This window comes from the organism of the source record quoted next, unplaced genomic scaffold (assembly GCF_019419815.1).
Source record: "Pyrus x bretschneideri cultivar Hongxiangsu unplaced genomic scaffold, Pyrus_bretschneideri_v1 Contig53, whole genome shotgun sequence".
Taxonomy (NCBI): Eukaryota; Viridiplantae; Streptophyta; class Magnoliopsida; order Rosales; family Rosaceae; genus Pyrus; species Pyrus x bretschneideri.
Genome location: NW_025999791.1, coordinates 198,504 through 342,682, shown reverse-complemented (window position 1 = coordinate 342,682; position 144,179 = coordinate 198,504). Strand labels below are relative to the sequence as shown.

At 37.3% G+C, this 144,179-nt stretch overlaps 9 protein-coding genes, 2 long non-coding RNA genes and 1 pseudogene across 15 annotated transcripts in view; 5 read left to right on the top strand and 7 right to left on the bottom strand.

Annotated features, from left to right (window-relative positions):
- Nucleotides 1-23,705: 23,705 nt before the first annotated feature.
- Nucleotides 23,706-30,609, bottom strand: LOC103936879 (1-acyl-sn-glycerol-3-phosphate acyltransferase 2). The gene is made up of 11 exons (XM_009346757.3): nt 30,249-30,609; nt 29,582-29,704; nt 29,077-29,116; nt 28,885-28,958; nt 28,552-28,611; nt 27,502-27,579; nt 25,648-25,806; nt 25,329-25,454; nt 24,646-24,738; nt 24,352-24,438; nt 23,706-24,251 (listed from the first exon to the last, which is right to left on the bottom strand). Exons 1-11 carry the CDS (start codon nt 30,327-30,329, stop codon nt 24,012-24,014), a joined length of 1,161 nt encoding a protein of 386 aa, XP_009345032.2. The 5' UTR covers nt 30,330-30,609; the 3' UTR covers nt 23,706-24,011.
- Nucleotides 30,610-51,310: 20,701 nt separating this feature from the next.
- LOC103936880 lies at nt 51,311-55,879 on the bottom strand (annotated as a pseudogene).
- A 7,248-nt stretch (nt 55,880-63,127) lies between these two features.
- Nucleotides 63,128-86,187, bottom strand: LOC125470825. Its single transcript, XM_048570492.1, has 2 exons — nt 86,124-86,187; nt 63,128-64,207 (listed from the first exon to the last, which is right to left on the bottom strand). The coding sequence occupies exons 1-2, from the start codon at nt 86,185-86,187 to the stop codon at nt 63,207-63,209; spliced, it is 1,065 nt and encodes a 354-aa protein (XP_048426449.1). The 3' UTR covers nt 63,128-63,206.
- Nucleotides 86,188-87,768: 1,581 nt separating this feature from the next.
- On the bottom strand, nt 87,769-92,649 carry LOC103932849. 4 transcript variants are annotated; one of them, XR_007253207.1, is made up of 7 exons: nt 90,294-92,649; nt 90,095-90,145; nt 89,747-89,881; nt 89,256-89,342; nt 89,026-89,116; nt 88,247-88,318; nt 87,769-88,057 (listed from the first exon to the last, which is right to left on the bottom strand). It is a non-coding gene; the product is annotated as an uncharacterized LOC103932849 (long non-coding RNA). The 4 variants fall into 4 exon arrangements; XR_007253206.1 differs by having other exon boundaries at nt 90,095-92,649; XR_007253205.1 differs by having other exon boundaries at nt 89,747-90,145.
- A 3,598-nt stretch (nt 92,650-96,247) lies between these two features.
- Nucleotides 96,248-97,728, top strand: LOC103932850. The gene is made up of 4 exons (XM_009342501.3): nt 96,248-96,665; nt 96,772-96,827; nt 96,951-97,012; nt 97,206-97,728. Exons 1-4 carry the CDS (start codon nt 96,518-96,520, stop codon nt 97,624-97,626), a joined length of 687 nt encoding a protein of 228 aa, XP_009340776.3. The 5' UTR covers nt 96,248-96,517; the 3' UTR covers nt 97,627-97,728.
- A 1,964-nt stretch (nt 97,729-99,692) lies between these two features.
- On the top strand, nt 99,693-106,014 carry LOC103932851. Of its 2 annotated transcripts, none has more exons than XM_009342503.3 (15): nt 99,693-99,992; nt 100,367-100,779; nt 101,066-101,159; nt 101,788-101,974; nt 102,065-102,323; nt 102,701-102,916; nt 102,995-103,081; nt 103,167-103,301; nt 103,417-103,530; nt 103,668-103,915; nt 104,051-104,131; nt 104,410-104,641; nt 104,915-105,013; nt 105,109-105,294; nt 105,450-106,014. In XM_009342503.3, exons 2-15 carry the CDS (start codon nt 100,426-100,428, stop codon nt 105,546-105,548), a joined length of 2,391 nt encoding a protein of 796 aa, XP_009340778.2. In that variant the 5' UTR covers nt 99,693-99,992; nt 100,367-100,425; the 3' UTR covers nt 105,549-106,014. The 2 variants fall into 2 exon arrangements, with proteins under 2 accessions (XP_009340778.2, XP_009340777.2); XM_009342502.3 differs by having other exon boundaries at nt 99,694-99,992; nt 100,375-100,779.
- A 3,227-nt stretch (nt 106,015-109,241) lies between these two features.
- LOC103932863 (12-oxophytodienoate reductase 3-like) lies at nt 109,242-112,250 on the top strand. The gene is made up of 6 exons (XM_048570491.1): nt 109,242-109,322; nt 109,984-110,015; nt 110,121-110,201; nt 111,125-111,255; nt 111,329-111,511; nt 111,604-112,250. The coding sequence occupies exons 1-6, from the start codon at nt 109,242-109,244 to the stop codon at nt 112,125-112,127; spliced, it is 1,032 nt and encodes a 343-aa protein (XP_048426448.1). The 3' UTR covers nt 112,128-112,250.
- A 7,784-nt stretch (nt 112,251-120,034) lies between these two features.
- Nucleotides 120,035-125,618, top strand: LOC103932852 (chaperone protein dnaJ 10-like). Its single transcript, XM_009342504.2, has 10 exons — nt 120,035-120,277; nt 120,730-120,789; nt 121,109-121,191; nt 121,343-121,502; nt 121,635-121,764; nt 123,244-123,402; nt 123,714-123,892; nt 123,982-124,062; nt 124,152-124,310; nt 125,033-125,618. The coding sequence occupies exons 1-10, from the start codon at nt 120,191-120,193 to the stop codon at nt 125,141-125,143; spliced, it is 1,209 nt and encodes a 402-aa protein (XP_009340779.2). The 5' UTR covers nt 120,035-120,190; the 3' UTR covers nt 125,144-125,618.
- A 924-nt stretch (nt 125,619-126,542) lies between these two features.
- LOC103932856 (DNA-binding protein SMUBP-2) lies at nt 126,543-134,987 on the top strand. Its single transcript, XM_009342506.3, has 15 exons — nt 126,543-126,703; nt 126,853-126,957; nt 127,496-127,564; nt 127,764-127,853; nt 127,955-128,038; nt 128,358-128,522; nt 129,222-129,409; nt 130,990-131,062; nt 131,755-131,808; nt 132,143-132,400; nt 132,791-132,997; nt 133,138-133,241; nt 133,999-134,143; nt 134,337-134,471; nt 134,604-134,987. The coding sequence occupies exons 1-15, from the start codon at nt 126,614-126,616 to the stop codon at nt 134,778-134,780; spliced, it is 1,944 nt and encodes a 647-aa protein (XP_009340781.2). The 5' UTR covers nt 126,543-126,613; the 3' UTR covers nt 134,781-134,987.
- A 143-nt stretch (nt 134,988-135,130) lies between these two features.
- LOC103932853 (dehydration-responsive element-binding protein 2F) lies at nt 135,131-136,473 on the bottom strand. Its single transcript, XM_009342505.2, has one exon. The coding sequence runs from the start codon at nt 136,187-136,189 to the stop codon at nt 135,332-135,334; it is 858 nt and encodes a 285-aa protein (XP_009340780.2). The 5' UTR covers nt 136,190-136,473; the 3' UTR covers nt 135,131-135,331.
- Nucleotides 136,474-138,468: 1,995 nt separating this feature from the next.
- Nucleotides 138,469-140,631, bottom strand: LOC125470821. Its single transcript, XR_007253200.1, has 3 exons — nt 140,349-140,631; nt 139,428-139,498; nt 138,469-138,742 (listed from the first exon to the last, which is right to left on the bottom strand). It is a non-coding gene; the product is annotated as an uncharacterized LOC125470821 (long non-coding RNA).
- A 1,090-nt stretch (nt 140,632-141,721) lies between these two features.
- LOC125470820 overlaps nt 141,722-144,179 on the bottom strand; it is a 2,855-nt gene continuing 397 nt past the window's right edge. Inside the window, exons 2-5 of the mRNA XM_048570477.1 lie at nt 144,003-144,179; nt 143,593-143,700; nt 142,639-143,500; nt 141,722-142,227 (exon numbers count right to left, since the gene is read on the bottom strand). The exon at nt 144,003-144,179 is cut by the window's right edge and continues 20 nt beyond it. Coding sequence (XP_048426434.1) covers nt 141,866-142,227; nt 142,639-143,500; nt 143,593-143,700; nt 144,003-144,179 — 1,509 coding nt within the window. The 3' untranslated portion in view covers nt 141,722-141,865. The remainder of the gene's footprint in view (nt 142,228-142,638; nt 143,501-143,592; nt 143,701-144,002) is intronic.

Genomic DNA, 144,179 nt, shown 5'->3' with positions numbered 1-144,179 from the left:
TTTATCAAATCATTTTAGCCTATTGTTTATTAAATTCATTTTCATTATTTTGATTCTTACTTTACATAATTTTTCATTGAATGACCAAAATGGTTGATGGTGGACAATCTCAAAAATCGCTTTTATTGGTTTCAAATCTCAGGAACCAAAGTCAAGAGTTATGTAAATCTCAGAGACTATTTTAGTTAAAAAGCCTAAAATGATATATAATCAAATGAAAACAGTAACAAAATGTTAAAAGAGCAAGACATTGGCGTTAGGTAGGGAGTTACATGAAGTGAGTGAGTTTCTTTGTAGTTTTATTTTCAAATTTTAATTTAATAAACTTAATACAATAGTCTAGTAATATTATTCTTTTACTTGTAGCTAAGAAGTCTTAAGTTCAAAACTCATGGATAAGGAGTTCTATAGAGTTTATCCCTTCATTCCATTAGTGTAAATATATCGTTGTATTATATTTCATAGACTCCATGTGAATTTTAGGTAAGTGAAAAGTCTTAGATTTGATTCTCTCCAAATGCGAAGCAAAATTACATTATTATGACAAACTCATTGTAAGGCTTAACACACCTCCACTCCCTTAGTGTAGGTTCATTTGTTTTAAAAAATAAAATAAAAAATTCTGACCTTTTTTGGTTTTTGTTTTTATTTTTTATACAACGATATATTGACTAAAATATCGAACTCACCATGAAAGTTGAAATGTCAGCCCATCTATTTTTTTTTTATCAGCCCGCACTAGTAACTAATATTCTGATGTTCTTTCGTTTTGAAAATTTTGTTTTCATATATTAGCAATGGCAAAGCACGAGGGTGAAGCAGTTGATCATGCAACTCAGAAGAGGGACAATGAAGAGCAAATTGATGGGCCACTCCCTGACCTGTTGGAATTGTATAAGTTTGGCAATAAAACAAGGTGGGCTCTTCCAAAACAAAATAGGAAGTACACCGAAGATGTGGCTGAGGCGTCGACGGCTAAAGCTGCCCGAGGTGTTCATGACCGGACTTGACCTTTTGTAGTTTAGATAGTGAACAATGGGAAAGAGATCTTCTCCGGATTTTTTCTTTCAAAACCTACGGATCAAGTGATCTGGACTTTTAAAATTTGATTCAAAGATAAAAAATTATTATAATTTTTAAAAGTTTTTTCTTTATCTGTTTTTAGCCGTTGATCAAATTTTAAGAGTCCGAATCACTTCATCCGTGGGCTTTGGAGGAAAGAGGATCTCTTTCCTGAACAATGTGCTTTTGGCAACATCAGAAAGATCAATTTGATGTAGTTGTCACCAGTACCGTTGAAGAATAAGAGTGGCCATAATCTGCTTTGGATGGCTGGTATTTGGTAATTAGAAATGGGATGATGATTCGTCTCTTTAAAATTTTGATAATTTCATCCCTAATTTTTTTTTTTTTAAATTCATTTTATGTGCTAATACTCCTATTGTCCTGGGTAAAATATCCAAACCATGAGTCTCTAGTGGGTCTTTATACAAGTCCAAATTAGGAATTGCCCCTCCCATTTCAAGGATCGTTTGGTTTTTTATGACGGAGGATTGAATAATTTAGGGTTTGTTTGGAAAGTGTTTTTAAATGATCGAAAACACTTTTTAAAAAAAAGTTTTTGAAACCAATCCTTAGTAAAAATGCAAGTTAATCATGAAAATACACTTAAAGTGCTTTCTACAAGAAACATCAGGTTGGGAAGTGTTTTTAAATGACTGAAAGCGTTTAAAAAAAAAATATTTTTCAAACTAATTTTTAGTAAAAATGCAAGATAAAATGCTTTTGAAATTCAAAAATATTTTCTCTAAAAACTCTTTTAATCATTTAAAAGCACTTCCCAAATGAACTCTTAATAAATTCAATTCAAGATATCTTGAAAGAAGACATAGAAAATTTGCGTTAAACTTAGGGTATTTCTTAAGAACGTTAATGTAGGGAGTACATACCTGTCTTTACCCATTAGATTGGTTGATTATTGTTTTATCTAAAAATCCAATTTATGTTGGGGTGTATTATCTACACACCTTTTTTTACTTCTCACATACACCTTGTTAATTTCTATCATTTAATCTTTTTAATTCAGTCAATCTGACAGTTGTATGTTAAAATGGTGTGTATGAAGCAAAAAAGGATGTGAATAGTACACCCCTTTTCTGTTTCTAGTGATTAGGTTAATATATTGAAGAAATTTGCAACGCAAAAAGTAGAAGATGGGTTACTCACTAAAAAAAATTATCCATAAATTGCTTTAATTAAAATTATCCAGAAATTTGCAATTCATGGTTATGCTATAAGATTAAGAATTCGGAAACTATTTGCTTTTCTGTTTGTGCTTCCTTCACAGTGGACAGAGAGAACGTTTGATGAGAAAAAAAAAATTCTGAAAACCTAGCAAGTAAAAGTTTACATGGATGCTTAGGGTTTGGCGATCTTTTATGTAGGCACATCATTCTAAATTCCTAGTCCCAATTGGACATGGACTAGCTTAATCCTTTTGTAAAACTAATTAGCTTTTACAGTCTATTGATATTCTTAATTAAGGGTGGAGACGCAATTTGGTTGTGGTGGGCCATAACCTAGGGCAAATTTTGGAATTTCAAAAAATGAGTGTTTTGATACATATGCTTCATTTTTCAATTTCGTTGATTAAACATATGTTCCTTTTAGGAATTTAATTAAGCTTTTTCCTACAATTTCAGTAATTGAATTCATTTTATTAAAGCTTCAATTTTACATGTTCCTTTTTTAAAATTATTTTCATTGTTTATTATAAGATTAATATTAGTGAGTTAAATAGAATGTTCAAAACTCATTGGTATGATTTGATTGTAAAGGTACATAAACATGGTAAAGGTACGCAGTGGCGTATCCTATAATTTTCAAATAATGAAGTCATAATATCAATAAAAAAAAGTTTTATCGGGCCATTTCGTCAGCATATAGTAGGTATCTTCTAATTCTTGTCAATTTTATGTCGAAGGTTTATGCCAATATACGTCAACATTTGTAGAGGCTTGTCGACGGTGGATGCAGGATATTGTGCAATAATGTTAAAGACCGTCAAGGCATTTCAACTAAAGTATTTTTTTACAAGAACAGAGAAAAGGAAGACAAATATGATAGAAGAAAATAGAAGTAGGAAAGAGAAGGTTGTAATTTAGTTTCCTTAGCTAAATACAAAGCAAATATACATGGGGTTTTTTAAGTTGTTGGAGTCAAGGACAACCAATGACTCCATGTAGGCTCCGCCACTGAACGTACGTTTGCTTGTATGATCGTTTGATTATATTGGTACATTTGTTTACCTATAATATGGGTACATTTGGTTTTTAATACATTTGGATTTCTGATATATTTTGTTTCTTGGAACATTTAAAATCTAAACGTACCGAACGTATCATAAGTTTTAAAAACATTTCTTATGAAAGTATTAGTGACTTTTTTAATGTAGGAAAAGACTACAGAAATTAAACGTTCTCTCTTTTAGTGATAATTAGAAATTAGTTAAATTAATATTTTTAATAGAAAAAACCATGAATATAAAATGTAACATCCCACATCGCCTAGGGGAGTGATTCTTATATGTATATTCCCATCCCTACCTAGCACGAGGCCTTTTGGGAGCTCACTGGCTTTGGGTTTCATCGAAACTCCGAAGTTAAGCGAGAAGGGAGCTAGAGCAATCCCATGATGGGTGACCCACTGGGAAGTTGCTCGTGAGTTCCCAAAAACAAAACGTAGAGGGAATGGTAAGCCCAAAGAGGACAATATCGTGATACGGTAGTGGAGCGGGCCCGGGAAGTGATCCGCCTCGGGCGGGGATGTGACAATTTGGTATCAGAGCCTAACCCTGGTCGCGTGTGTGCCGATGAGGACGTCGGGCCCCTAAGGGGGGTGGATTGTAACATCCCACATCGCCCAGGGGAGTGATCCTTATATATATATATATATATATATATTTCCATCCTTACCTAGCACGAGCCCTTTTGGGAGCTCACTGGCTTCGGGTTCCATCGAAACTCCGAAGTTAAGCGAGAAGGGAGTTAGAGCAATCCCATGATGGGTGACCCACTGGGAAGCTGCTCGTGAGTTCCCAAAAACAAAACCGTGAGGGAATGGTAAGCCCAAAACGGACAATATCATGTTACGGTAGTGGAGCGGGCCCGGGAAGTAATCCGCCCCGGACCGGGATGTGACATAAAATTTTTAAATTGTAAGAAATTAGTTGTTAATTAGCTTAAGTGAATATATATTAAATAAACAGAAAATTACTGAGTTGGCAAAAGCATCTTCATAAAGTTTTGTAAGCATGTAGTTTTATAAGCCCAAGTTGCCTAATTCGAAACTAGTACGGGCTTTTTTTACAAAGTTAGCCTACGTTGAAATGAAAAAGGAAATCAACCCAACCCTGTAAACTTTAGTAGCAAATTAGCCCTTGTTCCTTATTTATCTCTACTTGCAAGTAGGCATACTAGATTCAATTGGATGATGATTTTGATATCTAAATATAATAGTTGATCCGTTATTTTTCTGATCCTGAATCTCCACAAAATAAATCTTTTTGTAGAACCAAAAAGGAAAAAAATCTAAATAGGGAAATTTGATATTCTAGCTATATGTTAGTCATAATTTTATTTTCCTTTTCTTGCAAGAAAAGATTCAACGTCTCCTAAACCTAGAAACCCTACCTTATTCAATTGCATTTTACATGTGATGTAGGTGTGGTACTTTTTTTTGTTTTTGTTTTGTTTTTGTTTTGTTTTTTTTTTTTCCCATTGCTTATTTGTTAGTAAACGAAAAAAAAATCACCAATCAACCTAATACACCAATTCTTTACGTACTCATTCCTACTAACCAAATTGGCACTTTTTGTTTTTGGTTAACTACGTAAAGCTCGAGAAAAGAAGGAAGTCTGCAATACATGTCACTAGGCCAAGCAACCTTGCTATATCAACAACTAGAAGACGTCGACGGAATGAAGGAGCCTGTTCTAAAAATTTCGGACACAATTTACAAGATAAATTGAAATGAGCTAAATCATCAACAACAAAATTCTCAGTAGACATTCCCAGGATGGGTGACCCATCGGGAATTTCTCGTGTGAGTTCCCAAAAACAAAACCGTGAGGGTGTGTTGGGGGCCCAAAGTGGATAATATCGTGCTACGGTGGAGTCGGGTAGTGGAAGTGGTTCCGTCCCGTGCCGATGTGACAATTTGGTATCTGAGCCTAACCCTGGTTGCATGTGTGTCGACGAGGACGTCGGGCCCCTAAGGGGGGGTGGATTGTGACATCCCACATCACCCAGAGGAGTGATCCTTATATGTATATTCTCATCCTTACCTAGCACGAGGCCTTTTGGGAGCTCACTGGCTTCGGGTTCCATGGGAACTCCGAAGTTAAGCGAGTAGCGCACGAGAGCATTCCAAGATGGGTGACCCATCGGGAAGTTCTCGTGTGAGTTCCCAAAAACAAAACCGTGAGGGTGTGCTGGGGGCTCAAAGCGACAATATCGTACTACGGTGGAGTCGGGCCGGGAAGTGGTTCCGCCCCGGACAAGGATGTGACAAACATCATATGTTATCTTATCATAATTCGTTCAAAATGAATTTTTCTTACTCAAATAATTTGTTGTTTTAAATTCTAAAAACACATAAACATTCTATTAACATACAATTATGAAATATAACATGCACATATATTAAATATAACGTACTAAATAGATATATTAAATATAACGTACCAATCATTTGGTATGTTATTGGTATGTTATATAAATATAATCTGGGTACGTATTAGTATTTTGGTATGTTATAAAATATTGGTTTTGGTACGTTATGTAATTCTTTATTTAGTATGTACCAAATTATTAGTACGTTGTATTATCCTTATTTTCGTACATATAAAACTTATGGTACGTTATGTGTAAGTTGTGTAACCCAAAAAAAAAAAAGATAACTTTTCACATTAAAACATTGCACTAAAAAATATTTTGTCAACTCTTAATAATTAATTATTGGAATAAGGACTCATTTTAAATAAAAATGTGAAAACTCTTAGTTCACGTTTCTAGTATAAGTAGTTGTTAAAAAATTCAAATTTATTTTCAGTTGCATGAAATTAGGCAGTCTAGTCTACATCTCAATTTTAATTATAAACGAACTTTTGTTTTTTTATAATCTATATAAAATGTTGAGTTGGAAATTGGAAAAACTATATTTCATCCAATTAATCTTGAACCCCAATAGATGTAATTGAATCCTTAAATTGAGGATGGGATGAGTGTAGACATCGAAATTTTGGTGAAACAAATGTTCACCAACGTATTACAGTTTTGACGTGTCAGGGCATACATGGCATACGCCATGTGTCGTACAAATTGTACACATGGCATGTGACTCAACAAAATAGGAAGAAATACCATTGGATGATTAAACAAGTTTTTCTTCTCAATTTGGGCAATGACAAGGTAAGCACATTTCAATCCATTACGGATCAAAGCAAGTTTTTCTCATTTGGGCAATGACAAAGCAAGCACATTTCAAGTTTAAAATTGTATTAAGTGGGAAATTAGGCCATAAATAAGACCACTTCAATTTCAATATTGCATTAAGTGGAAAGTTAGGCCATTTGTTAGACCACTTCAATTTCAATATTGTATTAAGTGGGAAATTAGGCCATAAAGAAGACCACTTCAATTTCAATATTGCATTAAGTAGAAAATTAGGTCATTTGTTAGACCACTTCAATTTCAATATTGCATTAAGTGGGAAAATTAGGTAATAGTGCTTGGGTGGGAAAATTTTGTGGTGGTGATTCACTCTCAAAGCCTATAAATAGGCTTCTCCATCAAGAGGAAAAAACACCAATTCACAAATACATATCTCTACTCCCAAAATGGAAGATAATACTCCCCACACATCCAAAATCCTTGAAGCTTTGAAACTCTAAAGCTCTCAAGCATCCATCCCCCAAATTCCCAAGAATCCCGAAGAATGGAGAAAGCACTCTTCATTCTTCGTCAAATCCTCCTTCAAGATCAAGCCCCGACGGCCCTTGAAGAAAGTGTTCATCACTTGTTCATCCGAAAATCAAGCCCCAACGGCCCTTTGGATCAACAGCACAAACAAATCCACACATCCAATCGTTCTTCAAGATTAAGCCCAAAAGCCCTTGAAGATCCGCTCATCCATCAACCTTCAAGATCAAGCCCAAAAGCCCTTGAAGAAATCCACACAACCATTATTCAAGATCAAGCCCCGACGGCCCTTGAAGAAAGTGTTCATCATTCATCAACTGTTCATCCTTAGATCAAGCCCTGACGGCCTTTTGGATTAACAACTCATCCACAAAGCCATACACCCATTCTTCAAGATCAAGCCCAACGCCCCTTGAAAATCCATTCATCAACTGTTCATCCTTAGATCAAGCCCCGACAGCCCCTTGGATCAACAAACAAATCCACACATCTATTCTTTAAGATCAAGCCCAAAAGTCCTTGAAGAAAACCAATTGTTCATTCAAGATCAAGCCTGCCCTTGAAGAAAACCAACTGTTCTTCAAGATCAAGCCCAAAACCCCTTGAAGATCCGCTCATCCATCAACCTTCAAGATCAAGCCCCGAAGGCCCTTGAAGAAACTTCCATCAACCTTCAAGATCAAAGCCACGAAGGCCCTTGAAGAAACTTACAATTGTTCATCCAAGATCAAGTCTCGACGACCCTTGGATCAACAAATCTACATCTTACGGAGATAGAATTAGAGGATCAAATTACAAAGAGATCGTAACCCCAAAATCATTAAACACAAAAATATTATTTTGTACACGTTATTCTTATCTCTTGTTTTCAGAAATTTTTCGTGTTCACAATGAGATTCCACAAAAATAGCAATAAATTAATGAATATTATTGAGTGCATTTTTTTTACATAGAAATGGATTTAAAAGAACTTATAAAATACTTAAATTAAGAATATACCTGGAATATACAATTTAATTAAAAGTAAAAACACTTTAATCAAAAGTTGAAAAGTAACAGATATTTAATTTAGAAAAATCTAAAATGAGGCATCTAATTCTAATTTATCATTTTTAAAATTAGTGACAAAATTTTGGCTAACCGTCACTAACAGAAATACCAGCCTTCCTCTCTCTCTCTCTCTCTCTCTCTCTCTATATATGTACGCCCAAATACTATTCAAACCCCAAGTTTGCCACTCTCTCCCTCCCATTCTTCATTTTCAGTGTATTTGATTTTTTTCAGAAATGGCAGAGAATGCGGGTAAAGAAACCAGTCCTGACGCAGAACTTGTTGGAGTTGCAGCACAGAGATGAAGAAAATCATACTGACGACCAATCTGATGCTGCTTCGGACGCTGATCAAGATCATGATCAAATTGAAGGCACGCAGCAAAAAGATCAAGAAGCTACTGCAGATACCGAAAAGGAGCAGATTGATGGCAACGTAAAGCCGTTGTTTGAAATTCCGGATCCAATTCCTCCCATGAGTGACTTGTTTCAAGAATAGCGACACTAAGGAGGATTAGTACTTGTACAAAAGAAGCTAAAGAGTATGTGATTTTTGCACCCGTAAGCAGAAGCGATTTCTACACCAATGAAGAATGGGTTTTCGAGGTTTTAAGGGTAGAAGTTCATAGGGTCAAAAAAGGTGAGGAAAATGTAACTCTTGCAAGTGACAAGGAAGCGATTTCTGCACACGCAATTGAAAGCAGAAATGATTTCCACACCCAACAAGAAAAGGGACGTGAGGTTTCAACAGTGGAGGCTCAAAGGTTCAAGAAAGAAGATGAAAATGCGATTCCAGGAAGTGCCAAGGAAGTGATTTCTGCACTGGAAAGCAAAAGTGGAAGCGACTTCTGCACCGAAGAAGAAAAGGGTTGTGAGGTTTCAGTGGAGAGTCTCAAAGGGTCAAGAAAGGAGATCAAAATGTGATTCCGGGAAATGACACGAAAGTGATTTCTGCACCCGAGAGCGAACGCGGAAGCGATTTCTACACCAAAGAAGAAAAGGGTTGTGACGTTTCAGTGGAAGAGGCTCAAAGGGTCAAGAGAGGAGATGAAAATGTGAGTCCGGTAAGTGATGAAGAAGCGATTTCGACACCAAAAGAGCCTTGGAAATTTTCTTGGGAAATTTTCAGATGTTGATCCAAGACTTTACCAGAAGTACTTGAAGAGATTCCTGACGATTCTAGCTAGTTCAGATGGTGAATAATCTACTCTTTTTTTCCTGCTTTTTGAAATAAAAAATGAACAACTAGAAGATCAAATTGATGGTTATCGTACTTGGTGGAAGAACACTTTTTGTTTATCATTATTTCCCCAACTACTTCCAGCCCCTCTTCTCCTAAAGAAACAAAATACCCAAAAAATATTCCAACTTTCTTTCCCACCGCCTTCACATATTAAACCATCCCAAACGTGGTAGAGTCACTCAAATGAGTGTTTTAATACAATCCAAATGAAAAATAAAACAATATAGTTAAAGTTGAAATGAGATCTGTGATGTGAAGTTGACAGTTTAGATCTGTGGTGGGTGTGGATTTGTGCTTGGGTCAGAACAAGAAAATTGAGTATATAAGTTAGTCTTATTTGGTTGAAGGGTAGTTTTGGTAGATCCGATGGGTGAGAAAAAAGTTATTTTGACTCAATTTACCCCCTTAATGATTTTTTTTTTGTCCCACTTTATCTTATCCTGCAAAATCCGCTAAAGTGGGAATAAAAAAAACATGATTTATGGGATAAAGTAAGTCAAATGACTTGACTTGTAGCTTAGTTGGTTAAAAGTTTTCACGCTTACACCCGAAATTCTGTGTTTGATCTCCCTCTCTGTAATTGAGATAAATTTAACCCATATTATTTCTTCCAGCCCAAAACTAGTAACTAATATTCATTATATTTTGCTTTTTTTTCTCGTTTTGAAATTTTTGTTTTCATATAGAAGCAATGGCAAAGTATGACTGTAAGTGGGTTGAGTAACTGATCATGTAACTCAGAAAAAGGGACTATGAAATTGATGGGCCACTTCCTATCTTGTTGGGATTATATAAGTTTGGCAATAATGGCACCCAAGAGCAAGGGCCACCAACACGAAGGTGCAAGAAAGGAGAACGTACAGTGAATGACAGTAACAGTGAATCAATGGTCTCTGCAGCGAAGTATTCTGGCAATGTTCTTCCACATATTGAAGGACTGCTTCCAGAAAATCTCGATGCATGAATTGTTGACAGATCCGTATTCTCTTGATGACGATATGCCTAACCTTAGTAGTTTAGATGGTGAACAATTTACTTTTATTAACATGTAAAAGATCAAATCGATGTAGTTGTCAACGGTACCGGTTGAAGAATCCGTGCGGCCAGAGTCTATTTGGATGGTTGGTATTTGGCAATTGGTAGTGGGTCGCTGATCATTTTTTTTTGAAAATATCTTGACAACTTCATCACTAACTTCTTTCTTAAATTCCTTTGATTTGTTAATACTTGTATTGTTGGTGAAACATCAATACTAAGAGTCTCTATACAAGTCTTCGACTTAACCCTGCTATTTCAAGATTTGTTTATTGTATATGACTAATTAGATTGAATAACTCACAAAAGTCAAGTAATGTTGAAGGAAAAAAAAATGGAATAATGGGGTTTTTCTTTAGAAAGGTACATACGTGTTTTACCCACTAGAATGGCTGATTACGATTTTATCTAATAGTCCAGTTTATGTTTAGTGATTATTAGGTTAACGTTTGAAGAAAGTTTGCCGAGGAAAAAGTACAAGATGAGTTACTCATTAAAGAAAGTAATCCAACAATCGCTTTAATTAAAATGGTAGGATTATAAGAGATAAGTTTCATTCATGACTTTGATCCCGCTTCTAATCCCTCAAACTGAAAATTCATTCATCTCTAAATCAATATACCTTCTCTTCTATGAGTTATATATAAACAATCTAATTGAATCTTGGACACAAACGACCCCTCCAAACTCGTATATACAACTCATCTTCCTCTACAATTTTAGATTCCAAAAGTATACAAGTCCACCAAATCAGGAATTGGCCCAGGTATTTCAAAATTTAAAGGCAACTCATCTTCCTCTGGCACATCTCGGAAGAAATCAGATTCAAATTCCATAACGTCAGATTCTCTTGTTTGGTTTTTCTCTTTTTCGATATCTAGTTCTCTGCCATAGTTGGTGATGGAGTTGCCTGTGTAGTTCATTGACTTGCTGTTCAAGTGCACACTTTGTGCATTAATGTCCTTCACCTGATACACACAAATTATTTGAAACTTGTAAGCAATGTGTTTATAGAACAAAAAAACTAGTGAGCAATTTTGGATCGAAGTGATATTCGTAGCAGGATTTCTAGGGTTTGGAAGACCATAGTAGTAAGAACTTATAGGTTATATTAAATTTTTAGTAATAATATTGCAGATGTACGTTAGACAAACTAACCAGAATACCGTGTCGTCCTCTTTGAATAAATAAAAACATTATAAATCAAGATTTAGAAGAAGTACCGGAGTCATAATCTGCGATGTGCTGCTCCTTTTTTTCGTCGGGAATCCAGCCAAACCTTCAACTTGAAAACCTAAAGGAAATTTTCTTTGTATTGACTTGGTTTTAGTCCTTGGTTTTCGAATTATATTCTGGGGTAAGTATTCAGTTATAGACCGATGATTATCGTACTTGGTGGAAGAACACTTTTTGGGCCTTCCTCGACCACGAACACAATTCATGGTTATGCTACAAGATTAAGAATTCAATAACTATTTGCTTTTCCGTTTGTGATGTTTTCACAGTGGACGGAGAAAGCGTTTAATGTGAAATTAAAAGAAAATTCTGAAAACCTAGCAATAAGAGTTTATGTGGATGTTTAGGGTTGGCGATCTTTAATGTATATATAGGTACATCATTCAAAGTTTCTAGTCCTAATATAATTGGACAAGGACTAGCTTAATCTCCTTTTGTAGAACAAAGTCACTATCCAGTGGTATTCTATCTCTTTCCATTTGTAAGTAGGAGTTTTTAAGTTTGAGTCGTTTCATTCGGATGACAAGTTTGATGTATAATTATTTACGCTCAACTTTTTGTCTGAATTAGTCTGAACCCTCCACACTTTAGCGTAGAGTATCTTCGTATTATAAAAATAAAATGTCTCTTCTACTGAAAAACAAAAACTAAATATGGAAATTTGAATTTCTAGTTATATGTGAGTCATAGTTTTTCTTTTGAGTAATGTTATTCTTACCATAATTTTGTATCATATTTTTTTACCATCTTATGTGGCAGATGAGTTGAACAAGCTACATCATTTAATTTTAATTTTCTTATTAATTAAAACACTTAAATAAGGATAGCATTATTGGTGGTATATAATTAAAACACAATTAAATGCTAATTAATTTAGATGATATGACTGTTCATATCAGATGACACCTACTATGGTATATAATGGTGGTACAAAAACATGGTAAGAATATCATTATTGTTTTCTTTTTCTTTTCTTGCAAGAAAAGATTCGTAATGGACAAGGAAGTTCGTCATCTCCTAGAAACCCTAAAATTTGTCAAGTTATCATGTCCATATATATATATATATATATATATATAATATGTGTGCCGTTTATCCAAAGGGTTTCTATTTTTTGTTAAAATGGGGATTAGTTGTAGACCCACTTCATATCGAATTTTAATGATTCGTCTATTTTTCAAGTTGTACTTCATATATCATCTTTACAAAATATTAGCCAAATAAAAAAATATCTGAAGCATATAATTGAGTTAAAAGAAATTGACGAACACTGTTTTAAAAAATAACAATGAAATTTCATCATGACAATCGAATATGGTTTCAGATTGAATTAATTTTTTGCAAGAATGACCTATGAATGGAGACTCAAAAGACAGATGGTTTGGATTGTTAAATTTTGATGTAGAGTAAGAGCCACAAGTTCCCATTTTTACAAAAAAAATAAATGGAGATCCATTTGGATAAAGCCTATTTTTCAAGTTGCACCATATTGATCATCCTTGCAAAGTATTAGCCAAATCAGAAATGTTTAAGACATCTAATTGAGTTCAAAAAAATTAACGAATATTTTGTTATATAAGAAACAATGAAATTTTATCTTGATAATTAAATAGGCAAATGGTTTCAGATTGAATTGAATTTTTGTAAGGATGATCTATGAAACAAGACTTACAAAATAGACGGTTTAGATTGTTGATGTTCGATGTGGAATGAGCTCCACACCTAATCCCCAATCCCTTTGCATAAGGGGCCTATATATATATATATATATATATATATATATATATATATTTTTTTTTTCTATGCTTTGGGATATCTTATAGTTTTTGTTGATTCGATTTTTGGTCCTCAGAGCATAATAGAATTATATATATATATATTAATGGCGCGGGTGGACTTTAGAATAGTAGCATAGAACTTTGATATCAGTATACTATATTATCAAAAATAAAAAACTATTTCTGAGTGAGGCCACTGTATTGATTATGTATAAGTGATAAGAGAGTGAGTTACAATGGAGGTTTATCTCCAGCAACATCCTTTACAAGGATAAATCCTTAGGATAAATAAGATAAATGATCTAAATGATCTATGTGAAATGTGTAAAAGATTCCATCAGTTGAGATGGAGTTGTATTCAACTTCTGATATTGCAGATGTGGTTGAGAGCCGCGGGAAGACAGCAACTCCTGAGGTTGCTGACTGGACTGCTGTTGTGGTTTATCAGTAATTAAAAAGAACCATTTGAATTTCAGTTTAAGATTTTTGACAAACAAGACGAAAACGAATAGGACGCAAATAATGGAATGAAAATTGGGGTTACCTTGTGCCGGGTTTGTCCAATGTGAGTTGAATTAGTAGGGAAGTCAGAAATTGTCGAGGAAGGGCAAAATTAAAAAGGTAAAAGGTCCCAAAAAAATTTAGACAACCAAATCCTTTTAGATAGTACACAATATTAATGTCGTTTATAATTTATCAGTACAAATAAGTTACAATTGTTGCCAGCAAAGTTTCTTGTCATGAAAACGTCACATATATAATAGACCCATTAACAATAAAACCAAATATATCTCTCTCAATGTAAACAATCATACTATTACTCAACCATTGATCTTCCATTGTGTTACGTAGTGGTGTTTTCAATAGGGCAACTAAGACTCACCCGTGCTTGGATCCATTCTAGGTGTCAATCTGTACTAATTTGCAATAGGGCAACTAAGACTCGTATGTGATACACTTAGCAGGTTCAGGTGTATGTTTGTACTTGAGCATAGATTGTTACACCCAGTCTATTCCATGTAGCTACTTTTTGCATGGACTTGTGCGTCTGCATAATTGTGATGACTATACTAAATTATATAGTGGAGATGTTGTGGATTACCGTACATTTGAATATTTGGATTTTACAGTAGTTGATTTTCATACTATTACGCAGTATGATATGAATAAAGCATATTATATTGTTGTTATGGTATTGTGGTTTACCGTATACTTGGAAATAATTGTTTTATATGGTGCTTGATTTTCACACTTATAGGTAGTATGATTTTGGAAACTATATGCGGGTTTTACAATGAGAGGATATTATGTTGAGAAAAACAAAGGTTTTACTAAATCCTTTTTTTCTCACTCACACTTTTTGTTGTGCGCCCCTCAAGGACTTAGTAGCTAGATTTATGTGGCAAGAGAGGGATCTTGGGCGATTTTGACATACATTTCGATTAATGTAGAAATTTTTAATTTTTATAATTGTATAATATCCGTACTTGTCACGCCCCAATCCCGACATACGTCTAGGATTGACACGTGACGTCACCAAATACCCGTATATCTCACATACCCCTGCCTCTAAGATATGGACAAAGCGCAACTCAAGATTCAAATTGCGTAGTAACTTTTCGTATACTTTATGGCTACATCTAACCTCCTCGTTAGACTGTCTACGTACCCTAAAAAGGGATCAAGCCATTCGTAGTTCACCATGCACTACAATTCGACATATATCACAGTCTGTTCAAGCTGAAAGGCATAACATTCCTCAACCAATCATTAGAACTTGACAAGCATGAACTTACTAGACTCCGGGCTACATAACAAACCCACATGACAAACAAGATTTCCAATTCATCCATCATATAAATCACTATGTTTCACATAATACCGCAATTCATAATATGCAACATCATAAAGAACAATCAATGAAGCACAATGTTATTCTCTAGCCACATTAGTCAACGAGTCTAATCATAGTAATAACAATCATATCCAACATCATTCCACAATCACTCCAATTAATCAGTCCTAAGAATCAGAGATGTACTATATTAACGTTTAACTACATTAATCAATCAGTAAGATCACATTTCAATACACGAAATTTAATAAAGGAATTCTACATAATTCCCTACATGGATTCCAAGTAATAACATGATAATTCCAATTTATAAACATAACGTCTACTGTGAGCAATTCTACTCAATCGAATATAGGGTCGAACTAACATTATGAAAATGAGCAAGAGTAGGGATTTCGAACCGCTCAACGGAATCCAACCAAAATATGACTGCCTATCGAAATGTACCAAGTACATCTAATCCTCATCACCCCTAGAATGCGTATGGTCCCCCATCGCGGATATACCAAGCAGAACCATAGGCATAATCTCATCGTGTAGGTAGTATTCACCCATTGCGGATATACCAAGCATGATCACCCCTGAATACGTATGGTCCCTCATTGTGGATATACTAAGCAGGACCATATCTTAACTCTAGATAGTGATCACCCATCGCAGATATACCAAACATAATCACTCTTAGAATGCATATGGTCCCCCATCGTGGATAAACTAAGTAGAACCATAGGCATAGTCTAATAACATAGGCAGTGATCACTTATCACGGATATACCAAGCATGATCACCCTTAACAGTTCTCCATTGCGGATATACCAAGTAGGACTGTATCTTATAGCTCTAGGTAGTGATCACCCATCGCAGATATACCAAGCATGATCACTCCTAGAATGCATATGGTCCCTCATCGCAGATATACCAAGCAAAACCATAAGCATAGTCTATTCGTGCAGGAGGTGATCACCCATCGCGGATATACCAAGTATGATCACCCCTGAAATACGTATGGTCCCCTATCGTGGATATACCAAGCAGGACCATCCATGTACCTCTGCTTCATGGTGCAGTTAGATCAATACATAATCCATTTACCCTTATTGCAACCTCTATGATTTACATCATAATCACTTGCACTATCAATTCCTCATGATCACTAACTACCATGTCACACAGCCTATATGTTCTACAGAACACTTCTAATTGGATTTTAGGCTCACAATGTCATAACGGTTATCATACATATCATTCATTTTATCAAGAAGATAAATAAACACATATATAACACAATATGACGTCCCATATGCGTGAACTGATATATGCGTGAACGGATATATTATCTGGGATAACTCACTAACCAATATAAGCCCACTAAGCCCTACATAGTCTCTAGTGATACTAATTTTAATATTTAAGATTCATTCGTAACAAATTGATCAAAAGTCAAGGCTCTGTCCGTGGTGGGGTCCATAACCTATACAAGTCAATTTGAAACATCTGCCCATGGATTTTTGATCTGTAACTTCCCAAGGGTCTCATTTATCTTCTAGAACAATATTCTAAAATTTCGGAACGATCTAACGGTTGGATCTTCGCTTTGCCAGAATTAGGTTGCTATCAACGTTTGGTTTTACAAACTTAGAAATTCAATTCAGAAGATTCGTATGTTAGATTCCTGATCTATAATTCCTAAGGTCCTTGAATATTACATACTATAGCGCATTAAAGTTTGGTAATCATTTAACGGTCGGATCGTCATTTGCTACACTATTCAAGTGGCAGACCTTAATGGAACTAGGTTCAAACGACGAAATTTTGTTAATTGGATATCACAGATGGATTTGGGGTATCAAATTTAGCATAGAAAGACAGAGTTGGCCCACTGGCCATGCGCCACCACATACGGTGGTTTCCAGCGAACGAAAACCTAATTTTCCGACGAACTTCAAAAATTACCAAATTTTACAAAAATGTAGAGCAAGTAAAGGGGAATCATTTTCATACCTAGGCCGACGTCCAATTCGGCCGAAAAGTGGCCTGAAAACGCCTCAATCCGCCCGGTGGCCAGAAATTTTCGAACTTCACCGGTCCTCTGTTGAAGGTCCAATGACAGTGATTGTTGTCAGGTTTTACCCCTGCAAGGGAAGGCTACCAACCCCAAGTGGTGCGCCACTGTGATCGATGCCAGAAATGGAGCTAATTGCTCTAGGGTTTCCGGCGAGCTGCGAGCTTCTCATGCTTCGTTAGTCAATTATAGTAATCCACAAGTGGAATTGAGGTAAGGGCTCGATTGGGTTCGAAGTGAAGAATGTTAGGCCATCTCCAACTGAGGGCTAGGCCAGAGGGCTTGTGGAATCTAAGAGGGCCCCACAGAATCTGAAAGTGCCAAAGGGCTGGCCAGAAAAAACATTAATCATGTTGGTTATAACTGACATGAATGCTTAAAAAGAAATTTCAATCCAACGGCTAGTTGGCGCCAGTTACTGTTGGATTCATATTTTTTTTTTATAGGTTTTTTGGCCTTTTTTTTTTTTTTTTTTAATTCTCAAAAATTTTAATTTTTTCCCCTACAAATACCTAAACCATTCATTCACCATTCCTCACAAAATTTTCATCATTCCTACACCATTTCAATTCTCATATTTTCTTTCCTCTTTCAAAAATCTATCCTTCAATTTTTTCAATAATTTTCAAATGGCCTCGTCTGCAATGAAAAGTAAGGCTTGGACCTGAAAAGAAGATGAAACTCTTGCAAGGCTTATAGATGGGTGTCAGAAGATAGTGTGAGGGGGAATTGTCAAACAAATGACGGTGCTTGGACTCATGTGTCAAAAAAATACTTAAAATTCTATGAAGGCACCATTCCAGTGAATATTCAAAACCACGAGAGTTGTTCTTCAAGATGGAAGAAACATCTTCAGCCAAGTTTGAACAAATAGCATCAAACATTGTTAGCAGCTGCAAGTAGACATAAAAGCAGCATTAATTACTCCGACGAAGTAAGTGTTTTCAGAATTTATTTTAAATATTTAATTATATTACATTTAATTTCATAGATTAATTTCCTTTAATTTTTTTCTAGGTACGCCAAGTGGAGGAATTGTATATGGAGAGTAGCTTGAAACCCTTTCAGTTTCATAGTTATTGGAAAATTTGTAAAGGGTGGGTGTTATTTGAAGATCCACCACATAGAGCTCCTACGCCGGTGTTCGGAATTGCATCTTCAGCTGCAGATGAAGATGGATCTCCAACCATTCAATAAATAAGGGTAGAAAATATGTCTTCGGGTGAAGGTTCCATACCTAGGGCTATGGGACGAAACAAGGCGTGAAGGTTGAAGGAAAAGGGCAAGGCAAATGATGATTACGCCGCTTAACATGAAGTGGCAGCCTCATTGTGATTAATGACAGAGCAAAATGCCCTTGAGGCGAACGAAAGGAAAATTAGGCATGAAGAATGGGCCAAACAAATATAAGAAGAGATGGATGATAAGCATATGGAAAGGAACACTTCGAATTACACTCCAATGAGTAAGGCCTATTTTGATAGGTAAAAAAAAAAAAGAAATTATGACCCGGCGGTAGTTGTTTACCTCTGACTATACTCCTAGAATGATGGATGATGAAGATGATGTTGACTATGGATATTAAATTTAAGTTGTTGTAATTTTTAAATTCAAGTTAATGTTGTTTTTAAATTTAATTTGTAGTTTCTAAATTTAATTCGTCGTTTTTAAATTTAAGTTGTAGTTTTTAAATTTAAGTTGTTGGATTTGAATTTAAGTTGTTGTAGTTTTAAATTTAAATAATAAATTATGTCTGGCCCTTTGGCCCTCGGTTGGAGACGGTTTTTTGTGACAGGGCTAAAACGAGCCCTATGGCCCTTTGGCCCTCGGTTGGAGACGGAGGCAAATATGGCCCTGTACCATTAAAATATTAATATCTTGGAAAGCCAGAGGGGTAAAACAAGCCCTCTGGCCAGCCCTCCGTTGGAGATGGTCTTATGACACTAGCCCCATCATCAACGATGGCCGGAATAGAGAGATATGGCCCGGTCGGGTCGGCGGGTCGAAAAGGGAGTCCGATTCCCTCCATCTCCTCTCCTTCCATTCCCTCCTTTTCTTCTTTTCTGATTGGTCACCTCCCCCCTTCTTCTCTCCCGCAACTCTAATTTTCCCCCTCTCTTTCGCTGCCACCTGGCAGCATCCAATCCTTCTTCTTCTTCTTTTTAATTTTATTTTTTTTATTTTTTTATTTTAAGCCTCTAATTTCTTCGTTTCAACTCCGATTCACAAACAGTTTTCGCCTACACTTTCGTAGGGTCGAGCTCTATCCATTTATACTTAGTGTGACCCCATAAAGTCCACGAATTTTTAATGGTTACTAACCAAAATTCAAATTTTGTAATTAATTTAATTAAAATCTAAATTTAATATAAATTCCAAAAATAATATAAAATCTCCTTAATACAAATACGTAGCTTGCAATAGTGAAATCCAGGAACGAGATTTCACAGTACTACCTAGGATGAGAATATTCTTACCCTTACTGCACTTGCATCTATGCATTGCACACTCTCACCAATAATTCTAGGCTTTTGTTTTTAATTTATTCTCACTTTTACCCAACATTTTCATATTATGGTTTTGTCACCTTCGGGGTGTTGGCCAGCACTCCATGACTTAAGTGTCCAACTGGACATCCGATTCGGGATGTGTCAACTAGCGACACTTTTTTCCGACAACAAGTGCCATTTTTGACAACATTTAAACCTCACTAATGACAGTTCATGTTGTAGTGGACGAAAGATGGACTGAATGATTTGATTGTGCTAGCAAGATCACTATAGACTAAAATCTCTTGGGGCACACTAGGAAAAACGACTATGGAGTTTTTCTCTCATTTTTCAGGAGGGACAAATCTAATAGCTATGGACATATGTGAAAACTATGGGTATTTATAATACCCTAGCCGCATCTTGAGTTTGCTTGATGCCAAGGAGACGTTTTCATTGCGTCAAGTTCATTTCTATTAGCCCACTTGGGCTTGTGACTTGTCTCTCTTTTTACTAAATAAAACCCAAGGCTTAGTCTAATTTAAACAAGTCAAATAAGCCTAAATATTTAATCTAATAAGTTAACAACTAAGTATACCAATATAATTAACAATTAATTCTATCTTAATCATCATCCATATCATGTCGTTAGTACAATTTGTTGGAACCAAACTTTCATAACAGTGTCACTCAGTACTACGTACGGTCTAGTGATATTCCTCTTCACTTGTAACTAAGAGGTCTTAGGTTCAAATCTCATAGATCGCGAATTCAATACCAAATTAGGTTGCCCATTGTGTGGTTTCATGAATTCCTCCATCTCCTTAGTGTAAAACATATCGTTGTACTAAAATAAAAACTTTCACAACGGTGTGGGCAGTGGAGCCCTTTGATCGACCACCTACAAGAAAGAACGAATAGCTATAAAACCCTAAGATACCGGTCAAAGGTTCTTCAATGGTCAAGTTAGTGAAGGATTTATAGAATTCATTCAGTGGGCAAGAGAGCAAGAGAGTGATATATATATATGAGATGCATGATATCAAATTACCTTTTATGAACACCAAAAAGGTGTATGTTTACTAGTCAAGAGAGAAACCTTTTAATATAGTGAATCTGTAATAAATAGGAAGAATCCTAAATAATCTCTAGCATTATATATTATTTTTTTCTTAGGATTTTGATTACTTGCAACTCAAGCTAATCTCTTGATTGTAGGAATCATTAAAAATATAGGAAACCAATATGATCCTAGTCGGATCAGGCTTCTGTATCTTGCAGAACAAGTATATCATGCTTTTATATGGCCCAACCCAATTAGAGTCATTTAGTCCATGAATGAACTACAGAGGCGTATTTGCTTCATTTCGCCTTACTCTGATCAGTGAGAATTTATGGTCTATAAAATCATAGGTGCGTGACCTCTTAGGTTCTAACCAAAGTTTTTATTGAAATTTTCACAAGCTATGAATGAAACTTAGCAGTATGTCATGCCTACCCAAATTAGATAGAAGTATCTATGAAATAATCATGATACGCATTTGAACTTTGATTATAATTACAATGCAATTTGGTTCTTCTATCATCGGTATTGTTATATAGAATAATGTAAAATCTCATTTTGAAACAATTGTTAGAAACATAGCTTAATCAAGAAGTAATTTGTTCGAAGATTCTTCAAATTGCTTCAAGGGATTTCATTCTATTGCTGCAAGGGATATCCTTTCATTGAACAATTACCAGAAGATGATAGATTTCTTATTGTGCATTAATGTATCTCCATACTTATACACATGAACCAAAGCAACAATATCAAGGACTTGCGAGGTAGTAAGTGCTTTGAGGTAGCACAAGATATTCATTGATGCCTCAAGTTTGAGAATTATTCGTATACTACAACCCAAAGTTTTGTAACATTTCACATGTGATAAGAGCATCCCTAATGGGGGCTTTATCCTCCTTGAAACTACCACATTTGTAGCTCTAATAAAAAATTTCATCCCCAATGGGTTGGAAAACGAGGCTACATCTACCACATGGGCTAGCAACTTCAATCCTTGGGTAGTAAAAAGTAGGCTACATCTAACCCCAAAAACTAGGGGGACCCACACCAAATTGGGGGCCCAATCTCTCTCTTCTTCTTCTTTTTTTTTTTTTTTTTTTTTTTTTTTTTTTTTTTTTTTTCAGTTTAGAAATAGGTGAGCCCTATTTTTAATTCCAAATTAAACATGATTTTAAGGGTTTATTTTTCAACCGTTTAGGATTTTAAGGGTTCATTTTCAACCGTTGGTTTGATTAAGAAAACATATACAAACAACAATTATTTTTTGTGTGATTGCTTAGAAAAAAAAAATGTAGTGCTTTGTGTTTAATCTTCTATATTGAAAAATTCATAAAAAATGTGATGAAATTTAACATTGGTAGTTTAGAGACTTAAACTGAAAATATAAACAAATAACATTACTAAATTGTGAGAAGATAATCAAATCCAATGGTTGTTATGAAATGAAAATCTTGTTTGATTTTGGAGAATGTGTCAATCAGAGAAATAAACCAACATATGAGATTGAGATAAAATAATCAAATCCAATGGTTGTTATGAAATGAAACCTTATCTTGTCTGATTTATAGAAACAAATCAACAGATGAGATTGAGATAAGATAATCAAATCCAATGGTTCTCATGAAATGAAATCTTATCTTGTTTGATTTCATATAAACAAACCAATGGATGAGATTGAGATAAGAGAGCCTACAACAGTGCATAAGTGATGAAATCTAACTTTGTCAGAATTTGAATTTTTTTAGGATAAAAAGTTCATAAATTAAAATTTAAGATAACACGTCCAAAATCAAGTTAAGAAAAGTTAAGACAAAAATAAATTTACCGCATAATCAAATTACTACATAAATAAAATATATAAACCCATATAGAGCTCAAAAGATATATAGCCCCTTATTGGGAGATATTCTTTTTTAGAGCCCCAAAGATTCCTCGGAGCTCTAAATTGGGTTATATCCACCACTTTTCTAGGCTCATATGGAGCCCCTTATTGGGGATGCTATAAGAATCAACATGTTTTAGCTTCTTGGATAGTCAGTGTTTAGTAAACTTGTACAATAGATAAGAACATGTATATCACAACGTGTCCAACACGTGTAGCACAAGACCATGCTAACCTTAATGCGATATTCATCGGCCATTTCAATAGTCAATGTCCAGTTGACTTTCCAAACGGCTAGGAACTTTGTTCAAGGTTGAGTGATTGTGGAATAAGTCTCCGTGTCCTAATCTCGTTTAGGATATTGTTTTCATGCCTTAAGTCCTATGGGCTGATTCAGAGTATATTCTCTATAATGTAAACCCAAACTCATAAAAGAATAAAATTACCCTATTATTTAATAAATTAAAGACGAAGTTGTCACATTATCTCCAATTGGCTTTTAGGGCACAACTGCATCACAGGATTGTTGGTATATCTTCTTAGTTTCCACTTATCATTTGGTTGTTATGTCGCTGAGAGTAAAAGAGTATACGCATATTGGAGTTGCCTAGTTGGAAGTGTTAAATGCCCATCTTTGTGCAATTTCAGGGGTGAGATGCAATTGAGATGTAAAAACCACATCTCATTTACATTTTCTAAGGAAGTGAATGTGTATTAAACGGGGGAGATATAAATTGCGAATTAATTAATTAATTTTAATTAAGTACTTTTTATTTAAATTTTCCGACCAAAATTGGTATTTTATACCATGTTAAAATTTGTTATTGAAGAGCTTTCCGACCATCAAGGGAAGAGGTTTCAACTAGCCTGTATTGATGTTACTTAGTTTTCTTATGCACATTTTTCATGCAAAAAAGGGAAGAGATTTCAACACGCCATTTTTTCCTCTAAACCATAAATGAATAAAAAGAAAAATTATACAGAAGAGCTATAAAGTAAAAATGTCCAAAGCTTTAACCATGGTCCCAAATGCTGATGTTTTGAAGGGTTTCTGACATTAAAATTGACAAACAAGATCAAAGGAAGTTTAATTTCATAGGGGATTTGTAGACCCAGAAGTGCTGCTACAGCCATTTTTCGGAGTCTATACAGAAATTGACCTAATCAACCAACCGTTAATGAATCGAGATGTGCATACATAATACGTGTTTTACAAAATCAAAGGGGCACCGCGGCACAGCGAAGGTACTTCACTAACGTAAGGCAGGGGTGAGAGAGCACACAAGCCACATGAATCACAAGTTGCCCGGTTGTAAAAGACATTGGAGCGAGCTGTATTCTATTGCTGTTTGTCTAGGTTGCTTGAAGACTCTCCTTTGCTATTGTCCTTGACTGGAGCCACTCGGGCAGGGGTGGAATGCTCTGACTGAGAAAACCGAATCAAGAACTGCATAAGGACGGTAACAATGCACAAACCCAATGTTGAGAATCCAATACCCTTCCATGAGGATAGAAGTGAAGACCAGTGGAGGAACTTTAGAGCCCCCAAAATAAGTAGACATGACCAAGATGCAACAACCTGCACGGAATAAAAGTTAATTAGCAGTAATTACAAAACACCTCGTGTAACACAAATATAGAGAAAAAAAAAAATAGACTTGTAAGAGCATGTATCCCACCAAAAGAGACTTTTGTGGCCGACCAGTAGGTTGCAATATTTGATCGCCAAAAGTTTGCTCTGCTGTATGTTTATCCAACAATGCATCCTAGCGTACGACAGGCAAACAAGAAGATACAGAACGCGAAGATTAGTACATGGATCATTGGTGAGGAAAACCGGATTAGTGACTTCATTTATTTCAAGAATATATTGTGCAAAATTGTCTTCATTTCTTCCTTTTATTTTTCGAATGATAACAGAAATGCAAGGAACACAAGCCCATGCAACATAAGATATAAAACATAGCAACCACCTTTGCCACAAAGATATCTTTACACCACTGGGCAACAGCTTCATCAGTTTCAGGCAATTCCTTCATTAAATGCCGCTTAATGTGCACATGCACCTGCAAGAGAGTAGCAACCAAGCAAGTTTATATAAACCCAAATATAAAAAAGGCAGCACAGTGCACAACCCTGCTCCCATTTTGTATCATTTTAGCAGTAAAACTAAGTGAAAATCAGATGACTGGAGTACACAAATCTAGCATTATAACAGGATAGGAGAATAACTTCGAATTACGTAGTTGACATCCAGCAATGACATAAAGCACTTCCTACTACCCACGGGAAATATATTAGAAAAGCATGAGCCCTCAAAGATTCTGGTAGAACCAAATGACCAACAATGTCCAAAATTACATAACACAAAACACTTTCCCTATGCCCTTTTTCCTCAGCCAGAACACACAGTGAAGAAATGACATGTCAACTAGTGACCCAAGACCACAGAATAAGACAATGATACAGTTTCACTACTCGCATTGCACATCACATCACAACGATCCGGACGTATCTTTCTTAAAATGCCTTGCGCAAAAATGCCAGATTGCTACAACATATGAATTTAATGTCCAAACCTACATGCTATTGCTACAACATATATACAAAATTATTTAAACAGCCTAGTTTAAAAACTGAACTATGGTAGGCTTACCACAGAAGGTCGCCCCTCAAAGAGTCTTAACATTGTTGGTGAAGGTGAAGCTTTAGGAATAGCCACTGTTACATCATAGATGGCTGGAACAAATGAGCGCATGTGACTTACTGCAGAGACAAAACCCTGAAAGAAACAGGAATTTTTTAGATATGCCAGACCACAGTGTGATAGGGAATAATGGTCCCATAAAGGGAGATTCCAGAACATTGTACTTTTGCTGATGGCGAGTTCTTAACCAGCAAGGAATGGAAAAGGCATTCCACAAAAATAATTATTGCTGAATCCTTATCATGGGACGATGCAATAAGAATTTTACCTTAGTACGAGGAATCAAAACATTTCTAGGAACAGGCAACCCTGTTGAGGCTGCATATTCTTGTGCTGCTAAAAGCTTGGCCTGTGTAAAACGAGTTCCTTCTACAAACAAAGCCAACCAAAAGGGCTGAGGGTAGTCCTTCAACCGTTGAAGACCCAACTGCAGGATACATTACCACAAGATTCAAGGTTACTCCAAAAGTAGAAGTGAGTTGAAAGTATCATCGACTGTAATTTTTTCATCACATGACCACAGAGATGAAATTAGTAAAGTTTTTTTTCTTACAAGAAACAAAACTTCATTGAAAAGAGAGAAATGCAACAGAGGGGACAATGTGTCCCTGGGCTTCGCCCGATTAAAGAAACAACCAAGCAGAAGCCATCAAAAGCAAGAGATGAGGAAAGCTAGTCAGTCAACCTAAATCTGTTTTCAACCTAAGAACATTAAAGATCTCCCACACAATGAAATGACCACACAACCACTGTCAGTACCACTTCATTCACCAACTCACCACAATAAAATCTTGCTCTTTTTATAAAGTGGGATATCTTTGTTCAAACTTATTTACAAACTCTTAAGAGCTTTATTCCGATTTACCATTATGATTAGGGTATTAGGGTAGTTTGACTAATAAAAGGAGCTCAATTTTTTCCAGAATTTTGTTTCTTTCATTAGTTTTCTTTGTTGTCACTCTAGAGTCCAGATAAGATTATTTAAAGTTGGGCAACGGGTAGTATGGATTCTGGGCTGTCCTAAAGGTATGTTGTGCAGTAGCGACAGCTAGGTTAGAAATGAAACTGTTATTGAAAATTCTGCTTTATTTGGGATTATTCCTTTTAGTTGCAAGCAGCTAATCCCAGATTGTACTAAAATGAATATTTTTAAATACTTTGACAGAAGAAGCCCAGAGAGAAGCAAGTGGTCTAATTCTATCCCAGATTGCACCCTTCCTCCTCGCAAAAATTATCTTGTTCCTCTCTAACCACACCCACCATCAGAGGGACTAAACAGCACATCCACAAAGCATCCTTCTGACAACCCCATGCTGCCCAGTCACACCCACCGTCCTATTATATATTATTCCCCATCGAACCTTGGAGAAACAGCAACTCCAAATCTTCTTTTACCTGAACATCTTCTAATTAACAGAGTTTCTACCATCTATATCCACAATAACCATAGGCAACCGCTCACCTTCTACGTATTTCTTCCAACCTCTGTTGTTTCTTCAAGTAAAATGGTTACAGGTGCACCACTTTCATCTAGAGTTAAGGACCGTCTCAAGAATGAGAAGACACTCACTGAGTTGATTGAAAAAGAATAAAGAATTAGTTCACTAGAAATTGGAAAATAGCTATTGATGTAGGAAAAATGGAAACACGATTGTCATCTTCAGCCCCAAGGCAAAAACCTATACTTTTTGGGGAGATGTTTGAGAAATAGAATTGGAAGTTACTGATCCCTACGGGGACAACAACCAGAAGCATTCCTTGATTACATGACCATGAGAATTTTTTTTGGTAGCCTCTCTTGGAAGATAAGTGAAAACTCTTTTTATTAGAGGCTCAAATAAAGAACTCAATGAGCGTTTGGTGGAAAAATTCCATCAAACTACTTATGCAACCATTAAAAACCCGCTGATTCTTTAGCTTGGCAACGAAACCTCATTTCTATACATGAATATATTTTGGATATCTATGTCCAGATTTCTTATCAAATTGAAGAACAGTATGACAAGAGATGCTCCATTACAGATTCATGAGAAGGAAAAGTCTATAGTTAAAATTAATGTGTGCCTGTGTATTGTGCATATAGAGTATAATGTTTGTACAAATACAACATATGCACCCATACCTTTAAAGTGTTTTCATCTTTGGCCCAGCTTCTTTCCAAAAAAAGATACTCAGAAAACCACATTGACCACCCTATGACCTGCATGTATAAAGGCATTCCATTTGGTGACAAGGAGTAAACCCTCAAAAACAAGGCAAATGGTAATGCTTAAGTATGATGGGGCCACAAGGCAATGTTTGTGGAAAAACCAAAATCACCAATTAATTCATGAAAATATGGATTAAATCAAATAAGAACAATAAAAATAAAAAATCTGTACTATTACAATAAGATCTGAAATTAAATATTGATAGTCCCAACTGGTAATAACTAATGGCCTTAACAGACTAGCAAACTCTAAATTTTTAAATCTTAACTAAGCTGTTAAGGTTCTAAATTACTCTCATTTGATTAAAGATATGTATATATGCAGCGCCCTCCAATTTTATTGCAGATGCTGCTCCAGAATCCAAACCATTTGTTGTTTTTAGTCTCCATTCAAGAATCATCTCTGTCAAATCAGCCAAATCAAAAACCACCTAACCACTTGATTATCATTTACAATCAATTGGGGTTTACCAGAAACATTGTGTTGGTTTATTTATTTGATCATGATTAGATGCCTTAATAATCAATGCTTAGGCTAAGTTTCCCAGCCATTTCTGTACATTCAATGATCTACAGGATGATTCTTAAATGGATTGTATAGAAGATAGACAGTTCAGATACTGAACTACATACAGAGTGGGCCACCAAGGGAACCAACTTTTTGCATTCTTCCATGCAAGGGCCTTGAATATATGGAATATTCTCGTCACGACAAAATGGCAAGTCAATACAAGATGCTTCAGTTGGCAAACTACAATCTAGGCCAAACATTCAAGCAAGAATCAACGTAATCAATGGTCCTGATTCACATTCTATCAAGAATGTATTGCCATAGTTTCTGACAAGAGAATATTCCCGCATATGTGGATGCACGTACACATACACAGATATTATGAACTTAACAGCTGGTGCCTTAAAGCTTCATCTACACATACTGACAAGGCATCTTAGGGTGGAACATACCGGAAGGAACTTTGATGATTTCTTCATTACAGCTAAGGTGCTGCCAAGGCAACCTGACCGCTGCACAAGTAAATTTCATTTAAAACATCAGTATAAAGAGAATACAACTCCATATGGAACCAAAAATCTAAATTGAAACAGCGGTCTTCTTTTACAAGTACATGTGAATAAGTCTTCGATGCAACTTTTGTGTGCCTCTATGAGTATAAGTAATACAAAAAGCCAAAAACTAAATAAGTATGGGCATTATTTTTTCTAAATATACACATTATTTGTCTGGTTAAATGAATTTGTGCATGCATCTGATTAAAGCATGATATATAAACTTTGTACCTGAGCCAGGACCCATCCAACAAGCCAATCAATATCACTTCTATGATTGCATATGACAAGTGCATGTTCTTTACCTAGAAAATAGAAAACATGCATTTAAATAAGTTATCCTGCATAATTTTGAAAAGAGTAATACATACATAGTCCTAATGACAAAGAAACATCAAACAAAAGAGAAGGTTTAATCCTTACCCATTAAACGAAAGGTTTCAGGGTCTGTGTACACTTGGATCTGCAACAAAAAGGGTTAACTAAATCATGACTCAAATTTTCATCTCAAGACACTTAAAGTAAATATCACACCAGGTCATAAGCATTGTCCTTCACTTTATTACTATGATTTAAAGTACTAGGCCTTCCTTTAGCATTTGCTACGCATTTCAGGGGTTTATACAAGCTTATCAGAAGAAAATTTGATATACATGTTTTACTTTCCTCTTTCAGAATTACACCTTCTAGTCTTTCTTGTCGTAACAATAATTGCCGTGAATCTTTCAAAACCCAGAAATAACTTTGACCATTGGTCCATAAGGGTTGTAGGGAAAAATATTTGTTTGAAAAAATACATAGTTAGAAGCTGGCTAATAAGTGGGAATGCACCTAAAAGTGCTCAGTGTACAATAAATCAACTGCATTTAAGGAAGTTAGAGAAATCAAAATATTCACAATCACAAGATATGGGGGATATAACTGGTACCTTGACACCTGCCCACCAATCAATGAGCCACACGAGTTCGAGCCACAACAATTCTGCCACCACTCTGTTGATCCTTCTGTATGTATTCTTAGACAGCGGCCGAACAAGAATGAAGCAAATCCCCTGAAACAACAGACCAATTAGGCTAAATTGACTAAAACCTCAAAAGAAAAAGTGTGTGAATGGACACACACACACACACACACACACACACATGTGCACAAATGTAAACATACAATTGTATGTGCTAATAGAACAGAAAGAGATAAAAAAAGTAAACTCCAAAATCTCAAATTGGAACTCAGTAAACGAAATGAGCTCAAAGGGTTTGGTGGCATGTAAGATTAAAATAAACGTTTTTATGCTTCGTTTCTTTTCCAAAACATTCTCCACAATCAAACGAAGCTTGCAGGTTACATTACAAAGTCGAAAGAAAACCTAGATTCACAGGCAAGCTTATAGGCATACCCTACCCAAACAACCCACTTGAGAAACAACAAACCCATGAAACTTAAACGAAAAGAAGCAAAACCCTCGTGGAATTCACGCAGAAATTGAAGAAATCGATGGCAGAAGACACAAAACTGAGCTAAAACAAAACCAAATCTAGGCAATAAGCAAATGAAATCCAGAACCCATGAATGCAAAGAGGCAGAAGAAGGTGCACCTGAATGAGATTGACTACGAGGCCTGATACAAAGAAGAGCAGGCCCAGTGGAACGATGACAGCTGCAGCTGCAATCGCCATGGCGCCCAAAACCCCACAGAGAGAAACAAATCGATTTCTCCACAAATTTCAAAACTTCCTAGTGCCCAAGAGCAACGAAACGAAAATTTTCAAATCAAAGTTGAATTAAATCAGGAACTCAAACGAATTGGACGCGCGAGCGAGCCTACGCGGCAGTATCTCTGGAACGAACTCAGGCACTGGCTGTGACCGCGCAACGTGTTTGTGAAAATGCGCGAGCGAGAGCGAGAGAGAGAGAGCCGTTGTTGATATACAATTCAAGGGAATGGGGACATTGCGTGAGAAATGGGCTTTTTCTGGATTCGACAGAAAACTGTAAATATTAATTAATTTTGCTTCCTTGGGCTGATCACGAAGCGCATCCTCTTGTCGGCATCACACGGTTGGTTCACGTCGGCTTCAATCTGAATGTTGATGGGGATGGTGGGTCCAATGGCCCACATCTATGTCTGTGTTAATCCCAAACGTTCAAATAGGTCACCAAATAAGTTGAACTCCTAAATAGTGTCGGGATATTAATTCGTAAGAGAGGTGCTTAGTAAATACATAAAAGATTTTGTGTTCTTTTCTCTCCGTTGTGGGAGTCGTCCCTTGTGAGTTTCTATTCTCTCTTTTGTGTGGGAGTGATATTCAGATAGTACTTCTGCTTAATTGTTTGAACTGTACTGTTCCTTCTGCTGGGATTAGTGATTCGCTTCTTGATTTCTCGTTGGAGTTGGTACTTCCCTTTCTTGGGGCAATTCGAGGGTGGAAAGGCCTGGGGACAGGCCGATTATGGAGGACTTTTGGGACTTGTCCTATCTAGTCTTTACTTGGATTCTAATCTTGAGGGGGGGGGGGGATAAGGGGTATTTAGTGACGCACTTTAAATAGAAGGTTGATGGAACTAAGTGTAGGAAGCAGAGCAGTGAATCTAAACATTTAAGAGCAGTTATTGCTATGGTAGAGAGTTTACCTACCATGGTAGATACGGGTCAAATATTGATCTCTTTCTCAAGATCAGTCAAAGGTGCTTGTTTTAAGTGCACAAGTGAAAGAACTCAACAACAGGAGTTTCAACGAAAAGGTATCCATCTTCCTGTCTTAATCAACACTCTATACAATCAAATCATGAGTAATGTTCAAGAAGATAATCGGGTTAGGGAGCAAGCGGCGGTGGAGGAGTTGGTAGTGCATCTAGAAGAATCGTTGGAATTAACAACTATGGAGTAGGGTGTTAAATTGGTGGGGGCTGTGTTAAATGAAAGGTCCCTGAATAAGTGCGGGGTCCAAAACATACTGCGATCTGCTTGGAAAGACTAGGGAGAGGTGCAAATCAAATGGGTGAAAGATAACATCTTTATTATAATTGTTCTGGATGAGAGCTCATAAAGGAAAATCTTACCCCAAGTTCCATAGGCAGTGATGAAGAAAAATTTTTCAGTTAGAAGGTGGCCTCAGGAATTAGCTTTGGAGGAAGTTCACTGGGAACTGGTCCTGTTATGGGTTCAGATTAGAGGTGTTCCGTTATGTCTTAGTATAGAATCGAACATAAAGAGGCTGGCGAAAGAGATAAGGCAGTTGGAAGAGTTGGAAGATCCATCTTTGGCCCGTGGTTTTTTGCGAGTATGTGTGGTATTTGATACTACCAAGCCTCTCATCACAGGATGTTGGTTGCCCAGGAAGTAGAATCAGGACACCTGGATTGAATTTAGGTATGAAAAACTTTAGGATCTCTGTTATAGGTGCGGAAGAATTGGGCATATGAACACGAAGTGTTCCTTCGAACCTGAAAGGGGTGGAGGTGCTGGTTTTGGGGAATAGACTAAAGCCACTCCGATTCGGGAAACACAGGAAAATTGAAGGCCTACTCAAAGTAGCCATAGTGAAAAGCGGATGGCTGGTATGATGAGGATGGTAGAAAAGGGTGGAGGATCGCAGTGCGTGGGGGGCACGAAGGTGAACTCTAGTGGGGAAAGTGATGCTCCAAGTGAGGGACCCATACGCATTGATGCAACTCGCAGTCCAAGTGCGATGCAGACTTGGGGACAGATTGGAAGATCTAGTAGCATGGGTCAGAGAATGGGGTTTTTTCAATGGGTTATGGAAGAAAACATGCAAGTTGTCAATCGCCAGTTGGTTTGGGGGTATGGCTTATTGGGCCCTCAAATTTTTAGCTCAATGGGAATGCAAAGCCCGTTAGAATTGGGCCCATCAGGGAATTCAACTGAGATCAATAAGGTTCCACTTTTAGTAAGTGGCGGGTCTAATGTTGGGCTAGGTTTGGTGGCGGAACTTGAAGCCCTGGAAGAAATTAATAATAACTCGATTGATACTTGTAGTAATATGAAGGAAGTTATTCTGCAGGACGTCCCCGCTCAATTGTCTAATGTTCCTTGAGAAGTTTCCAGGCATATGCGAAATTTGGAGCTGAAACACATAGATTTGGCTCTTTCGACCCAGAAGAAGATTAAAAAAGGTGAAAGTGGTGCATCGAAAAGGGGCAAGGAGCGATTCCAAAATCTCAATGTTCAGGAAATGTGCTTGGAGGGAGAGTGTACTATCTATGCTGAGAAAGATTTACATGAGGTTCCTATTGAATGCCAAGAATACTGGGAGTATCTTATGGGAATTGGGGAGCATGAATAGAGAGCTATTCAGGCACGGAAGGCAGGAGGTTCCTCCCAAGGTGGCGGCGGCTGGCCTTCAACAGCCTCAAGGCATCCGTGACGTGGATTTGTATTAAGCATACGTAAACCTTGGGCACCATAGTCGTTTTGTTAATTAGTATTTCAAAAGATGATTACATGGGGAAGAGGATCATCTCCAGACCCAATCTCTGCGTATCCTTCAGATCCTCCTTCTTTTTATGTTTTCTTTGCAGTTTTTCTTCTGCTTCCTTGTCTCCTTCAATTATTCTTCTTCAATTCTAAGTTTTCTTCTTCACCATTTTGATTTTAGGGAAACTTCAGAACCACGAGTCATCAATGATTATCATGACGTTGTCGATAACTAACTCCAGGAAGGCTATGACACCCAATCCGGGCCGACGCCGACTCTAAGGAAGCACGACTCTGGGGAAGCCACAATGCCAACTCAACTCTTAAAGAAGAAGGATCAGGAGGATCTGTTGGGATTGGGTCCGGAGAAGATCATTTCCCATGATACGGAATAATTTTCTAGTCTTCTAGGTCAGAATTTGTTAGGTTGTACAATATTAAAATATATAGTCGTTCAGTACAATAGTTTAGTGATATTTTTCTTCATTTATAAGTATGAGATTTTAAGTGTAGCTCTCTCCAAGTTCTATACTGATAAGTGAGGGCACATGACAACATTGTATGAAATATATGCCATGTTAGCAAAACAGTTGGGATTTGTTAAAGATTAGATATTTTGGATAAGATTTGTTAAGCTAAGAAATATTAAGAATCAATTGATTGCTGCTACTGAGTCTGTTTCTGATAATGATTTTGTGGTGGTTGTGTTATCTAGTTTACCTAGAGAATATTCAACTATACAAACGACGATTCTTATTAGAGATACTTCCATCACTCTAAAGGAGTTTCGAGAGTAGTTATTGTGTGTTGAAAGGGAAGCTGACTCCATGGTTAATAGTTTAACTCATAATTTTTTTGGATTGTATATGCAAGGTTTATCTTCTCAATCTGCAAATTCTCAAGGTTCCTCTAGTAATTTTGATGATATTCCTCTTAATATTGGTGGGACAATTACTCGAGTATCTAATAGAGGTTCTACTTTAAGTTTACCATTTTAGTCTCTAGGTTCTAATGCAATGCCTTTTTCAGTCACAGGGTTCTTTCTCAGCCGTTCCATATCCATCTAGTGGTCCAATGTATTCTCCAAATTCGTATGTCATGCCACAATATCCACCTCATGTGTATCCTGACTTTACCAATATGTATGGCTTCATAGGTAGTGGGAATGCTCCTAGGCTATTCAATAATTCTAATTCTAGACTGAGGCATTTCTTTGGACAGAAGTCTAATGGGGGGTATAATTCTAATTTTGGTAATGGTAGAGGACAGTCATTTGGTACTAAGTCAAGTGGCAATAATTGGCAACCTTGGTTAGGAAATACAGATACTAGAACTCATATTGACACACCCCGACCAAAATCAAGGTGTGTTGGCCGTCATGTGAGAGTGACGTAGCCATGTGCACAATGCGAAAGTAAAAGATAATAATAAACGTACGAATAAATAAAAACCAAACTACTAAATAAACTAGTTAAAGTAACACACTAGTGTGAGACTAAGTGAGATAAACATAATCAGAGCACATAAAGCCTAAGTGCAATCCAAAAGAACGAATACTCATTACACAACACCCAAAGGTGATCTTACATTTGTGATGTTCTGTTAGAACCACCGTCAAGTCTTCGTGAACCACCAAAGCTGCTTCTAACTAGAACCCGGAGAGGCGCAAAACAAAAAGTGTGAGTGGGCAAAAACAAAGCTTTTCAAAATCATTTCATTATCAAAAGTTCTAACCCCTCGCCATAAAACCTATATAGTTTCCCAGAAAATAGAATATACACATATATCGAAAATATGTTCAGAAATATGCCATGTCGAATGCCTCCACATAAAATGTAAGTAACCTAGGTAATGTCAATCAATGCAAGTAACTTGTCAGCTGAAGCCACCTAACGTGACTAGCATGGCTGAATCTAGAGTTCAAATCTCTAACTCACTAACTATACCTGCACACGAGTCAGAACCACCTAAAGTGGTCTGTACGATAGGACTGGGTGTAAATAAATATGCTCAAGTGCTACGATCACGTGAAGACTAGGTGAATAATCGTGGGTCACCTACAAGTCGGAATCACCTATAGTGGTCTGCACGATAGGACTTGCACCTAACTTGGATCCAAGATGAGCGTGTGGTGCGGGAAGTGAACATCATGTGAAGGACTATGCCTTAATCTGGACGGGAGCACTAACACCGAGGGTGTAGGTTATAAGCTTTCTATGCATCTCACATAACCATTAATTCACAATCATAAACCATAAACTTACCTGACACTTACTTGTGCGTTCGCAGCACTAAACATACATATATACAACTACTAATGCATAAATAAATAGGCAAATGCTATGCATGGCATTTAAAACATATAAACATTCCATTTCATTTTCTGGGAAAAACCAGAAGTATATAGGTATATATAGAAAACCAAAAGCCCACTCACTGGTATGTGGAAGGGTTGTAGCCCCCAAGCCTCAAGTGACTGCGCTCATCCTCAGGATAGGTCTCACCTATATGCGAAACAACTATAAAATTGTCAATTTAAAGCACATAACCAAAACTATGTAATAACTTATCATACAATGCTCAAATGGGGTGTGTGAATACATCAAGGTGATCTAATCAACCTCAAAAACATCCTCATATTTTTAAAATAATTTTCCAAGACCCCACGCGATGGCGAGTGCACGGACCTACGCGCTCCCCACGCACGGCCACGTGGCAGTCACACTGACTGCATCAATTAGCGCCGTCAGGAATATTCCGTTAAATCCTAACGAATTCCTTTAAATCTGACTGACTGCGTCAAAATATTCTGTCCAAATTGACGAAATATTCCATCATCTTCTCCGGCGAGTTACTGGTCGTCGGAAACCTGGAAAAAACTTCAAACCCTTCGTTCTCACTCGTTTCTTCACCAAATTTCATGAAACCAGTACCAAATTGAAGCTCTTAACTTGTAGAACATTTCATTACTTATTTAAAGCCCGAAGGATCATGAGATGTCGTCAGAGAAATTCAAGAAAAATAGGCCAAACTTACAACTCACAATCTCGACGTTTAATTCCACCAAAAGAACCACCCCAAGCTTCCTAAGGACCTCACTAAGCTTCCTAAAAGCTTCAAATTCCCTGAAAGTCAATAATTCACATGTGCATGAATAGTGACCAAATCGGAGATTCTTGGTTCGATGTGAAATCGAAGGATTCCTTATCTGAAATTGGTATGGTTAAACTCGTATGATCCTCACGACACAAAGGTACCATTTTCCACTTCAATCCGTTACGTTTGCAAGGGTTTTGAGTCTCGTCCGTACAAATGAGAACGAGAGAGAGAAAGAGAGAGAGAGAGAGAGAGAGAGAGAGAGAGAGAGAGAAAAAAAAGAAAGTCAGCGATAGAGAGAGCACGGGAGAAGATGATGTGGGTGTAGGAGTGTGGTCCAGATGCAACCAACGAAACCACAAAACAATCACCCCAAATGACAAATACCCACCAAGGGCAAAATTGTCATTTCACACCTACGGTATGAATAATTCGGGACGGGCTGTCACACATCTTGTTCCTGAATGCCAAATTTGTTCCAAAAAATGTCATGCAACTCCGAATTGCTGGTAGAGGTCTACTAATTCTAATCAAGTTGGACAAGTAGTTGAGCGTCAAATACATGGGAAACAAGTTCATAATGCCTTGGATTGTCATCATTGGAACAACTTTTCTTATCAAAGCACAACTCTTACACCATCTTTAACATCTATGCAAGCTCAAGGTCCTTTTACATTCTACTTCAAGACTTGTGGATAGTTGAGATTGGTGCTTCTCATCACATTACCGCTTATGTGAATTATTTTCAACATGTTACACCTTATCAAGGCACTGATAAGATTACTATTTGCAATGGTGAAGGTTTGCCAATTCAGCATATTGGTTCTGCAAAATTACATTCTATGCCTAATTCTTTAATTTTAAGAACTGTTTTACATGTGCCAACTACTACTGTTAGTTTAATGTCAGTACAACTCTGCAAAGATAATTTTTGTTGGTTCATTTGTGATGATCATGAATTCTTTGTGCATGACAAGGTAACCAAAGATGTTCTTTACCAAGGAATGAGTAATGAGGGAGAGTTGTTTCAGATACCAGCTCAGTTGTTATCAGGATCTTCTACATCTTCATCAAGAAAATCAATGGCTTTACTTGGACAGAAAGTAAAAACAGCAATTTGGCATCAAAGACTTGGATATCCCAACAATGAAATATTGTCTATAATGTTGAAACAGTCAAATATAATATGTTCTCCTGATGAGCAACAACACTTATGTGCTCATTGTATTTCTGGAAAAATGTCTAGGTTACCTTTCTATGATAAAACAGAAACTTGTACTTTTCCATTTCAAAAAGTTCATAGTGATCTTTGGGGACAATAACCCACTAGGTTACAAGTACTATGTTAGTTTTGTTGATGAGTTTACCAGATTTGTGTGGATCTTTCCCTTAATAAATAATCAGAGGTTTTTGATGTGTTTGAAAAGTTCTATAGTTATATCTTGACTCAATTCAATGTTGGAATTCGATGTTTACAAACTAATGGTGGTGGTGAATATGTTAGTAACAAGTTTGAGGACTTTCTAAAATACAAAGGCATTATGCATATGGTTTCTTGTCCATATACACCTCAACAAAATGGAATTGCTAAGATGAAACATTAACATATTGTGGAAACAGCTATAACTCTTATGATTGTTGCCAAGTTGCCTTAAGATCTCTGGTATCATGCTTGTGCTCATGCTATCTTCTTAATAAATAGAATGTCTTGTACAATTTTAAGTATGCAGTCTCCATATCATAAATTATACAATTTAACTCCCCAGTTGCAAGGTCTCAAAGTGTTTGGTTCTACGATTTATCCATACATCAGACCTTTTAATACCAACAAACTGCAACCTAGAGCTTCATTATGTGTTTTTATTGGATATGCTCTCAGCTATAAATGTGTTATATGCTTTCATCCCCAAACTAGGAAGTTCATTATTTCCAGGCATGTTATTCATGACGAAAGTTTGTTTCCATACAAGACTATCCCTTCTACACAGCATTGTTCTTCTGTTCAGGTCCTGAATCTCAATCTTCATATTCTTTAGTTTTGTTTCAAGTTTCGATTCCGCCAAGCTTGGTTCCAAATGTGTCTACATCTTCATAGGGTATTGAGGAACCATAGTATTGATTTTTGTGCTTCTAATGTTTCTGATACATCTAGTACTACTTCAAGGGATTTTGATTACAATGTGTCTACATCACCATTTGAAATAACTCATTCCTTTTCTTCAACATCTTTGATGCTATCTGTCCTTGATCCTGCACAGTTAGAGGTAATTCTTCCTCTTCTATTTTACATAATGACAATCATGATTCCTCTACTGTGTCAAGAATACAAACAAGATTGCAAACTGGTGCTATTTCTAGGAAGAACTATGCTACTTTTCTTGCTTCCTTACCAGAGTTACAAACTTTGCAATTAGATTCTCATGCTCAGAGTCCCAGTGACTTTTCTTTTATAGTTACAATTAATGATTCTTCTAACACAACTTCATTTCGAACTGCTGCAACTAATGTTCATTGGCAAACTGCTATGCAAGAGGAGTTTGAAGCTTTGCAAAGCAAAGGAACTTGGGTTTTGGTTCCTCCACCAACACATCGGTCTATTATAAGTAGTAAATGGGTGTTCAAACGTAAAAAGATTCCTGATGGCTTTATTTCACGATATAAAGCACGATTAGTAGCCCAAGGATATAATCAATAGCCGGGTTTGGTTATTTTGAGACTTTTAGCCTGGCTGTGAGGCATACTACTGTGAGACTAATAATTTCTCTTGTTGCTCAATACAAATGGGATTTAAGACAACTTGACATTAAGAATGCATTTCTACATGAAGAGTTGGATGAAGAAGTGTATATGAAGCAACCACAAGGTTTTGCGGATCCACGTCACCCAGATTTTGTTTGTAAACTAGTCAAATGTTTATATGGTTTGAAATAGGCACCTCATGCCTGGAATGCTAAATTTACAGGTTATTTAGCCATGGGATTTCAAATGTCTCAGTCTGACACTAGTCTCTTTGTTAAACATGATGGAGTTTATGTTGTGGCTCTTTTACTCTATGTCGATGATAGAATCTTAACTGGTTCAAATGCAAGCAAAGTTCAAGCTATTATTTAGGAGTCAGAGGATGTGTTTGAATTGAAGGATATGGGTAAGCTCTGTTATTTCTTGGGGTTGCAACTTCAATATAAAGATAATGGTGATATTTTTATCAACCAATCTAAGTATGCTCGAGACTTGATTCATAAGGCTAGTATGGACACCTATAAACCTGTACCAATACCTTATAAGCCAAATACTCAACTCTTGGCATCTAAAGGTACACTTTTAGATGATCATATTACTTATAGAAGCTTGGTGGTTGCCCTCAAATATTTGACTTTCACCAGACCTGATCTCTCTTATTCAGTCAATGTAGCTTGTCAATATATGAATAGTCTTACTAATGATCATTATGCTTTAGTGAAACGGATTCTTCGATATGTCCAAGGTATTATCCATTGTGGTCTTACATATTCTGCATCTTTAGATCAGTCTATTACTGATAGGAGCATATTCATGCGACTTAAGTAGCTTGTTCTCGTGCATTTATGTTATGTTTCCCTAGTTATTTTAGTGTTTAAAGTCACTTTTGTGTGTTTTTAGGTTATAAAGCCAAAGTGTGCAAGAAGATGCAAATTGGAGTCTTTTGGAGCAAAAGAAGAATGAATGAGATGAAGACTTGAAGAAATATGAATTCCTACTCCAACGAGGATTTCTACTCCAATAAGGATTCCTACTTGAAGTAGGAAATTTAACCCTAGGTTTCCCGTTTTGGTAACCTTTCCTAATCTTAAACGTCTGTATTGTCTAGCCACTTTGAAGGCCTTGTAGGCACTTTAGGACACAAAACGAAGGCCCTAGGCCCCTTAAACCCCTTTGCCGTGGCCTCTCCCTTTCTTTCCTTCCCTTGCCGTGCAAGGGGGGGCAATTTTGTCCTAGGTTATGCAATTAAACACATGCTTCTCTCCTAAACTAAACCCTAGCCGCACCTTGCAGGCACTCCCCTTTAATTTCTGATTTATTTTCCTAAATTCTAGCAGTCTTTGACTTAATTTTAGTTAATAAAAATAAGCAAGGGTTTTATTTTATGAAACCCTATATAAACCCTCTTTAGCTGCACCCTAGGGAAGCTTTGATTCATTCTTTTCATATATTCAGCCATTCACTCAAAAACCTCTCAGCCGCAGCCACCTATTCATCTTCTCCCTTCAACCCGCAACATCCATCCATTGCAGCCCCTTCCACCTCCTTGCCGCAACCTCCCATCCATTCCCCCCACCATTCCACACCTCCATACACCAACCACACCTCTTGCCGCAACCCTTTACCACCCAAAACCCATCTACAACCCAGAAAATCATCCCAAATCATCCAAAAACATCTCTACCGCAGCAAGGAGAAGAAGGAAGAGGAGCTTAAGCGTGCAGAAATTCAAGTGGATTCCTTGGGCGTTTTAGGTGTAATCAATCTTTTGTTCTTTATGTTTAATTTCAATTTTGTTTCTCTTTCTGTGAACATGAGAGGCTAAATCCCTAGTTAGCTAGAGGGTGATTCAAAACCATGTTTATGCTTGCAATATAAATTGATTACCTTCGGTTGGAATTTCATGAGTTGTGGATTCAATTTGTTTAACTGCTTGATTGATAACTTATTTGTGTATGTTTATTGAGAGTGCACGTTTAGTTTTCATGCATGAATATGACGCTAGAATATAAGTGAGTTTCACCTAATAGTTATGAACTTATATTCACAAGTAGTGGAGGTTGCTTATAAACAATCGCGTTAAATGAATTCTTGGCACTAGTTTCATGCTCATCATACTAACGAATGCCTCGTCAACACTTATAGTTTTCATGTTGCTTAATGATCTTTGGTTGTATCTTTATTGTGCTTTTCACGTAAAGGACTTTTGGAGAATGTTTTAAATTGCGTATGCGCTGTCCCATCCAATTCGATAACTTAAGGAGAACTTGAAGGTTAATTTAAGCGAACCTAATTAACCCGGGGTGTTGAGTTTCATGATTCATCGAAAGACCAACTGAAAATCATCTTGTATGCAAGTGTGATATGTGTGGAGAAGAACCTTCTAGCTAGCATTCATCCATATTTTCATAAATTTCATAGTTACAATCTGTTTGAATTACAATCTGTGCATTTGGTTTAATTTCGTCAAAAATCAAATCCCCCTTTACTTTAGTGTTCAATTTAGTTAGAAAGTTTCTTAGTTTGTGTTTCTAAGTGTTTTGATTCAAGTTATAACCCAAATTCGTCCAAATTAGGTTAGGTGCTCAAAACTGCCCAGAAAGTGTTTTTAAGGCAGTTTTGAGTGTTTCGGGTGTTGTTTGTGTCTTTTGGTTTGTTTTAGTGTTTTAAGTGTTTAGTTTTGCATTCTTTGAGTCTAGTTTAGTGTTTTAAACTTTGTTTTACGTTTTTGAGTCAGTTTCCAAGTGATTTAGTAATCCCTCCTAATCCTCGGTTTAGAACGATCCCTACTTATACATATACTACAATTGTCAAAAGAGGGTTTTAATTTGTGTGCTTATATATTTCGCATCAAGTTTTTGGCGCCGTTGCCGGGGATTAGCAACTTTGTTAATCCCTTGGATTGTTACTTTCTGTTTGTTTATTTTGTTGAAGTTTCTGACATTGTTTTGTTTTTCTTGTTTTAGGTACTAGTGTATGACTCGGAGTTCTCAACTGATTCGTGAGAATATCTTGGACTTTGACAGTGATTTCGAGAGGACTTTGAGACGAAAGAGGAAGCAACACGAACCAAATCTACCAAGCCCGGAACCTGACCTTGAAGAACAAGTCCTAGAAGAGGAAGAAGAGGCCAAAGCAAGGATATTTGAAGAACCATAAGGCATATGCGTGGACAACTGGACACTCAAGGAGCTTTCGGCTTCGGGATTGGATAATGCCGCACCTTTGTGTATCTAATAACCCCCACCTGCCGAAGGTAAGACCGAAGAGTTCGAGTTGAAGTCAAGTTTGCTCCACCACATTCCAAAATACCATGGGTTGTCCATGGAGGATCCGAACAAGCATCTGAAAGAATTCGAAGTGGTGTGTTCAAGCATGACTCCCGTCAATGTCGACGGAAGTATTTGGAAGATGAAGGCTTTTCCATTCTCTTTAATGGACAAAGATAAAGATTGGTTGTATGAATTAGCTCCCGGAACCGTCACATCATGGGAGAGTATGAATAGGGCATTTCTGGATAAGTTTTTCCCAACTTCTCGAATCATCCTTCTACGTAAAAGGATAAGTGGAATTTAGCAAGATGAAGGTGAGTCTTTCCTAGATATTATGAACGTTTTAAATCACTTATTGCTTCTTGTCCACAGCATCAGATGAAGGAGGAGTTACTTCTATAATACTTCTACGAGGTCAAATGCTCGATGCCTCGGCGGGTGGAACATTGGTGGACAAGACGCCCATGGCTGCCAAGGTCTTGATTGCTAATCGAGCGTTGAACGCTCAACAATACGAAGGAGTAGGCCAAATAGGACCTCCACGGCAGCAAGTTCATGAGGTAAGTTCCACACTCGACATTCATTCACAATTAGCTAATCTTACTTCCATTGTGTCTCAGATGGTCGAAGGAACGAGGATGCAAGGACCAATTGTATGCGGAGTGTGTTCTATCCAAGGACATGCTTCTGAGAAGTGCCCACAACTCATTGAAAATGGTGGATGGGAAAGCGCAAATGCAATTGGATTTCAAGGCCAAAACCAACCAAGGAACGATCCATACTCGAGCACTTATAATCCAGGTTGGAGAGACCACCCGAATTTCAAGTAGAGGGAGCCCCAACAACCACCACAACAAGGAGGCGTTAGACAACAACCCCCGGGGTTCTTCACCAAGCCATACGCACCCACACATCCTCCACAACAATCTGCCCCAAATGCATCAGGTACATCCCTGGACAATGAGACACTTCTTAAGTTACTAACTAATTTGTCTCAGGGGCAAGAGAATCAAGCCAAAGCCATGCAAAATCAAGACAAGAGGGTGGATCAATTGGAGAAGCAAATTGGGCAGATTGCGGAGTTTGTAGGGCAATTCCGAGACCAAGGCAAGCTCCCAAGCTCAACCATTCCAAACCCAAAGGGAGGGTTCGAAACTGCCAATGCAATCACCTTGAGAAGTGGCAAGGAAATTGGAACCACCCCACAACCACCAAAATCAAGCCAAGAAGAAGATGAAAAGCTGCTGCAAGAGGAAGAGAGGAAAGGCAAAGCCACGGCAAGGTTGGAGCAACCTTTGCCGCAACCACTTCAAGCTCCTAGGCCGTCCAACAAATGTAAGGTAGGTCCAAACTCAATTGTTTCTAATGTGATTCCACCAAACGTGCCCTTTCCTAGCAGGTTTATGCAAGCCAAGATAGAGGAGGATGAAAAAGACATCTTAGAGACGTTTAGGAAGGTGCATGTCAATATCCCGCTCCTTGATGCAATAAAACAAATTCCAAAGTACGCTAAGTTTTTGAAGAAGATTTGTACAACAAGGAAACGAATTCGGGAAAAAGAGGTGGTATATGTAAGTGAGAATGTCTCTGCCATATTGCAAAGAAAGCTGCCACCTAAATGCAAAGATCCAGGTAGTTTCACTATCTCTTGCGTAATTGGTAATACAAGGTTCGAACATGCTATGCTAGATTTAGGTGCATCAATTAATGTCATGACATACTCTGTTTATGCATCTATGAATCTAGGAGAGCTTAAAAATGATGGTGTTATTATTCAATTAGCCGATCGATCTAATGCATACCCGAGAGGAGTTTTGGAAGATGTTTTGGTGCAGGTAGACCACTTGATTTTCCCTGCAGATTTCTATGTGCTTGACATGGAGGATTCAACCCACTCTCCACCATCGCCACTCTTACTTGGACGACCTTTCATGAAAACAGCCCACACCAAGATTGATGTTGCCAAGGGAGCCTTAACTATGGAGTTTGGTGGTGATATGATTAACTTTAAAGTTTCTGAATCCATTAAGAATACTAATGATGTTCATTCTTGTTTTGCCATTGGTATAATTAAAAATTTAGGGCAGGAATGTTCAGCACCAATCAAGAAGGATGCATATAGAACCACCATCGAGGAAGGAATTGGAGTGGAGCATAAGGAGCACGCCACTACATTAAAAACACCCAATATGGACGTGCCTAGTGATAAAATTGGCGAGATGGTGGCTGCCCTAGGGGCATTGCCACAACATCCTAGTAAGTCTCCAATCCCAATCCAATTCCAATTTCAACTAATAGGTTGTTACCTTCTTTGGTGCAGGTACCCAATCAATTTCAAGGTGGTGGGAGCATTTATCTGGACTGTAGGAACCCAAACACCAAAATCAGGGAGGATCACTATCCCCTCCCATTCATTGAGCCATACTACGAGAATTTCAAGGAGCATAACGTGGAGGACATACCCCTCCATGCCGTGAGCCCTAATGAAGATTAAAAGAAGGTATCGTCCGGCTGGAAGACGTTAAAGCAAGTGCTTCTTGGGAGGCAACCCATGTGTTCAAACAAGGAGATGATGGAACTCTAGCTCCACAACCAGATTTGCGTACCTAAACTCCTACTCTTTATTGCTTTTACTTTGCCATGTTTGTCATGTTTATTAGTTGTGTATTTGTTTGTTTGTTTTTATGCTTAAAACATTGAGGACAATGTTTGGTTTAAGTGTGGGGGGGGGGGGGGGTAACTAAATGTGTTGATGCAAATTCATGGGATTTTATCACCCATAACTTCCAATGTTGTTCCTTGCTGTTTTTAAGTGTTTTTAAGCTATTTTAGAGTGTTTTAGTGTGTATTGACTTAAAAATCCGAAAATCCCATAAAAATTTGAAAAAATTGTTTTGAAAAACCCAAAAAGAGTTGTTTTTGTGTGTTTGTTTGTGTCGTAGGTTACCTTCCAACACAATGATGAGGATTTGGTTTTTAATTGCATGATGGTTAAAGAAAGTTACAAACATGGATGGACGTTTGATATACTCTTTAGTTTATGCTTGGTTGTAGTTATAGTTTACGAATTCACATGTAATCACAAAGAAAAATTAGTTTTTGTAACATGCTTGAAGGAATGAACTCAAATTAACGCTACATCCCTGTGAGACTTGAGCCTAAACGTTATTTGGAGAGTAATAATCTGTACATCATTGTTTTCTAAAGCCGTTGCATGATCTCATTATTCTTTGCTTGGTTACTATTTAGAAGGCGTTTCATCACTTAGTTCCAAATGCTAGAACTCATGCCCATTTCATTCAAAGCATGTTATTGATTTGCATAACACATATTTAAGATGAAGTTGTGTAGTGATCACTATCAAAGCCAAATAGCCATGTGCCCTTATCTCATTTTGTGTTTAAGTTTAACCCCATTGAGCCGTATTAGCCCATGTTCTTTGTTAACCCATATTATCCTCTTGATCAATGTGTTGCAGAAAATAAGTGTGGGGAAAGGATTATGGATGTGAGTTTATGTGCCATAGGCACGGCTAGAAAGAAAAAGTTGTGAAAAAAAAGAAAAAAAAAGAAAGAAAAAAAAAGTGAAAAAAGAGTTGAAAAGAGTTCCAAAGTATTGTTTGTTGAAGTAAGGGTCCAAAACAATGAATTAGGCCCTAAGAGTTGTTTGAATCTCCCCTGTTTGTCTAAAAGTTGATTTCTGCATTCTAAGGGAATTCTAGGTCTTAATTTCATTACTTTGCTTGCTATTGCTTAAAGAACTTTTGTTTATCCCTATCTTTCCTTGTTAGCCAATACCCCAAGCCCCATTACAACCCTTTACTTCTATCTTGAGTGTTGTGCATTTCAATTTGTGGAGTTTGAATTTGGTATGAGCATATGGTGTCACTGATTCTCGCATCTAAAGTAGTAGCATTCCATTCATGAGATCATATCTAAACATGTTTAATTACTCCAGAAATTGCTTTCTTTGTTATAACATATGTGAGTACTAGTCTTTCATGTTTACATCAATTCTCTCACATATAACTAGTGTAGGGTGTGTAGTCAGAAAATCTGAGTGAAAATTGAGTGCATAACTAGTGAGGAATTGAGGGAATTCTCTAAGGCATGTTACTACATTCAAAATGTGTTTTAATTGATTAAATGCGCACTAGTGAATGGTGACTATGATTAAGTATGTGCTCGAGGGGAAGGAAGACTAAAAGCTATGTGAGTAATGATCTTTGACATGTCATGTTTCATTGGAAATCCCTGAGGCAAACGTTGGAAGGCTTAGGTTATGATATTGTTGTTTTGTTTCGTCTTGTTTTCTTTAGTTGTTTTGTTTTGCTCGAGGACTAGCAAAAGCTAAGTGTGGGGGAATTTGATAGGAGCATATTCATGCGACTTAATTAGCTTGTTCTCGTGCATTTATGTTGTGTTTCCCTAGTTATTTTAGTGTTTAAAGTCACTTTTGTGTGTTTTTAGGTTATAAAGCCAAAGTGTGCAAGAAGATGCAAATTGGAGTCTTTTGGAGCAAAAGAGGAATGAATGAGATGAAGACTTGAAGAAATATGAATTCCTACTCCAACGAGGATTTCTACTCCAACAAGGATTCCTACTTGAAGTAGGAAAGTTAACCCTAGGTTTCCCGTTTTGGTAACCTTTCCTAATCTTAAACGTCCGTATTTTCTAGCCACTTTGAAGGCCTTGTAAGCACTTTAGGACACAAAACGAAGGCCATAGGCCCCTTAAACCCCTTTGTCGTGGCCTCTCCCTTTCTTTCCTTCCCTTGCCGTGCAAGGGGGGCAATTTTGTCCTAGGTTATGCAATTAAACACATGCTTCTCTCCTAAACTAAACCCTAGCCGCACCTTGCAGCCACTCCCCTTTAATTTCTGATTTATTTTCCTAAATTCTAGTAGCCTTTGACTTAATTTTAGTTAATAAAAATAAGCTAGGGTTTTATTTTATGAAACCCTATATAAACCCTCTTTAGCCGCACCCTAGGGAAGCTTTGATTCATTCTTTTCATATATTCAGCCATTCACTCAAAAACCTCTCAGCCGCAGCCACCCATTCATCTTCTCCCTTCAAGCCGCAACATCCATCCATTGCAGCCCCTTCCACCTCCTTGTCGTAGCCTCTCATCCATTCCCCCCACCATTCCACACCCCTTGCCGCAACCCTTTACCACCCAAAACCCATCTACAACCTAGAAAATCATCCCAAATCATCCAAAAACATCTCTGCCGCAGCAAGGAGAAGAAGGAAGAGGAGCTTAAGCGTGCAGAAATTCAAGTGGATTCCTTGGGCGTTTTAGGTGTAATCAATCTTTTGTTCTTTATGTTTAATTTCAATTTTGTTTCTCTTTCTGTGAACATGAGAGGCTAAATCCCTAGTTAGTTAGGGGGTGATTCGAAACCATGTTTATGCTTGCAATATAAATTGATTACCTTCGGTTGGAATTTCATGAGTTGTGGATTCAATTTGTTTAACTGCTTGATTGATAACTTATTTGTGTATGTTTATTGAGAGTGCACGTTTAGTTTTCATGCATGAATATGACGCTAGAATATAAGTGAGTTTCACCTAATAGTTATGAACTTATATTCACAAGTAGTGGAGGTTGCTTATAAACAATCGCGTTAAATGAATTCTTGGCACTAGTTTCATGCTCATCATACTAACGAATGCCTCGTCAACACTTATAGTTTTCATGTTGCTTAATGATCTTTGGTTGTATCTTTATTGTGCTTTTCACGTAAAGGACTTTTGGAGAATGTTTTGAATTGCGTATGCGCGGTCCCATCCAATTCATTAACTTAAGGAGAACTTGAAGGTTAATTTAAGCGAACCTAATTAACCCGGGGTGTTAAGTTTCATGATTCATCGAAAGACCAACTGAAAATCATCTTGTATGCAAGTGTGATATGTGTGGAGAAGAACCTTCTAGCTAGCATTCATCCATATTTTCATAAATTTCATAGTTACAATCTGTTTGAATTACAATCTGTGCATTTGGTTTAATTTCGTCAAAAATCAAATCCCCTTTACTTTAGTGTTCAATATAGTTAGAAAGTGTCTTAGTTTGTGTTTCTAAGTGTTTTGATTCAAGTTATAACCCAAATTCGTGCAAATTAGGTTAGGTGCTCAAAACTGCCCAGAAAGTGTTTTTAAGGCAGTTTTGAGTGTTTTGGGTGATGTTTGAGTCTTTTGGTTTGTTTTAGTGTTTTAAGTGTTTAGTTTTGCATTATTTGAGTCTAGTTTAGTGTTTTAAACTTTGTTTTACGTTTTTGAGTCAGTTTCCAAGTGATTTAGTAATCCCTCCTAATCCCCGGTTTAGAACGATCCCTACTTATACATATACTACAATTGTCAAAAGAGGGTTTTAATTTGTGTGCTTATATATTTTGCATCAATTACTGCATTCTCTGATTTAGACTGGGCAGCTGATCCTAACACTAGAAAAGTTAAGTTTTAAAGAGTAGTCTTGTGAAAGGTTCGATGGTGAGGCAGCGAGAACGGCTGTGGGACGATGCATGTGAGTGTCTACTGCTCTACTTTTTTATGGTTTTCCTATTGCAGTTGGGGGTGATTTTGTTACTTAAGCATAATCTTGATTTGATTGTAAGAATGGATTTTGGGAATTAGGATTGGGTTGTAAACATGAAAAATCTATAACGAATGAAACGAGAACACATGTACATAGTAGATTTGTATTGATGAATTTGTAAGGTTACAATCTCTGTTTACAATTTTCCTTTGATTCAATCTTCAAATTTGATGTAAATGTATATGTTGTTGATCTAAAGGTCGCGATGACTTGATCTTAGACGAACGATTAAACAATTGCTTCAAGTTTTGAGCTTGAAACAATACGTAGATAGTCTTCACCTCAAAGTTGCGGCACGGGTCTTGACAACTTGATCTTAAATCGAACGTTGTTACAAGTTTTAAGCTTGCAACAAAGTCTTGAAGGAATTGACACAAGTGTTTGTTGATTCTTCAAGGGAATGCTTCGACTTTGGTCGAAAGAAAGCTTCGAATTTGGTTGTGTATTCTTTGAAGAAAGCTTTGGCAACATATGAGTCTTCAAAGATTTGGCAAAGGTTCTTCTCAATGTGAGAATTTCGGCCTTTGAACGTAGATATTGTCGACCTTATGCTTGTCTTGGGACCTTGTATTTATAAACTTCCAAAGTCATGCCTTTGGGTGGATTTGGCTTTGATTTGTGTCTTGATTCCTCCATGGGAGAATTTAGGCATGTTTTGTATCTTGTTTTCAGCCACTTTCCCTTGCTTGGCCGAAATCTATAGGGCTTTCTTGCCTATTTTGTGAGCAATCTTTAATTCTTGCTTGTTTTGTGAAGATGCTTTAGCTTTCTTTCTGGCTTTGGGAGCAATTTGAACCCCTTGCCGATTTTTAAGGGTATTCCCCCATTTTGGCCTAATTTTGGGAATGCTTTTGAGCTTCCTTTGCTTAACTTGTACCACATGTCATTGATGACTTGTCCATTTGTGATGATTCATATACCACGTGGAGCTTTGTGATGCATCATTTGCATGCAATGAAATTTACATGTCTATATGGGTATTGTTTGTTAAGATAATACGGTTGGTCTATTTAGTAGTTTGCCATCTCAGCTTTTTCTTGGGAATAAAGGCATTTGATAATCTTAACAATTTTCTTTTTCTCAAAAACAATCTTGACCATAATTTATTTTGTGATGCAAATCTTTGGAGTGTTGGATACTAAAGGCATCAAGAGTAGTCTTAGCATCATTGGTTGAGTTGATCAAAGTTGTAATTAAATTTTGTGTCACCCATTTTTTAAGTTCGATCTCACATTTTTCAATAATAAAAAAAAATTATATTGGAGCCGGTATAAAGTACCTTGAAAAGTGAGTAGTGGTAAAAAGTATTACCATGAATTAGTGATACCAAAGTGGTCCCAAGACCACCTAGGATCCAGCAAATATATATGTGAAGGTTTTCCAAGAACTCTTCGAATGTTTGATATGGGTCCCTTTTGTGCCCAATAAATGTTTGATGTAATGCATGCTAGGCATATCTTGGCAGCACTTAGCAGGTTGTGTCAAGTGTTGTCAAGAGCACTTGACAAATTCTCTAGATATCACTCATCAGATTGCTTTGGTATATGTCGATCTATGTTGACATGTGTGCAACATGGTTCAGCTGACGACAATTGTTCAAAGAAATGCCTTAGTGAATAAACTAATTTTTTTTTTTTTTTTTTTTTTGTGATTCAAATCTTGAATCCACCACTGTTACGAAGACAATGACTCAAACTTAAAACATGTTATTTCTCTTTCTATATTAAGCGTTGAACTTGTTTAAGAAACAAACCAAGCTTGACTTAGACATGCCCAAATCGTAAAGCACGTAAGTAGCTCGTTAATAAGAAGCTTGAAAATGTTATACAAGCAGACCCTCTCATTGTTGTAAATTAGCTCGTATTCGACTTCTCTTTTTTACCCCGCTTGAGATCGGCTCGAAAATAAATGAGCCAACCAAGTTGAGCTCTTATAAAATTTTAACAAACCCAACTTAAACATGATGAAATTCGCAACATTTATATCCCTTGTTAAATTTGGAGAGGTGATTTTCACACATTCTTTTTATTTTTTTCACACACCAACTTTATTTATGATCATCATATAATAAATGGAAACAAAAAATAAGACTAAACATAGGTGTGAAAGAAGTTAAAAACAGTGTTTAATTACTATTTCTTTAAACTTAGTAGGGCATCAGGGTGGTTTGGAAAAAGTATCTCAACATGAGATGTCCAGAACTATTGTGGACTTGGACTATGGAGATACATGTTCTTAATTATTAATGTTGCAGCTGAAACTTATTGGGCTTAGTTTATGGTGAATTTAATGGTGAGATTTCTTTCTTCCAAATTATGGGTCCACTTGTGCATTCCTATTATTTTGGAGGGTGAAGTAGTAGAATTCTTTTTTTTTTTTATAACAAATAATATTACACTAAAGGAAAACGGGTGGGCTTAGCCTCGTAATGAGCTATCAATAATTTGATTCAAATTCAACTTTGGCGAGAATCAAACCTAAGACCTCCCACTTATATGTAAAAAGAAATACCACTAAACTGTAGCACTAAGTGGCAAGTAGTAGAATTCTTAGACAAGAATAATCAGAGTACATCTTTTACATACCCTACATTTAATAGTAAAAATGTATGTATATAACGGACACATATATAGGCCATGGCCTTGCTACATGAAAATAATAGAACAAAAAAAATAGAAAATGAGGGAAACTAAGGCAGATACTAGGGTAACAGAGAGTGGAATACTTCCTTTGTCTTTCCTTATAAGCATTCCTTCAATGATAGGGTAGTTCATTACTATGACATAGAAGGGTATGAAAACTTGTATGAACATCTTGTCCAACTCCCCCACAAAGATCCCTCTAGCAATCCCCACAACAAATGATGCCATGTTCAAGATGACTATGGCAACCATTGGACAAGAAATAGTCGTGATGTTTGGAAATCAAATACTCCCATATTGTAACGCTTGAGTGGTTCGACGTCGTCGACTTTATTCGTTGGAAAAAAACTGGCTTCTCTCATTCCAAGTTTCTTCATGAAAGCATCCACACTACCATATAAATGGGATGTGACTGACTTCATCATCCATATCCTCTGCTCATTTACCCAATGTCTAAATGTTGACCCCGTTGCGAGCACCTCGTATAAATGTTTAGAATGGGATGATAGGAATATGAACGAAAATACCATGAAATAAGTATTTGAGACCTGCGAAGAACAAGACCGACATACTATTATGTCAAAATCATACTACTAAAGTTGTTTAACAACTAATTAAGAGGGTAATGCTTTCGTATATACTATACAAATACTTATATCAACAGACTGTGAGTTTCAATTTTTAACCACACATGTTCATAATTAGTAAATGGTTTAGTTTCAATCTTAAGAACATAAAGCAAGTGCACATTTCCCTTGATAGTGAAAGTCATCATATATTTTGAATCATTTATACAGAAGAATTTTTAAAGAAACTTGTAAAAAAATATAGGTATAATAAGAGAAAATTACCTGAGGGTATAAAGGAATGCCATTGAGTAGGCAGAGTTGAGGAATGGTAGCAAAGCCCCAGAGCGACAAGAAATAGAAAATGGGGAAAAGGGCAAGTTCTGCATAACACATGCTGTGAAGAAAAGTGGGCATTTTGAAAGGGCCATATATAAGAGGATTAAACTTCGAGATAGCAACATCAACCAAGCCGGAGGACCATCTTGTCCCTTGGACCAAAAAATCATCCAAATTGGTGGTGCCACTGCCCAAGAATTGTGGCCTTTTTGGATCACAATACACTGAAATCCAACCTTTGCAATGCAAATGAAACCCTGTGAAGTAATCTTCCACCACTGAACCGTATAAGAAACCAACCTGCATGCCACAAATAAAAGAAGATCACCATTAGCTCAAAGTTGGAGGAATGCTATGCTGAGTCACCTCCCGAGCGGGTTACTATGAGCGCTTGATACATTGTGCTACTAACACGTATCAACTCCTCACAATTGACTAAGCTTGGCATATTCTTTTTTTGGAAATAAGTAAGGTTTCAATAGTTTAATTGTACTCGCCTCTTTGCCCCATTTGGTGCCATCTTCATAAGCACAAGATGCTAGTAGTTGGGTTTCATTTGGCTGTGCATTATTTCTTTGGACGAACATACGATCAGGCTTGTTGATTTGGCGGAGGGATTTGATGAACTCTTTGGATGGACCAAAACATTGTCTAAGTTTCATTGCATCCCCGGCTGATCATCCAATAGTGAAACTAATTTAGTGACCTAAAAAACGTATGAACGCATATATTGCGGACAAATTCATAATTTTAATGTATATGCTTATTAAACCAAATTAAGGTATTTAATTAATTGAATTTGTATTTACCTTCACTAATGGAACTTTCACATAAGGACACCCTCTTGATGTAGTAGCCAGTACCACACACGCATGGCCCTCCAAGCCCATCATAACCTTTCCATAGCACCTATTTATATACAAGTCCATACCAATTCTAGTCAAAGATTATTATATGCATTTGTACATATGACATATAATTGATTGATGCAAAGTTTGGTCCTTGAGTTCTTATGTACCTTAAATGCTGATCTCAACTGACTGTCATAGATATCGTTGTTACTGATGTTGCAAAATTTTTGAGGAAATTGAACAAATGCTAGAGAGTGTGATATCTTGGGGTCAAGGTGGAAACACATTGCTTGCCGAGCCGAACTTGCATCATGGCAATGCATGTCACAATCTAAACCTAATATGTAAGGCGAATTGCTTATAACTGCCGACTCACGTAGCTGATCAGAACAACGTCAACGTTACTTATCAAATAGTATACTATGTAGGTAATTATATCAAACTGTCAACCAAAGTTATCAATTAATTGAACGAACTATTTTTTAGGACATAGTGGTTAATTGACAGCTAGCTTGACAGTATATAAGTAACACACATATATGGTAAGAGAATATTACTTAAAATCGACACATAAATAGTGACAAAATTACAAAAAGAGAGATGCATGCATACAAGAACATTGAGCGCTCCGGCCTTGAAATGATGAGGTTGAGAAGGTCTTTTTTCACGAGAAACATAAATAAGAAGAGGCCTATTTTTGGCTTCATTTGCTTGAATTGCATCAGCATTATCACTGGACGTTTCTTGTATTACCTGCCAAAATTCCAGATATGATTCTTAGGATGAATTTGTATGTAATTAAAACAATATGTCTTTCCTTACAAGAATATTAGGTTCCTTTGTGGTTGAATTCTTATAGCAAGCCTGATGTTGACAAAGTTAATGATATGAATTGTGTGCAGACCACTTTTTTCCCATTTGTTGGATGTATTGGTAAAATAGAAAATAATTTGGAAATTAAGTAGGCATGTCAGTTGTGAGGCACGGGTTATCAACGTTACTATCACTAGGAAAATACTAATTACATGTTAATACAATGAAATCATAATTTTGACACTGATAAATTAAAACTTCATATGACATATCAGTTCAATAATACAATGTCTTGTGATGATAAACTTAAACATAATATTATATTATTGGACTATAACGCCATAGTTATAATAAACTCTTTCTATGTCAGTACTTCTCGTCACCGATCCTACTTTTATTTTATTGGTCTTAAATAAATCTGTCTTTCGTATTGATGAGAATCACCAAAGCTAAAGTACTAATCAACAGAATTGGATCCCATCCGGATCTATTCTTGACCATTCATCATGTATCATGCGGTCAGAAATCATTTGATGTTGTTTATTTAAAATCAAACACAAATAATATCTGACAAAACTAATCGCACGATGTACGATAAACGGCTAGAATGTGAGGATCCTTAGAATCCCCACAAAGTAGATCCAGAGAGGATCCCTTTCCCTAACCAGCAAACAATGTCCTATGTAGGGGACATTAATACCTCAATTATCGCAGAGTGATCTCGACGACTATTGCTCCTAGTGTCCCCAATCCTTGCATTTTCTGTCACACTTTGCTTAAACGCCTCGTATTTCTCCTGCGATCAAATCTTCGCCATTAGCTTTGTTGCAGAAAAATATCATTATATTTCTTCATGAGGAATTTGCTTTGAGAAATAACCAAAAAAAAAAAAAAACGAAAAGTCAATCTTGCACTTATTCGCTATCATTCTTTTTGTCATTTTAACTGACCATTTTATGTATTTTCTCAAAAATAATAATCTTCAAATGCATAGACTCGACCTCTATTAAAAAGGTAGTACATGAGAGATGCCCAATTGAATATTTACAACTAATTATATCATTCTGAGAACAGAAATTCTGTACGTTCTCTCACGTTTAACTAGTGAGAAAATGTAAAAGGGAATTCTGGTGTTGATTGACACACAAATACGTACAAAAAAAATAAAGAAATTATAATTAACCTTAATATGCTCTTTCTCTTGTACGAACTCACTGCCCCCAAAACCACCGTTCTCATCCCCGTCATCCTCTCCTGCAGAGAAATAAGCCTCCGGAGCTGTACACTTGATTCCATACCTCTTACAAAACGGAAGCCACCACTTTGCAAACCTCCAAGCCTCTCTCATCCCATTCAAAGTCACGGCAGCACCAGCGTCATCAGAGAGATACACGTGAAGCTTTTCTGGTGGATAGTCCATTGCCATGGCAGATAACACCGTGTTCATTACCCCCACGGTTGGCTCCTTCTCCGGATCCGCGGTGCAAATAAACACGTCAATCGGCGGAAGCTTGTCATCCTCCGGAAGCCTCTCTGGGAACACAGTTCGCGAAACTGTCCGCCATCGGAATGATTGGCTGAGGAGCCATTCGAAGGCAAGGAGGACTTCCGAGGCAAAGACAAGAAGCCATGGTAGGGTTGTGGCTTTGGTTTTGGGGTGTTGGAAGAAGAAAGAGGCCCTATAGGAAATCAAGAAGACTAGAGCGATCGAGTGGACGAGGATATGTGTCCGGTTGATGAAGTTTGAAAGCTTGTGGACGTGGCAGAGATGGAGAGGGAGCTTAGAATTCTCCATAGCTTCTTCTGTGGCAATTATATGTGTTCTTGCACTCAAGGATCAGCAAGCAACATCCTCCACCTCCTTTTAAAGTACAATATCACTGTCTAGTTATCGTTTAAAATACTGTCCACTAAATGATGAAATTAGGATTTCATTATCAAAATTAATTTAATTAGTAATATAGGAAGTAGTCAAAAAGTCTTTTAGTAATTTAATAAACTAATGGAAAATAGCTGTAAATTTTTTTTTTGCCTTTTACTTTGGATGTAACTGAGGATTTATTCAATGGGAACTAGCCGATGAGCACACACTCTGTGTGTGTGAACAATTTCATTTTGTTTTTTGTTCTTTGTTTTTTTTATTAAGGAGTGTGATTAGCTTTTAAAATTTTAAAAAGAGTATGAAAAAATGATGATGGGACAATTTTTCTTAATAAGTACATATTTTATCTTAATAATACATAATTACTGTTTTTTGACCTCCTTATGTAAATATTGTTTATCAAAAAAGAGGGTAAAATAGGAAACATAGGGATATGATTGTCATTTTATCAAAAGATACAAAATTACTATTTTACCCTCCTGGTGTCAATATTATGTATTCAAAAGTGAGGGCAAAATTGGAAAAAGAGGGAAAAACATTGACAAAGGCTCTTCTCTTAATAGAATAGATGATTGATATGCCTAAATCATCTATGTTTTATTTTTTTATATTTTTTTTACGAAATAAGAGCTTTTTCTGTTTTTATTGATCAACACGATGACCCCTAACTACCAATGTTCTTTGACTGAAATCTTTGTGATTTTTAGTTTTTGATCGAAGTCCCTGACATTAATGTATGTATTTCTATGTAGGTTATTATATTTTTAACTTAAAAATGAAATTTGTAGTTATTTATATTAATGAGATTTAAAATAAAACTCCATAATTTATGGGATTAAAAATATTAAAGATAAATTATACTCTTTAATATATTGTGTGTGTGTCTATACCTAAAAACATGGGTACATTCATAAAAAAAAACTAACCAAAAAATTATAGCACCAAAACATGGGTACATTTTTCAACAAAAAAAAAAAAAAAGATATTAGGCTTAATAACATTATTAAATTTCTTCTATTAAACTTGACATAGATACATTCTCAAATGACACACCTCGACCGAAATCAAGGCGTGTTGGCCGTCACGTGAGAGTGACGTAACCATTGCACAGTGCAGAAGCAAAATGATAAAGAGAAATACGAATAAATAAAAACCAAACGACTAATAGTACTAGCTAAGATAACATGCTAGTGCAAGAGTAAGTGTGAAATACAAAACCAGAGCATAAATAGCCTAAGTGCAGTCCGACTGGACAATTACTAAATAAACAACACCCAAAGGTGATCCTACATTTGTGAAATCTGTCAGAACCACCACCATTCGACTCCTAAGCTTGCAAAGAGTCCAAAAATACCAACCACGATCACGATCCACGATGTTTGAAAGGATTTTGAGGGTTGTCTGTACAGGTTGTATGGAAATGGAAGAAGAATCCGAGAGGGAGGAGAAAGAGAGGATCAACGAGGAAAGGGATTGGTGTGTGTGAGTGTGTGTGTGTGGTCTAGTTGAGTCACCAACCAAAACCAAATCACCCACGACACCAACTAATGTTCAAGGGAAAAATCGTCATTTCATGCCATCGATAACATAATTCGGGACAGGCTGTCACATCAAATCAACGAAATAGAATGTACCCATATAAGTTTAAAATGGATTAGAGAAAAGATTGAATGAATTTTATATAAAAATGGGTACATTTTATATTAAAAAATGGTACATTTTTCATATAACAAATTAGTATATTTAATAATGGGTACATATCAATTTTTTTATAAAAATTTAATGGGTACAAACTTATTCTAATTTTTTTTTTTTTATATTTTAGAAATGTTTGAATTGAAAATTAATTAGGAGTTTAATTATTAAAACTCTAAGTTGGCGACGTTTCTATTTTCTTTCAATTTTTTGACTCACAAATTCCATATAGCATAATTGCATATTGCATGAACAAATATATATATGGACAAAATATATGAACGTATATACAATATATATAATTGAAAGGAAAATATAAATATAGGGGGTTCATGCATCATGGGGAATGTTTTCATGTTTCATGGTCGTTTCATATATCTTAATTTATTTTAAAAGAACATGACTGGCGGAAAACAACAGAGCTTTGAATTGTAAAAGATCCATCTCTGATAGCTGGAATTACATCTCCAATGCGTTGTATCACGTTCAACACAGAAAAATTAGTAGGACTGACAATTTCTTGAATGAATACCCTAGATATGTTAGGATTTACACAATCACATTCCTAATTTAATAAGACTGACAATTTCTTCAATGAATAATTTTCACTTCCATACGTAAGATTTACTGCCTATTGTCAGAAGACAAAATAACAAAACATCGCATGGTTCCTTCCAGAACCCTCTCTAGGTTTCAAGATCTTTCCTCTGTTTGAGGGTGCTTCTCACATTCTTATGTGAGCGATCCCGATCGAGATCGTGCTTCCCTTTGTAGTCGCCGGTCTTAGCTACGGTTGGGATCGGCGGGTAGCTTTTTGTTTTTGTTTTTTCTTTCTTTTCCCCTTCCATTTGCTGCTGGTTCTTCCAATTTTCTTCTATGGCTTTCCTAATTCTTCAACCCCCATGGGTACCCCTTTTCATGGCCCTTCCTTGCTTCGTTTTTCAGCCATGTTTTTGTAAACACGAGAAATTCCTGAAACAAGCGACAAGAATACGTGTACAAAATATATATTTTTTATTAAAGATTTTGGGGTTACAATCTCTTTGTAATTTGGTCCTCTGATTCTATCTTCGTAGGGTGTAGGTTTGTGGATGAGTTGCTGATCCAAAGGGCCGTCGGGGGCTTGATCTGAGGATGAACAGTTGATGAATGAATCTTCAAGGGGCGTTGGGCTTGATCTTGAAGAATGGTGGGAGTTTTTCAAGGGCCGTTAGGGCTTGATCTTGAAGGTGAACGGATGAGCGGATCTTCAAGGGCTTTTGGGCTTAATCTTGAAGAACGATTGGATGTGTGGATTTGTTGAGGTTGTTGATCCAAAGGGCCGTCGGGGCTTGATCTAAGGATGAACGGATGATGAATGAATCTTCAAGGGCCGTTGGGGCTTGATCTTGAGTTGGTGGAAGTTCTTCAAGGGCCGTTGGGGCTTGATCTTGAAGGTTGATGGATGATGAACGATGAACACTTTCTTCAAGGGCCGTCGGGGCTTGATCTTGAGTTGGTGGAAGTTCTTCAAGGGCCGTTGGGGCTTGATCTTGAAGGTTGATGGATGATGAACGATGAACTCTTTCTTCAAGGGTCGTCGGGGCTTGATCTTGAGTTGGTGGAAGTTCTTCAAGGGCCGTTGGGGCTTGATCTTGAAGGTTGATGGATGATGAACGATGAACACTTTCCTCAAGGGCCGTCGGGGCTTGATCTTGAGTTGGTGGAAGTTCTTCAAGGGCCGTTGGGGCTTGATCTTGAAGGTTGATGGATGATGAACGATGAACACTTTCCTCAAGGGCCGTCGGGGCTTGATCTTGAATTGGTGGAAGTTCTTCAAGGGCCGTCGGGGCTTGATCTTGAAGGAGGATTTGACGAAGAACGAAGAGTGCTTTCTTGATCCTTCGGGATTTGCTTGAGAGCTTTAGAGTTTCAAAGCTTCTTCCTTTCTTCCTTTCTTTCTTTCTTCCTTTCTTTCTTTTCTTCCTTATGAATGCCTTTGGCCTCCTATTTATAGAATTCCAAAACTTGATTTTTGGATTTAAATAATCAGATGAAATAAATCATTTCTGCCAGGTATTGACACGTGTCATATTTGATGACTTTTCCAATTTATTTCGATTTTTCGTTGAGGCACACGCTACATGTAAAATTTATGTGATACGTGAGCGCTGAAATTTTAATTATTGGTCAACATTTATTTCACCGAAATTTTGATGTCTACAAATGCCCCCACTTCAAGGCGCGTCGTAAACATGTGCTTGTCACGTGTAGAAGATGCGTTTTGAAGTCCCTTAATGTAGATGTCAACCCAAGGGCCGTCGAGGCTTGATCTTGAGTTCGACTGGAAGATTTTCTGGTTTCCTCCAATCGTTGATTTTCCGCAGGCTTACTCTTGAACTGAGCCGGAGGATTCTTTTGGTCTCCTCCGAAGGTCTGAACTTACTCCTTTGATCTGGAGTTGAATTTGATTCAAGGGTGGTGAACACTTGATTTTGAATCGGACTTGTGATTTCTTCAAGGGCCATCGAGGCTTGATCTTGAACTGGGCTGGAGGATTCTTTTGGTCTCCCCCTATCGTTGATTTTCCTTTGTGCTACTCTTGAACTGGGCAGCAGGATTCTTTTGGTCTTCCCCGAAGGTCTGAGCTTACTCCTTTTTTTCTGTTTCTTTGTTCAATCTCTCCAATTCGTATTGAAGAGGGTTAGAGGATAGCTCAGCATATGCAGTCGTAGCTTGTCTCCACATGCTTCAATGCATCATTTTCACTTGCCTTACTTGCTCCCCTCTGCAGAAGTGGTATTTCCTTATGCAGGTTTGGCATCTTCTCGTGTAGTATTTGTCCTCTGATGCAGGAGTTGAATGCAACCTTTGCATTTAAATGGTGCTTCAAAACATTACTTCTCAGCGACGATGAGTACTCGAGAGCAATGCAAGGTAAGCAACCAGGCAAAGGTTCCAGGCAATCAGTTCCAGGTCGGAAGTTTGATTTCAGGTTCCGACTGATAACTCTATTTCCCCTTTTCCTGCATGTAAGAGCAAGGACAAAGAAAAGGACAGGGAAAAAGCATGATATGAGATACCTTTGCTTTCGCCCTTGATGATATGAGATACTTTTGCTTTTGAAGAAGCGGTGAATGAATCAGCACATGCTTCCATCTACCGTTTCCTTCTGGGTCATCTGTACTCCAGGCATCTGGTATCATCTTTGGGGAAGAGGAAAAAATTGAGTATTTTGAGATGTTTTGCTGGGAGTGTACTCTCGGAGGTGAGGAAGAGTTGGGCATTTTTTTTTCGCAGGTCTGCCTTGCCATAAAAGATGAAGGTCGACATATATAGGGATTTCCCAATAGCAAGTGGTGGTACTGTTCTTTTACCCTTGTCGACAAACGTTTTGATCCCGCAAATTCGGCTTTTTGAAATAGTGACGACTCTTCGATCTTTGAATACGCCTCTTTGATTTCTGAACGACGCCTCTTCGATTTCTGAACGAGCGTCTCTTTTGACAAAGTGGCACGCGTTTTCTGAAAAGCAGAGAAAGCGTCGCCGAACTTTGCGCTTGTCAACTAAAGATGTGTAGCTGCGATGATGACCTCCACGTGATCTTTTGACAAAGTGGCACCCGTGCTCTGAAAAGCCGCGAAAGCGTCGCCAGCCTCCACGTGTTTTCAACTTTGTCGGAGATCTTTTGACAAAGTTGAACGCGTTTTCTGGAAAGCCGAGAAAGCGTCGCCTAACTTACGCCGGAAAATCCAGCTTTTGAGATTTGCACAGCAATGTCTCTTCACTTTTGAATAAGCGGCCCTTCGATTTCTGAACCAACGCCTCTTTGATTTCTGAGCAAGCGCCTCTTCCTTTTTATAGAGGTATTGATCACCTGTAACATGCATACTTTGAAGGTTGCTTATTCCTGAAAATCATCTCCGGCCTTTTGAGTTTTAACTCCATCCACCCATCTCTTTTAACACCTTTGAAAAATGGCTAACCCATCGAACCTTAGCTTAGAATTGAGTCTCAGCAGTGATCCGGTTGCGCCGCTTCAAGGTAATGTATGGTGTCCTTCTTTCTTATCTTCTAACGGTCCTCTTACAGGTGAAGACTCCGTGATGCAGGACGCCACAACAGCTACAATAGTAGCTAGGAACCTCCTCACTCCAAAAGATAGTAGGCTGCTGTCAGGACGGTCCGATGAGTTGGCCGTTCAAGAGTCCCTCGCTCTTAGTGTTCAGTGTGCGGGCTCTGTGTCCAACATGGGCCAACGCCTGCTTGCTCGGTCCCGTCAGGTGGAATCATTGATGGCAGAGGTGGAAGATCTTAAGCAGGAGATTAAACAGCTTAAGTACGAGAATAGAAGTTTGCATGTGCTTGCAAATAACTATTCGTCGGGCATGAAGAGGAAGCTTGATGAGCTTGATGATCGTCAACGGTTTGCAGCTTTCTTCCAGAGGCACCTCTTTCCTGGGTCATCCAGCGTTCCGCCAAGTATTGAGGCCTCGAATGCTCTATCTCCGATGCCTCTTGCTCCGATGCCTTCTGCTCCGATGCCTCCTGCTCTGAGAGTGTTGCCACGTAGTGGGGCTTCACGTACACATCCTTTGTGAAAGCTTCAACTTGTTTTTTTTTTTCTTTTTTTCTTTTTTTTTTTTTTTTTTTGTACACATTTGTAATTTCTCGAGAATCAATGAACATGCTTTGTTTTATTTAGTGTATTATGCTAAATACAGATAAAACATATACATCACCGTCCATCACCATTTTTTTTTCTTTTCTTTGCTTTCGGTGGCGCTGATCCACCATTCATTTATATATATATATATATATATATATATATATATATATATATATATATTTCAGATGGTGCCAGAAGCACCACCATCATTTTTTTTCTTTCTTTTTTATTATATATATATTTTTTTTTTATTTTTTTTTTTCACATGGTTCCAGAAGCACAATCATTGTTTTTATTATACATATATATATATATATATTTTTTTTATTATTCTTTTGAAATATGCTTCCCGGCATAATCATTGCTACTTTTTTTTTTTTTCTTTATAAGGCCATCTGCAAGGCTGAGTTCGTGGGTGAAAACCCAGGCGAGTCCGAGAGAAGACGGAGGAGGTCTTTAGGTGTGAGTTGACAAACCTTGATTTTGTCAATGACATTCAAAGGCAGCAGCAAAGGCAAGCAGACGGATGAGATCTTTGGGTGTGAGTTGACAAACTTTGATTTTGTTGATCACATTCAAAGGCAGCAGCCATGGCGGAGGTGCAGAAGCAACCAGAGCTTGAGACAGAGTGTAAGGCGTCGAGTTTGAAGACCGGCTAGTCGTTTGACAGCGGTCAATGAAGCTCTTCGTTGATTTTGATCATGGTGGCCAGAGTGACGAGCTTGAGATTTGTTGGCAGCGTGAGGAGACAGAGGAAGAAGCTCCACCATCACCATTGAGCACAGCCTCGCAGACCACCGATTTTCCACGACCTTCGATCCAGTTCACCACAGCGGGCTTCCTGTCAGAGGGAAAGGAGAAGCTGGAGGAATTGCAGCACAAATATGAGTGTACAAATTCCGGCGGCAGTGCAAATACTTCTGAAGTTCCTGCTTTTTCACTTTTCAACCAGTACTTGCGTAATCTGCCCACGGCTCCTTCACAAAAGAGAAAGAAGGAACCATCCTTGCTTGGGGACAGACCATTTGGAAATCGGATATTCCTCTGAAGAACAGTTGTTTCCTTTGTGGTTGGGTTGTATTTTAGAACCCTCCCAGTGTCCTCCCTGGAGAAAACCAATTGCATAAAGTTCCTCCTCTGGTACATTGGCATAGCTGCACTCCAAATCACAACCGTCTTCGTCGTCATCGTCCTCACCGTCACGGTCACGTGCCTCGTCGTCGTCTTGGAACGGAGGGTCCAATACAGAAACAGGACTGCATTGTTCCTTCTCTTCCTCCTCCTCCACTTCTGCTTGGGACTTCTTCAACCCCTCCTCTTGTTTGTGGAGACTAGGGGACGTCACCGGCGACGTGAACTCCGGCGTCCGGCTGCCGGACGGAGGGGGGGTTGGTTGGAGGACGAAACGGAAAGGGTTTTCGCAAAAAGCAATAAGCTTTTCACAATTACAAGCATAATCTGTATCGGCTGTGTCCTCCTCAGACTGGCTGCAGCTGCTTGAAGTGGCTTCATTGGTTTCGGACCACACCGCACTGCTGGGCCTCCTAATGCTTATCAGAGAAGCACTTTTGTCCTCAACTTCCAAACAAGACTCAACCTTTTCCTCCACCTGATCGGAAGAAATCTTTCTCCTCCCGACTGTCGAATCCCACCGCAGAATGTCATTCACCGAGACCTGAACCCCACCCTCGCCGTGGACTTCCCGCTTTCGGGTCCGATTCCGATTCGTTAACCTCTTCAAAAACGACCCGAATAGCCCGAACCCGTGATTTTTGTTCTGGGTTTTTGGTTTAGAATTCGCCGACTGCTTCTGAATCCTCATCGCGGCTTTCACGAGCAGGGCGGCGGTTCTGTTCGGAATTTGGAGGAAGATGGCGTTTACCAAGACGCCTGAGGAAAAGGGTGGTGGGATTGGATTGATGAGAGAGAGAAGACAGCAAAGCAGAAAGAGAGAAGAAGATGGTGACTTGGGCCGAGGAGCTGCAAATGGTGACTTGGAAAGCTTTTAATGACCAGGCCGATTCGGCCGCTGGGCTTAGACTTTAAGGACTTGCTGAATTTTTTTTTTTTTTTTTTTTTTTACAGGATAGAGAATATATATTTTACATAATAACATATGTATAATTATATATATATATATATATATATATATTTTTTTTCTTTTCTTTTGTAATAAAATTGACTTTCTTTAATGAAACATTTATTTATTTATTTTGATGTGACTGTACTTGAAGTTTCAAGTTGCCTACGTACTCTTCCAGAGAAGAGATCAAGTCGTAACGTAGTTCAAATGAATGATGATTTTGATGATGATTTTGATGATGATTTTGCCGTACACAGTTTATGCTCTTGCGGGCCAGGAGCATCTTGGTGCCGTTTGCATTTTCAGCTCATGCAGGCAAGGAGCGTTTTGTTGTCGCCTTTTATGCTCGTGCGGACAAGGAGCTTTGGTCGTCGCCTTTTAGGCTCGTGCGAACGAGGAGCTTTTCTTTGAATTTGTCAAACAATCTTAGAGGGGCATTCCTTGCAATCTTCATAGCAAGGAGTCTTGACTGAGTGATTGAAGAAGTCTTTGGGGAAGAAATCGCGCATTGTGATGGCAACGGACGATCTTTGTGTCATAACTTCACCATCCTCAACACTTTCATGTAGCTTTGAAGGTTGACGGTAGCGGCTTTGCCCCCTTTCCGATTGGTGAACTTGTGGAGTAGACCTATGTTTCTTGTGCATTTTCTTTGGAGTGACATAAGTCCACCCTTCAACTTCACTTGATTTAACTAACATGGTTTTGGAACATGCCCCCAGCGGTTGAGGTGAAGATTTTGAGTTCAAAGAGCCAGAAGTGACGGTGGTATAGTTTGACTTCACCACATCATTAAGATCTAGCTCGATGAGCCCTTTCTGATCCAACTTCATGATGAGATCTTTTAGCACAAAGCACTTTTCCGTCGGATGACTAATGAAGCGGTGGAATTTACAGTACCTTGGACTGTCAGTACGGTTCATATCTTCTGGCCGTTTGCACTCAGGTAGGTCGATCACCTTTTTGTCAAGCAAGTCCTTCAACATGGCAACCACGTCAGAGTCGGGGAATGGATAAGTCTTCTCTTCAAGCTCCTTCAAAGTGCGTCTACGTATCTCTTGATCACGAAAAGCTTCGGTTTGAATTGCCTTGCTTCGTGTAGGGATTTTGACTGGAGTTGTGTTGACCGTCATTGCTTCCTTGGTGGGTTTCCACGTAGCCTTATCCACCTTTGGCCCCAAAACTTTGTCATTCTTGTAGTCGGCGATCTGTTCTTTCTTCCCATGACGGTTGATGCTTAACTCCATGTCATGGGCGCGGGTGGCTAACTCCTCAAATGTTCGTGGTTTGATGCCTTGAAGGATGTAGTGTAGTCCCCACTGCATGCCTTGAACGCACATCTCAATGGCAAAGGTTTCAGAAAGCCGATCTTTGCAATCCAGACTTAAAGAACGCCATCTATTTATGTAGTTGACGACAGGTTCATCTTTCCACTGTTTCATGCTGGTCAGCTCTAGCATGCTTACAGTACGACGAGTGCTGTAGAAACGGTTGAGGAATTCCTTTTCTAGCTGGTCCCAACTGTTGATAGACTCAGGTTCGAGGTCAGTGTACCAGTCAAAAGCGTTACTTTTCAGCGAACGCACGAACTGTTTGACGAGGTAGTCTCCCTCTGTCCCAGCATTGTTGCAAGTCTCAATGAAATGGGCGACATGTTGCTTCGGGTTGCCTTTTCCATCGAACTGCATGAATTTTGGGGGCTGATAACCCCTTGGCATCTTCAAAGCATCAATCTTCTTGGAGTAAGGCTTTGAGTACAGTACGGAGTCATGCGAGCTTCCTTCGTACTGTGTCTTGATAGTGCTTGCAATCATCTCCTGTAGTTGCTGGATAGAGAGAGATCCCATGGATGTCGTGGCTTGGTCTAGCTTCGGCTTCTCTTCGACTTTCTCCACTGGTGGCTCCTCCTCTTCGTCGCCTTCTTTCTTTAATAGGCCAACCATTGGGTCGACTTTCACGTCGAGCAGCGCATCTAGTTGGTTGACAAGTGCGGCAATCTGCAAGTCTTTCTCTTCCACAGTTCGTGTGAGCTTTGCGATTGCTTCATTCATCTGAGATAGCTGCTCCTCGATTGAAGTTGCTCCCGTGGTCATGACTTGCATGGTTGTACTGCTGCTCGAATCAGCGTCGGAGAGTAGGGACTCTGAGTATTTCCTCGGGCTTTCCCCCCTTGATGCCCTTAGCGAGGCCAGGGTGATCACAGGCTCGTACCTCAGGTGCTCTTGTTCCTTTGACAGAGTTAATGCAGGGGCGGAAGCCGCGGCAAAAAAATCTCTTGCCTTACTTCGGGTTATGATGCCCGAAATATCACCACTTGCGGCGATGATGTTTTTGTTCTTTGCTTTGATTGCAGGAACAGCTTGATCCTTTCTTGATGCCATTTGCGTTTTTTGATGATTTGAGGATAGAGATGAGAGGTAGAGATTGTCCCACCGGGCGTGCCAAATTTGTAAACACGAGAAATTCCTGAAACAAGCGACAAGAATACGTGTACAAAATATATATTTTTTATTAAAGATTTTGGGGTTACAATCTATTTGTAATTTGGTCCTCTGATTCTATCTTCGTAGGGTGTAGGTTTGTGGATGAGTTGCTGATCCAAAGGGCCGTCGGGGGCTTGATCTGAGGATGAACAGTTGATGAATGAATCTTCAAGGGGCGTTGGGCTTGATCTTGAAGAATGGTGGGAGTTTTTCAAGGGCCGTTAGGGCTTGATCTTGAAGGTGAACGGATGAGCGGATCTTCAAGGGCTTTTGGGCTTAATCTTGAAGAACGATTGGATGTGTGGATTTGTTGAGGTTGTTGATCCAAAGGGCCGTCGGGGCTTGATCTAAGGATGAACGGATGATGAATGAATCTTCAAGGGCCGTTGGGGCTTGATCTTGAGTTGGTGGAAGTTCTTCAAGGGCCGTTGGGGCTTGATCTTGAAGGTTGATGGATGATGAACGATGAACACTTTCTTCAAGGGCCGTCGGGGCTTGATCTTGAGTTGGTGGAAGTTCTTCAAGGGCCGTTGGGGCTTGATCTTGAAGGTTGATGGATGATGAACGATGAACTCTTTCTTCAAGGGCCGTCGGGGCTTGATCTTGAGTTGGTGGAAGTTCTTCAAGGGCCGTTGGGGCTTGATCTTGAAGGTTGATGGATGATGAACGATGAACACTTTCCTCAAGGGCCGTCGGGGCTTGATCTTGAGTTGGTGGAAGTTCTTCAAGGGCCGTTGGGGCTTGATCTTGAAGGTTGATGGATGATGAACGATGAACACTTTCCTCAAGGGCCGTCGGGGCTTGATCTTGAATTGGTGGAAGTTCTTCAAGGGCCGTCGGGGCTTGATCTTGAAGGAGGATTTGACGAAGAACGAAGAGTGCTTTCTTGATCCTTCGGGATTTGCTTGAGAGCTTTAGAGTTTCAAAGCTTCTTCCTTTCTTCCTTTCTTTCTTTCTTCCTTTCTTTCTTTTCTTCCTTATGAATGCCTTTGGCCTCCTATTTATAGAATTCCAAAACTTGATTTTTGGATTTAAATAATCAGATGAAATAAATCATTTCTGCCAGGTATTGACACGTGTCATATTTGATGACTTTTCCAATTTATTTCGATTTTTCGTTGAGGCACACGCTACATGTAAAATTTATGTGATACGTGAGCGCTGAAATTTTAATTATTGGTCAACATTTATTTCACCGAAATTTTGATGTCTACAGTTTTCTGTTGAATTCGTGTGTAGAGTTCTGGTGTTGTATATATGTGGCTCGGGTGTCTCCCACACCACTACGTTCTCCTTGTTGTCTGCCATTTTCGGTGGTGTTGCTTGGGAATTTCTCGGAGCTTCTTTCTGATGGTTGGCTTCTCTCTCGTCGACTGTCTCTTGTTGTTGGCTGTGTGCAGGTGGCGCCTGTGGAGGGGATGATATGCGGTGGATGGAGGATCGGGTGGCTGGCTAATTCTCTAATCGACGATGACAACCACAGTGGATGGTTCTCAGTTGTTCATTTTTGTTTGGGCTTCATTGTTGTTGGGCTCTTTTTCTTTGTTTTCTTTGTTTTTTTTGGCCCGTTCTTTGTTTGTTTCTAGGAATAAATTGGGTCTTTATTTGGCTTTTAAGTGTGTTTGTTTTAATAAAAGTTCGTCGTTGGTGATCCTTATGGGACCCCACTTCCAAAAAATAAATAAATAAAATAAAAAATAAAATAACAAAACATCGCCGATATTAATTTTGATGATATAAAAAATAAATATAAAATTAACATCATGAACTTGATTAAAAGTTCGTTTGGTTGCTTTTAAATAATTTAAAGCACATACCAAGTTCTAGTTCTAATTAAGTTGTAAGTTCTAACAAATATTTTCGATTAAAAGCCCTATGTAGATGAGGGTTTTGACAAAAACATACAAAACGGCTCTAGCAATACAGTAAAATAATTTAAACATGTAAATTTTCTGCCCGAAACCCTAATCAAACCCTAATCCACGGCTATATAGCTAATCACCTTCTAATTATAATAAATTAGTGATTCCCTTGACTTGTCATATGTTTGTCTTTTCTCTTTTGTTTAATTCAAAGGACTTGTCAAGTGTTTGTCTTTTCTCTTTTGTTTAATTCAAAGGACTTGTCAGATATGAAGTAGTATTAATCGAGTTTACGTTTCAAAATTGGCCAAGTACAACTTGTCGTATGTTTGTCTTTTCTCTTTTCTATAATTCAAAGGACTTGTCATATCTGAAATAGTATTGATCCAGTTTACGTTTCATAATTGGTTTAAGTATAGAAATCTTTGTCTGTTTTCTGCTTTCGGTTTAGGCCACACACTATACATCGAATCTGACCACGACTTCCTGGCTGCAATCTTGAGTCCCAAGTATCAAAGATTAGTCTAACGATTTCCATCCACCTAGTCGGCCGGCAGTATACAGAGTCTTGGACCAGGCAAATGCCACTTTTCCTTGCACCATCCACCTAAACCCTAAACCCTACATTGAATCTTACCACGACTTCCTGGCTGCAATCTTGAGTCCCAAGTATCAAAGATTAGTCTAACGATTTCCATCCACCAAGTCGGCCGGCAGTATACAGAGTCTTGGATCAGGCAAATGCCACTTTTCCTTGCACCATCCACCTAGTCGGCAGTATACAATGTCTTGGACCAGGCAAATGCCACTTTTCCCTTGGACCAGGCAAATACCACTTTTCCTTGGACCAAATAAAAAAATTCTTGGAGCGGGACGTAAAATAAAAACTTGATTCACTTAAAGGAGTTTTGCTCCAATAGTACTTACTAGGAGTAGTGCCCTCGCGTTGCTGCGGGATTACAAAATGTGAGTATAATATAGACAGATATGTAAAGAATGATGAAGTTTGAATCAAATGTGTATAAGGGCTTGTGAAAATAATGGTATTCAAACGAAAGTCTGTATAAAAGTGAAGGAATAGAAAAATAAAAATATGACACATACCATTTTTTTGCTTTAAAATTTGGTCTCATTGTTTAGGTATTTTGGTGCAAATGGCAGAATTAAATCAAACATATTGAAAAGTGAAATGATGTGTAAAAAGATGGATCCAATATATCGAGTTTGGTGTCTCTTTACAATACAGAGACACAGTTTGCTGATGTATTTTAGTTCAATCATCACTTCCATCTTTTCTCTTTAGAGGAATTGGTGCTACCTATTTATACACAATCACTTTCTTCTTTTGACCTATTGTGAACACATGGCTAACCGGTTGTTTGTCCAATGAAAGGTTTAAGCTGGACACATATAAGTATAAATGCAGGTACTCTGATTGAAGATATACTTTATACATATGTCCAACTTAAGTTATCAATGGTCAAGCAAGGAATAAGGCTTGTATTCAGATTAGGTAAAAAGAAGACAGTCGGTATGTACATTGGTAGTAACCAATTCCCCTGAAGAGAAAGGTTAGTAAATATTGAATTTAAATGAAAACTCAGCAAGAAAGAAAATTAGGAAAACATACCATTAAATCATTGTATTGTGATTGAGGATTTAGACGATACCTATAAGAGGTTTTCTGTAAGCTTAACCATACAACGAAGAAGATGAATAGAAATTAGTTTTTTAAGCTGGTTTTTTTGTTTATATTTTTATTTTTTATGCATGAGCAAGAAAAGGGTAATGTATCGTAATATTAGTGGATTAGAGAGTATAATAAGAAAAAGAAACAAAACCTTTGTGGGGAGTGATGTAATCTGTGGTATACCTGCAGCAAGGTTGTGTAATCAAATTTAGTTGCGAACATTGGGAAATATAACGTAGCATAGTTAATGGTTGTTGTAGTAGTCGTATAGAGAAAATTGTGCTGCTTCAAGAGTCGATAAGTATTAAAAAGATGCAATTTTTTTCTTATAGTTGGGTAGAAAACATATACCTTAAACTTCTCAATGTGTTATTTAGGAGTGCATTAAGGATTCAATTGAATTTTACTTCTTTTTTTTTCAATCTTGCTCTCAGTTGTGCACCCATCTGCCTTCCAATCGTTACCATTTGTTCATTATTTGTATAAATGAAAATTAAAAAGGTATAATACTCTTAAATGAAATCCCAAAAAATAATTGGGTAAAAGCATTTTAGATCACTTCAATTAAATCTTAAATTGAAAAGAACACTTCAATCTAACTAAAAGTACACAAAGAAAAAAACAAAGACAAAAAAAATGTTTAACTAATCTAGAAGCCAAAATGATCGCCCAACCTCAGTAAATTAATAATAAAATTGTAAACCCATTTAAATTCACAGGAAAATCAAAAACTTGAAATCGGTAAACATTGTACCTTGAAAGGGGTATATGCACAAAGCTCTTCGAGACTGATCCGAATTCTGACATTGGAGATTAAAGTAGAGTCTGATTATCAAGGTTTTGCAGCAAGGATCGTAAAATACATTAGGATAAAACACTTAAAACGCAATTTATATGTTTAGACAAAACGCTATGAAATCAAGGCTTGAAGAAATTTGCCCCTCCTCTGAAGATGGAGGGAGGGTGCAAATAAAATCCAAAGTTATTTCGTTGCGCAGCATTGATTGAAACCAATAATGAAGACAACTGGAAAAAAAATAAGTGGAAAGCACACTGAGTTTGTCTTTTTAAAAAATGACTAAAATCTGAAACAATCATATACACTGATAAGAGCATATTTAGGCGACTTACTTAGCTTGTTTTCGTGCATTTATATTGTTAATTCCTACTTGTTTTAGTAGTTTAAGCCATTTTCGTGTGTTTTTAGGTTCATATGGCTAAGGAAGCAAAAAGATGCATTTTGGAGCATTTTGGAGCAAAATTGGGCTTGGAATGGATAGCATATGCTTGGAGCCAAAGTGTTGGACGAATTTGAAGGCCTTGTATGCACTTTGGACATAAAACAAAGGGCCTAGCCCAATCAAACAACCCTTTGAGCCATGCAAAACCTCTAGCCCAATCAAACAATCCATCAAAGCCATGCAAAACCACCATTCACACACACATGCACCCAAACAAAGCCCTTGCTGTGCCTTCCCCTTCATTTCCAGCATTTCCCCTTTGCATTTCCACCTTCCCACTTCATCATTGCACCATATTCTCCCTCTTTAATCCACATGTATTCATCATCATTCGCCCTAGCTGCCACTCACATGCATACACATGCATCACAACCCCAAAACCATCAAGAAATCCCCCTTGCAGTACCTACCCTTCCCTTTCCAGCTTTTCCCTTTGCATTTCCCTTTCATTTCAGCCACATGTATCCTTCAATGCAGCCACATTCTCCCTCTTTAATCCACATGTATTCATCATCATTCACCCTAGTTGTCACTCACATGCATTCCCTTCAATAAATCAGCCAACACATGCACCCATCACCCAAAACACCTTCCTTGCCGTGGCTTTGTATTCCTATTTGGCAATTCCAGCTTTCCACCAACCAACCTAGCTGTTTTTCACATGCATTCTCTTCATCATTGCAGCCACATTCTCTCACATTCTCACCCATTCTTTCCCTATAAAACCATGCAATTCCATCACACAATTCATTCAATTCCAAACCTCCATTCACCACACAACAACAAACACAAAAACAGCAAGATTGTCGTGGGTTCCCTTCCAATTCCAGCAACCCCTCTTCTATTTCCACCACTCCCCAACCCTCCAAAACACTACCCAACCATTCCCATTCATACACAATGCACACCAACAATATCCTTAGACCTTGTACTACAACAAAGAGGAGGAGAAAGGCCTAAACGTTCATACAATTCAAGTTTGAGTTGTTGGAATTTTTAGGTGTTTTCTTTTCCTTGATTCCAATGTTTAATTTCAATTTTCTTTGTCTTGTACGTATGAGGAACTAAACCCCCCCTTGGCTAGGGGGGATTCGAAATACATGTTTATGCTTACAATATGATTTGATTACTTCCAATTGCGTTTCATAAGTTGTGGATTCAATTTGTTTAACTATTTGATTGATAACCTATTTATGTATGTTTATTGAGAGTGCACGCTTAATTTTCATGCATGAATATGACGCTAGAATATAAGCAAGTTTCACCTAATAGTTATGAACTTATATTCACAAGTAGTGGAGGTTGCTTATAAACAATCGCGTTAAGTAAATTCTTGGCATAAGTTTCATGCAATTCATAGTAACGAATGCCTCGTCAACACTTATGGTTTTCAAAGAACTTAATGATTCTTGTTTGTATCTCTATTATGCAATTCATGTAGGGAACTTGTGGGGAATGTTTTGGGTTGTCGTATGCAATCATCCAATTCATTAACTTAAGGAAAACTTGACGGTTAATTTAAACGGACCTAATTAACCCGGGCTGTTGAGAATTCATGGTTTATTGAAAAGCAATTAGAAATCATTTTGTATGCAAGTATAACATGTGTGGAGATGAAACCCTTAGCTAGCTTCCCATCCATTCAATTCCATCAAATTCGTATTTACAATTTGTTTTCTTTACAATCTATCCATTTTAGTTTAAATTCGTCCAAATCCAATCCCCATTTACTTTGTTGAGTCATAGTAGTTAGAAATCAATTTAGTTTGTGTTTTTAGAATATGGTTTAGTTTGGTGTCTTATATTGTGTTTTTACGTTTTTGAGTCAAATCCAAGTGATTTTGCAATCCCTCCTAATCCCCGGCCTAGAACGATCCCTACTTATATCTATAATACAATTGTCAAAAATAGGGTTTAATTTGAGTGCGTATAAGTAACGCATCAAATTTTGGCACCGTTGCCGGGGATTAGCAACTTTGCTAATCTCTTGGATTGTTTTATTTTCTTTTGTTTTTATTTTATTCCAGATTCTTAATCTTGTTTTGTTTCTTGTTTTAGGTACTAGTTTATGAGTCGGAGTTCTCATCCAATTCGTGAACATATCTCGAACTTTGACGCCGATTTCGAGCGAGAATTGAGACGAAAGAGAAAGAACCCAGAACCTAGCGAATCAAGTGAAAGCTCCGAGTCCGTTTCTGAATCTGAAGAAGAGAAACCCAAGACAACAGTGGGTGAAGTAGACATGGCAGCGGACAACCGAACAATCAAGGAGATTTCCGCTTCGGGATTGGACAATGCCGCACCCCTATGTATTCAATATCCTAGGGCGGCTCTAGGCAAGACCGATGAGTTCGAATTGAAGTCAAGCTTGCTGCATCATATTCCTAAGTACCATGGGCTGTCCATGGAAGATCCAAACAAGCATTTGAAGGAGTTTGAAGTTGTATGCTCAAGCATGACACCCATTAATGTTGATGGGAATATTTTGAAGATGAAAGCTTTTACATTCTCTCTTGTGGAAAAGGTTAAGGATTGGCTTTATGAATTGGCACCCGGGACAATGACTTCTTGGGAAAGCATGAAGAGAGCGTTCTTGGAGAAGTTTTTCCCTACTTCAAGAGTCATTCTCTTGAGGAAGAAAATTAGCGGAATTCAACAAAGTCAAGGAGAATCTTTTCCGGCATACTATGAGTGTTTTAAAGCCCTTGTTGCATCATGTCCTCAACATCAAATGAAGGAAGAGCTTCTCCTTCAATACTTCTATGAGGGCCTTCTTCCCATTGAAAGGCAAATGCTCGATGCTTCGGCGGGAGGTGCATTAGTGGACAAAACTCCTATGGCAGCCAAGACCCTAATTGCAAACCATGCTCTAAATGCACAACAATATGAAAGACTTGGGCAAAGGGAACCCCCTACGGCAACAATTGAATGAGATAAGTTCTCAATCCAATATTCAATCTCAATTAGCTAACCTTACTTCTATTGTTTCTCAGTTGGCCGAGGGAATGAAGATTCATGGACCAAGTGTGTGTGGCGTGTGCTCTATGCAAGGACATGCCAACGATCAATGCCCTAAATTAATTGAGAATGGGGGTTGGGAATCTGCCAATTTCGTGGGTTTTGGGAACCAAAATCAACCACGCCATGATCCATACTCGAATACCTACAATCCGGGGTGGAGGGACCATCCAAATTTCAAATGGCGGGATCCTCAACAACCCCAAGGAGGATTTAGGCAGCAACCACCGGGCTTTTATACAAAGCCATTCGTCCCCAATCAAAACCAAGTGCAATCTGCCCCAACAACCTCAGGTATGTCTTTGGATAATGATCAAGTTGTTAAGTTACTTACTACTTTGACGCAGGAAGTACAAACTCAAAATAAGGAGAGACAAATCCAAGACAAACGGGTGGCCAATTTGGAGAAGCAAATGGGTCAAATTGCCGAATTTATGGGGCAAATTAGAGAACAAGGCAGATTGCCTAGTTCAACCGTTATGAACCCAAAGGGAGGATTTGAAACCGCTAAAGCCATCATGTTGAGAAGTGGTACACAGGTTGGAACGAACTCAAAAACATCCAAATCAAGTCAAGACGAGGAGGACAAGTTGCTGCAAGAAGAAGCACAGGGAGCAAAGCCCACGGCCAAGGATGACCAAACCTTGCCGAATTCATCTAGTCCTCCTAAACCATCCCAAACCACCAAGGTAAGTCCTAATTCGACTTTTTCTAGTTCTATTCCACTAAACGTGCCCTTTCCTGACAGGTTTAGGCAATCATAGAAGGAAGAAGCCGAGAAGGACATTCTAGAGATCTTTCAGAAAGTTCAAGTCAATATCCCGATCCTTGATGCGATTAAGCAAGTCCCGAGGTATGCTAAGTTTTTAAAAGAACTTTGTACAACAAGGAGAAGGATTTCGAACAAAGAGGTGGTTCAAGTAAGTGAAAATGTCTCTACTGTGTTACAAAGGAAATTACCCCCTAAATGCAAAGATCCGGGTAGTTTTACAATTCCGTGCGTTATTGGTAATACTAAGTTTGAACAATGCATGTTAGATTTAGGTGCTTCAATCAATGTCATGCCATATTCCATTTATGCATCTATGAATATTGGTGAGTTAAAACAAGATGGTGTTATAATTCAATTGGCCGATCGTTCTAATGTTTATCCTAAGGGAGTTCTTGAGGATGTTTTAGTGCAGGTCAATCATCTCATCTTTCCTGCAGATATTTATGTCTTAGAAATGGGGGATTCGAGCCATGCTCCATCATTTCCACTCTTGCTAGGCCGTCCGTTCATGAAAACAGCTCAAACAAAGATTGATGTGGCCAAGGGAGCATTAACAATGGAATTTGGTGGTGAAATAATTAAATTCAATGTTTATAACTCTATTAAGAATTCTAACGATAGTCATTCTTGTTTTGTCGTAGGTGTGCATAAGGACAAAGGGCCGAAAGGATCCACACTTACCACGAAGGATGTATCAAGCACCACCACTGGAGAAGAACTTGAAGTGATTGCCCTACAACCACCTAATATGGCTGAAACTTCAAATGGGAACATTGTTGATAGGGCTGCCAATTTTGAACCTTCACTACAATATGCTAGTAAGTCTCTAATCCCAATTCCGATTCCCATTTCAACTAATATGTTGTTACCTTGTTTGGTGCAGGTACCCAATCAATTTCAAAGTGGTGGGGGCTTTTACAGGGACTTTAGGAATCCAAACGGCAGAATTAGGGAGGATCACTATCCCCTCCCATTCATTGAGCCGTACTACGAGAACTTGATTGAGCATGTTGTGGAGGAGATCCCATTGCATGCTGTGGGCCCTAAGTGAGAAAAGAAGGTCTCGTCCGGCTGCAAGACGTAAAAGAAAGCGCTACTTGGGAGGCAACCCAATACAGTGAATAAAACAAAGCTTGTTCATTGATTTCCGAGAGATTACAAGTGGAAAAAAAAATTGTATCTAACAAAGAAAGAGAAAGATGAAGCATTCACAAAGGTTGTGTACGTGAAGCCCCACTACGTGGCAACACTCTGGGAGCAGGAGGCATCGGAGCAAGAGGCATCGGAGCGAGAGGCATAGGAGCGGGAGGCACCGAAGATAGATCATTCGAGGCCCCAATCCTTGATGGAACGCTAGATGACGCAGGAAAAAGGTACTTCTGGAAGAAATATGCAAGCCTTTGACGGTCACTTTGAATTCGATTTTGAGATTCTTGCATCTCATCAAGCTTCCTCTTCATGCCTGTCGAGTAATTATTTGCAAGCACGTGCAAACTTCTATTCTCGTGCTTAAGCTGTTTGATCTCTTGCTTGAGATTTTCCACCTCTGCCATCAATGATTCAACCTGACGGGAGCGAGCAAGTAGGCGTTGGCCCATGTTGGACACAGAGCCCGCGCACTGAACACTGAGAGCTAGGGACTCTTGAACGGCCAACTCATCGGACCGTCCTGAATGCAGCTGACTATCTTTAGGAGTGAGGAGGTTCCGAGCTACTATCATAGCTGTTGTTGCATCCGTCATCACAGAGTCTTCACCTGTAAGAGGGCCATTAGAAGATAAGAAAGACGGGCACCATACCTTACCCTAACGCGGCGCGACCGGATCACTGCTGAGACTCAAATCTAAGCAAATGTTCGATGGGTTAGATGAGTTAGCCATTTTTCAAGAAGTTAAAAGAGAAGAGTTGGATGGAGTAAAATCTCAACGGGCCAGAGACGATTTTCACGAATGGGCAATCTTCAAGGTGTGCATGTTAGAGGTGATCGATCATCTCTATAAAAGGAGAGACGACACAATCACCGATTCAGAATTGAAGAGACACCACTCTTCAAAGCTGGATTTTCCTGCGTAAAGTTCGCCAGCTCTTCAGACGCAATCCCGGCTTTTCAGATAAAGCGTGCAAAGTTGAAGACGCGTTGAGGCCAAGAAAGCAACTACACACTTTTGCTGACAAGCGTGGGTGACAAAGCCGAAATCCTGGCTTTTCAGAAAACGCGTGCCACTTTATCAAAAGCTCTCTGACAAAGCTGAAGACACGTGGAGGACATTGCCGCATCCGCACTACTACTTGCCATTACAATTCCTATATACATCAACATTCATGGCAAGGCATACACCCAAAAACGCATGACTTTCCTTCTCGGCCGAGAATGTAGCTGCAACCAAACCTCTCAAACATGCTCAGTTTTCTTTTTCTCTTGAGAACACATATTCAACCATTGATGTATCCCCCAAAGAAGATACCAGATGCCTGAAGTACAGATGAGGCAAGAGGAAACGGTGGATCGAAGCATGTGGAGACAAGCGCAACAAATATATGTGCTGATTCATTCGCTGCTTCTGCAAAAGCAAAAGTATCTCATATCATCAAGGGCGAAAGCAAAGGTATCTCATATCATGATATTTCCCTGTCCTTTCCTTTGTCCTTGTTATTACTCGCATGGCAAAGTAAAATGAGCAATCAGCCGGCACTTGGAGTCAGTCTTCCGATCTGGAACCGACTACCTGGAATCTATTCCCTGGTTGCTTACCTAGTGTTGCTCTCGAGTAGTCATCTTCAAAGGTTGATACACTTCCAGAGAAGGGACCACATCTACTTGAAGAACAGCTAAGACGAGTGACGAGGAAACATCAATCTTGTGGATAGTCAGCAAACGCAACAACTGCATATGTTGAGTTATCCTCTAACCCTCTTCAATACGAATTGGAAAGATTGAACAAAGAAACCGGCCATCACCTCCACCTCGTGCTTGCCTGCCATGTGTCAGAATCCTCCAGCTCAGTTCAAGATTAGCCTGTAGAAAAACTCAAGATCAAGCCTCAATGCAATCACCAAGGAGAAGCTGGAATTTACACTCCATAACCAGATTTGCGTCCCTAAACTCTTCTCTTTGTTTAATACATTCTGCCATGTTTAGTATGTTTAGTTGTTGTTTATGTGTTTACTTTTGTTTAGTGTGAATTTAGGCTTAAAACATTGAGGACAATGTTTGATTGAAGTGTGGGGGGGGGGGGGGGTAGCTAAGTATGTTGATGCAAATTCGTTGGATTTTATCACCCATAACTTCAAGTGTTGTTCCTTGCTGTTTTAAAATGTTTTTAAGCTGATTTGGAGTGTTTTAGTGTGTTTTGTTTTATAACTCCGAAAATCACATAAAAATTTGAAAAACATGTTTTGAAAAGCCTAAAAAGAGTGTTTTGAGTCGTTTTTGTGTGTTTGTGTCTTAGGATACCTTCCAACGCAATGATGAGGATTTGGTTTTTAATTGCATGACTGTTAAAAAGAGTTATAAACATGGAGAAAAGTTTGATTTACTCTTGGTATATGCTTGGTTATGGTTATAATATATGACTTCACATGCAATCATAAAAGAAAAATTAGTTTTTGTAACATGCTTGAAGAAAGAAACTCAAACAAACGCTACAACCTTGTGAGACTTGAGCCTAAACGTTATTTGGAGAGTTAAAATCTGTGCATTATTGTTTTCTAAAGTCGTTGCATGATCTCATTATTCTTTGCTTGGTTACTACTTAGAAGGCGTTTCATCATATAGTTCCAAATGCTAGAACTCATGCCGATTTCATTCAAAGCATATTATTGATTTGCATAACACATATTCAAGAAGAAGTTGTGTAGTGACCATCACCAAAGCCAAATTGCCGTGTATCCTACTTAATTATATGTTTAAGTTAACCCTATTGAGCCTTGTTAAGCTTACATTCTTTGTTAACCCACACTATCCTCATCTAGCCTAGTTTAGGACAGTCCACACCCTTGTTCTTAAAAGATAGTGAGCATGACTTAAATGAATTCCTTTTGAGTTACATTATGAAAGAATATGAGTGAGGGGGAGAGAATGTTTGTTCTTAAGTGTTTATGTATGTTTTGAGATTCAAAAGAAAAGAAAAACAGAAAAGAAAAGAAAGAAAGAAAGGAAAAAGAGCTTAAAAAATGAAAGAATGAGTGATTAAGTGTTGCATATTGAAGAAAGGGTCCAAAACACCAATTCTGACCCTAAATTGTCTAAATTCTCTCTTTTTGTTCAAAAGTTGAGTTTTCATTCAAAAGTAAATTCTAAGTTGATTCAAGTGCTTTGCTCACTATTTCCTTAAGAACCTTTGTTTTCCATATCCCTTCTTTGTTATCCACACGCCCCAAGCCCCATTACAACCCGTGACTTCAATCTTGAGTGTTATGTGTTTCAATTTGTGGAGTTTGAACTTGGTATGAGCATATGGTGTCACTGGTTCTCGCATCTAAGTAGTAGCATTCCATTCATGAGATCATACCTAAACATGCTTATTAACTTCAGAAATTGCTTCCATTGAGATACATATATGTGAGTGTTCGTTTTCATGTTTACATCAACCTTCTCACATGTAACTAGATTAGGGTGTGTAGTTAGAAAATCTGAATGAAAATTGAGTGCATATCTTGTAAGGAATTGAGCAAATTCTCTAAAGCATGTTACTACATTCAAAACATGGTTTTAAATGCTTAATTGTGAACTAGTATGTGGTGACTATGATTAAGAATGTACTTAAGTGTGAAGATGACTAAAATCTGTGGAGATAATGATTTTTTTACATGTCATGTGCATTAAAAATCCATGAGACCATTGTTGGAAGGTGTAGGTTGTGTTTTGTTCATTTTGACTAGTTTCGTGTTCTTTTGTTGTTTTGTTTTGCTCGAGGACTAGCAAAAGCTAAGTGTGGGGAATTTGATAGGAGCATATTTAGGCGACTTACTTAGCTTGTTTTCGTGCATTTATATTGTTAATTCCTACTTGTTTTAGTAGTTTAAGCCATTTTCGTGTGTTTTTAGGTTCATATGGCTAAGGAAGCAAAAAGATGCATTTTGGAGCATTTTGGAGCAAAATTGGGCTTGGAATGGATAGGATATGCTTGGAGCCAAAGTGTTGGATGAATTTGAAGGTCTTGTATGCACTTTGGACATAAAACAAAGGGCCTAACCCAATCAAACAACCCTTTGAGCCATGCAAAACCTCTAGCCCAATCAAACAATCCATCAAAGCCATGCAAAACCACCATTCACACATACATGCACCCAAACAAAGCCCTTGCCGTGCCTTCCCCTTCATTTCCAGCATTTCCCCTTTGCATTTCCACCTTCCCACTTCATCATTGCACCACATTCTCTCTTTAATCCACATGTATTCATCATCATTCACCCTAGCTGCCACTCACATGCATACACATGCATCACAACCCCAAAACCATCAAGAAATCCCCCTTGCCGTACCTACCCTTCCCTTTCCAGCTTTTTCCTTTGCATTTCCCTTTCATTTCAGCCACATGTATCCTTCAATGCAGCCACATTCTCCCTCTTTAATCTACATGTATTCATCATCATTCACCCTAGTTGTCACTCACATGCATTCCCTTCAATAAATCAGCCAACACATGCACCCATCACCCAAAACACCTTCCTTGCTGTGGCTTTGCATTCCCATTTGGTAATTCCAGCTTTCCACCAACCAACCTAGTTGTTTTTCACATGCATTCTCTTCATCATTGTAGCCACATTCTCTCACATTCTCACCCATTCTCTCCCTATAAAACCATACAATTCCATCACACAATTCATTCAATTCCAAACCTCCATTCACCACACAACAACAAACACAAAAACAGCAAGATTGTCGTGGGTTCCCTTCCAATTCCAGCAACCCCTCTTCTATTTCCACCACTCCCCAACCCTCCAAAACACTACCCAACCATTCCCATTCATACACAATACACACCAACAATATCCTTAGACCTTGTACTACAACAAAGAGGAGGAGAAAGGCCTAAACGTTCATACAATTCAAGTTTGAGTTGTTGGAATTTTTAGGTGTTTTCTTTTCCTTGATTCCAATGTTTAATTTCAATTTTCTTTGTCTTGTACGTATGAGGAACTAAACCCCCCCCTTGGCTAGGGGGGATTCGAAATACATGTTTATGCTTACAATATGATTTGATTACTTCCAATTGTGTTTCATAAGTTGTGGATTCAATTTGTTTAACTATTTGATTGATAACCTATTTATGTATGTTTATTGAGAGTGCACGCTTAATTTTCATGCATGAATATGACGCTAGAATATAAGCAAGTTTCACCTAATAGTTATGAACTTATATTCACAAGTAGTGGAGGTTGCTTATAAACAATCGCGTTAAGTAAATTCTTGGCATAAGTTTCATGCAATTCATAGTAACGAATGCCTCGTCAACACTTATGGTTTTCAAAGAACTTAATGATTCTTGTTTGTATCTCTATTATGCAATTCATGTAGGGAACTTGTGGGGAATGCTTTGGGTTGTCGTATGCAATCATCCAATTCATTAACTTAAGGAAAACTTGACGGTTAATTTAAACGGACCTAATTAACCCGGGGTGTTGAGAATTCATGATTTATTGAAAAGCAATTAGAAATCATTTTGTATGCAAGTATAACATGTGTGGAGATGAACCCCTTAGTTAGCTTCCCATCCATTCAATTCCATCAAATTCGTATTTACAATTTGTTTTCTTTACAATCTATCCATTTTAGTTTAAATTCGTCCAAATCCAATCCCCCTTTACTTTGTTGAGTCATAATAGTTAGAAATCAATTTAGTTTGTGCTTTTAAAATATGGTTTAGTTTGGTGTCTTATATTGTGTTTTTACATTTTTAAGTCAAATCCAAGTGATTTTGCAATCCCTCCTAATCCCCGGCCTAGAACGATCCCTACTTATATCTATAATACAATTGTCAAAAAGAGGGTTTAATTTGAGTGCGTATAAGTAACGCATCATACACCAATCACAACAACTGAAGTTTCCTTTGTTAAACAACGATTAAGATGTAAAGCAACCACAAATACCAATTAGAAGCAACGCGAAAGAACAACAGCAACTCAACCTATATCAGATTATGTTTCAAACATGTACAATTGAGGAAAAAAAAAAATTACACACATGGAAAACCAATTTATTTGAACCATCATAAACACAACAGATAAAACCAACTTGGCAAGGCTTATTTCAAATAAAACACAAAGTAAGAATCGAAAATTACACATAGTTGTTGTAAACACACCTAAGCTCAATGTGTCTGTTTTATCAATAATCTGAAGAGGTAGCATATGAGCAGGCTCCAAATTTAACAAAAAAAATTGTCGCAACCTGCAGATTTGCAAAAAAATAGAAACGAAGATTTGACATTTTACTTCAAAGGTGAAAAATGCAAAAGAAAGGATACAATGAAACAAAAGAAATTATAGATGATAAAAGTTTGAATTCCGAATGGAGAAAAATGCTAAATTAAGATAAAATGCAGTGAGCAATATCTAGTCTCTGTTACTAAAGTATTTCATACTGATGAAAAGCTTAAACTGGAACAATGGCTTGGTTTCTCATATTTTTTGTTATTTTTGTTTTTGTTCACCAATGTTAATATACAGCTACTTTAATCATGTTGCATAAAAAATATAAGCATTTTTATACATCTCACTTAAATAAACAATTTGATCACAAATTTTGCAAGATATCTTTAAAAACTATGTTTGCAGTATAGTTGTTTGCAATATTTTCTCCATCTGGAATCAAAATTTTGAGACCTTCTTTTGATGTAACTCTAGATAATGCTACATATAATTGTCCATGGGTGAAAACAAGTTCTGGAAGATATAAACCAACTTGTTTCAAAGATTGCCCTTGGCTCTTATTAATAGTCATTGCAAAACACGGTTTAATTGGGAATTGACGTCTTTTAAAAATAAAAGGCCACTTATTCTCTATTGCTGCAAGAGTGATTCTCGGAATGAATACTTTGTGACCAATATTTTTTCCAGTAAGTATTTTAAGCCTCTACAATTCTGCTAAATAATTGAGTCATAATTAATCTAGTTCCATTACACAAACCTAAAGACTGATTTAAATTACGTAATAGCATAATTGGCATTCCTATCTTCAAAATTAGGTTATGTGTAGGTAAACCATTGAAATCCAATTTATTCAAAAATTCAACAGGATATAATGTTTCCAAATTTTCAATATTCCCATTTGAAGAACACAAAGAATCATAGCTTAGAAACACATGTTGTTCTCCAGGTAACAAATCTATTATATAATTATTTATATCTGCAACAGTTGTGTTTTGAGGTGTTATAATAGCACGTTCTCTCAAATAGGCAAAATTTTCAAAAGAATTTTCAAAATTGGGATAAGTTGCTAAAAAAATTGATAAAATTGGATTTCCAAAAGAATGAACTATCAAATCTTTAGGTATTTGAATCAAAAATCTGTCTTTATCATCTGAACTATTTTCACCAATTTTTCCATCACCTATTTGTAAAATCCAATTTGCGAAATCACTGATTTTTTTTCTTTTCATCAATGCTTAATCCATTTTTTGATAATCTCATGTTTTCTGTTAAATAAAAAATTTTAGAATGTAACCACAAATAAGAACTATTCAAAGAAGCATTTATTATATCTTCTTTGCTTCTCCAGGTATAACAGGTAATATTTGGTGAAAGTCACCACCTAATAAAAGAGTTTTACCACCAAAAGGAATATTATTTTGTAATCCATTTAAGTGGGACATAATGTCAGAAAGAGATTTATCTAATGCCTTAAAACAATGTTTGTGATTCATAGGTGCTTCATCCCATATAATTAGATCTGTTTTTTCGATTAATGTAGCAAGGTGAGTTTTCTTTTTTATTGCACAAATTGAAGAATCAGTAAGGACCAAGGGCATTTTAAATCTGGAATGTGCTATTCTACCAGCTGGTAATACTACTGAAGCTATTCCTGATGATGCCACAGCTAAAACAATTTTTCTCTCAGATCTAAACTTACTTATAATAGCATCCCATAAGAAAGTTTTCCCAGTGCCTCCATGACCATAAACAAAAAATAGTCCACCTTTTTTCTTGTCTACAACATCTATAACAGAATTATAAATAAGTTTTTGACCTTGATTAAGTTGTGATTTTAAAAGTGTGTGTTTTTTTGACAATTCTTAACAATCATAATTTAATTCTTCTCTTAAAAGTTTATTTTTAATTTCTAACATTTTTTTTGCATCAGGCATTGGTAAATGATATTTGGGCAAAGAACTTGATGCATTATTAAAAAGTAATTCTAACTCAAACAATACAAAATTTTTTAATTCATCCTGTGGTATGATCATATCAGGAATTGCAAAATTTTTTCGCAAATTGTACAAAATGTCATCATACATGTTTTGCCAATGAGTATCAAAAAGAATTTGAGGATTTCCCACATCGCAGAACGTAACAAATAATTGTCTCAATTGAGGGGAAGAAGCAACATTTACAGCACTTGATAAAGCATCAATCCATTCTTTATCATCTCCTAATAATCCCCATTCTTTATCATCTCGTAATAATCCCAATGATTGACAGGCAGCATGATATGAAGGATGTATAATACCATTAACAGTTCTTATATCATCAAAGCTTAATGCACCTTTTTTCAAATTCAAAAGCATTTGCAAATAATATAATTCACCAAATGCAGGATGCACATATGCTATTCTACCTATTAAACCTTTTTGTTTTCTTGGTTTCCAAATTTTTTTCCTCGTATCATATAAAAAATTTGAAGGAATTTGTGCATAAGTGAGTGCGCGTGCTTCGCTATAAATTTTATTAATTTCAAACCAACTTGTTAACATTGTATGGTCAAAAGCATTTTGTTTAAGAATTGAATGGATTGATTGATCCCCACTAAAAACAATATTTTGTTCTAATGGTAAATGCACCAGTAATCGTTCCACAGAAGGTTCCCTATGATGTATAGAATATTGGAACAATCTCCAAACAACTTTATAAGGTGATATGTATCGACAGTTTAGATACGTTAATATTTCATCATTTGGATCCTGTTGAATGACTAATCGTGCTCTATCTGAACCTTTATTTACATATTTGAACAAATATTTTATAAGCATTGATTGATAGCAAGATTCAACGTTTATGTGTGCATTATATCTTAAAAGTAATTCAGCGTTATAAGGAACCACAAAACCGTTATCAATTTTGATTCCATTTTTATGACATATTTTGTATCGTCATCACGACGCCTATAAACAGGAAAACCATTGTCTTCAAAAATTGTGTCATTTTTATATGGCTTAGGAAAGTTTTTGGAACACTTATTTTCCCACATGCAAGGAGAATTTTGATTAATATGTCCACATGGCCCATGAATCATAAATTGGTTAACAATTTCATAAAGCTGAGGATTGACAAATTTGTCTGGTAATTCAGCAGAAATAATTGAATCTATATCTGATGCCATATAACATTTAAAATCCGATTTCAACCAGATTAACATATGAGAATGAGGCAAACCTCTTTTTTGAAATTCAATTGTACAAACATCTGTTTCCAAAAATAATTGAAACAAACAAAAACCAAAAAAAAAAAAAAAAGGGTTAGCCTGATGAAGCAAAAAAAAGGAAAAAAATTTCAGATAAGGGAAAAAAATAAGTTTTTAGAAACTTACTTGCCTCAACCTGTCCAAAGGGCTTTCCAGATTTAATGAAATCGAGCATATCATCAAGTTTCATTTTTTAATATTCTACAAATTATATCAGGCCTGTCCTCAGGCTTGTATCCTGGTTTTTTTTCAAATTCTCTTATGATTTCTGACCACTTTACATTGCATGTAAACGTTATGAACAAATCAGGATGACCATATTCTCTACAAATAGCCATAGCATCTTGATAATTATTAATCATATATCTAGGATTTCCTGTGTATGAAGCAGGTAACACAATTTTTTGGCCTAAATTGTTTGCATCATTGTCACTTCTTGACATTGCATCGTAAATTCCTTTGTAAATTTCACTTCTTAAATTTTTCTGATTTTGTCTAATATAATCCAGCCTATCTTCTTCAAGTGTTGCATATGAATCTACCAAATATTGTTGAAAAAGTCTACCACCTTTTAACAGTGTAGTTAAGTATGGATCTCTTTCTTGAATCTGGTAAGCTATATAAGCTCTCATAGGTATTCTTTGTCTCTTCGTTTTTGGACCGTTATAATTTTCATTCCATTTTAAATCTGGTCTATACCCATCTTGACCATATGGAAAAAGAATAGGATACTGAAGAGCCATAAATTTTGGATTCAATTTTGTAAGACGCTTTAATCCTTCACTTTTACAATCTACAATAATATCTCTATTAGAGTCAAATAAACCTATATCACCAACTACTAAACCACCTATTTCATCACTTGTTGGTTGATCATATTGCTTGCTATCATTTGGTTGTCTCCCTAGCAACGTAAGTTTTAAATTGGTCAGACCATCAGTTTCATATTTGTCTCTTGTTGTTCGAAAAAGTTTGACCAACTCATTTGATTCATCAAACATTTTAATCAAGTTTTCCACAATTTTTGAATCAAGTTTTTTATTTGTTCCATCACAATCAAAAGCTCTAAGACGATTCTGTATTTCATTATATGTATCATAAACATATAACTGAGCAAATTTTGAAGACTCATTATCAACAGGTAAAAGAGAACCCATCAAATGACAAACTTGACCACTAATTTTAAAAATGTAAGGACTTGATCCGTCGTTAATTGAGTGATCAACTTTTGCTCCCATAGAAGTAAATGAAAACATAGAGTTGTAAGCTCTAATATTTTCTCGAAATGATAAACTTTTTTGACTTCCATTTGGATCAAGCAATGAATCTAAAAAAGATGGTGTTGGCTTTGGACTTGAAAATTTAATTTTTCCTTGTTGACAACAGAGAGTGAAAATTGGTTGATTTTTTGTCCATCTTTGTTTAAGAGACTCTTTTAACCAAAAATATGCACCGCAATACACGCATTTATAACTTTTATCACCCAAATCCATATAATCTTTCACAACCCCTACAAAAAAGACATATATAAAAAAATGTAATCACTATATGTAAGTAACTTAATCCTAAAACCAAGCCTAAAGAAAACAATTATTGCAAAAAATTCAAAACATACCATTTCTATTTTTTTGGAAAAATGCCTTGACCCTTCTTCATGAAACAACAATTATCAGCATCTACGATTTTTTGAATTCTGTTTTCAACATTGTTGAACAAACTCACAACGTTTTTCCCTTTTTTATTAGAGGTGTACATGGTTTTTCAAGCGGGATGATATCCAACATTTCATCATCGTTAACAGGCTCAATCACACAGTGGTTAGTAGATGTACTGGAGGAACATCGATATTCAACTGATGAATATTCGCAAATAAATGTGTCAGTTACAGACATAATAACATCTTCAGAATTATGCATATAACTCGCTCTACACATTCTTTTTCGCTGATGACCATCGTCAACCAATGTATTAGATTCACTGTCAGTAACGCTTTTCTTTCGTTTTATAGCATCATTTGTTTGATCATTTGTACATTTTTCAGACATGATGGAAACAAACAACTGCACAACAGATTAAAAAAAGAATGAAAAAAATCAATAAAAATATAAGATATATATAAAAACAATAAAGATCACACAAAAACTAATGACATGTCTGAATCAAGAGTTTCATTTCAATTTAACAAAATGCAAAAGAAAACTTCATTGTTAAAGTTTTAATAAATAATTTCAGAACTTTAAATAAGTTACCTTGAGGACAAAGCGCCTTGGAAGGTGAGAACAAATAGCTTTAAATCCAAAATACTCAAGATTTTTCAAATTCTGTTAAAAAAAAAAAATACACATCATCAGAAAACTCATCAAAACAAATACACTTATTTGTTCACATGAACTATCTATTGTAATATATGATGACAGTGCACAGTTGAGTGTTTAAGTTTATTAAATAACTGAAAGTTGGGGGTGGCTGGGTACATGTTTTCCTTTCGTTTTTTTTTTTTTTTTTTTTTGGTGTTTATTTAATATCTCCAAGTGAACGATAGTAGTTTCTAGGAAAACAAAAGTTGAGTTAATTATTAAAACAAAGAATACCATAGTTTACCAATGTGACAGAGATGCACTGTGTTTGCAAGATTAGAGATGAGCGCGGATATACTTACGCTACCAAAAAATCCAAGTAGAATTGATTACTGACTTTAACAATTAAAATCAAATACAATTTTTCAAAAATAAATGCAAGGTGATGGGTACAGTTTGTCAATGAAACGATTTGAAGTCATATCTTTACAGGTAGGAGATAGCAAATATTTGCACTGCATATCTTAGTAGAATGAGTGGTTATGAAGGAGAATTAGATTTATTCAATTTCGATACAAAGAGAATTAATTAATGCAGGAACAACATTTGTGCACATTGAGAATGAAATTAACTAATTAACTTACTAACCCCTACTGTAAATTTCACACCTATACTCAAAACAAATTTTGTAACCAATATCCCAAAAAAGAGGCAAAAGGAAAGAAAAAAACCTTTGTATGATATACTGCGGTGTTATTTGTGTAACCGAACTCAACCCAACAACCTTCTTGTATACTTGGAAATTAGTTACAGATTTTATGGCTGCATAAGAAAATCAAACAAAAAGTCTTAACTTTCCTAGAAAATTTTACTTCTTCCTAAAGAACAGAAATCCATTTTTAATCCAACAATTATCAATGCATCCCCAAACTAGAAAAAAGCAGAAGGATAGAAAACGTACCCAAAATATAATAGTAGCGTCACAAGTGCTTCGAAATAGTCACACCTTACTTTCTAACTCATTCGTATACTTGACTTTCTTTTCCTTCTACCTCAGAGCAAATTGTCTATTAGTTAAAGACCACAAAATCAAAATACTGGAAAGCCACAATTTACAACCCAAGCATATAACATTAAGAAAAATCAGGCAAAAAATAGCTACACAGACCAAATGAAATCCACAAAACTAAGCCAAATGTAATCTGTAAAGATCTGGCACAACACAAAGACCAATTTCCCCTAATTTAATTTTGATAAATGCAAAATGATCACAAATAACTCACTCAAAAATAGGAAAGCAAAAAGACCTAAAAACAACAAAATCAGAACAAAAATCGCAAACCACATAAGCAAAATTATTGAAAATAAAAAGTCAACATGCATTAAAGCCAACAATAATCGGCAAAAGCAAGGAAATCAACTAGGAAAAAAGGTTTTTATTTCGAAACTCACCAATTTGATCCTCTCAGCAACGACCAGTTGGAATCGGCAACGTGGAAACACTGAATTTTTATAATTTAATCTCCAGGGCAGCGACCCAAGGAGCAGAACCAAGCCTCAGAAATTTGACTTCAGCTCGTTTCTATCCTTTGACACACGCAGACAAAGCCAGAATCAGAGAGGCAACACAAAATGAGAGACAACAGTGGAATGGAAAACAAAAATCCACAGGATAAACTCGAAATAGAGAGAACCTCAATAACCCCTTTCATCTTTTTCCCAAAAACTACAAACCCATATAAACCCAACAATTACAAATCCATGTACCAAGCAGAAAAAACAAAAGGGCAAAAAACATACCCAAAAAATTACAACAACATTGCAAATACCAGAAAATCCGAGATTTGCCAACTGAAGAACAAAAATACAAAATTCTCTTTTAACAGGGAAAAGCCAAGAGAACACCACAATTAACAATAAAAGGAAACGATTAAGGTTTCATCCAAACAAAAAACAAAAAAAACAAAAAAAACCGAAAGAAAACGATTATAAAATATACCTTAGTCGAATCACACTTGTCCCACAACGGGCTGGAAAAACACCGCCCTTGAAAATAGTAGTTAATCAACAAAAAATCCGGCCACAGGCTAGAAATCCCAAACAGAAAAAATGGGCAAACAGCAGGAATTCTTTACCCCAATTAGAGATCTGAAACCCTCGGAATAGCGAAAGGAAACGATTAAGGTTTCTCTTTCCCCATCCTCTGCTTCCCCAAATGACGCACCTAGACCTCTCTTGCCACAGGAGTCGAATCCTCTCACAGTTTAAAACCCTAAAATCCATTCGAACCGATTACCTAAACAAAGAACATCACAAAAATTAAACAAATGAACTGGAAAAAAAAAAAAAAAACCAACGAAGTCCACATCTCTTTAAACGCAACAGAAGAAAACCCTTTCACAGTTTAAAACCCTAAAATCCATTTGAACCCATCATCCAAACAAAGAAAATCACAAAAATTAAACAATGTACTGAAAAAACCCAACGAAGTCTAGATCTCTTTAAACGCAACAGAAGAAAACCCGTTCTGCAAACCAACATAAAAATCTACAAAGGAAAACAAAAATCTAAAAGAAAATCACACACCACAGAGTTATCGGAAGAAGGAAGCACCTACGACGTTCTGAAAACCACGGCTGAGAAGAACAAAACACAAAAGCGCACCAAAGAGAAGCACATAACAGGAACCAAAAGAAAAGAGAAGCTGAGAGAGATAGAAAACCACCAATGCAAGTGAGAAACGGAAACAAAAAGCAAGCAAAATAAACCCCAAAAGAGAATAGCACGATGACCGACATGTGTCACACACAATTCCCAACTTGTCCCTGCACGAACCACCAAAAACAATAAGAAGGCTTGAAAAAGCCGAAGGGCAATTCGGCCACTGGAAAAGCACTCACCCAGCACGGGCAAAAAGGAATTTTACTATAGAAAAGGAAGAAACCAGCGCCAAAACCCAAACAAACTAGGGGCAGATCTGTCCGGACATTATTACTGAACAGTGCCGGAACCCAACTGGGTTTTAGTATATATAATATCACTCAGTTATATAAGTTTTCTTTTATGTAAAATTTAACTATACAAAGATTTATTAGATCTTTATATACAAAGATTAACAATTGATCTTTTTAATTGTGGTAAAAGAAAAAAATTCTCTCTTTCTTAAGAAAGAATTCACATTGATGAGAGAAGTGACTTTACATGTGCTTATAAGTGGTTCATCTATTCCTTATATTACTAATTGGTTTTATGGTGGAACTGTTAGAGTAGAACCTCAACTTTCTTTATAGTATCAGAGCTGATTATCCCACGTGTGAAGTCCAATGGCTACACGTACTCTACGTCACCCGAGTTGTATTGTCCACATGTTAAGCTTGAAATTTCACCACAAATGAGAATGTGTGTTAAGAATCAAACTCACATTGATGAAAGCAGGGATTTTTCATTTCATCAAACCTTTTGAAAGCCATTGAAAGTCAAGGGCCCAAGCACACACCCAACCATGTGGTCTATGTAAAACAATCCGCGGCTCTCAATTCGTTTCCCTTTCGTTAATTATTTCCATTTCATTAAACCTCTTGAAAGCCATTAAAAGCCAGGGGTACCTAACAATGGGCTACATAAAAGGTCGAAGGGAACCAACTAATGCATGAGCATATATGTGATTAGAAAGCATTGCAAACACTAGTCTCTCCTTTCTCTAAAAAAATCTCCCATTTTCTGTAACGACCCGTCCCTAATTATTACATTTTTTTTTTACTATTAAGGTGAATTTACGAAAATGCCCTTCGAGGCATCTTCTCAAGGTAGGACCTATTCCGTTGTTCATATCTTTTATAATAATTCTTTCACATTATTCTTGATTAGTTGTATGCTCTGAACACGATTCTGCTTTGTGATGTGATATAAAATAGCACACAAACTTAAACCCTCATTTTGATAGTTGTAGTATATGAAATTATAGATCGTTCTAGGCTGAGGACCATGAGGGCTGCTAATCTACACTAATTAGACTCAAAAACATAAAACTAAGCTAAACTAACTCAAAACAAACTAAATTGTCTCAAATAACTCAAAACAAGCACTAAGGGGTGATTTGGACGAAAATCTAACTAAATTAACTCAAAACATGAAAAGGGGGTTTGTTTGGACGAAAATTGACTTAAAACTAATAAGTTACAGAACTAAGTAAAGGTTGCACGAAATTAAGGTGACTTAAGGGGTGAAGGGCTAGGTAGAGGGTCATTCTCCACACATGACACATATGCATACAAATCGATTTCCAGTTATTATTCCTATAAACCATGAATGACAATGCCCCAAGTTAACTGTGAACTGCACAAATTAACCATTAGATTTTCCTAAATTCATTGAATTGGACTTAGCGATGCAAACAAATTATTCTTATCAAGTTCCCTATATGAATTGCATGATAGAAATACATATCAAAGATCATTAAATTCGGTGAAAATCATAAGCATTGACATGGCATTCGTAACTATGAACTGCATGATACTCCTACCAGGAATTTACTTAACGCAATCGTGACTAGCAATCTCCACTACTTGTAAATATAAGTTCATAACTATTAGGTGAAATTCCCTTATATTTTAGCATCAAATTCATGCATGCAAACTAAGTAGGCCTCCTTAATCAACATACAAGAATAAGTTCTCTATAAAACAGATAAGTAAATCGCATTCATGTTTTACAAAACAATAACTGCATGTAATCAATTCATATTACATATATGTTCATGGCTTTGAATTCACCTCTAGCTAAAACGATATTAGTTCCACATGTTCATCATAATTGAAAACCAAATTAAAACAAACATTGAACTAAAATTAAGGATAGAATACACCTAGAAACGCTCCAGCAATCCCAAAGGCTTTAGATGGCAGGCACGGCTCCAAGCTCTCATTTCTTACAAAGTTGCGGCACAAAGTGTTTAATTTCTCCGAATTTCTCTCTAAGACCCCCTCTTTATGCGGCAGATGTGTGGTGTATTTATAGGGCTAGGGGGCACGGCAAAGGTTGTAAAGGAGAAGGATTACATGGTACAAACTAAGAAGGAAAAGGACCATAAAACCAATTAGCAATATGAGGAGTAGCCAATCTCTTATAAGCCCATGCAAGGTCCAACTTCCCATCAATGTCGAACTCATTCTCAACATATATGAGGTTCACTTGTTGGTGAGAGTCGGTCTCAACTATGTTTCTACAATTCTCAAGGTGGTTTTCCATCGGAATGATGTCACAGAAACTATCCACTTTTACTTCCTTACCCATTTCAAATCCGTACATTCCTTCAACATTATTCTTCCATATTCAAATGTTAGCACTCCCTCTTTATGGTCGCTGCACACGTGTGTTCCATGTCATCCCGTTGTATTGTCCACGTGTTAGGCTCGAAAATTTGCCACACGTGAGAAGGCGTGTTGAGAATGTGTCTCACGTTGATGGGATGAGGGACCTTGCATGGACTTATAAAAGGTTGGGCTACACCCCATATTACCAATTGGTTTTATGGTGGAACCTTAACTTCTTCAAGATATAACAAGCCTAAACCTTAACTTCTTCAAGATATAGCAAGCCTAACCTGGCAGATAAACGAGCCCCCGCCATCAGAAATAAACACTTTGCTGCCCCGATCGCTTTCCAACATGATGAACCTCTTCCTAAGTGCGCTGAGCACCATAAAGAAGAAGAAGATGATGATAATAAATATCCATGGTATGCTGAGCACCAGAATGATGAATTAACAAGAGAAAGCTCTTCAGCACCCGAATGAAAAACATGACGATGATGCTTCTCGGCATCAAAATGAGAATGAAGAGCATGAGGATTCTCCTTAAACCCAGCAAAACCAAAAAGAAAAACAAGAAGAACATGATGATGCCAGTTAATTGACGTTTTGGAATCCTTTTTTCTTTTTTTTTTCTTTTGGCCAGAAGGATGAAAACTGATTTTGTATAATTTAATTAGTTACTTTCTAGCTAGTTACATGTACGAGAAATTTAATTTGAAAGGATTTATATAATAGACTTTTATTTAGTAAATACATGCGTGCAAACAGCTTTACAAATTACAACTTTATGCAAAAAGTTAAATGAGGAAAGTCCTAATTATCTACTAAACTGGCCTTATTTTACTGTATAAATGTAAATGTCATATACTCAAAACATTTCATTCTCTTTAATGATCATCGTTTAAAGGTCATCTCTAAAAAAATCATTTGATTTGGTGATAGTGTAGTTACTCATATGAATCAAATAATTTTTTGGCTTTTTAGCCAAAATGGTCCTGAGATTTGCCCAACACATCACTTTGGTCCCTGAGATTTCAAATCAATAGAAGTCGTCCTTGAGATTGTCCACCATCCATCATTTTTGTCCTTCCGTTAAAAATTCCGTTAAGTTTCCTGGAGCTCTTAGCCGAAAGTTTGGGCAATTGTCAAAGTTTCGTAACTTAATCATTTCTTAACCAAATTCGACCCATAATATATCAAAATAAAAATAGGAAAGTGTAGAATAAGATTATACCTATTTGGAAGCCCAATTATTGCCGAAGATGGTCGGAAAATAGCCTCAAGTTGACTGGTCCGAGGGAAAACTGGAAAACTCGCCGGAAACTGGGTAAACTTTAAAAGTCTATTCTATAAATCCTTTCAAATAAAATTTCTCGTACATTGAATAATATCGCAATCATCAAGTCGTGAAATATGAAATGTAAAAGCGTTTAATCAATTTTATTCTGAAAGTGTTCCAGTTATGGATAATAACAAAATAGACATTATGGTGGGGTTGGCGGCAACAATGCTTAAGTGGTGTTGTTGGTTGCAACAATGGTGGGAGTATATATGTTAGTAGGGGCGGTGGTTGTAAAGGCAGTTGTGGTGGCGGCAATGACAACATTAGTGGTGTCATGGCAATGGTGGTGTAATGATGGTGGTTGTAGGGATAGGTGGTGGCATTCACTTATAAGGAAAACATGTGTGTGTAGAAGGATAAACAATGTATTTTTTTTTAGAACTAATGAAGGTATTACAAAAAATAAAAATATTCATTTAGGTTCAGATCTCTTTTTATAAAAGTAGTTTTCATAAGCAACGTACTTGCTGCTTTTAAAAGTTGTTGTCCGCAACCATAACTTTTAAAAATAAACAAGATTCTTAATTATTAGCACACTTTTTATTGATTAATTTTTTTATTGCTTAACTTTAAAGTGAAACAATTTTTCATCAACAAACGTGGCCTAAATGCAGTAAAAGAGGCTTGGCTGTACTAACAGTTAATTAAGAGTAGGTCCAAATTTTTATTTTTTATTTTTTTAACAAACGATATTATTTACAGTAAGAGAGTGGGAGAGTGGGCTAAGCCTCACAATGGGCTAGCAATAATGTGGTTCAAATTCGCTTTTGGCGATAATCGAACCTAAGGTCTCTCACTTACAAGTGAAGAGGAGTACTACTAAACCCTATTACTAAGTCGCGAGTAGGTCCAAATGTTAAAAGACCAAAATAATTCATTTGACTCCTAATCTTTATAGCATCAATTTTAATGTGGGAAATGATTAACACACATCTTTTTTAATTTCTGACAAACCCCTATTTAATCTTGTCCGTTATTTTTGTGTAATCTATTCAATCTAACAGTTAGAAATGGAATAAGAATGTGAGAAGCTAAAAAATGTGTGTGAAAATATCTCCCTTTTAACCGTTAAATGTTCAGATTGCAATCTAACTCTTAGTTGATCCTAGGTTGGATCAGAATAGCCCATAACCAGGTTTTAAGGGCCCAGTCAACTAATTCCAGAATTGGAGATATCTGAATTTGATGGGCCGGCCCATGTTAAAAGTTCCGATAAGAATGATAATCCAAAAAGAAGAAGTCCAAAAAGAGAAGAAGAAAAAAAAGGTCGCACCTCCAACGGTCGAAAAACGATTTAAAAATCTAATTGCTAACTCTGTTTTCTGGCGTTACAAATCCCTGTAGCTCCTTCTTAAACCCCTACTGCTTTTCCCCTGCCTCAGTCTCTTACTTTTTCACCCTTCCGTCGACAAATCTCCACAGAATTTCTCGGAATCCGATCAAAATTTTACTCAATTTTCTTTAATTTTACATTTCACCTAGCAAACCCTGTTCGATTCGTTCTTAGCATAATCCATTTCTAATTATTCTTTCTTTCTTATTCTTTCAAATTTAGGCTTCTCAAGAGAAAATGGAACCGGAGAACATTGACTGGAGCAGCGTAGAATCCGTGTTCGTCGAAGATGAAACGTACGAGAACTTCGAAGCGCCTAAGTGGGTCGACCTCTCTTCCCCAGATGAGCTCATGGATGATGATCAAGACTGGTTCTGCACTCCTGGTAGGACCCAATTTCTCAAAAATCTGTTTAGTTTCTAAGTGTGACAAAAAAAATGACACTCAATATTGTCTGTTTCATGAACCAATGTTCACTTTGTGAGTTGCAGATTGCAAGCATTCAAAGGCTGCTGAAGATTTTGTTAAACCGGCACGTAATCTGAAGGTTGTAACTGATAAGAATTTCCTTTTCACTGATACAGCAACAAATAATGTCTTAATTGGGATGTTTATGTAATAATCGACTTGTGAAAAGTTTGCTAATTGGTCCAATATTTTTTTCATCCAGGTGAAGCTTATGAGATCTTTAACCATTTCTGAAATCCTTCCTTTTAGGGAAAGGAATCGAAGGTATAATCACTTACTCTTTATATCTGTTTGGTTTCCGAGAAAGTTTTAGGGAAGATATTAGCGTGATATTCAACCAACATCACATGAGATAAATTCAGTAATTAACATTCGTTTACAAATGTGGCGACTGGCATTACACTTTCTTTTACTATTGCCAATATCAAGTGTTGTATTTCTATATCTCTCTTACCAGGGATATGAAAGCAAAGGGGACAAATTTACCAAATATGAAGACCGAAAATTCGAATTCTTTTAGCAATGTCCATGAAGAAAGTGAGAACAAGAATCCCAATATCTCAGCTTCGATTCCGCGTTGCAAAACCAAATCAAAGAAAGCTGCAGTGAATCCAAGCAGTGAGAAGAAGAAACAAGTTGATGAGTCGTCATTTCAAGATTCATCAAAAAATGGCAGGAAGCCGCAGCTAAAGACTACATTCTCCGCGAGTAATTTGCTTGGCGGACGCGAAATCTTGAATCAAATCACAGAATTTTGTACCGAATTGAAGAAATTGGCACGAAGGGGTTCGAGAAAAGGTGCAAGAGAGGGAGGTAGTTTGAAGAAGGAAGGCGTTAGAGAGAGGATGCCTCTGCTTGTTAAAGAAGCGAAACTCTAAGCAATTATTCATATAAAAATATATAATTTACTATTTAGTTCGAAATGCAAATTGCATTAGCAGTGGATCCATTTACAGTAATGATACAGAACATACTACATACAACATATATAGCAAATCATCGTTAACTAATCAATAATTTTGTATTAGCCGGTTTAACTTTCTTGCACAACAAGGAAGCATAAAGTATGAGACAGTGCAATCATATGGTTTAAAAGGGCAGCAGCTAACAGATCTGGAATATTGGAAATACTAGTATTCCGCATTGGTTTGATATGTCGGTCAGGATGCCTTGAGCCGATGTGGGTTGCAGCCTCTATTTCATGGGTGACATGTTCTCCTCCTGCAATACGAATACTGAAAACAGATGAGATTTTAAGACCATCCCTCCATGAACATAATGACAAGATTCCGACTTCAGAGAGGGGAATGTCTTGATTTGTACCAGATAAAATGCACAGTATGATCCAACACTTGCAAGCATGTAAACCCGTTGTGGCAGAAAAACGTTGTAGAAGATGGCCCCGCCTCAGCAAACCAGTCGAGAGGGAACAGGATAAGTAAGCAAATGGTTTTGGAATATCAATTCAGATTTGTCACTGCTGACAAATACATAAATGGCGCGAGATGATATAACATACAGGCAATTAGTTTTTATCTTTTGAGAGGGAGGTTTTGTAAACAAAGCTTCTGAGTCCTTGCCATCCCCTTTTGCATCAAAGGATACAGATATCTAGTGTTCGCTAACATCTTCGACACTGATTCGCTAGCATCTTCGACACTGACACTCTCGGTTTAGATTGAAGCCGTTGAAATTTGCTCGGTATAGATTGAATCCAGAAGGCTTCTAAGGGTTATTATGACGAACGCAATGGGATCTTTGATGTCTGCGGAGCACAGCAAACCAATTCGAATTCTTCATGTTCTTGCAAAAACGGCCTTCCCCTTCCCTTCGTCAATACAAGCTTTAATACCAGAGCAAAAATCATACGTTCCAAATCAGAAAATCAAAGTGACGATTGAACCTGTTTCAATAATTGGTGAAAGAGCAATTGTGGTAGGTTTAATAAGTAATGAAACGTACAAGTTTAAAAATAGAATGACTCATCGTCGCAAAAGGAAAGTTGCTTAGTTGGAACAAAAGTCAATTCAATGGACCTCAATTAATAAGAAAAATCTAGAGGATTAAACCTAATAATTCAGTACGTAAACGGTTTTACATCTAATTATCTCTTTAATATTTTAAATAATTAACCACAGAGGTAAATTTGTTCACAATAGATGATCTATAGAAGTAAGTTAAAATCTCATGATGTGTTAGGAACTTAGGACCCATTTGAAAATGTTTCTTTATAAAACATTATTGCTCACATATCAAATAATATATTTGTATCGATACAAACTTCACACCAAATTTTTTTCCAAATTTAGGCAGAAGTTAAAGCATGTAATACGACTACATTAAATTTTGGGTTCAACTATTTCTAGTGGTACCAAAACAATTAATTTATGTTAACATTTTTTTGCAGCTTTTAGTCCACATCCATTCCCTCTTTTGAAATTTGATCATCTCTGGACCTTCCAATTCGGAACTTAAGGAATAGAACTCAAGAGAGATAAAAAGATAAACGAACTCTTGGTTTTTGTGATATGGACCAACAAAATAAATGAATGAGGGCCGTCTTTAATTTGAACAGTCCGAATTACCTGTTCATTAGCTGTAGGTTCAGAGAGAATCTCCGTCCCCTCTTTTGGCCCCCTTTCTACTTTCAAGAGCTTGTCACTGTACTTTGACAATTTTTTCTGCACCAAAAATTATTACAAAATGAAACAAAAGAAAATAGAAATGCTAATTTTGGTATTAATTATTTTCAGGAAAAAAGAAACAAAATTTAAAAGGAAAAAGACAGACACAAACGAGTACTTAACCTGAGAAAGACGCAAACAAGTAGATTGACAGAAATACCCATGGGAAAGCCAGCAGTCTCACCCTACAAAAATCAACTGAAAAGGGCAATTGCAGTCAATTTAACTGAATCGTGCCAGATCGTGTTTTGTTTTCTTTTGTTCAAACTTCTCAGCCAGAAACCTTGGCGGTGGCTTTTGAATTGCCGGACCACTCGCTCTCTTGTCTGTCTGTCAATATAAATAAATATATATATGTATATAATTCTGTCTAAATGTTATAAAAATAGTGGGGAATTCAGATTTTTATATTGCGGGTTTAGCTGGAAACCCAGAAGAGAAGAACGATTTCTCTATCCCCCCTCTCTCCGTTGAATTGAATCTGAACCCTCCATTGAAATATTTCTTTGAGCTCATCAGGTTCTGTTTTTGCAGAATTTCCACCGTAGATCTGAGACGAGGTCAGTCAATGGTCTCTGTGATTGCTAATCTGCTAAAACTCATTCGTAATCACTCACTTTTTATAGTTTCTTGGATACAAAAATTAGTTAGTTAACAGTTTGATTAATGGAGAAGTTCTATTTCTTATGGAAGATTTGTAATGGTTGACTTTTACATTTCTGTGATGGAATTTGGAATGGTTGACTTGTTACTCTCTTTGTTGGGATTTGTTTAATGCAATAGGCCATGAATTTCTTGCAAAAATTGGGTTAACACGATCGATTTGAAAAGTTCAATTCTCAAGAAGAGAATTTGAAAAAAAAGAAAAGGTTTTTGATGTTTTTCATATCTACGGATTCTTATATCTATAGATTCTGATTTGTACTTGTGTTAGTTTCTTAGGTGCTTGAAGGTCAAAAGTATGGAGATATAGCAGAAGAGTCTTCTAAGATAATGCTTTCCATTCAGAAGTGGAAATGCCCAGGGTCTCAGATAGCAACAGTTACTTCTGTTGTGGCATTGGTATCGATTGTATTGGTTTCAATAGTTCATCTGTTCTGGTTTCCGCTGGTCCCTTCTTTTGCTTACTTTAGTCAAGCTCAGAACTCTTGTGTCCCAATTAATGGATCGGCTGATTCAATTACGGATCATGTAAAAGGAAATTTAAAATCACCTATTGACATGGATCGTCAGTTTCCATCTGACCTACACAAGGCAGTTGTTTTTCGTGGTGCACCATGGAAGGCTGAGATTGGCCGGTGGCTTGCTGGTTGTCATTCAATTTCTAATGAAGTTGACATTGTTGAGGTAATAAGAACAACTTCATACATTACATTTCTGTTTTATTCTAAATGTGTGAATATATTGGTGAGAAACGCCATGGGAGGATTCTGGTAAATAGAGGACGGAAGAGAGGGGTGGGTGTGCGTTGCACAAGTCATTATATGAAACCAGACGTAAAAATTGATCACCATGCAAATTCTTTTTCCTTTGTTAGTTATAATCCCTTCAGAAATTACAGCGTTGAGGTTGGTACCAATTTTTATTGGAAGAGTATTCATCTGTTTATAACTTTAACTAATTACATTGGCAGATTATAGGTGGTAGTCGATGCAAAAATGACTGCAGCGGTCAAGGCGTCTGTAACCATGAATTGGGAGAATGTCGGTGCTTTCATGGATACAGTGGTCAGTGTAATTTCTTCTTCTTTCTTTCCTTTAACTTGATCAAATACAAACTTGTCAGTGAGTAGTAGAAAACGTATGGAATAATTCTTAATGACGAATATTTCGCAATCATTGCTCAGTGAGATGGAAGAATTCTAATATTTGACATTAAACCGAGACATGTATGTCATGCATTGGTGAATCTTTTAAAGAGATTCTATGGACAATACTTGCACAAATGTTCTGTAGAACCAACTTTAGGTGTATTTCGGAACATTTGATATCTTTACTTGGTAGAAGACATTCAAAGCTCCCTTTACTTTCTCCCCTATCCCGGCTATTGAGCATTTCAGTAGGTTGCAGGTTCACCATTTCTGTTGTTTGGCTCTAATTGTGGCATCACTACAAACGAAAAAAGCTTGTCACTGTATCACTTTCAAAGAGTTCTCCCAATCGTCTCCCTTATTCTAGTTGAGAATATAGACTCCCTGCCCGCCAAGATTAAAAACGAAAAAAAAAAAAAAGGATTAGCGAACAAAGATTCTGGTTTTCTCTTTCTAAACAGTATGTTATGTTGCGGGAAAAACAGAACTAGTTGCTCTTGTCGGATGAGTCATTTCTGTGATTATAACATGAACTAATTTTTCAGGGGAAGGATGCTCTGAGAGACAGCAGCTGGAGTGCAACTACCCAGCAACGCCAGATCTACCATATGGGAGATGGGTTGTCTCAATTTGCTCCGCACAGTGTGACACAACAAAAGCAATGTGCTTCTGTGGGGAGGGCACTAAATATCCAAATCGACCTATGGCAGAGTCATGTGGCTTTCAAGTGAAGTAAGTTTATCAGATCTAAACTAGGCTTCCGTCAGCATAAATCAATTACTAAACACTGTACATGCCGCTGATCCCTGACATCTGTTTCAGGTTACCTTCTGAACCTGGTGCACCGAAACTGACTGATTGGGCAAAAGCCGACCTGGATAATGTTTTCACAACAAATAGTAGCAAACCAGGATGGTGTAATGTGGACCCTGCTGAAGCGTATGCTCTTAAGGTGAAATTCAAAGAGGAATGTGATTGTAAATATGATGGTTTCTGGGGACGGTTCTGTGAAGTGCCTACAGTATGTACTTGTATTAATCAATGCTCTGGTCGTGGGCATTGCCGCGGTGGATTTTGTCAGGTAACAATTGGTTGCTTATGCATGAATGCTAAGTGTTGTTTGTTTGAAAGGGGGAAAATTGTTGCTAGCCTTCTTGTAATCATATACACGTAGTTGTGGACAATGAGGAACAACAACTTTAGGGTTAAGATGCTACCAGCATATGGAACCAAACTGTAGGCTATAAGCTTGATATACAAGAAGTGGGGGCGGGTGCATGTTTGTAAGTTGCGCAGGCACTCAAAAAAAGAAACCAGTTGACGTATTTTGGTGACACTATATTCCAAAACTTTGCATTTTTCCCTTGCAAATTCCTTGTAATTAATCAATAGATGTGTACTGTCATAATATTTGCTCTTTTGTCAATATGTACTGACTTAACTGAGTCTACCTTCCAGTGTAACAATGGATGGTTCGGAACTGATTGCAGCATTCCATCCGTTGCATCATCAGTTAAAGAGTGGCCCCAATGGCTTCGGCCTGCTCAGGTTGATGTTCCTGATAGTTCGCATCTCCCAGGGAAAGTTGACAACCTCAATGCTGTGGTGAAAAAGAAAAGGCCCCTTATATATGTTTATGATTTGCCTCCAGATTTCAACAGCCTACTTCTTGAGGTCAGAATTAGCTTAAACTATGATTGTTTGATTCATCCTCAAAAGCAAGTGTCTTATTTTTCTCAATTTCCGGTGTAGGGGCGTCACTTTAGGTTAGAGTGTGTAAACAGAATCTATGATGACCGAAATTCAACATTGTGGACAGATCAGCTGTATGGTGCCCAGGTATTACTTGAACTGAAACTGGTAGTCGACTTGTAAATTCGAAGCATGTTTAGGATTATTCATCAGTCTTGTTGCTTGTTTGCAGATGGCACTTTATGAAAGTATCTTAGCTAGTCCGTATCGTACCTTAAATGGTGAAGAAGCAGATTTCTTCTTTGTTCCTGTACTTGATTCATGCATTATAACTCGTGCTGACGATGCTCCTCATTTGAGTATGCAGGTATGCTTTATCAAACTATTAATATATTGGTGAAATTGCAATTTCACTTCTGGGTTTGCCAAGTCAATGTTTCCGGATTTGGCTTTTGTTGTAATGTGCTTACTGAAACTTTTAGGAACACAAGGGCTTGAGGAGCTCTCTCACTCTGGAATATTATAGGAAGGCCTACGATCACATCGTTGAACAGTATCCCTTCTGGAACCGCTCATCTGGAAGAGACCATATTTGGGTATGATGTAACTGAGAGAATTACTTAAGGCCAGTGTGAGAAAAATTGAACAAAAAGAGATTTTTCCATCTTCTCGTAGTTTAGATCATTTTGTAAAGTGTACATGCTGATGATGTTGTCTCCATATCTGAAGGCAGTTTTTTTCATGGGATGAAGGTGCATGCTATGCTCCCAAGGAGATATGGAGCAGCATGATGCTGGTTCACTGGGGAAACACAAACTCGAAGCACAAGAATTCAACAACAGCTTATTGGGCGGACAACTGGAATGATATTTCTTCTGATAAAAGGGGTAACCATCCCTGCTTTGATCCTGATAAAGATCTCGTACTTCCTGCTTGGAAAAGTCCGGATGTCAACTCCTTAAGCTCAAAACTTTGGTCCAGGTGCATATCCGATGGAAAGCATACTCATATTTCCATGATTTTTTATTCTTCGAACTTTCCCCTTTGTTTTCCATGTTTTGTTGATCTAGTCAACCATGATAATTAATCAATGACAGTTCAACACTTTATTTTCAGATCGCGAGAGGACCGGAAAACACTGTTCTACTTCAATGGAAATCTGGGACCAGCTTACCCAAATGGAAGACCAGAAGCTTCGTAAGTTAACGAAAGAGCTATTCATTTATCTAATTGTGGGGTGGGTTGAATTTAATTTTTCTGTGGACAACCTGTCAACTGTCAAGAATGTGCCTTGCCAACACTTGTTTCGATTTTTCTCTTATACATTTGGTGAACATTTATAAGCTTTAAATTGTTTGGAAAGTGGAAAGCAATTTTCTTTGGTAGTCTGGACTTTCAATTTCCTGAGAAACTACCGATACTATATTGCACAACTTACAGAAGATCTGATATGAGATTTTGGGGTATTTATGCAGCTATAGCATGGGTATCAGACAAAAACTGGCAGAAGAATTTGGGTCAAGTCCTAACAAGGAAGGGAAACTCGGAAAACAACATGCAGAAGATGTGATTGTTACACCACTAAGATCTGAAAACTATCACTTGGATATCGCCAGTTCTATTTTTTGCGGGGTATTTCCTGGAGATGGTTGGAGTGGTCGTATGGAAGACTGTGTTTTGCAAGGGTGCATTCCTGTTGTCATTCAGGTTGTTAATTCTCTATTTCGTTTCTTGGCCGTCTTATTGGAGTCTCGGAACATTCTGTTAGTTCATCACTTACTTTAAAATGCTTGTTAGACAGTGATTGTTCGCATCTTCTCATATTATGGAACGCGTAACCCTCTTTTGTTATTTACCTTCTCCAGTTATTAAGCATTTTTGTCTTTCCTTGTCGTGTTTAGAAGCTTTATCATGAACCATGATATCCAAATGATGATAACTTACATTCGTCGTTCTTCTATTTTGTTTCTTCATGTTTAGGATGGGATTTTCCTGCCATATGAAAATGTGCTCAACTATGAAAGTTTTGCTGTCCGGATACACGAAGATGAAATTCCAAATTTGATAAATATTCTTCGGGTAAGTTATTACTTTTATGATTGGTACAAAGAAGCTTCTGATTGGAAGTTTGAAGGCGTTAAGCTGACTGATTTTCGGAATCCTGAATTCTGCAGGCATTTAATGAGACAGAAATAAAGTTCAGGCTGGCTAATGTCCAGAAAATTTGGCAGAGGTTTCTGTATCGTGATTCTATTATGCTCGAAGCTGAGAGGCAAAAAACAGTTTTTGGTCGTATGACAGAGTGGGCAGCTCAATTCTCGCAGCTAATTGAAGACGATGTGTTTGCAACATTGATACAGGTAAATATCCTCCTATTCCATGTAGAAAGATGATTAATACTCAAACCATCCTCCTTCAACATTTGTTGTTAGCTGATATAAAGTTCATGGAATTACTTTTCTGAAACGTTTCAAGATGGAATCGCTGACCGCTTGCTCTCATGGATCTTAATCAGGTTTTGCATTACAAGTTGCATAATGACCCGTGGAGGCAACATGTTCATGTTAAAAAGGAGTTCGGGTTACCTCAAGAGTGTTTGTTTAAAAGCAACTGAAGAAACAAGCTTACTTACTGCTAAACCAATTTGTAGAGATGATAATTGCTGCATCTGAAGAGCTCATCGCGTAAGAGGAAGCAAGCATGGCGACAAATTGTCATTCAAACGAGAAGCTCATCGTTAACAGCATCCGGTTCGATACAGAAAGCCAGGTGTTCTGAACGTTGTACTCCAGTTTTGCCAATTTTGTCCAAATGGAAGGACCTTAATCTTCTTCTCATCGTATACTTATTTACTGTTAACATCTTGGCCGGAAGTTGTCCGCGCACGCATGGGGACTGCCGTTTCTGATCCGAATAAGCGGAGACGGAAGCACAAACTTGTTCTATGTTTTCATATTATCTTGCATACTGAGAGGTATACATGTAAGATACAGGTGATCGTATAAGACTTTGGTTCAAAATTTGTCTTACTTTCAATTTTCTCATGATATAAAGAAAAAACTCTGGTATGTTGTTAAAAATATGAAACGAGACGTCTTATATGCCCATACAAAGTCAATAACATGATATACACAATTTTCACACTCTATATAGACAAAAAGTGTATTTGAGCGATACGACTTATAAGCCCATACAAAATCATAAACAATTGATAGTTTTTGCGTCATTGTACTTTAACAATGACGCTTGTAGTGACACACATGACGTTTTCTATGTCCTTAAAGAAGAACATTTGAAAAAAAAAACAGGGGCGCTTGTTTAAACGTTAACGACACTTTCTTCAATGTCATGATACCTTTTTTTGTTGGTCAAATAATGTCATGATACATGAAACGCTTGTTTTTTAGGGTATGAACTTTTCCAGATAATGGTAAGACCGAGACCAAAACGTTATCTCCTAGGCCGAGTATTTCATGCGGACAACCAAACTATGGGAAACTTGTTCTCTCTTAACGTCACAAAGACCACGTCATCCGAAAAGACGATGGACAACGTGATAGCGTACAAACCTCTCTGTACGTGATTACGTTTGTCCTCAGTCCCGCTGAAGGATAAGAACGATGATTTTCTCCACAAACCACTGTAGCTCCCCGTTTTTTCTAAAAAAATGAGTATTTTTTGTGAGTCGTAGGAGGTTGATTGGCTGGTAGATTTGATAGGATTTTAAAAGTGATAGATTTGATAGGATTTAAGAAGATTAAAGACTCCTACAAAATTCATATGGATTTTAAAGAATTTGAATGAATTGTGGTGGATTATGATGAAAGGATTTGAAATCCTAGGGGGTGGGGTTGGATTCTTTTTACTCTTGGTTATATATATTTTTTACTTTCAAATCCCACAAAATCCATAACTTATTGAAATTCTCCAAAATCTTAATTTTTTTAATACACTTAGATTTGGATGTATTTTAAAATACTTTAAAATCTTTTAATTGACTATACCAAGATTTGAATGGATTCTAAAATCCTTTAAAATCCTTTAATTGACTACACTAGGATTTTAAAATCTCAAATCTGAGTTTGACTATACCCCCTTAGTGACAAGTTTTGGATCTGCCATACTTTAGTCAACTCATAACTCTCATGCATTCTCTCTTATGCATTCCCTCAATTTTCCGAATCATAGGTCTTGGAACCCTACAATACTATGATAAACCCTCCACTAGGCTAGCGTTTAATTGTTCTCCAACTGGACCCAAATGGCTCTGACGCCGCAGACAGCAAGCACTGCTTCCTTTTCACGGAAGATATATAGCCTGGTTTTCCTCATGACTTCCCCTTGAAACCTGATATCCCCAAATTGAAGAATAGTTAATTTTGCTTCAATTTCAGTAGCTCTACCACTTCCATCAACTGCACACGCGAGGGCTTTGAGTGCTTCTTTTATTGGTTCCGCTATTACGTAGCCAGCAACCCCTTGAGACAGAATGAACAGATACACTGGACTGCACCGTTGGAGATGGAAAAATTTAGCTCTAAAGTACTCTTTAAAATATTAATTTTTGAGAACTAAAACATAACTAACGGCTATGTTTAGCACACCTTGACTGGAGACGGACTTAGGGTCTGTTTATAAGAGATATAGGGACATGCCATGTCAACTTATGAAACTTTTGATATCATTCAAAATGCTCAAAGATCTCCACGAGATACGGTATTAAGAGATATATTAATAATAGCTATACATTATTATGGAAAATTTAGCATGTCTAGTGATTGTTCATGCTGTAATTTTCAGGCATAGAATCCAAGAGGAAGATAGAAATAGAGTGATAGTTAACTGATGGATAGGGATGACAATTCTAACCGTTAAACCTGATAATCGTGGACAATCACTCGAATGGAACGGATTTGGGTATGGAAGTTTGGGTACATTTTGGATATGGGGAAAAACTGTTTATGTTATTCGGGTATGGTTTTAGATATGGTTATAGCGGTCCCCAAACTGTATCTGTAACCGAATCCGACCCGAATAGTAAACAATCTAATTTATATATAATATAATAGTATAATATATATGTATGTATGTATCTATATATATATGTATATGTATGTATGTATTTGTGTATCCATTATTCTCCGAACCATTACCTTAAGAATACAAAAGTCGCATTTTGTAGGAAAGTAAAGTTTTGAATCAAAATCAATGTGAAATCAATGGTGCTTATGGGAGATATCAAAGACAAGCCAACATCATCAGTGTTATAATTTTTATACTCAACAAGATCCATTCATTGGATCATTTTATACATCAAATGTTTAATAACGAAATTAATATCTACTAACTTATAATGTCTCAACTGAACGAATATATTTTTTGTATTGACGAAGATTGATATGGAGAATCCGTTACCCGGTGGATATGGTTATGGATTATACCCAATGATTAATTTGTGGTTATGAATATGGTTAATTTTTTAGGTTATGGGGATGAATGTAGCATTTCTGTTCTCAAACCGAACTGTTGTCATCCCTACTGATGGATGCTTTTGATCATGTACTTTTAAAACTTTAAAACATCGGAAGAGTTACGAATTGTTAGATGCTTTTGCTCAAGTACTTTTTAATTTTGAAATGGTGGAGGATTATTAATTGGATGCTTGCCCATGTAATGTTTGACTTTTGAAATTGTTGGATGTATATTCATACAGAATGCATATCATGGTAGGTTGCTCAGTTATTTTTATCTTTGTTTTCATCTCATAAAATAAATTTAAAAGTTCAAATAAGTTTTATGGTATGAAATATAGAAAACAAGTTGTAAGAGAATAAAACATAAAGCACATACAAAAATTTTCAAATAAGTTACATGAAACGTATGTTCATTGCCATCATGATGTCCTGTTCCTATAAAAGAATGACATGTGCAATTGTTTTTCACACATATAGTTGGTGTAGTGGATCAAAATGCTAAATGGCGATGAACTCATTTCATGTTAGTTGCTCTTCTGCTTTGTAACTGGCGTTTTACCTCAATGCTTAGACTCTGGTATCAACATTCTGATTTCGTTGAAAAAAGATTTGAAGCAAATCGTTAAATACAGATTACATTCAAAATAGAGGAAAAAGTCCTTTGCCGTTTGAGTTCCCCATGTTGGTTTAATGAACAATTCTCTTGTTGTATAAAGAAGCCCTCTTCTTTTTCTTCTTCATCTTCTACAGTCAAAATTATTCACTTCATTTTTAGTTCTCGGATTTCGACCGTTTGATCTGAGATCGGTTTTTTAATTTTTATCCCGACAAAAATGTCGCTGGGAGGTTCCTCCGTCACTCTCTTTTCTCCGTACAAGATGGGCAAGTTCAGTGTTGTAGACATCAAAATTTCGGTGAAATGAATGTTGACCAAAAATTAAAATTTCAACGCTCACGTATCACATAAATTTTACATGTAGCGTGTGACTCAACGAAAAATCGAAATAAATTGGAAAAGTCATCAAATAGGACACGTGTCAATACCTGGCAGAAATGATTTATTTCATCTGATTATTTAAATCCAAAAATCAAGTTTTGGAATTCTATAAATAGGAAGCCAAGGCATTCATTTTGGGGGAGGAAGGAAGAAAGAAAAAAAAAGAAGGAAGAAAGAAAGAAAGGAAGAAAGGAAGAAGCCTTGAAACTCTAAAGCTCTCAAGCAAATCCCGAAGGATCAAGAAAGCACTCTTCGTTCTTCGTCAAATTAACCTTCAAGATCAAGCCCCAACGGCCCTTGAAGAACTTCCACCAACACAAGATCAAGCCCCAACGGCCCTTGAAGAACTCCCACCAACTCAAGATCAAGCCCCGACGGCCCCTTGAAGAAAGTGTTCATCATTCATCATCCGTTCATCCTTAGATCAAGCCCCGACGGCCCTTTGGATCAACAACTCATCCACAAACCTACACCCCACGAAGATAGAATCAGAGGACCAAATTACAAAGAGATTGTAACCCCAAAATCATTAAAACAAAATATATATTTTGTACACGTATTCTTGTCTCTTGTTTCAGGAATTTTTCGTGTTTACAAGTGTCTCTCACAGGTTGAAGTCAAGTCCTCCATGATGGTCCAGAGTTGGAGGGAAACATGGGTTTATCAATTTAATTCTTTAGTTTGGGTGTGTTTTGACGGATTTGTCCTTTTTCAGGGTGGTTATGGCGCCGCTGACAAGGTGCCGGGCGTTGAAGGGACTGCCGCAACCAGCACTGGCTGAGTACTACGTTCAGAGGTCAACTGACGGCGGCCTTCTGCGAAGCCGCTATAGTCTCCGATACTGCCACCGGGGTATTATTGTAAATCAATGTTTAGTATTATTTTTCATTTCTTTTGCATGATTATCTAACATTTTACGTTCTCAGATTATATAGAATGACAGAGCCACCTTAAGGCCACATGCCTCCCCGTATTATTTTTTCTTATAACCTTTTCTGCCGGTCTAACATTGATCAATTTTATAACACCACCATTAACTTGATTTTGTTTTCTATTGGTTAGTCAAATTAACTTCATTTCTACAAAAATAACGCCTTTAATTTTTAAATAAGAGTTATATAATAATATTAGTTGATCATATTCTCTGTTTCTTGCAATTTTTTCCTTTGCTTGCAAACTATTTTTTTGTTGTTGTTAATTTCTCTTTTTCCTCTATTTATATCATCTATGAAATTAAGAAGAGAGAGAGTTTTTTGGCAAAAAAAAACCTTTCAAACTTCTCTTATACCTTATGTTTTTACGTACACATGAATGTATGATTACTCACATTTGAATTTAATATAAATAATGTACAATAAATAAATATGGTTTTAATGTTTTATTCTCAACCCTTGCTCTGAAATTCAAGAGTAGTTGACCTTACATTCTTGGTCGCCAAGATGACCAAAAGAATGAGACTATGTTTCTATATGTATTATGCACACTACAGTTTAAAGTGTGCCCCTCACAACATGAATTTTTAGCTCCCCTACTGATTATAAAATACGTCTTTGGTTTACAATCTAATAATGTAAAATGTCACATTGTTTTTAACAATGCCTCAATAAATTAGCTTTGTATTTTGAACTCTTCCTTATCAAGAAATCTAGTGTTCTTGTGAAAACTAATTTCTTCGTTAAATGGTGTCTTATTGATAAATAATTATTAATGTCATGGCAGGATGCCCAGTGTTCCTGGGATTTACAACGACGAACAGGTGGAGGCATGGAAGAAGGTGGTGGATGCAGTTCATGCCAAAGGCGCAGTCATTTTCTGTCAACTTTGGCACGTTGGTCGTGCATCTCATGAAGGTAGATTTTTTACCTATTACGGTTTGGAGCAGTAGGCTGATTGTTTTTGTTCGTGACATGGTTAATGATTTAGTTTATCAACCTGGTGGGGGATTACCGATATCTTCAACCAACAATCCCATTTCAAAGAGATGGAATGTTCTGTTGCCGGATGGCTCTCATGGCACTTATCCTAAGCCTCGAGCCCTCGAAACCCAGGAAATTCCCCAAGTGGTTGAGCATTTTCGCCAGGGTGCGTTGAATACCATTCGAGCGGGTCAGTTTCTTTTCCCGTGATCTGATTGCTCGTGTTGTGTCGCACTTTCTATACAACTTTTGAGTCTTATGATCAATTTTCATGTCGTGTAGGTTTTGATGGAGTTGAGATTCATGGGGCACATGGCTATATCATTGACCAATTCCTGAAAGACGGGATCAATGATCGAACTGATGAGTACGGTGGATCGCTAGAAAATCAGTGCAAATTTCTTATTCAGATTGTTCAAGCTGTGGTTGCAGCAATAGGTGCGGATAGAGTTGGGGTCAGAATCTCGGCGGCTATTGATCACTTGGATGCCATCGACTCCAAACCACTTATCTTAGGCCTGGCAGTGATCGAGAGGCTCAACAGGCTTCAACAGAATTGGGGCTCGAAACTGGCTTATCTCCAAGTGACACAGCCTCGCTATTCAGCTCATGCCCAAGCGGAAGCTAGTAAACTCAGCAATGACGAAGAGGAAGCTGTGTTTATGAGGACTTTAAGAAACTCTTATCACGGTACATTCATAGCTAGCGGAGGATTCACTAGAGAGCTTGCAATGCAAGCAATTGCTTCCGGCAACGCTGATTTGGTGTCATACGCCTTTTTATCTCGAACCCTGACTTGGTTTTGAGATTTAAGCTTAATGCCCCCTTGGCGAAATATAACAGGAAGACTTTCTACACACAAGACCCTGTTGTTGGGTACACAGACTACCCTTTTCTGAACAAATCCTATTACGGGGATGAGGAGGAACGGCTCTCCCGTCTATGATTTCGTTGTTTTGGAAATTCTCTAATGTTCCTTAATTTTGGATACTGAATTATAATCTGGTTCAAATAAACATGTTCTAGCTTGTAGTTGCAGTAGATAGTTCAAACTCAAAAAAAAAAACATCGGAACTTTTCTTCCATGCTCCTTTCTTCCCCTAACTAGCACCACTCGAACTTGTAAAGCTAAAGTTCGTAAACTATTATAGCTAGCTAGGTTAACATTGCCTAAAAATTTTAATGTTCGTTTCTTCCCATAATCATTTTTAAGTTAGCGTCTTCTGTCATGTGTTAGTGTCGGATGCTACGGCACCAAGTAAGTGTTATTTTGCCAAAAGCGTACCAACGAGGCCAGTTAATGTAAGACTGAGCTCGAAACACTATATCCGATGCCTAGCATTTTACGCAGACAACCAGATTGGGGGAATCTTGTGCTCTCTAATGTCACAGACTGCGTCGTGCGAGATGGATAACTTGATAGCGTTTGCCCTCAGCCCAGTTCAAGGATAAGAACGAGCAGGATGCTCTCCACAAACCTCTATAAGTAAAGGTAGAGACCTTTACGCTTAGAACCTTTGTCAAATTCAATCTCTACAATATTCCCACTAGTATATAATCTGGTTTTTGGTTGTTGATAATCCACCCCTCGGACAGATATCATTTTTTGTTTACATGTGAGCGTGAGCTTCTCTACCAACCGATGATAAAACACTCGTATTAATGCAATAATGTGGTTAACACATGCATTGCTTACAAAGCAGCAAATCCAACCTAACTTTTTCGAACAATACTGCTACTCAAAGGATGGGTAGGAGTTTCTGCTCAAAATTATTCGTCGTTGATTCGTAGAACATCAGAATCGTCCTTATTATTGTTAGCGTGAGTCAATATTAGGAAAAGTAGGGAATGTAAATAATAGGAGTCCTTTATTAAGTAGGTTTGTGTATATGTTATTTGTTTCCTTGTAAAACTATAATAGTACTGATGTATATATATTTCTAAACAAGTAATACAAGATATAATTCCGTAAAAGTTCTATTTGGTATCAAGAGCGCCGAAACCCTAGTTTTTTTTTTCTTCCGCTGTGCTTGGGTGACTGTTTTTCTGCAATTTTCTGCAGAAAACAGTGGTACCGTGTGTGTGTGTAATCTTGCTGCGTGCAGTGTGGTTTTCTGCAGTGTTTTTTCTGCAATTTTTCTGCAGCAAACAGTGTTGCTGTGTGTGTGGTATTGCTGCGTGCAGTGTGGTTTTTCTGCAGTGTTTTTTTCTGCAGCAAACAGTGTTGCTGTGTGTGTGGTATTGCTGCGATCTCTGCTGTGTATTTTTCTGCAATTTTTCTGCAAAAAAGGGTGTGATCCGTGAGGGTGTTTTTTGGTGATTTGGTGAGCAACTTCTCTGCACAGTTTTTTGTCTGTGTGGTGTGGTTGCGTGTACGTAGTATCGTGTTGTTTGTTTGTGGATTGCTGTGCTGTTGGGTTTGAGCCTTTTTTCGAATCCAATAGGTCACGGGTTTGACTCCGGCGGAAGTTGTTGTTGCTTGTTTGTTCTTGCAACGTGTGGTTCCGTAATTGGTAGGGTGCTGTGATTGCCGTGTACTTGTGATTGTCATTTTTGCGTATTATTAAATGGCAAATACAGGTTGGATTTTAGATTCTGGTGCAACGGATCATATGACATATGATAAAAATATGTTTCAATACATGACCACATCTCACAGGAAAAATATATCAACTGCCAATGGTACTTTGGCACCCGTGTGTGGTGCCGGCACTGTGCATCTTACCCCTACACTTCCCCTACATCATTGCTTGCTTGTTCCTTCTTTATCCCATCATCTGTTATCCATACCACAGGTTACTGAACAATTGGATTGTGTTGTTCTAATGTATCCATCATTTTGTCTCCTTCAGGATATTCAGACCAAGGAGATAATTGGGCGTGGCACTAAGAGAGAGGGGTTGTACTATGTAGACGACGTCGTTTCTGGCAGAGCTAATGCGGTTCGAGCGTCCCGGTCTAGTAATTTACAAGAAGTGTGGTTGTTGCATCGTCGGTTAGGGCATGCATCTTTTGGGTATTTACGGCGTATGTTACCTAGTCTATTTAGTGGAATAAATGAATCAGACTTACATTGTGAAGTATGTATTCTTGCTAAAAGCCATCGGGCTTCGTTTCCTCCTAGTATGAATAAAAGAGCTTTACCGTTTGAACTTGTGCACTCTGATGTTTGGGGACCATCTCCTGTTGTTACTTCTTCTGGGATTAAGTGGTTTGTTACGTTTGTTGATGATTGCACTCGTATGACGTGGTTATATGTGGTGAAAAATAAGAGTGATGTTGGTATGGTATTCCGAACCTTTTCTCAAATGATTCGGACACAATACTTATCTGTAATTAAAGTTCTTCGTTCTGATAATGGTGGTGAGTATCTTAATTGTGAGTTGTTGGAGTTTCTTTGTGATCAAGGCATTCTCCATGAAACAACCTGTCCCTATACTCCACAGCAAAATGGAGTGGCTGAACGGAAAAATCGCCATATCTTAGAAACGGCACGTGCTCTACTTCTGGGCGCGTCTGTTCCTAAGATTTTTTGGCCTGAAGCAGTTACTTATGCGGTCTACGTGATTAATCGTATGCCCTCTCGGGTGATTGACTTTCGAACTCCTCTTCAAGTTCTCACTCAACATGTTCAGGTGATGTCTACTCATACTCTCAAGCCCCGGGTATTTGGTTGTGTGGCTTATGTGCATATTCCGAAAATTCATCGCACTAAGTTGGATCCGTGTGCCCTTCGATGTGTGTTTGTTGGTTTCTCATCTCACCAAAAAGGATATAAATGTTATCACCCTGAGACTCGGCATATGTATGTTACTATGGATGTGACCTTTTCTGAATCGGAGTTTTTTTATGCCCCCGTATCTTCATCTTCAGATCACCAGGGGGAGAGCTCTAGTGGTGATCTAGAATGGTTGGACGTGCCAGAAAATACTGTGGTTGATGTTGAGGCCGTGCATGCTGGTGCCGTGCCTAATGCGGCAGTGATCATACATGCCGTGCCAGAAAATACTGTGGTTGATGTTGAGGCCGTGCATGCTGGTGCCGTGCCTAATGCGGCAGTGATCATACATGCCGTGCCAGAAGTTGCTGCCGAGAGCAGCATGCAGTCAGAAGCAAAAGATGCCGAGAGTGATCCACAGTCAGGACAGTTCATTGTTGAGCCTACTTGTGTAACCCCCTCTCTCTCTAGCTCCACGGTGATGCCCAATGATTCTTCTCTGAATAAACCTGAGGTAAGTATTGTGGATGATTATGTAACTAATGCAAGTACTGATGTAAATACATATAAGCTGCCACCGAGACAAAATCGGGGTGTGCCACCTGACAGGTTTTCTCCGGAAGGCAAAGTAAAGTATCCGATAGCCAACTATGTCTCATGCAATGGTCTTGCACCAGAGCGTAAGACCTTGATAGACAATATGGAGGCTATTCGAGTACCAACTCGTGTGGATGAGGCTCTAAAGGATCCAAAGTGGGCAAATGCAATGGATGAAGAAATGTTGGCGTTACAGAAGAATAATACCTGGGAGGTGACGTCCTTGCCGGAGGAAAAAAAAACAGTTGGATGCCGGTGGGTGTTTACTGTCAAATACAAAGCCGATGGATCAATAGACAGGTACAAAGCAAGGTTGGTAGCTAAAGGATACACCCAAACATATGGTGTAGATTATCAAGAGACGTTCTCTCCGGTTGCCAAGATGAATACGGTACGTGTTCTGATTTCTTTAGCTGCTAATATGGACTGGCCATTAAAACAGTTTGATGTGAAAAATGCTTTTCTCCATGGGAACTTGGAGGAAGAAGTATATATGGATTTTCCTCCTGGGTACAGTGCTGGTAGAAGTACCGAAGTATGCCGGTTGCGTAAGTCTCTTTATGGGCTGAAGCAATCGCCTCGTGCATGGTTTGATAGGTTTACTCAAGTTATGAAAAAGATTGGGTATTATCAGAGTCATTCTGATCATACATTGTTCGTTAAACGGAGACAGAAAAAAGTGACAGCCTTAATCATCTATGTAGATGACATGATTATTACTGGGGATGATTGTGATGAGATTTCAAGGCTGCAGAGAAATCTTGCGGCTGAGTTTGAAATGAAGAACCTAGGGGATTTGAAGTATTTTCTTGGAGTCGAAGTTGCTCGATCTTCGAAAGGTATTTTCTTGTCACAACGTAAGTATGTTTTGGATTTGTTAAAAGAAACTGGTATGCTGGGATGTAAGCCAGTTGATACTCCTATTGTTGAAAAACATCATCTATGTTTGGATCCGAATCAGAAATCGGTTGATAAGGGGAGATATCAGAGACTTGTAGGGAGACTAATTTATTTGGCTCATACACGACCAGATATTGCCTATGCAGTAAGTGTAGTAAGTCAATTTATGCATTCACCGAGTGAAGATCATATGGCTGCTGTTATGCGTATCTTAGCTTATTTAAAGTCTGCACCTGGAAAAGGAGTTCTCTATCGGAAGCATGGACATTTTAGGATTGAGGGGTTCACGGATGCTGATTGGGCAGGAAGTGTAGGTGACAGACGGTCTACTTCGGGATATTTTACTTTTGTAGGAGGCAATTTAGTCACATGGAGAAGTAAGAAACAGAAGGTAGTATCAAGATCCTCGGCTGAGGCCGAGTATCGAGGGATGGCTCACGGCATTTGTGAGATTCTCTGGCTTCGAAAGCTTCTTGAGGGGCTTGGGTTCAAGCCAAAGGAAACCATGAGACTATACTGTGATAATAAGTCAGCAAGAGATATAGCTGATAATCCGGTACAGCATGATAGGACAAAACATGTGGAAGTTGATCGACATTTTATTAAAGAGAAGCTTGAAAGGAAGATTGTGTCAATACCTTTTGTGAAGTCAGAGGAGCAACTTGCAGACGTTCTAACTCATGCAGTATGTAGTCGAAGGTTTGATGACTCACTTGTCAAGTTGGGCATGTGTGATATCTATGCACCAACTTGAGGGGGAGTGTTAGCGTGAGTCAATATTAGGAAAAGTAGGGAATGTAAATAATAGGAGTCCTTTATTAAGTAGGTTTGTGTATATGTTATTTGTTTCCTTGTAAAACTATAATAGTACTGATGTATATATATTTCTAAACAAGTAATACAAGATATAATTCCGTAAAAGTTCTATTATTATATCCAAAATCTATAATGGATAGTGTAATTGTTCTTCTTCTACAGTTAAAAACGTCAAAAAACAATTAACCCAGACAATTAAATACATGAAAATCAGTCAATATTTGCCTAGTAGCTAAAATAAGAACGGAAAAAGAAACATAACGTTTCGTGATCAAAGAATTTTATGTCAAACCAACAGCACTTCCGCATCCACCGTGATTAGAGATTTTTCAGTATGACCGGCAAAAAGGATGGTGCATCACGTGTTATTATATAAATAGTATAATATATATGTGTTAATAAATTAATAACTTAAAAAAAAAAAATTTTCCCACTACTTAAATAAAAACACATGGTGTATCACTCGTATTCCTGTCATAATAAAAAATTTATCCACCATGACCACCTGCACTCCCCTTTTTCCTAAAATTTTTTAATTTTTATTTTTTATTGTGAGTCGTAGGAGGTTAATTGATTGGTTGATAGAAGAGTACGAAGAATAATAATCTTGTGAAGGCCAATCAAAGAAAAGAGAGGGTCTGAATTTTGGATGCGGATGCTGAGGGGCCTGGTGATTTCGGCGGGAAGAGGATAATTTATTTGCAGGCTGTTAATTTTGGAGGGAGACTAGGAGTCTCTGAATTTTTAATTCAATTTTACGTCTATAGGCATTGGAAAAGTCAGAACATGAAGGGGTTGGAAAAGTGTAAACTTAATTACGGTTATTACATTTCTAGGGTTTTGCTAGGAAAATAAAAGTTCATACTTTTGAGAAGGACATTTTTGTTCACTACTATTTAGTATCATGTATGCTCATCATCCTAGTAATTATCGTTATATTAGTTTGAATTTTGAGATTTGTGTATTTCTATTATACGAATCTCAAAATTTAAACTTATCTAAGGATGATAAATAGAATCGTGAGTAAAAATGCTCCCCACTAAATGGTGGTGCGCAAAAATATTCCCTACTTTTAAGGCATTAGACTATCTCGCTATTGGTCACATGTGGAGGGGCTTGGTGGTTACGGTTGTTACATTTCTAGGATAAAGCCTCAGGCCAAGTTTAGTTTCAGGACATGCAACATGTAGCTGAAAGTAATAAAATTATAGCCTTCATGGTTGAAGATGAAAACTTAAGAGCGTTGTCCTTGTTCATCTGGTAAAATATGTACCTATATCAAAGCACAATAATGTCATGTCCTGAACTCCGAGACATGATATCATATTTAATTTTAATTAATCTTATGGCTACATCTAACCTTCGAATTAGATTTCTTACATACCATGTGAAGGGATCAAACCAATTATATTTCATTATTCATGCGACAAAAATCAACATGTGCTATGTTACATTTAGATGTCATACTTAGCGGAAATGGATATTTCACTTAACTATGAAATAGAGTGACAATCGGCATGTTCAGCCTGCTAGGCTCTAGCAAGCCTCTAGTGATGCTAATGTCAATTTTCGAAATTTATTCGGGATATGTTGGCCCCAAGTCAATCCTCAATTAAAATGGTTTCTATTAAAGTCAACCACCATAATTATTCTCATTCTATAAGATCCGCACATCGGATTTACGACCTATAAGTTTCTATGGCCAACACATTACTCCTACGATAACATATTACAATTTTATAGTGATCCAATGGTTGGATATCCACCTATTACAAATTGAAGTGACGGTCACTCAAGGAACTATGTTCAATTGATCGATTTTGAAGAAAGGGAGTGCAGATTTAGAATCAACACGTCGAAATGCCCTAGGAAGGGTCCCGGGCTGAATCCCAAAAAGATCAACGGTCAACACCGAAATATTCCGTCACTGGAATGGAATATTTCCTTACAGAATATTCCTTGATATATTTTGACCTAGAGTTGGGTCGGTTCGGATCTGAATTTGGATCTAGGTTTGGGATGTTTGATCCGTACGTTCGGGGTTGGGTCAGATCAACCATGTTCCTGCAGCCGCCAGGAAACCTCACTGGATTATGGGTTTTCTCGCCAAAAAACTCAGAATTTTCTCTAATTCATCTTTGCCATTTCTCAACCATTTCACGCAATCCATACATCAAATTTAACTACTCAACGAGATAAACGCATTGATGGTAGTTAGAGGTCTCATCTTGCCCAGAATTGATGATGAAACTTGCAATGAAAGAGGTTGTTCTAACTAAAATCCCATATTTCGAACTCTCATCACAATTCTAGCAAAAGTGTGCAAAATACAAGTAGTCACCACTACCTTTCAGCATTCACGAGATCAATTTTGATGTAGCAAATAGACTAACATACAATAAGATAAACGTATTAATTGACGTTACATGTACAACACATCAACTCAAATTCAAACGTCCACTCGATCTACAAAACAGTTATACCTTAAAACTTCAGTAATAAGTTAACTACGTCTCGAGCAAAAAGTCAACACCAAGTTGTCCATGGTTATTGTATTAATCAAATTAAATTTTAAATATTTTTGGTCATAATAAAGATTAATTAACTTAATTAATGACTTAGGACTTAGACTGTAGGTAGTCGCACGACTAAATAGTATTAGGCAAATAAAGCGTACCTGCGTGGGGACGTAGGAAGGGGAATCTTCTTATTCTCTTATCCTCCTTTCTTCTTCTTCCACCTCTATTTTTCTTCTCTTTTTTATTTTTATTTTTATTTATTTATTTTTTAGCTCCTCCCTGCAAACTGCGAAGTGAAGATTTTGACCGATCGGACAAAATGGTGAAGGAGACGGAGTACTACGACGTTCTCGGCGTCAGCCCGGCGGCGACCGAGGCGGAGATCAAGAAAGCTTATTACATGAAGGTCAGTTAGATTTTCAGGAGAAACTGAGAGATTATCGTTATTTTGGCTTTAATTTTGATTAAGCGATAATTAATCGGAAGTTTTGATTCGTAATCAGTTGCTTCTTCCTCAATCGATTATGTGATAAGCTTAATAGATCCAAGCCGTGTTCTATAACATCACTTGGAAATGTGAATTGTATCAGTTGTATATGATTATTGTCTGTGTGGAAGTGATTTTAGATGATCAAGAGCGCTTCTGACAATGTTTGGAAGAAGCACCCGCTATGGGCTTCTTTCAGGAAGCAAGCACTTCAAGTGCTTTTCTAGGAAGCACTTGCATTTTTGTTAATTTTTTTGATGTGGTTTTAATAGAAGCGCGTTCAGTCTGAGCAGAAGTGCTTTTCTAACAAGCATTTCTAACAGCTATAAATTTAATGACTTTGGTTTTTGTGGGTTTTGTGTGGATCGCAGGCAAGGCAGGTTCATCCAGATAAAAACCCAAATGATCCACTTGCAGCACAAAATTTTCAGGTGAGATTTGCTCTTGTTTTTCATTTAAATTAATTCCCATCAAATTATACATCATGGTCAATACAGTGTATTTGTGACATGAAAGACTTGCTATTTGCTTCCACGAACTTGTATATTAGAAACTACAAGTTCTCAATACTGGATTCAGAGCCCCTTTCCTCAAACGGGGTGTCTTTTATTCTGTCATTTTCGTTTAGTATAGTTCTATTGTGGGAAGGTTGTTTTATGAAGAGGGGGTGGACTTGAATTGTTAGTAATTTCTTTTGTTGGTCTAGTATAGGCTTACCAAGTATATATGCATCTTTTTCATTTGATTCAGGTTTTGGGAGAAGCTTACCAAGTGTTAAGCGACCCAAGCCAACGCCAAGCGTATGATGCTTATGGAAAATCAGGAATTTCAACGTTAGTTTTGTTCTCTTATTTCGTTAATATATGAGTTCTAATATCTAAAGGGTGGCTGATACAAGACACCTTATGGATTTCCTGAGCATATCGCAATATGTGTGTTTAGCTGCGTGCTTCTGACATTTTCAAAATGTTACTTTGATTCCAGCGACGCAATTATTGATCCTGCAGCGATCTTTGCCATGCTTTTTGGTAGTGAGCTCTTTGAGGAATATATTGGACAGTTAGCCATGGCATCAATGGCTTCCTTAGATATATTCACAGAAGGGGAACAGTTTGATGCGAAAAAGTTGCAAGAAAAAATGCGGGTACAGTTTTGTTTAACTTTTTTCACTAACCCAGTTTACCTCCAATTTTCTTTGATGGAATGGAAAGAACTAGTCCATATCATTGAAGAATGCTTACTGTGTGGCAAAACTGCCAATATCCTTTTACTACAGGTTGTTCAGAAGGAAAGAGAAGAAAAGCTCGCAGAAACACTAAAAAATCGACTCAACCAATATGTGCAAGGCAACAAAGAGGAATTTGTTAGTCATGCTGAAGCTGAAGTTGCGAGGCTTTCCAATGCAGGTAATTCATTACGTGTGGTGCTTTTGGGTGACAAGAACAGAATATTTTCAACTGCTTTTAGGTCGGCTCTTGTGTAAAAGTTGATGAGCTTTGGCTGGTATCTATCCTCTTGAATTGAAGAATAACTGAAGAATAAGCTAGCTCTTTCTAAATGTAGGTTGGGACCATACAAGATGAGATCCTGAAAACACTCTCTATGAAGCATTGCCGTTTTAGGGCCTACATTGATTTGTTCTTTCCAAGGATTTCAGTATTGGTTTCAGTAGTTGAAATGTAGAGAAATATAGGAAGATATTGATATTCAGTAGAAATATCGATGAAAAAACAAAATAATAAAAATTAGAAATAAAAACATACAAATTATCTTTGAAACTTCTAAAATCCAAAACTAACAAATAACACTTCATTTAACATATAAATTTTGCAACATGGTTAACTCATAATTACTTTGCTACTGCAAGTGATGGAATCCTTGGTGGATGGGGATTTCCTCTTCAACCTACTGCTTCTCGGGTTCAAAACTAACAAATAAAAACCTACTGCAAGTGGTGGAATCCCTGATTTTAGCATATTATCGACCAAAATATCAGTACTATTGGCTATTTTAGTTCCTTGGTTCTTTCTATAAATACATTGACATTTAGTTCAGATGTTGATTAATGCAATACAACCATTATACTGCTACTTGGTAACTAACAAGTCAGTAAAAATTATAACTGTAGTATCTTACGTCTGTTAATTTAGGTACTCATTGTGTAATTTTATCATGGATCGCATTTCTGTCAGCTCACTTAATTCTATTACTGCATCCAATTTCGATGGAGATTATGCAGCGACACAGTTAACAGGGACTAGCAATCCAAGTTATGCCCAACAGTTCATCATTTTTCAAAGTTAAAAAAAGAAATTGCCGAGTAATAATTCATTCAGGTTGTAGGAACCATAGTTTGAAATTGCATCGCGTAAGGCTTTGCGTGGGAGGTTTCACTATGCAATGTCGCACTATGTAGCGGTTTCAATGTGTGTGTATATATACTTGCACCAAAACGCATATCATCCTCATCAAGAATATATTACCTTGCAAACTATAATCACCGTCGCTATCACGTCTTTTATTTTCCTCTTCTTCAATTTGTTGCAAAATATCATTAGTAGTATAGTCATTTTCATTGACTGGATGGATGTAGTGATCGTCGTCAGCTAAAGGAACATCAAACAAATTAGATGTGGCACATAACGCAATATTGCATAGAAACCGAACGCTTTTTTGGACCATTGTGATATTTTTGCATTATTTCGCAAAATGTCTCCCGTGATGCGAGATGATATAGTGCACTATATTCCCCAATATCGCGCGTTTTTCAAACCATGGTAGGATTTTACGACACATAATGTGGTTAATGCCTTATAAATCTGTTTCTATGATTATTGTCTAAGCTTCTCTCTATCATTTTCAATGATATTGTCTATTTTCTACAGCTTATGGTGTTGATATGTTGAATACAATTGGCTACATATATGCCAGACAATCAGCAAAGGAGCTAGGCAAGAAAGCAATGTATTTGGGTGTGCCATTTGTTGCAGAGTGGTTTAGAAATAAGGGGCATTTCATTAAATCTCAAGTAACAGCAGCAACAGGTTAGTGGATCTTTCTGAATTCGGTCATTGACAGTTGCGTCTAAATCTTTGTTATCATGGTGACGGTAAATTTTTGTTCCAATAATTAATTGAGCTATGGAGCTAACCAGGGTGTGGGGACTGATTCTACCCAAACTAATAGGGTCCAATCCACTTCATCCATATATATTTAAATATTTGACAGGAAAAGGAATAATCATGTGTTTTGTTTCTTTCTTTTTTTGCATATGTAAGGTATACGTTTTCACAAATGCACACAAGTTTTCTGGCAAAGCCAATACGTGCTTTTGCTTAATGGACTGTTATTTCAGGTGCAATTGCTTTGATCCAGCTGCAGGAAGACATGAAAAAGCAGCTAAGTGCTGAAGGAAATTACACAGAGGAAGAGCTCGAAGAATACATGCAATCTCACAAGAAAGTGATGATTGATTCCCTGTGGAAGCTTAATGTGGCTGATATTGAGGCCACTCTTTCTCGTGTTTGTCAGATGGTTGTTCACTGCCCCAATGTTGTATTTGGTAATTTTCAAAACATGAATAGAAATCTGGTCTAGATTGTAATTTTTCATTTCATCTTTAGGTTCTTCAAGACAACAATGCCAAGAAAGAGGAACTCCGTGCACGAGCAAAGGGGTTGAAAACTCTTGGCAAAATCTTCCAGGTATTGTTTTCTTAACCTATATTTATGATTTTCTGTTGCTATAATCCCCATTGTCTAATACATATGGAAGCTATGACATTTTCGTATAGAGAACTAAATCAACCGGTGGGAATGAGGGTGAAACTCCACAAAATAGTAGAGTTCATAAACTGAATGGAAGTGAATTACGCTATGATCCCTCTTCTCCTATAACAACACCAAAGTCCTTAAAGCCTGAAGAGCCATCATATACTGCATTCGAGCCGCAGGTATCTTCTCTTTTAATAAATCCATTTTATGTGTCTGACTCTATCCTTTTTGAGTTTATATCAAATAGCATTCCAACATGGCCTAGAATGCATTAGTTTTTGACATTTGGTATTCTCTAGTTTTGGGACATGACCATTTGTACGTAATTTTAAAGATAGGCATTCCTAACTAGGTATTACTTGCCTGAAACAAACAGTTAGAAGAGTATCGACTCATTTGACACAATTGAGAGAGGTACAAAATCACAAAAAGACAGAACAGTTTGATTAAACTCAAGATTAGAACCAGTACTTGTGCTCCTGAAAAGTAAAAACCACCGTAAATTTTAGTGAGTTCAGCTCTTCGATAACAACAAAAAGTGAAATGACCCTTAAATGGTGGTTAAGGTAATGGATTTATACACTTCAAATGGGTTTTTTTTTTTTTTTTATAACAACCAAGACAATTTTTTTAATTACAAAATACATTGAAAATGACCAGAATAGAAAAGAAGATCACTGTAAACAGGTGAAACACACGAGTCACAAGACTCCCAACTATAATAGAGAGCTGAAACTACATTTCTTGTGTTCGTCCCAATTCTTGGGGGATGGTGAGAGAGTTGAGGACTGTGGAAAGAAAGTGGGAAGTAGAAACCCTTGTACGGAAAGTAGAAACCCTTGTACGTTTGTTCTTTTCTTAATGCGTTATCCTTATTATTTTTTTCTTTTCGATTTCACAGAGCCCCTATGTGGAAGCCCCCCAAATTGCAGGAGCGCAGTTGGACTATCACTTCCCAAGGCCAACTGCACCACCTGGTGCCCAGAGAAATTCTTCCATTGGCAGGGATTAAGGATGGAGATTGGGTTTGCTCCTTCCCTTCCGTCTTGTAGTAAAAAATTGTGACATCTTTTGTATCAATATTGTGACTGGTTTTGCGGGGAAGGTTAGCTGGATGTGTATGCTTGAAGCGGGTAAGGATTGTGCTTGAAAGGACAACTCACCTCCAGCTGCGTAGGCCTCGCTCATTCTTATGGGGAAGACAGATTTATATACGTAGGGAGGAAGATAGATTGTTGTGGAAGATAAGATTCCGTTGTCACCAGTTGGTTGGTATAGTTTGTCTAGTTATTTATTCGTGTATTTTTTGGGAGTGACGGATTTAGTTTCGAAGGTTTGAATTTTAGGCTCAGCCCTATGTTTTTGTCGATGTGAAGATTCATGTTGATTTGCCTAGATAACAAGCAAATATCAAGACTGTAATGTACATTCGTTCATGGGGCCATATTATGTGCTGATGGAGTTTTTCTCTATCCTTCTGTTGGTCATATTACTTGTGTTCAAAATTACAGTTCATTTAAACTACTGCCATATAAAGCAAGGGTTATATCCGGTAACCAGATTGGATAGGAAAACGAAGTGGCGGGCGCTGTTCGGTTTGATTATGTTCGACACAAAATATAACCGAGTCAACTAAAATTAAACGGTTTGGTTTGATTTGATTTTGACCAATGCTACTATTGAAATCAAACTAAACCTTTGTTAATCGGTTTGGTACGATTTGGTTTGGTCGGTTTAAGCCTCCAACACGTCAATAAACAATGTCCAACATTTCGAGTATTAATTTTTTAAATATTCACATATTTCAATTTCATCAAAAGTAACGTTTTTTTTTTAAACATAAAAATTCTATCTAATCAACTAGGACCAAGTTTCAATTATATAAAATTTCATGCTTGTAAACAATTTATTAGTTAGTATCACATAAGAATGAAGGGCAAATAAAATCTCTAATTTTTAATAGTGATTAGAACTTATAATATGCGATCACTTGTAATATATGTATAGTAAGACCTCAAATGAACACATAATATGTTGACGGGTGTAAAATAAATAAATTTAATAATTAAAATATAAAAGATATATGATGGATTCGGTTTTGCGGTTTCAAAAGTATGAAAACTGAACCTAACAAAAAAATAAATCGGTTCCGTAAGTTTTTAATTTATTTGACTATTTTTTCTCCAAACCAAACCAAAACCACCAAAGCACTTCATATTGGATGGCTTGATTTTCACTCATAGAAAAACCTCCCATTTTGTACCAAATCACGTGATCACTTCAAAAATCTCATTTTATGCTCTAAATTTGTAGAATATGATTTTTGAAGTAGTAATGATGGTTTTCACGTTGAATATAACAAAATAGAAAATGGAAAGGGAAAAAACCTTTTCAAAACGGTGCGTATAACAGTCTCACTAAACAACGTAAGCCCCTCTCTAATTATCAAGTCGGCAGAACCAGAGCGGCAGTAGCTGCGACAATGGAGGGAGGGAAGACGAAGCAGAAGTCACCAGCTCTCACCCTCCAGCAGTTCATCTGCACCACCGCCCCTCTCATCGACCTCGAAAAGGTTCTCTCTCTCTCTCTCTCTCTCTCTCCCTATAACCAATCAGCCATGGCGTTTTATTTCCCTGCTTTTGTTTAATATGCACTTCAATTGAATGTTAAGATGCCGCAACGAAATGGACTTTTATGGAACTAACATGCTTTGGCAATCAGGAAGCTGAGATATCTGCTTCCATTACAACTGGGTCCTTCAGAAACTTGGACACTGCGCAGAAGAAGGGCTCCACCATTCTCAATTTGAAATGTGTTGATGCTCAGGTACCAAGTGTTGCATTTTCTTTCCACTTTTCTATGGCTTCCCAGTTACTGCTTTCGAGGTTTTTTCAACTGCTTGGAAAATCAGAGGCAACCCGAAAAGAGAAAGTGAAAGAAATGCTTAGGCCTTGGTTTGTTTTGATAGAAGTAGCTTTTAGGAAAATGCTTTCCACAATATGTTTTGCTTGCTTTGCTTTCACTTTTGGCTTCAATGCACATAAGGGTTGTAGAAGGTTTTTTTTCTCTAAACGCCAGAAAAAAATTAGAGCTGTCTTCTGGCTAAACAAACAGGGCTTTAGTTTTTTATACTACAATCGTTTACTTAAAGAGAAGATATGAAAATTTGTCTAGTGTTTATGTCAGTTGAGGTATTCTTAAAACAATTTAAAAGAGTGCTGATAGAAAGCATAAAACTTTCTAGGTGAAATTTCTTTCCACAATTGAACGCATTCGGTCAAAACAAACAATTTTTATTGGCATGTGTAGCATATAACAATAATAATGCCCTCCTAACTTGTTATGCCTTTGGTTTTGAGAATAGACAGGACTCATGGGGAAGAGTCTTCTTGAATTTCAATCCACCAAAGCAGATGTTCTTCCTCCCCACAAGGTGAGAAATCCAGAATTCTTGCTTCTATGCTCTCAGTGAGTTTTATTGCAATGTTTGCTCTTCGTGCTATGTTGTTAATACCTTCAAGACTAAATGTGATTATTTTAACAAACAGATTTAAGGAGTTCCCGGCTCCAAACTATACCGTACTATCTGAAGTTTGTCCTACTAATTTCTTTTCTGTTCTTTTAATTTGCAGTTTAGCACCCATGATGTGGTTGTTCTAAAACCAAATAAGGCTGATTTGGGGGCCCCTGCTCTTGGACAAGGTGTAGTTTATCGGTTAAAGGTAATTCTAGACTGGGATGTTTGCATTTTTGATCATCATATTTTAGTTTTGAGGATCATGCTCTTACTTGTGCTGGTGGTTTGTTAACGTTTTGTGAACAGGACTCATCAATCACTGTTGCTTTTGATGATGTTCCTGAAGATGGTTTAAATAGTCCTCTACGGTTAGAGAAACTAGGAAATGAGGTATGAAATTCAAGTTCTCTAAGTTTCGATATTTTTTCTCCAAATTTCCTCAATTATCACATCGCTTTAGAGGCTACAGTTCAGTTAATCTGGTGATATGATTCTTAAAGCTTTCCCACCTGAAATCATATTGGTCATTGACGTGGAATATTATTTAAAATTTGGTTTCTATCATTAATATTATTCTCATCAAGGAAACAATAGAATTTTTTAATCGCAGATTGTCTATGCAGGCATTACTAAATCTTCTTTTTCACATGCCCTGCCAGATTAAGATTCATTGGAAAAAAATGCTGAAATATTAACTGTGTCTTTTCAGGTGACATATCGTAGGATGAAGGATGCCTTGATACAATTGAGCAAAGGTGTGCAGAAGGGCCCTGCATCTGATTTAATTCCTGTCTTATTTGGAGAGAGGACACCAACAGTGTCCAAGAAGGATGTCATGTTCACTCCATTTAACAAAAACCTTGATCACTCTCAGGTCCCTAACCCTAATACTATGAACTTTTTCTTTGCTTTTCCCTTTTCTTCTGAATCATAACGGTGTCACTCACGATGTGCCATTTTGATTAACATCACACATTCTATTGACGGTCTTCCTCTGAATCAGCGGCTTCAAAGAATGAAAGCACAAAAACATGCATTCGTAAATGCATGCATGTTCTGTGCACATAATGTCATCAACTACAGGTTTTCTGAAATTAAGCATTTTCCTACTGAACCTAAAGAAAAAGAATAAATAGGTCATTATGATCATATATAAATTGCTCCATCTGAGGTCCTGAGGATATCATAGCCTCTTCTATTTTATATCATATTCTTGTATATTATTAACAATTAGGTTTTTGAATTTAATAAAATTCTTAAGAATAAAACTGCTATTATGTGTTAAATAATTCCACCTTTAGATCTCCTCAGTGAGATTAGGCAAATTTTAGCTGATAAGTTATATACTTCCTTCAGGTTACTTCTAAATGTTAGTTGACTGATATAGTACCATGACTATTGTTGTTGTTTTGTATATCTATGCCCCTTTATTTTTATGAGCATCTGAGTCCAAAGTTTGCTTTTCATGCATATAGTATTTCACTTAGTAATCCTTGTTTCATTTCTCAGTAACTAAAGCACCTTCTACATTTTTTTTTATATTAATTTTTTCTCTCTTTTCTTTGCTCCACAGAGAGATGCCATTTCAAAGGCCCTGTCATCAAAGAATGTATTTTTGCTGCACGGACCTCCTGGCACAGGAAAGACCACAACTGTGGTGGAAATTATCTTGCAAGAAGTTAAACGTGGATCAAAGATTCTTGCATGTGCTGCTTCAAATATTGCTGTTGACAACATTGTTGAGCGACTTGCACGCCACAAGTATTTCACTGCCTTTATATTTAAGGATTTCAACTTTTACTTGATGATTGAGTTTTAACTATAACAAAGAAATATTAAGGTCCTGAACATAATTTATTTGCTGGTCTCCCAAAAAATTCAAATTAAGGAAGCTTATGAGTACATAAAGAACCGATTTTGATGTTGACATATGCATTTCATATCAACTGTTTGCAGTACGTCCTACTGTGATTGCCCATTTTATACAAATTTTAACACCATTTTACACAAATTTTAACCAAAAGTACAAAAAGTTTGAAGACTTTAGAGATCTACACATAGACCTCGGTGGAGATTCTTCCTGGTTTGGGTTCAGTGGTTGTGTTCGGGTTTGGCGGTTGAGTTTGATGGTGTTGAGTGAGTGGTTACACTATGTTTCTAGGTAACTCAGATTGGGTTTGTAATGGGGGTAATTTGGGAATGCTATGGGTGTACTCATTAGTTTTTATACTTTTTTTTAAAAGAGATGGGTCAAGATATTAAAATATGTGAACATATTTAAAAGTTAGGTGCCAATAGAGTGTTGGGTTTTACGACTCAAAATTAGGATGATACAAAGAATTAGGTTTGTGTTACCTATTTGGTTTTGGTGTCCTATTTGGGTTTGGATTTTGACTTCTTAGTTGGTTTCCTTGGTGGAGAGATTTTGTTAATTACCTATTTGATTAGGATTTGTATTTGCTTCCTATTAGTATTCTTATTGTAACCTATGCACTATAAATAGGACCTTAGGGTTAGTGTATTTTGTGTGCCTCACCATGGCTTAGAGAGTTTTCTCTAATTGGGTTTTGGGGTGGAGGTCACCGTCTGGAATCATGAGTGTGTGGCAAACACGTGGCTCATTCGTGTGCCAATTTGGTGAGAGTCAATTTGTGAGTTTGTGAGTTAGAGAGCAATTTGGGAGAATCTTCTCCATTTGTTTGGGTTCTCTACTCGTTTGGTTTAAGGTTTGTAATTTGTGGGATTTGGGTTGAAAGAGTTTAAACACTCTTTTGTAATCTCCGTTTGTTTAGTGAAATTCCTCGCCGTGCTTCGTTCGTGGATGTAGGCTTTATGCCAAACCACGTAAATCTCTTGTGTTAGTTTGAGATTGTTTGTTTTAGTTTTCACCTATGACGTTGATATTGGTACTTTGTTAAAATTCACTTCCGTTTGCGCATAAAAGTACAACATAGAGTCACCCTTACTTGAATGCCATATGTCAATTATGAATTTCTTTCTTCAGTAGACATATTCGGATAGTTATTCCGGACTAGCTTGTTGACCGTTGACTCAGTTGATTTATGACCCAAATTTATAGCTTGTATGGATATTAAATTAACGTAATTAACTAAAACAATAATTTTGATATTTTCAACTGATAATAATCATCATCCTATCTGTTGTGCCCCATTGTGCCAAGATCATCTGTTTAACTTATGATATCTGCTGTTAATTTAAGTTGGTCATGGTGATACCTTCTCATCTACTAATTTCATTTCATCAAGTAGACAGTAGTTTAGTTAGTTTGAGGCTTCCTGCATGCTTACTACCTGGTTACTTATTTCTGTTTCTTTATTCAGAGTAAAGATAGTGAGATTGGGGCATCCTGCACGTTTACTACCACAAGTTCTGGACAGTGCACTGGATGCACAGGTATGCGAATTCTTCAAATTTGTAAAATGAAAAGAAAATTAATTCTTCTCTTTTTAATGGAAGATTTGACTTCGTATATAAATATTGAATACTTAATCTGATTAGCATTATTGTTTGATATCTGTGCATTCTGCAACACTAATTTTTTTTCTCCTATTCTTCGTTTGAGCAAGCCATGGATACTTGTCTTTCTTTGCATCTCCTCTTAATATGTATAAATGTGTACACACACACATATAGATATAAAATATACCTCTACTGCAATCCTCAGTTGCAGATACTTTCTATTCTGCTTCTGTTATTACTGATAGTGTTAGCATGGATATGTATTTCTAAGTAGATGCATTACTTTTTTATATTATGGTGCATATAGGTCAAAACTTCTAAATAGGATGCCTTTTTATAAGAAAAGAAAAGATCACATGTGGGGATTAACAATGTGGTTTAATGATCCAAACCGTCTAAATCACTCCTTAAAAGATCATCCTTGAAAAATAAACCAAATCAGAAACCATTAGTCCTCTAAATTTCATCATATAAAAAGATAAAGTCAGTGTTATGACAAACATCAGAAATTGTCATGATAAGATATAAAAAAGAACATACTCTTTAGAGACTCCCTTTATCATATAATTAATCGCCTATATTTGTTTGAAATGTTGTCCTTACCATATATTGTTCTTTGCTGTCAGGTCTTGCGAGGGGATAACAGTTCTCTGGCAAATGACATTCGGAAGGAAATGAAGGTAGTTATGTAGAGTAAAATTGAAGCCTGAACTTGATTAAAATCTATGACTATATGCAAATTAAAAAAAAAAAAAAAGTTGCAATTCATTTTTTGTTGACAAAGATGCTTTACCAAACTAACTTGTTAGTATTCGTATATTTAGTGGTACTATTTCGTTCGGTTATATTGGAAGGGGTTATGATCTATCCCATTCATAGCCATTCGCCACCCCTCCGTCAACACTTGGATTTATTTAGTAGGTCTTAATTATGGAGTTTAATTTGCTGAAGACTGAACCCTCACTGATCACTGCATGGCTTAACCAAAGGAACTTGCACTTTGCATTTTTCCAGGCATTAAATGGGAAGCTGTTAAGGACCAAAGATAAGAACACTAGGAGGGAAATCCAGAAGGAGCTTAGGACTCTTTCTAGGGAAGAGCGAAAAAGGCAGCAGCTGGCTGTAACAGATGTAATAAAAAATGCAGATGTAATCTTGACAACTTTGACTGGGGCATCTTCTCGCAAGCTTGACAATACTTCATTTGATTTGGTAATAATTGATGAAGCTGCTCAGGCACTTGAGATAGCATGCTGGATGGCTCTACTGAAGGTAATGCTCTAATACAAAGGTACATACATGAACATGTGCTAAAAAAATTGCATATGTATTTCCATGAAATGCCTGTTTATGTCCTATGCATTCACATAGTAATGCATGCTGGTTAGTGATCTTCAGAGAAATGTTATGGGTGTGCTTTTAGAAAGTTGGTCACCCGAGGACTCCAAAATTCAAGACAAGAATAAGTGCAATATTGAAATTACAGCTGCGCTCTATGGAAAAGGACCCGTTTATTGTATGATTGCAAGAAAAGAGAAGGTCTTTAATAATTTTAAATTAACGAAAACCCAAAACCAGAAAGTTTTATTCTGAGCAATTTTCGTTATACATGTACGGCTTGTTCCAAAATTCACTTTAAAGTATCTGAGTTCATTGTTTTAGGGTTCAAGATGCATACTTGCAGGCGACCATCTTCAGCTTCCTCCTACCATTCAGAGTGCTGAAGCTGAGAAGAAAGGTCTAGGAAGGACCCTCTTTGAACGCCTTGCAGACATATATGGAAATGAAGTCATGTCTATGCTCACTGTCCAGTACCGCATGCACGAGCGGATCATGGATTGGTCATCAAAGGAGCTTTACAACAGTAAGGTGCTCAGAGCATGCCTGGATGTTGGCTTACCGAGTAGACCTATATTATCAATTGACTGTGTTAGAATATAAAAGAAAATTAAATGAAAGTCATTACATTAGATTGTGTTATATTATTTTGTGGTTTAATCTCATTACAGATTAAGGCCCATTCAAGTGTTGCTGGGCATATGCTTTTGGATCTGGAGGATGTAAAGACGACCTCTTCTACAGAACCGACCCTTCTTCTAATAGATACAGCTGGGTATGCCATGTATTCTTGCCATATACCCAACATTCAGTGTGTGTGTGTGTTTTTTTTTTTTTTTAAATACTTTGTCTCTCTTGGAGGAGGTTTAGAGTCATATGAAGTAAACCACAACAATATTCTCTTGAAATTTGGTTTAGAATGCTGTTGTGCAGTTGAGTGAAATATTAAACATTAGGAATACCAGCAGGCTGGTAGTAGAAAACTGTCAAGTAACACCTAGGGGCGCCACTTCGTGTTTTTGGTGTTTTGTTCCAAATACTGAAATGACACTACGCACACACAACCAAAGACACAAACACGACCGACAAGGTATGGTGTTATTTAGGCCTGAGGTAAACATAGCCTACTTGTCGAATGGATGACACGATACAACATGAGCAATATGCTTTATGTTGAGATGGTTATTTTACCATTTGTTTGGTTATTTCATGCTAATTTCATCTGAAAATGCTTGATACAAACACTTAATGGAACAAACACAATCACTTATTCGAAATTACTGCCAATCCTACGTGGTGTTGTGAGTTGTGACATTTTATCATGTCGTTTCAAAAACTATCATTCATAGTACCATGGTAACGCCACATGAAGTGCCATTATCTTAGCTTAGTGTAGGATTCACTGCTATTTTGAAGGTTGTGAGAAATGAGTAGATATTATACGACATTGTCTTTACAGCCTTCCTAGTTCGTAATAAAAGAAACGCCTTTTTGTACGACTGTTGTGACCCGTTCATGCTGATTGGTGTCAGGTGTGACATGGAAGAAAAGAAGGACGAAGAAGAAAGTACTTCGAATGAGGGTGAAGCCGATGTTGCTATTGCCCATGCCAAGCGGCTTGTTCAAAGCGGTGTTCAGGCTTCTGATATTGGAATTATCACTCCTTATGCTGCACAGGTACTAAAGTGTCTTTTCTTTTGCCTATGTTCTTGTAAGCAATAGCTTCTTTCTGTGAGCTTTATTTCTCTAAATAAGGTGAAGGATTACAATAGCTTCTAGATAAATGAAAATCAAGCATTCCATGAAAATACTAGTAGCAATGGCGTCGATTTTGTCTGTTCTTTTGCTTATATCAAGCCTAGTATTGCAGGTTGTCTTACTCAGGATGTTGAGAAGCAATGACGACAAGCTAAAGGATTTGGAAATCTCAACAGTTGACGGCTTCCAGGGTCGGGAAAAGGAAGCCATCATTATTTCAATGGTTCGGTCAAATTCAAAAAAAGAGGTATTCTTGTATCCCTGGTACCATTGCTAATGCAATTTCTCATATTTTGACGGTAGACATCTCAGATTCTCATTTACCAAAATATTCTATTATACAAGATAATAAATGTTGAACTTTTTCAAAATAATTCAGGTGGGGTTTCTGAAGGACCACAGGCGAATGAACGTGGCTGTAACACGGTCAAGAAGGCAATGCTGTCTTGTATGTGACACGGAGACGGTGAGTAGTGATGCATTCTTGAAGCGTTTAATAGAGTATTTTGAGGAACATGGTGAGTATCTAAGTGCCTCAGAGTATAGCAATGAATGACCATACAAACCGGCTGTGTTTGGTGATCGATACCATACCTCGGGGATATAGTTCCCCTAAGATCTTCCACTGCTTTTGAGGCAGAGGAAAACTTACACCTATTAAACACAACTTACAGTTCTTAATGGTATTTACCGATTGAAAATTTGTTTAAAGCACTTTTTCTTCTCTAATTATCTAATGTTATGGTATGCGATATGTTTGAAATTTGTTTGATGAACTCTGTAAGCATAACGATACTTTGATTCATACTAAAGGAAATCGCACCTCTGGTTCAGCCCTTGCAACTACTAGGGCAAGACTGAACTAATTTTTTCGATCATCGACATGTATACATTCATGATCAGAAATGTCACTGAAGAGTAATGGATGGAGAGGATTAGCAAATTGACAGTCTAACGACATAACATGCTGACTATAAGGGAAGAACACATTACTCGCTAACCTATAGCCTATGAGCAACTACTAATTGCCGATCTCTAACAAACTCCTCCAGTGAAAGCACGTCGTACTCTTCCAACTTGTTAAACAAGCTTATTCTTAATTTTCTCTTAGAAGTTCCAAATGGAAGTGGGGAAGGAAAGCTCTTCATTCATATCATAAACTTGAAAGGCACCAGCATCTGCTCCTTGGTTTGAAATCCCGTGCATCTCAATCAATGCATCCCAATTGATATTATTGGCAGCAAAGGGTCCGAATTCATCATGAACTTCTCCGATTGAAGATTCCGGAGCAGTAAAACTTTCCGTTGTCTCGGTTGCCTCTGATTGTGTCTCCTTTGTCAGTACTCCCAGTTGCTGAAGAAACTCATTGAGATCCATCTGTGGCTTCTCCTGGTGGTCTTCCGCCGCTTTTTCAGATGAAATTTCCACATCTTTCTCCTTCTCTGCAACATTTCGCATCTCGGTTTTGTCACTCAGGATGTGAGCCTCAGGTTTTGAATCACAGGAGGAAGAACTAGAGGAAGGGGTGGTGTGACCAAGAACCCCATTTTGCTTAAGTTCTTGGAGCCTCTGATGAATAACATGAACGCTCGGCTGCGCATTGATGTTGAGCAAACCGCACGAAGGAAACATGGAAATGAAGTTATGGGAAGGGAACCACTTGAATTTTTGAGATTTGAGTGAAGGATTGGAGCTGGGTTGAAGGTGAGGAAGGTTGAGAAAAGCTTCGGGGCCGTAGAGTCTCCTGGCAGCATCGTCATAGGCCATGGCAGCTTCCTCAGCCGTAGCAAAAGAGCCCAGCCACAGCCTGGTTCTCTTCTTAGGCTCTCTGATTTCAGCCACCCATTTGCCCCAAGTTCTTTGCCGAACGCCTCGGTACTCACACGAGGCGTTCTGAGGGCCGCCTTTGCCTCTCGTTGGGCCTTTCTTCCATGGCTTCAACGGAGATTTTCTGCTGTTATCCATGGTGGTTTTGGGGGGAGGGTTGGAAGAAGCTCAGTGAGAGTGAGAGGGAGTGTGAGTGTGTTGTATAGAATGGTGGGAAAGGCGCGGGATATGTAGTGAATGAGAGTGCAGTTTGGTTTAAATGTTGTCACGTTTGCCCAAAGTTTTCAAGCTCATGCATGTGACCGTTGTTCTTCTCTTACACTAGTGAGTGTGATTTTAAATTTCTATTTTTTAATTTTGTTTTTCTCTAGTCCTTTTTGTTTGACCTTTGGCCAACAATTCAATTAATATAAAATGGCATCGTGGCAGTATGTGATGGATGGGTTGGGTAGGAAAATGTTCTCTCGAGGCCTAACTCTGAGATTTCGAGGGCTCTAGGCGAGTCAGTGAAAGGAGACATTTGAGTTAGTAAACTTTCAAATGCATTGAGCATTCATATATATATTTGAATATTGAATGGTAATAATGTATTATTATTATTATCAAATAAATGCATCAATACATAAAACTTTTTTTTTTTTTTTTTTTTTTTTGGTAACAAAGAGTTTAGGGAGAGATTGACTATTCTCACATTTGTTTTTATAATTGCATCAGAACATAACTTAAAGTTTACTCATCTTACATTTTAGTGGAAAAAGTTCTAAATAGTTTCACACAAGAGTTCTCTTGTTGAACATAATAAGATGTTTATATTATCAGACTGTAAATGTGAATTATAATTTTTTAATTTTACCTTGTAAAACAATATTTTAAACTGATACTATAATCTACGAGCCTACATCTAGGAATTATTCATCAAGTTGATCCTCACATGAATGAATGATCCAAATTCATAGTTGGTTGGATACCATAAATTTTGTAAGAGATACTTGAGGTATAGTGGAAGGATGGATCATGATTAGGGGTGATAAATCACCCATTGAGTTGTTAATATATCACTGAAATGACAAATCAAACTAAATCGGTAACTATTTAGGTGGCAAATCAAATTAAATGAATCTTAATACTTACTCATTATCGCTTACAAAAGCATTTTTGTGTCTTAATTGAATTTTCTAATTTTATTACCCAAGAACCATGGGACACTTAAAGCAATATAATTATGAAATATTTCTCAAATATTTTTATTCAACAGTTGAATATCCCCAAATTGTATGTCTACCTTCTGGCCCCTAGTCCAAGTTATACTATTCTAACTTATATTGTCAAATGATCACACAATAAGAGTTTGATACCGAATACAATCAAGATCAAGTTTTAAAACAAAATAAAATGTCAGCAGTACTGAGGTCTAGTATTATTTCTTTTTAGTTATATGTGAGAAGTCTCGAATTCGACTTGATTTGATACCTAATAAAGTTGGAAATATGCTTTTAACGTTGCCTAAGATTGAAAGTTGGATGATTTTAATGTTGTGGTGGTGATCGGAATTATTGGTAAAGCTAAAATGCTTTGACTTTTATAACATATAATGTGATGGAAGGAAGTGAATTCTTTGAATGTAGTAATTAACAGTATTGACTGTCTCCTCCCTTGGATTCTGTTTCTGTGGGAAATTAGGAAAAGGAGGAGTTTGCTTCTTTTGTCCTACTGGTTTAAATTCAGAGAGACAATATCCACCTCACAACATTTTCCATTTTCACGAGCTCTATTTCACATGTTTTCCTGCCATTCACAACCTGATATCCGGGACTCTACTCACCTTTATCCCATGCTGCTTCTCCTCCCTCCCTCTCTCTCTCTCTCTAGAAGAAGAGGGAGAAGCATGAAGTTTGATGTTATGGTGGTACATGATGATTTTGAGAACCATATTGTACGTTGAGGAATGCACGACCTTTCTCATTTGAACTTTCTCAACTCTCGTTCACATCCTAAAATGTTGCACGGTGATCTAAAGCGTGTAATTTGTAGGCCACGCATTAAAGGCACTGTCGAAATGACTAAATCTAAAATCATTTAGTCATCAAACAGTTATCCAATAAATAGACAAGCCATGTTTTTAGGTTAAACATTGAAATTTTGACCACTAATCCTACCATTATACGGGTTCTGATGTGGATTATTTTTTGCAAAGTTGATATTCAAAGAGAGAACTAGAAGTAAACGGTTTTGATTATCATGCAACATTGCATATTGAGAAGAACAACCCCGAGAAGATAGAACGAGAAGATTTGACTGAAAAGTTCAGTAGCATTCACCTTGGACGTTTTGCTTCTCTTCAATATTCAAAAGAAGAATAAGAAGAGAAAATAAAATGTTGCCAAATGGATTCTTAAGCTTCTTTTTTTTTTTTTTTTTTTTTTTTTTTTTTTTTTTTTCAAAATAATTATGGCAACAAGACAGTCTTGTCACCTGTTGATAATATTTACATGCAGTTCTATTAACAGATTGACAACATCCCCAAAATAGCATGTCAGCACAGCATAAATAACATCAAGGGCTGGCAATGACTAACTCCTACTTCCTCAACGCTGCCCATCATCCCCTTTGGCATAACAAAGATAATCTCCGTCGCCCGTCCAACTTGGAGGAACCACAAAATACCAAAACACAAAGCTACCTGCCACAAAACTGCCCAAGACAAGTATCAAGTTGAATTCACAAGAAAACAGAAATAAAATAAGCTATCAGATGTTCCTGTCAATGAACGGAGGATTCTCAGTTCTTCAAAAAATTTAATTCCATAGTTGAGTTCAAACACATGGTCCCTTCTTGATTGGCAATTCGAACATATCAATTAGCGTATGATTATGGTACCCACATTTGCAGTCAAGTTATGCAGTTGTACATCTTCATTCGTGATCACAACAAATTGAGAAACCTTTTGCAATTCAAACCTGAGAGGAATGTCATTAGTACATTTTTTCCAATCATTCCCGAACCTTGCTACGAACTGAATATAAGTTCCCTGGCCAAAATGATCCAAACACTGGGTTCTCCTTAAGAGCACGCTGATTTTTTTAAATTGGAAACTCTACTAAGATCTTGGATCCTGAAAGAACATATTTTTCACTTCCCATGATTTTCTTTAAGACATGATCGAAGTCAACAACTCAATATTATTTGTTCCATTAATCATACATGTTAACATCACAGACAAGGATGGCGGGAAATTATGTTTAAGTCACTTCGGTATATGTATCAGCTTGTCAGGAGGAATGGCTCCTCATCGTGTTCTTCATATAATTTTTTTTCAAAACTTTTCGATATGTTCTATTTCATAGAAAGCATTAGAGCATTAAAATTAAAAACTAACCAGCTGTGTCAATCATGTCATCCTCTACAACTGCTACTTTTTATGTTCTCTTCACCTATCAAATTCATCACCTGCAATATAGATGGCATTTAACATAGAATTAAGTAGGGGCAAAATAATTCTGCTTGGAACCAAAAAAGACAGTAAAAAAGTAAAATTGAGAATCTGTGACAAATCAATTAAATTTTTTAAGAAAATGCAAAAGATTTTGGTTTGAGAAATACACAAACAATAGGGCCACATTCATCGTCACTTTTTTCAGAAACTGGACACGAGAGTTGTCCTGAGATATATTATATTAAACACCAAGGTGGTGGGGGATTTGACTGGCTGGGAAAAGATGGCAGACATGCTATCAAGCAATCATACTTTAAGGGCAGAGAACCATGGCTATGTCAAGGATTCAGAGCAAGACTGAGGTCAGATTGAAAGCAATTGAAGGTTGAAGTTATCATAAAAGGGTAACATCGATAAAATAGGATGACACAACAAATGAGCAATGAAGGAGAATAACTATTTAAAAAGGACGGCTAGTTTTCGAGTTGATTTCAATACAACTCTATCAATTGGGAATCCTAGATCATGTGTTGGAATGGAAATATTCTGGAGGAGGCAGCATAGATTAACAGGTATTGAAGTCAGTTAATTATTCAGTTATAAACTTGGCGCATGAGATCCCTGATGTCAATATCAAGGGGAAATTTAGCATCAAACTATTTGTAAATGAATTTGTAGGATATAAAGATAAAAACCAAAAACTAGAAATTCAAGCTTGAATTATAAACTAAACTGGCAGAAGCTAAGTCATTGCCTGTTTCAAAAGTTCCCAGTATTTATAGTTTCTTACGAAATTGGTACTGTGACAAATGAAATTTCAGAAGTGGACCAAAATAAGAGAGCATATTCTTATATGTAACTGACCACTTCAATTCAACTTCACACGCCGCCTACATATGTTCCTCCATTTATTCTTAAGTTCCACTGGGGTACGACTATGCAGAAACGCAGAACCACCAAATTCCAATATTTGCTTCCATGGAATAGTTCTTTCATCAATTTTTGAAAATGTTTGAACTCCCTTCTGCAGTAGTATAAAAGAGTTGTAATCAAATATTTTGAAGCAACATATATGCAATTAATTAACTACAATCAGGTAATAAATGTGAAATAGAACTTTAATATAACTTATAAAGGTAAATTAGAAAGAAACCCAGGAACCTTGAGCATTTCTTCCTCCTCAACGCTCCACGGAACTTTTATCTGCCTTAACTGAGAGATGGTAGGGATGTGCTACAAGACACAAAAAAGTGATTATTCTAAATTAACAACTACTGCAATCGAATTCTCAAATCGCTGCTTTCTAACCAACAGGTAATTATATGGTTTACTGGGGAAAATACAGGACTGCAATTTAAGATCCGGGTAACATAATTACTGACTTTATTCAGACATTATTTGAACATGTAGCCTGTACTTTACATTATAAGGCATGAAGGTAGACACTACAAAGAAAATAAAAATGAAAACACTTTATCAACAACTTACCAGGGATTTTTCATCCGGAGTCTTGCGTTGTAATTGGAAGTGCTAGATATTCGAGCACCAGCTTGCTCGGAATCAATATTAAGTGCATGGCCTTGTACCTCTTGTGCATTGGTAATGTGCCGCTGCAGATCTTCCTGCTCAGTTACTACAGCTTGTCTTTTGTCAGCAAGGAGGCTTACTGCATTTTTGCTGGACAAAGTATCACCTTTAGCTGGTACTTGGTTCTGACATCCATCAAGCCCTACCACAGATATGCACGTCTGTATCACCTTTTCTCTCCATTCTTTTTCACCAGTTGATACATCAAGGTTTATACCAATTAGAGTTACACTTTCATCTCTACACTCTGAATTGAAACGAGTACAAGAGCCAGAAGGTGCTACTTGTTGCTCAGTACCTGTAATATTGTGCAATTGAAGGTCATTGATTTCATTTGCACGTTCTTCACATTGCTTTTCAAGATGTTCTACACTCTTTCCCAAATGCCCATTCTGATGACCTTTCGTTTTATGCATTAAGATCCTCATGAAATTTTCTCATGCAAATATTCTCTTTGTTGTGCTGGCTACCAATGCGTTCCTCTGGTTGATGTTCCAGACTATGAATAAATGCATCTAGGTCTTTTTTTTAACATTGAGGCTCTCTTCTTAGAATCAAGGTATTCAGTAAGATCAAGAGTATATGAACAGAAGGGGCATTTAAAGTTACCATTCTCATATAAAATGGCTGAGGAACTCAGCCAGTTTTCATGAACCATAACAGGGCAATTACTGGTATTACAAATCAACAGACCGCCTTCATTAGGCTTCTTACAAAGATTTTTGGTTGTCTCTGAGGAATATTGACTGGATGTGGATTGAGAGCTCAACAAAGCATGCTTCTTCATGACAACATCAATCTTCTTCGTCATGAAATTCAACACTATCAGTCGAGATCTCTGACTCATAATGACATAGCCAATCCAAGAGCTCTCTCGCTTCATCAGCAATACTCTTCTCTGGGGACTCATCTGTAGATGCAGGATGTGCTACTTTAATATGAGAATCATTCTCACTGCTAGAATCATGCTGGGTTTCATCTAGAGAAACAATACTTGATGCTCTTGGTTCAGGAAAATGTTCATCGTCTTTACCTTCATCAGCAATGCTTTTCTGTTGGGGTTCATCTGTGGATGCAGGAAGTGATACTTTAACAAGAATACCCAGCTCACTGTTACGGTTGAATACTTCAGCAGAAACCTTATGCAGGGTTTCATCTGGAGCAGCAACACAAGATTCTCTTTGTTCAGGATGAAGCCCCCCATCATCTTTCACTTCATCAATATGTGTATATATAGGGGCTTCATCCTGAAATGTGTCTCGAGGCAATGAACCAGTATTACAGGGATTTTCTGACTGACTTTTATTGATTGCATGGTCAGTGCTTTGTCCACACCTCTTTGAGGTAGTAAGATCATGATGACCATCCTCTATGACCTTGCCTTTGGCCATCGTTCCCTTCTGACTTTCTGCCGAGTCACACCTTTCTCTCTCCGGAAGTGGAGCATCTCTTTCAGATGAGTCTTCCAACAGTTCTCTTCCATGTAGAGGAATTTGCTTCTTCTCTATACACAGTAAAAAATATGAGGGATCCCACTTCACCTTCTTGGCAATTACACAGCAATCATCAGAACCAATTACACTTTTATGGTTTTCATCTGCCAGATTCTTCGCAACCAAGCCATTGCCATTTTCAGAAATGCTCTTCTCTTGGGGTCCATCTGCAGAATGAAAATTGTGCTCACTGTTAAAATTGAATACTTTAGCAGAAACCTTGTTTTGGATTCCATCTGGAGGAGCAACACTTGATGCTCTTGGCTCCGGATGAAGACAGCTATCATGTTTGGTTTGATCAGCACATGAATATTGATGGGCTTCATCCAAAGATTTATCTTGAGGCATTGAAGTGGCATTAAGATGATTTTCCGACTGACTCTTATGGACTGCATCGCCATTGCTCTGTCCATATCCATTTGAGGAAGTACAATCATCACAACCATTCTCTAAGGCCGTGCTTCCATCCATCGTTCCCATCTGATTTTCTGCACAGTCACACCTTTCCCTCTCAGATAAATCTCCCAATAGTTCTTTTCCATGTAAACGAATTTGGTTCTGCTCTGTAGACTGTAAAACATAAGAGGCATCACACTTCATCTTCTTTGATATGATATTCCAATCATCAGAAACATTTACACTACTACGATTTTCATCTGCCATAATTCGAGCATCTGAGGCAATCCTATTCCTTTTGGAAGGCAACAGATTTGCATTATCTGGGTCTTCTTCCAATTGTTTACTCTCATGCTCAATATTCAGAGGATCTGTGCTTCCTTTGATTCCCATGTTTTGAGCATTAGAGCAACTCTCATTGAGCCTAGGATTACTCTCTCCCAAAGGAACTCTATCACCATCACTTGTAAGTGTTAAACCGCCCTTTTTTCTCAAGAAATCCGCATGTGGATGTGTACCAGCAAGGATTGAATCTTTCAGCTGTTCATAAAGAAAATCCAGAAATCCATTTGTAGACTATATAGAAAAATCGATTGAAGAGCAAAATAAGCAAAGAAATTCTAAAGGTTTACCTGTTTCAATGCACAATTAGGCAAAGAAGCTGTTTTGTGCATAATGAAGGGGTGAATATCCCATTTTAACACCCCTGGTCCGCCCGTTCTCAAATCAGATTGTGGTGTCTGACAAAAGAAATATTTGATGCTAAACATTTAAACATACCCACTTCCAAAATTCCTGAAGAGTAACCTTTTTGCTCATCCCCTTTACTATGGTGTAGCATTACCCCACTCTAGAGTCGTGCGGATCGTGCCACAATTTTAAAGGGGGCTAAGGCTACACCAAGGCTAGGGAGTGAGCAAAAAGGAGACTCAATCCTAAAGGGTACGAATACCAAAAGAATATGGATTGCCACAAAAGTTACCCTTTTTATCTACTCATCCAAATTACTTGCATTTAAAAGCCAAAAAGTAGAGAACCTTACCTCATTTACAATGCGTTTGAGAACATTTTCACAAGTTTCCGATAAATTAAAGCCGATTTTCGAATGCTGAGAAGAAGGAACATCACTGCTCATCACATTACAAGGACTAAACAAACTCTCCAAACATTTCAAAGCAACCCTTTCCGTTGCATTGTTCCCAATATCTTCAGGTAATGT

Bases quoted from the DNA above. Each gene is read 5' to 3' on its own strand.
- LOC103936879 (XM_009346757.3), bottom strand. From the start codon at position 30,329: ATGGCGATTGCAGCTGCAGCTGTCATCGTTCCACTGGGCCTGCTCTTC. The intron at 29,705-30,248 runs GTGCACCTTCTT...CTGTTGTTTCAG, and splicing joins TCGTAGTCAATCTCATTCAG to GGGATTTGCTTCATTCTTGT. The intron at 25,807-27,501 runs GTATGGGTGCAT...TGTATCCTGCAG, and splicing joins AAGATGAAAACACTTTAAAG to TTGGGTCTTCAACGGTTGAA.
- LOC125470825 (XM_048570492.1), bottom strand. From the start codon at position 86,187: ATGAAACTTGATGATATGCTCGATTTCATTAAATCTGGAAAGCCCTTT. The intron at 64,208-86,123 runs GTAAGTTTCTAA...CACCATTTGCAG, and splicing joins CTTTGGACAGGTTGAGGCAA to CTCCTCGGCCCAAGTCACCA.
- LOC103932850 (XM_009342501.3), top strand. From the start codon at position 96,518: ATGGAACCGGAGAACATTGACTGGAGCAGCGTAGAATCCGTGTTCGTC. The intron at 96,828-96,950 runs GTTGTAACTGAT...TTTTTCATCCAG, and splicing joins AACCGGCACGTAATCTGAAG to GTGAAGCTTATGAGATCTTT. The intron at 97,013-97,205 runs GTATAATCACTT...CTCTCTTACCAG, and splicing joins TTTAGGGAAAGGAATCGAAG to GGATATGAAAGCAAAGGGGA.
- LOC103932851 (XM_009342503.3), top strand. From the start codon at position 100,426: ATGCTTTCCATTCAGAAGTGGAAATGCCCAGGGTCTCAGATAGCAACA. The intron at 104,642-104,914 runs GTTGTTAATTCT...CTTCATGTTTAG, and splicing joins GCATTCCTGTTGTCATTCAG to GATGGGATTTTCCTGCCATA. The intron at 105,014-105,108 runs GTAAGTTATTAC...TGAATTCTGCAG, and splicing joins ATTTGATAAATATTCTTCGG to GCATTTAATGAGACAGAAAT.
- LOC103932863 (XM_048570491.1), top strand. From the start codon at position 109,242: ATGTCGCTGGGAGGTTCCTCCGTCACTCTCTTTTCTCCGTACAAGATG. The intron at 110,016-110,120 runs GTTGAAGTCAAG...GTCCTTTTTCAG, and splicing joins TTTACAAGTGTCTCTCACAG to GGTGGTTATGGCGCCGCTGA. The intron at 110,202-111,124 runs GTCAACTGACGG...ATGTCATGGCAG, and splicing joins GCTGAGTACTACGTTCAGAG to GATGCCCAGTGTTCCTGGGA.
- LOC103932852 (XM_009342504.2), top strand. From the start codon at position 120,191: ATGGTGAAGGAGACGGAGTACTACGACGTTCTCGGCGTCAGCCCGGCG. The intron at 121,192-121,342 runs GTTAGTTTTGTT...CTTTGATTCCAG, and splicing joins GGAAAATCAGGAATTTCAAC to CGACGCAATTATTGATCCTG. The intron at 124,063-124,151 runs GTATTGTTTTCT...ATTTTCGTATAG, and splicing joins CTCTTGGCAAAATCTTCCAG to AGAACTAAATCAACCGGTGG.
- LOC103932856 (XM_009342506.3), top strand. From the start codon at position 126,614: ATGGAGGGAGGGAAGACGAAGCAGAAGTCACCAGCTCTCACCCTCCAG. The intron at 126,958-127,495 runs GTACCAAGTGTT...TTTTGAGAATAG, and splicing joins TGAAATGTGTTGATGCTCAG to ACAGGACTCATGGGGAAGAG. The intron at 134,472-134,603 runs GTATTCTTGTAT...AAAATAATTCAG, and splicing joins GGTCAAATTCAAAAAAAGAG to GTGGGGTTTCTGAAGGACCA.
- LOC103932853 (XM_009342505.2), bottom strand. From the start codon at position 136,189: ATGGATAACAGCAGAAAATCTCCGTTGAAGCCATGGAAGAAAGGCCCA.